The sequence below is a fragment of the Arvicola amphibius genome, chromosome 1, assembly GCF_903992535.2.
Source record: "Arvicola amphibius chromosome 1, mArvAmp1.2, whole genome shotgun sequence".
Lineage (NCBI taxonomy): Eukaryota > Metazoa > Chordata > Mammalia > Rodentia > Cricetidae > Arvicola > Arvicola amphibius.
Window position 1 is genome coordinate 111,733,348 of NC_052047.1, and position 121,896 is coordinate 111,855,243.

General features: G+C 45.8%; 2 protein-coding genes across 2 annotated transcripts; both read left to right on the plus strand.

Annotated features, from left to right (window-relative positions):
* Positions 1-30,887: 30,887 nt before the first annotated feature.
* On the plus strand, positions 30,888-43,683 carry LOC119824344 (acidic leucine-rich nuclear phosphoprotein 32 family member B-like). The gene is given in 6 exon segments (XM_042056022.1): positions 30,888-30,965; positions 31,712-31,824; positions 32,936-33,438; positions 33,441-33,695; positions 34,545-34,703; positions 43,550-43,683. Coding segments are annotated over 6 exon segments (1,242 nt in total).
* A 12,651-nt stretch (positions 43,684-56,334) lies between these two features.
* Swap70 (switching B cell complex subunit SWAP70) lies at positions 56,335-118,518 on the plus strand. The gene is made up of 12 exons (XM_042054155.1): positions 56,335-56,468; positions 76,226-76,363; positions 91,709-91,882; positions 99,470-99,697; positions 100,977-101,123; positions 102,975-103,083; positions 105,089-105,270; positions 108,172-108,279; positions 109,375-109,541; positions 114,824-115,022; positions 115,760-115,856; positions 116,340-118,518. Exons 3-12 carry the CDS (start codon positions 91,745-91,747, stop codon positions 116,444-116,446), a joined length of 1,482 nt encoding a protein of 493 aa, XP_041910089.1. The 5' UTR covers positions 56,335-56,468; positions 76,226-76,363; positions 91,709-91,744; the 3' UTR covers positions 116,447-118,518.
* Positions 118,519-121,896: the final 3,378 nt, after the last annotated feature.

A 121,896-nucleotide genomic window follows, 5' to 3' on the forward strand; every position in this document is an offset into this window, starting at 1 on the left:
GCCTGATGAAGTTTGTGTACATTTGCTCCGTCTCGTGCTTTTTGGTTGATCTCAGCTTCTATTTTTGGCTAGAGTCTCAGATCCTGCTGAGCAGGTTCAAAAGGAACGTCTCGCCCCCTGCTGGCAGGCGCCTGTGGTCCTAGGAAGAAGTGACAAAAGCCTCCACGTGGCTCACATCCTGGTCGGTGGCTCACATCCTGGTCGATCTAGGTGCTCCTGGGAACCTCAGGCTTGCTAGGCAAGGGCCCCACCCCTAATTAATCTTTTAACAGGCTTTTTTTTCTGCTCAGGTCTAGTGCGCCTCCGGTGCCAAGTCTCCAGTACCAGGTAAAACCGGCTTTGCTCTGCTGTAGGGTGCGCTGTCCCTGCTAGATCAAGGGTACGAGGTTCTGAACGCTGATGCATGGTCGCTGTGAGGAGTTAGGCTCTGAGCGTTGCCCCTCTTCCCACTTCCCAGGCCCCTATTTTCTCTTTGCACGAACTTGACTGCATCCTTTGCGGTCGAGGAATTATAATTGAAACACTCGTCCGTCAGAGAGGGGAGAAACATGTCTTTCATATATTCAATATATGAAACATGTCTTTCATATATTCTGAAATTCTGAGAGTCGTATAAGGAGCTAGCCTTGGGAGCCTATAGTAAGGTTTGGTGGCTAAAGTCACAGTAAGATGCAGAGGATAGAGGGAAGACACGATGGACAGAATTGAGGAGCTCGGTTCAGCAGATGCTGAGGCTGGGTTATACACCACTTTTCAGCAGCCCGCCCAGAGGTGCGTGTGCGCAGCCGCAGTCCCATAGCGGGACCGAGCGTTCCCAGCAGACGGCACTCACGGGCAGGACATTCCACAGGTGACCTAGGGGCTGCACCTTTGGCTTAGGTTTTGCTGGCTACTGTTTGATCATGTCCTGACAGCCCAGTTCTGGAAAACTAAGTCATAATCTATCCAAAAATACAATTTAGAGACAGGTTAGCTATCCAGTGGCTACAGCATTCGGTAAACAAAACAAGTAATCAAGGCCAGACTCTGCTACATAGTGAATTTGAGGCCAGCCAGAGTTAAGGAGGATTCTGTCTCAGAACAAACCCCTTAAAGTCCCATTGTCTATCGGGCCCTGAAGTGCTAGAGCCCTGGGCCCTAGGATCATGCTTGTTGGGCTAAAGGACTCACTAATCGCCTTTCCTAAACCTGTGGGAGTACCCTGCCTCTCTGGTGAACACATGTAACTAGTCTTTGAAGGTAGTATTTCTTTTAAATGAATTCCTATTTGTTTATTACCGCCCTGTAAACAGCTTGGAAAATAACATTCATTGTAAGATGTATTTAATTCAAGCATACCAGGGGTCCTTCACCTGGGGCTTGACTCAAGTAGAATAATTAGGATCCAGGGTGGCTCATGAAACATTGGGAACTGTTTCAACTTCTTAGGCAGATGTGCAATATTTTTGGAAAGAAGTCCAGTAGTTTTTCTGATTACCAAGGAGTTCATAAGTTTAGTTTGTAGGTCTAGGGTCAGAATAAGTGGATCAGACATTAAGAGCACTTATTGCTCTTCCAGAGGACCTGCTTCAGGCGGCTTGTAATTGTCTGTAAGGTCAGCTCTGGGGAACTCGACGCTCTTTTCTGGCCTCAGTGCAGACACACAAAGTTAAAAATAAAAATAAATCTCCGTTTTCGTTCGTTTGTTTTCAAGACAGGGTTTCTCTGTGTAACAGCCTTGGATGTCCTGGCACTTGCTCTGTAGACCAGGCTGGCCTTGCACTCAAACAGATCTGCCTGCCTCTGCCTCTGCCCCTGACTCCCGAGAGCTGGGATTAAAAGTGTGTGCCACCACTGCTTGGCAAAAATAAATCTTATTTATTTATTTATTTATTTATTTTTTGAGACAGGGTTTCCTTGTAGCTTTGGAGCTTGTCCTGGAACTAGCTCTTGTAGGCCAGGTTGGCCTTGAACTCACAGAGATCCGCCTGCCTCTGCCTCCCGAGTGCTGGGGTTAAAGGTGTGCGCCACCATCTCCCGACGTCAGAAATAAATCTTACAAGGAGGAAATGCAGGCTGAACATAGCTGTGCGCTATGGTGGTGAAGGCAGACAGACATTCCAGGCCAGCCAGGGCTACCTAGTAAGACTCTGAAAAAACAATGCAGGCCTCAGATCAGTGCTGGGCTAGGGATGTGTGACCGTAACACACAACCCAGTGGGGCACATGTCCATGGGAGAGACGGGTACCTGAGGATCCAGAATTCAAGGCTTTCTTTGGCTCCACAGCCACTTTGAGAACTTGCTTCTAAATAAATAGATTGCAAATGAAAGGCAGTAAGAATCAATGTTATAAATTCAGAACCCTTCAGGGAAGGAGCCCCTGATCCAGGCCTGGCCTCTCAAAGCAGAGTTCTACAAAGTTGCTCTAGCCTGGGCTTCACTCTCTTCCTTACAGAGGGGCTCAGCTCCACCCAGGAAAACTCCGAGGCCCAGTTTTTTTCCTTTTAAAGCCAGGTTAGGCTCAAGTAAATATACTTCTGCATTTTTGGCATTTAAATAGAAATCCTTCTCTGGTGGGTTTTTCCCCTGAGTTAGTCATGCGAATGCTCCATGCCTCACTTACCACTAAGTTTCAGGTGCCTGGGCTGTTCTTTTGCACGCATCCTGCTCACGACCCTTCTTCACCTCCTCGCATTGGAGTCCCTGGGGAAACTTGGGTGCTGACTTCAATGGGTTGGGATTTTCCTCAGAGTGTGTGTGTGTGTGTGTGTGGGGGGGGTTTAAACACGTGTGTGTGGGGGATTAAAACGTGTATTTTTATAGTATAAAAGAAAAAGAGAGAATACAGGTTGTTCTAATTGTGAAAAAAGGGCATGTAATCCTTTTAATAGACTTAATACAATAACTTTGTCTCTTATTTTAAGATTTTTTTTTGAGACAGGGTTTCTCTGCAGCTTTGGAGCCTGTCCTGGAACTAGCTCTTGTAGACCAGGCTGGCTTTGAACTCACAGAGATCTGCCTGCCTCTGCCTCCTGTGTGCTGGGATTAAAGCTGTGCACCACCACTGTCTGGTTTATTTCAAGATTTATTTAAAATTTTATTTTTTTATTTTATTTTATGCATGTGAGTGCTTTGCCTGCATGTATGTAAGTACACCATGTGTGTGCACAGTGCCTATGGAGGCAAGAAGAAAGTGTTGTTTCCTCTGGAACTGGAGTTAGAGAGGAATGTGAGCGGCCATGTGGCTGCTAGGAATGGAGCCTGGGTTCTCTGCAAGATCAGCAAATGCTCTTGATCGCTGACCCGTGTCTCTAGCCCCAACAACGTTGTTTCTAACATAGGTTTTCCTAAGAATTCATATTTTGCATTGCTAAAATTATATCGGATTTAACTCTATGTTAGAAACAGACCTGTTTTATAGTCTCTACCTTTCCATAACATGTTGCAAGCATTTGTCCATGTGTGTGTTTGTGTGTATTCATGCGTGTGTATGCAACGTTCATGCATGGGATTATAAGAGCCTGATATTAAGGTCCTGCTCCACTTTATTTACTTATTTATTTAAAACCAAAATCTCTTACTGAATCTGTAGCTTGCAGTTTTGGCAAATTGCCTGGCCAGGAGCCCCAGGCCCTACCCTTCTCTGCCCTCCCCTAGCCCTGGGGTTCTAAGCCTGTGGTGCCACACCCAGCCTTTTACACTGGTCCCTGGGGATCTGAACTCGATTCTAATGCTTGCACACAAGCATTACTTGCTGAGCCATCATCTCCATAGTCCCCACTAGCAATGTTCTGTCTTTTTTTTTTACTTGGGTTTTACTAGGCTAGCCTGGAACTCACAGAGATCCACCTGCCTCTGCCTCCCAAGTGCTGGGAGGATTAAAAGTGTGTGCCACCACTACCCAGCTTGTTTACTTGTTTTTGAAACAAGATCTCACTGACTGGACTAGGACTGCCTATGTAGACAGGCTGGCTTCAAGTTTACAGAGATCCATCTGCCCCTGCTTCTGTAGTACTGGGACTGAAGGCGTGTGCCACCATGCCTGGCTGCTTATTTATCTTAAGATTGGGTCTCATCCCCAGATGATCTCAAACTCTATATAGACAAATGACCCTGAGTTTCTTTGGATCCTTCTGCCTCCACACCCTCAGTGCCGGGATGCAGGAGTGTACCATTGCACTCAGTGTATATGGGGCTGGCACTGGGACCTCACCCATGGGACTCCACCCACTGCCTCATAATTAGTGCATGCAGCACACTTCATTTTCCCTTGGTTGTACATTTTTGCCTGGGTTTCAGGTGTGTGTGGTGTCATCTTCTCTTCCTGGCGATGAATTCTCTGCAGAAGTCTCAATCTGTTGCTTTCATCCATTTGGCAGCTATGGGTGAATAGCAACTGCCTGCCAGTTTTTTTGAGACAAGGTTTCTCTATGTAGCCTCGGATGTCCTGGAACTCTCTCTGTAAACCAGGCTGGCCGCGAACTCACAGAGATCCGCTTGCCTCTGCCTCCTGAGTGCTGGGATTAAAGGTGTGCGCTACCACTGCCCAGCGCTGGGAATTAGAACTCAGGTCTCTGCTTGCATGGTGAGAACTTACTTCCTGAGCTGTCCAGCAGCCCTCATCTGACTTTTTTGGCGAGACTGCCCCTGACCACCCTATTTAGTACAATGCTTTCTTAGTGTGAGCTTTTCTTTGTGATGTATATTTCTGCTTAATAACACACATATGATGTACAATCTGATTATGAGTTCTTCAGCAGCAGCCTCCGGCCAAATCTTGTTTTGTCTTTTTCCTTTACTTATATCCCTGACTACAGCAAACAGTGCGGGAACATGGCAGGTAACTGGTAAACGTTGAGTTCAGGTCATAATGCACCAGTCTGATGGCCGCTGAGGCCGACTGCGGGGTTCACTCATTCACTGTTCACTCAGCTGTCGCCAAGTGAGTTTTCTTCATCCACTGTATAAAGTCCTGGTCTAGCAATGCCGTGTCCAGGGTCCTCTTGTGTTAAGGAGGGAAGCGCATGAAAGAGGTGGTTTTAGTGTGTTTCGGGAGCAGCCTGGGGTTTCCGGAGCAGCCTGGTGTTTCAGGAGCAGCCTGGAGTTTCAGAGGTCGCCTGAGTAAAGGAAGTTACCATAAAGCAGACAGTTTTCATCCGCTGCCTAGGTGCTCTAGGCCTGTGCCCAGGGCATAGAGTACCATAGTAGGGCCAGGGCTCCAGTGCCACCACGTAAGATGTGGCGGCTGAGACCTACCTGGATCCACCATCCCTTCCTTTAGTAATCCCTTGTTAACTGGGGCCAACCAAGCTCTTGAGCAGGTTATGTCCATCACTGGAGGGGGACGGAGAAGACCTGCCAGTTAGACAGATAGAGATCAAGAGATACATGTGGTTAACTAGTGTTTTCCCATTGGTTTGTTTATGTAGAGGTGAGAGGACAGATTTCAGGAGTCAGTTCATGCCTTCCAGGTTGCTGAGGTAAGATGTTCCTTTTTCTTTTTCTTCTTCCTCTTCTTCTTCCTCTTCCTCTTCTCCTTCTCTTTCTTCTTTCTTTTTTGTTTTTTGAAACAGGGCTTCGCTATGTAACAGCTCTGGCTGTCCTGGAACTCACTCTGTAGAACCAGACTGGCCTCAGAAATCTACCTGCCTCTGCCTCCCAAGGGCCGGGATTAAAGTTGTGCGCCACCACCACCACTACCCGGCTGGTAAAATGTTTCTTGTTTCTACAGCCTTGCTGTATTCTAGGTTGATGGGCCTGCAGTCTTCTAGGCATTTCTTGTCTCCATTTCCCCTCTTGCTATAGGTATGTTGGAATTACAGGCATGAGCCCCTGTGCTCAGCTTGGCTTTTTTTTTTTAAAACAATTATTTATTTTCTTATTTCTCTGTGTTGTTGGTGCACATGCCCTAGTGCACATACAGAGATTAGAGGACAATCTACACAGGGAGCTGACTCTCCATCCACCCTATGGGTTCTGGACATTGAACTCAGGTCATCAGCTTGGTGCTAGCCCCTCCCCCAGCCCCCATCTTCCTCACTGCTTCCCTCCTAGGTTCTGGGAATCAAATCTGGATTGTCAGGCTGCACAGCTAGCACCGAGCCACCCAGGTTTCTCTCTTTCTCTGTCTCTATCTCTCTGGTACTGGAGATTGAACCCAGAACTCAGACACGCTAGGCAAAAGCTCTATCACTAAACTACATCTCCAGCCAACCAGTGGGCTTTTCAACATGAAAGTTTCCAAAGGACCAACATGCATGATACTGTGGTTTGATTCTATTTCCCAGAAGTCTATATGTTGAGCCAGATGGGTGGGACACATCTGTAATTCCAGACAGAGTTCCAGGACAGTCAGGGCTACGTAGTCGGATCCTGTCTTAAGAGAAAAAAAGAGGTTTTTACGTTGGAAACAGAGTCCCTCAACTGATATGATAATGGTATTTGGAGTTTTCTGTAGTTTTTGGAGCCTGTCCTGGAACTAGCTCTTGTAGACCAGGCTGGCCTCGAACTCACAGAGATTTACCTGCCTCTGCCTCCCGAGTGCTGGGATTAAAGGCGTGGGCCACCACTGCCTGGCTGGATCCTGTCTTAAAAGAAAAAAAAGTTTCCACTTTGGAAACAGACTCCCTCAATTGATATGATAGAGGTATTTGGAGTGGGCCTTTGAGAGGTAATTAGGATTAGATAATCTCGTGAGAGTGGGATCCTGAAGTGGCCTCCGTGGGCATGTCATACAATGCCTTCCATCATGTTGGTTCAGTAAGAAGGCCCTCACCAGAGGCCAATTAGATGTTGGCCCTGTGCTCAGGAACTTCCCAACCTCTAAAATTGTGTACCAAATAATTCTCTGATCTACAAATTACTACCAATGGACTAAAACAGCAAATAAACTAAGGCAAGAGAGCCAGGAGGGGAATTTGCCTGCTCTGCCTGCACAGAGAATTCACTGGCCCCAGGCCTTAGAGGCCACTGGAAACCTTAGGCTGGGTCTGTCTGAGTGTGGGCAGAACCCCTCAAGTAGTTTGGTTTGAGTCCGAGTCTAGACAGAGGCCTGTGTAACCCATGACCTTTCCTCCCCCCCCCCCCCCCCACCCCTCACTCCCACCCTCTGGCTACTCCAGACTGATTTTGGAGACCAGGTCTTAATACGTTTTACAGGCTAGGCATGGCCTTACTGTGTAGCTCAGGCCAGCATGAAACTCTTCATCTTCCTGCTTCAGTTTACTGAGTGGGATTACAGGTGTCTGCAGACTGAGATTTTCTGTGAAGCCCAAACTGGCCTCAGATTAGACGCGTAGCTCAGGCTGGCCTTGAATTTGTGGTTTTCTGTCTTGGTCAAGCGCTAGGGTGATAGGCACAACCACCATGCCTGGTCACGGCCCTGGATTTGATTCCCAGTACAGCAAACAAACAAACAACAACAAAGCACTATATATTTTTTATTTATTAATTTTTTTAAATAATTTATCAGCTTGCTGAGCATGGTGACATTCGCCTTTGATCTCAGCACTCAAGAGGAAGAGGCAGGCAGTTTGTTTGAGGTCAGCCTGGTCTACATATCAAGTTCCAGGCCAATTGACACTACCTAGTGAGACCTGGTCTCAAAACAACAAAAAAAATGTATCAGGTGACAATTCAATTTTGAGTTTTTGGGAAAACAAAATATATTTTACTCACTTATGCTCCTTCATTTGGCTAACACCAAAGTGGGCTTGCCAAGACTGATTTACAGTTTATATATTTTCTCTAGTCCAATATACTCGAGAAGAATTGGGAACTTAAAAGCAGTATTATTGTTTCTTTAGACAGGGTTTCCCAATGTAGCCCCGGCTGGCCTGAAACTCACAAAGATCTGCATTGATCTGTCTCTTGAGTTCTGGCATTGAGACATGAGCCACCAGGCCCAGCTCCGTTTTAATATTTCGAGGCAGGGTCTCTTACTGAATTCAGGATGTGCAGGTTTGGTTACTCTGGCCAGCTCGCACCAGAGTGACAAGATCGCACGCTCAGCCAGACTTTAACATGAGGGCTGGTTGGGGTTCTGAACTCTGGTCCTCATGTCTGTGCTGCGAATATGCTTTACCCACTCGGCCATATCTTCAGCTTCCTCCAGCATAATTTTTTGAAAATCAAACACTAAGATGGGTGCAATGGTACAGGCCTGTAATCCCAGGATGGGGAATTATATGAGACTTGTCTGGGGGTGGGGTGGCTAGAAAGAAAGAAAAGTAAGAAAAAGAAGTTAAAATCACTTCAGTTCAGCCGGGCGGTGGTGGCGCACGCCTTTAATCCCAGCACTCGGGAGGCAGAGGCAGGCGGATCTCTGTGAGTCCAGCCTGGTCTACAAGAGCTAGTTCCAGGACAGGAAAAAAAAGCTGCAGAGAAACCCTGTCTTGAAAAACCAAAAAAAAAAAAAAAAATCACTTCAGTTCTCAGGCACCTTCAACTGTGGCGCATATATATATATATATATATATACACACACACACACACACACACACATACATATATACATATATATACACATACATACATATATACATACATATATACACACACATATATATATACATACACACACACACACACATATATATACATACATATATATATTCCCTAAGGGAAGAAGGGGGCCTGGAATCCACTTGTCACTTCTGGGTGTATTTGTATTTAACTTTATTTTGTGTGCATGGTGTGAAGGTGTCAGATGCCCTGGGGCTGGAGTTCCAGGCACTTGTGAGTCACCCGATGTGTGCTGCAGGGAACTGAATTCAGGTCCTCTGGGTTAGCAGCTCAATCATCTCCTTAGCCCCCTCACCCCTTTCTCTTGTTTTCATGTTTTTATGCGTGTGAGTGTTTTGTTTGCATGTATCGAGTGTACTATTAGCAGTGCCTGGGGACGGTAGAAAAGGGCAGCGGGCATCAGATCCCCTGGAACTAGAGTTATAGCCGGTTGTGAGACACTGTTCCCTGCAAGAGCAGCCAGAGATCTTAACTTCGGAGCCATCTCTCTAGCCTCTGTTTTATTTTATTTTTTGAGACAGGATTTCTCTGTGTAATTCTGGCTTTCCTGGAACTTGCTCTGTAGACGAGGCTGGCCTTGAACTCAGATCCCCTGCCTCCCAAGTATGGGGATTAAAGACATTAAAGAGTGCTACCACCATCTAACTTTTTTTTTTTTTGAATGGGTAGGGTCTCATACATCCAGGTCTAGCCTTGAGCTCTCTATGCCTCTACTTCCCCAGTGCTGGGGCTACAAGGTACCCACACACTATGCCCCCCAAAAGAAAATCCCTCTTAAATATGACAAGAATACGTGTTGTACAGCAAATATGGTTTGGGGATCCATAAGGACATTGAAGAAAGACATATCCAACACCCACAATGTACTGGGAACAGTTGGACTTTGGGGAATGTAGGAGTCGGGTGTGGTGGCTCAGACATGGTATCAGTAGGATCAGGACTTCAAGGCCAGCCTTGACTACCTGAGACCTAAATCCAAAAGCAAACAAACTACCCCCCAGTAATAGAAATTATGATTGCCGTGTGGGGTAGAGATTCATGCTGCAAAGCCGAGCAGAGAGCTGGGAGTGTAGTGAGGACTGGTGTGGACCGAGCAGACGCCCCAGCGAAGATGGGAGGAGAAGCCAGGCCTGTGAATACCTGGGGAAACTTGAGGAGTGAAGCCAGCCTGGCTAGTTTTCATACCTGGAGACCTGGGGACGGAGCACGGTGAGGGCAGCTGGCCTGGAGCTACCGGAAGAGAAGAAAGGGCAAGGCAGGCTAGCCCAGGATCGAGAGGCCGGCTCTGGTTTCAGTCTGCGTGGAGAACTGGAAGATTTTGAGCCACGATTGTTTTGTTGTTGTTGTTGTTTTTTTTTTTTTTTTTTTTTCCGAGACAGGGTTTCTCTGCAGCTTTTTTAGAGCCTGTCCTGGAACTAGCTCTTGTAGACCGGGCTGGCCTCGAACTCACAGAGATCCGCCTGCCTCTGCCTCCCGAGTGCTGGGATTAAAGGCGTGCGCCACCACCGCCCGGCTGTTTTGTTGGTTTTTGAGAGGGTTTCATGTATTCCAGGCTGGCCTAGAACTCTGTGTAGCCAGACACTGACTTTCTAATCTTCCTGTCTCCACCCCAAGTGCAGTGACAGGCATGTGCCCATTATGTTTACGACCCTAAAACAGCTGGAGCGCTTGGGAATCCCACTAGCCTGGGGATGAAAGCTCCTTACTTATGGCCCTTTAAGGCGAGGAGGAAAATAACTTGGTTTTATTTATTTTTATTGCTCTCTTCACTGTTTCTTCTCACTCTCCCCCAATTGTTATTATTTCATAAATACCTGGATCTGGGCTGGGTGGTGGTGGCACATGCTGTTGATCCCAGCACACTCAGGAGGCAGAGATAGGCAGATCTCTGTGAGTTCAAGGCCAGCCTGGTCTACAAGAGCTATTCCAGAACAGCTAGGACTATCACATGGAGAAACCCTGCCTTGAAAACCATAAATCGTGAATAAATAAATAATAAATACCCAGCTCTTTGCAGTGGTCCTGCATCCTGTTACCAACTGTATTTGTTTCCCTACGCTGTACTCTGAATGTGTTCCACCGTTCTGTCTTTTTCTTCTCTACCTTACCCTGTTGCCTTAGTCCCTTTGGTAATCTTTCCAGGGCAAAGCATCCATTGTGTGACAATGGATGTCTAAGGCTCCTCCTAAGATGCTGGCACTGCTGTGGGCCTGATCTTCCTCTTTTCTGGAACTTGGGAGTCATATATATATATTTGCTGATTCTGTGGTTCTGGGGATCGAGCATCAGCCTTGAAAAGCTAAGTAAGGACTATGCCATTTATTCACGTTCTCAGCCCAGAATTAAAAATGTTAAATTGATTAAGAGCACATTTTGCTCTTGTAGAGGACCCAGGTTCTATTCTCAGTGCCAACATGATGGCTCCCAGTCACCTATGACTCCACTCTACCCTCTTCTGGCTGCTGCAGTCACCAGGCACATGCGATACACATATGTATGCAGAATTAAATAAATAAACCCTACAAAATGAAAATGTCACTGGGAGGTGGTGGCGCACACCTTTTTTATAGTCCTTGGGAGACAGAGGCATGTGGATCTCTGCAGATTGTGCCTGGTCTGCAAATAAGTTCTTGACTATCAAGAATATCATAGAGAGACCCTATCTTTTAAAAAAAGTAGTATTTTTGTTGTTTTTTATAATTTAATAGACACATAAAAATGCATTCTGATCACATTCATTCCCCCACTGCTGCTCCAACTCTTCCCAGACCCACCCTCCATCCCACCCAAATTAAAGTTTTATTTTGTGTTTGTGTGTGTGCATGTGGTTTTTGCATGTGTGCATGTTCATATGTACATGTATACTTGTGTGTGAAAATCAGAGGTCAATGTCAGGTGTCTTCCTCCACGGCTAGCCAACTGAAAATATGTTTTACATTATTTAATTAACAAATTAATTAATTTGCGTGTGTGCCATGGCACAGATGTGGATGCCAGGAGATTATATGAGTCATTTTCTCCTGCTGCTTTGTGGGTTCTGAGGACAGAACTCTAGTGACCAGGCTTGGAAGCAAGCTCCTGGATCTGCTGAGCCTTCTCACCTACCCACCACCTTAATTTTTCTAAAAGCCAGTCTGTGGTGGCACAAGTCTTTGATCTTGATCCCAGCACTCAGGAAGAAGAGGCAGGTTGATATCTGTGAGTCTGAGGCCAGCCTGGTCTACAGAGTGAGTTCTAGGATAGCCAGGGCTACACAGAAAACTAATTTTTAGAGAGGTGGTCAGGGGACAACTTTTGGGAGTGGTTCTAATCTTCTACTATGTTGAAGCAGGATCTGTTTATTTATTTTTTTCGAGACAGGGTTTTGCTGTAGCTTTGGAGCCTGTCCTGGAACTAGCTCTTGTAGACCAGGCTGGCCTCGAACTCAGAGATCTGCCTGTCTCTGCCTCTGGAGTGTGCTGGGATTAACAGTGTGTGCCACCACTGCTGGGCGTGCAGGATCTCTCTGTAGGGTCTGTTTCCTTTTCACTGCGCGCTCCAGGTGAGGTGGCCCCACATCTTCTGCCTGGTTTTCCTGTCTGTGCCTCCCATCTCTCTCTAGGAGTCCTGGGATCACAGATAGATGCCACCACACCCAGACTTTTACATGTGGGTTCGAACTCAGGTTGTTAGGCTTTTTTGGCAAGTACTTTTGCCTGCTGCGCCATCTCCCCAGCCCTCCACCGTGCTTTTTGAGAGAGGGCTTCTTATCACCCTGTTCAGCAAGACTGGCTGGCCACCAAGCCCGAGGATGCTCTCGTCTCTATCTAACAGTGGGTTTATAAACAGGAGTTGTGCCCAGCTTTCTACATGAGTGCTAGGGCTCCAAACTCAGATGCTCACACGAGAAGCCCTTGACTCATTGGAACTCGGATGCTCACGCGACAAGCCCTTGATCCATTGGTCTGTCTCCCCAAAGCAGTTTTCCACTTTTTATTGTTGGAATCCAGCCCCCACGGGTTTCACCCGAGAGCCTGGTTTACTGTGTTCACTCTAGAGTGTGTCCGCGTATGGCCTTGTGAGTTTCAGCTGGGCTGTTTTTCTACTTCAAGGATTTCTAACTGGTTCTTCCTCATCTTGTTTCATTTCTGCCTATTTTTTGCTTAATAATTTCACTTCGAAATGGAAAGTATGTTTTCATTTCTGAGTATTTGCTATATTACTAGTTTTAAAGTTTTTAATACTTTTTTACAAACTTCCCAAGGAAATTTGAGAAAATTTCTGATCTGATGTGAAGGTCAAAGGCTATCTTTCTCACGGGGAAGAACCTTTCTGTGTTGTCAGGTGCTCTTCACTGTTGTTCTGTTTTATTTTCCTTTTGATGTTTTCAGGATTTCATGAAGCCCAAGCTTGTTTCAAGTAAACTATGTAGCACCTTGAACTCCTGATGCTCCTGCCTCTACCTCCCAAGGGCTAGGATTCTGGGTATGAGTTACACAACCTGACTCAAGGCTCTATTTGTGTGAAAAAGTATTTCCTTAGGGCTTCTTGCTTTTTCCTCATTTCTTCCCAAGGCCCTTCTGTTGGGTCATTTGGGCCTCAACCTGGAGTCAGGGCTCCTCATCAGGGGTGTGTGAGATGGTGAAGTGAGTTGTGGGAACAAATAGCAGACAGTTCAACTATGCTGGTTTCATCTCACCTTAGTGCTGAGAGTCTACAGCCTGACAGCCATTACTTGCCTCCCCCCATCCCCCACACTCACCTAAAAATATTTATTTTGCCAGCTGGTGGTGCAAGCTTCTAATCCAGCACTCAGGAGGCAGAGGCAGAGGCAGGCAAAGCTCTATGTCTTCTGGTCAATAGAGTGAGTTCTAGGACAGCCAGGTCTACACAGAGAAGCCCTATCTCAAAAAGCCAACCTCTACCAAACTGTCTGTCTACCTATCTATAATTTTTATGTTTATTTTATCACTCATTTTTAGGTATATGTGTGGGTGTGTGCACATGTGAGTGTAAGTGTCTGCTAAGTCTAGAAAAGGACATCGATCCCTGAAGCTGGAGTTACAGGCAAGTAGCTGTGAGCGAGCTAATATGGATGCTGGGATTGGGTCCTCTGAAAGAGCTATACCTACTCTAAACCATTGAGCCAGCTTCCCAGCTCCCCCTCCCCACTTCTACACCCCCCACACTCAGACAGACTTCCTCTGTATAACCCTGACTGTCCTGGAACTCAGCTGGCCTCAGACTCAGAGATCTGCTTGCCTCTGCCTCCAGAGAGCTCGGTGGGATTAAAGGCGTGCGCTACCACTAACCAGCACCCCTGTTTTATTCATGAGTATGTTTGTGTGTGGGTACCTGAGGAGACCAGAAGAGTGTTGGATGCCCTGGAGCTGGAGTTACAGGTAGCTATGAGCTCCTGATGTGAGCATTAGGGTCTGGGTCTTCTCCTGGAAGAACAGAAAGCTCTGTTAACCATGAAACCATTTCATTTCATTTCTCCAGCCTGCCTGCCTGCCTGCCTGCCTGCCTGTCTGTCTGTCTGTCTCTGTCTCTGTCTGCTTGTCTATCTCTGCCTGCCTGCCATCCTTTCTGCCTTCTTTCTTTCTCAAGATGGTTTCTTGTAGCATAGGCTGGACTCAGACTATGTCTGTGTGTAAGCTGTGTAGTCAGGAGTGAGTTTGAACTCCTGACCCCCCGGTCTCCACCTTCCGCTTGTTCCCACCCACCTGCAAGTGTCCACATTCCACCCTTAGAGACGTCAAGTTTGAGACTTTAGTTCTACCATCTCCCCAGGCATCTGTCTATTTCTGATTCCTGGTGATTTGTCAGAACCTGTATGGCTTTTAAAGTCACCTTTATATTTTAAATGTCATAGCTAGGTGTACAAGTAGGGGTTTTTGGAGGCTTAAGCTCACATCCTTGTACAGAGTTCAACCCCCTCACACCTGGTTTCTTTCTCCACTCGCCCTCGAAACCACCAAAGACAAGGTAAGGTCATCGATGATCTGATTATTGCCAACCTGAGGGAGAGTTTTCTGTCCTAATCTTACTTGATTCTTCCTTGACTTTTGACATACCTGATCTCCCTGCTGTTATTTTTCAATTTATTAATCTTTTGCTTTTTGAAGAGGGTGTCCTGTTGCCTAGACTAGCCTTGACCTCATGTCAAGCTGAGGGTGACTTCCAACTTCTGATAACCACCTTCGTTTCTCAGATTCCAGGATCACAGGCGTGCTCGACGGTGTCTCTCTACTGATTTCACATTTTATGTGTACGTATATGCAGTATACAAAAGCTCTACTGCTGAGCCACACCCCATCCCCCACTCTGTTCTTGAAACAACAGACTACTTGGTCACTTAGAACCCTTATGAATCTTACCCCCTTGTCCTGCTGAAGCCCCCATATGCAGCTGGGAGCTAGGAAAGACTCTGGACCCAGGGCTTTGCTCTTCAGTGTGCTCAGCCCCTGTACATGCCCCTGTCAAAGGAGGAAACACATGTCTGGACTCTATGTTCTTTTCTCAACACCCTCACTGGAAAGACAATCTCAGGCTTAGGGAGTTTTGTGTTGTTAATGTTTGTTTATTTTGACAGGGTCTCATTACGTAGCCCTCTTCTGGTCTGGAATTCACTGTGTAGACCATACAGGTCTTGAACTCACAGAGATCCACCTGCCTCTGCCTCCTGAGTGCTAATTACCAGTGGCTATAAGATCACAGATGATGTCTTTCTGTCCCCCAGCATAAATAAGCTTTTACTTCTTAAAAAGATGTTTTACATTTATTTATCTTTATTTATTATACTTCTGCCATGTGTATCATCAGGTTTGACAGCAGGTACCTTTATCTGCTAAGCCATCTTTCTTTTTCTTTTTTAAACTTAATTTAATTTATTTATTTTTATTTTTCGAGATAGGGTTTCTCTGTGTAGCCAGAGTTTCATGCTGGAACTCACTCTGCAGAGCAGGTTGGCCTCTGCCTCAAGTGCTGGGGTGGCACAGGCCTTTAATCCCAGCTCTTGGGAGGCAGAGGCAGGCTAATCTTTGAGTTTGAGACCAGCCTGGTCTAAAGTGTGAGTTCCAGAATAGTTAAAGATACAGAGATTTCCCTGCCTTTGAAAAAAAAAAAAGAGATTTTCATATGTGGTTTTTTTTCCTAGACTCTATTTTTTGGCCGTTTGTTTATGAATGAATTGTGTGGGAGTGTAAGTGTGCCCATGCCAAGAACAGAGTGTAGAGGTCACAGGACAACTCTGTGGAGTCAGTTATTTCCTCCACCTTTACAGGGTTCCAGGATTGAACTCAGGTCACCAGGCTTGTGGGCCAAGCCCTTTACCAGCTGAGCTATCTGGCTGGCCCGATTTGTTTGAGGCGGGGTTTCATATGCCATGGGCTGGCCTTAAAGCTGCCTTGTAGCTGAGGCTGGATCACAGGTGTGCCCTGCCACACCTGGCTGCACTCTTAGTTTTATTTCTCTGTTTATTTTTTTATCCACTTTCCATGATCTAATTAGTACAGACTCTGCTATTCAGTAGGTAAAACATGTTCATCACTGTCTTGCTTTGCCAGAAATTTCCTAATTTTTAACGTAAACTTTAGAATCAGCTTCTCTCTATCAAAAAATGACTAGTGTTTTTTATAAAAGTAATATTTAGGGCTGGAGGGGAGCCTGGCATGGCCCTGGGTTTGGTCCCCAGTAGCTGATCAAAACAAAAACAAAACAACAAACAAACAACAAAATCCCCAAAAAACAAAAGATGGAAACTAAATAAAACAAACAAAAACCAAGTTCATTCTCAAACAAATATGGTTCTTCCTGGGAATTTGTATTGCAAGAATGGGTATGTGTGCTTCCGATTTCTTTAGTTATTCCGTTATGTTCCCTAGGAGGGACGGAACATTTCTTTCCACATTTCCTGCTAGGTTTGTTCTCAGGCATGTCATTGTATTGTCATGTAAGCCTCCTTCCATTTTTTATGTATGTGTGTGTATGTATGTATGTATGTATGTATGTATGTATGTATGTATGTATAGGTAGGGTCTTACTAGGTAGTGCTGGCTGTCCTGGAAGTCTTTCTGTAGATCAGGCTGGCCTCGAACTCACAGAGATCTCCCTGCCTCTTCCTCTCTTGTTCTGGGATTAAAGACATGTGCTACTGAGCCTGCCACAAAATAATAGTTTGTGTTGTTTTTTGTTTTTGTTTTTTTTTTTTTTTTTTGAGACAGGGCTTTCTGTCCTGGAACTCACTCGGTAGACCAGGCTGGCCTCAAACTCACAGAGATCCACCTGCCTCTGCCTCTCAAGAGGCATTGGCATTAAAGGTATTGGGATTAAAGGTATGTGCTCAACCTAACAATTTTTAAATAGAATTTAAGGTATAGATTCTAAGCGCAAAGGAAAGAGGTGCTCGGGAAAGATGAGAATACCCAGGTGTGGGGGTACAGACATCTTCCCAGCGGCTGCATGAGTGACCAGGCTCTGTCACTCAGAGAGTATAATTTACAACGTGGTGTAAAGGTTAGGTTTTCCGTTTGTAAACAAAGTTGTAAAGTGGGCCCTGTTTAGATTTAGGAATGAGAGACGAGTCATTAAAAACAACCCAATTTCTAGATCATTTGGAGCCTAAGTGAGCAGTCTCTTTGACTTCTCCATTTGTGGTTTCTTTAGCAAAAAGCACATGGTCTTTCTAGACCTTTGTCCCTGGTGTCAAGGTTTCCTGACTTCCAGAAGGAAAGGTGGCTTCTCTGCTTCCTGGACTTTCCTTGACTCTCTTTATTTCCTGCCGCGGGTGGAGGTCTTCAGTGAGAGTTGGAACCGTGAAATAATCTGTGAACAAGGCAGCCTAGATGCCCCCTGCCAACGAGCTGAGGCTCACATGGCAAAGTCAGGAAGTCCCCTTCAGGGACCGGTGAGATGGCTTTGCTGGTAACATTCAGCGTGAGGATCTGACGGGGGCTCCCTAGTACCACTGGTGGTGGTAGAGAGAGGAGGATCTCAAGAACTCCCTGATCAGCCAGTTAGCTGAGCTGGGGAAGTTCAAGCTCAGTGGAGACCCTAACTCATGAAATAAGGGGGAGTGGGTTGAGAAAGAACACCAACCTCCCTACATACATGTGTACCTGTGTGTGCTTCTCCCAAAGGAATGCGCATGCACACACACACACACACACACACACACACACACACACACACACACACACACGTCCCATTCAAATATAAATAATACTATCTCTTTATAGGTCTTGGTGGCACTTAGAAATTTCTTCTTTTTTTCCCAATGAGCTAACTCATTGATTATTTTGAAACAGGTTCTTATGTGCTCCAGACTGTCCTAGAACTGGCCGTGACCATGAACCCTTCTGCATTCACCTCCTGATTGCTGGGATTAGTTATGAGGCACCATGCCCAGTTTTATAGGGCGCTTGTAATGATTTCAGCCACAATATGGCTGACATTTCCGGGTTCTAGGGCCACGCATGTTGTGGGCAAGCCCTCAGGCGTGACCCACATGCAGCATGGTTGCATCATCTACTTATGACACAACTGTGTGAGCCCTTGTGTGCATGAGTGAGCTCCGTTATCTGTGTATGACATAACCACGTCTTCCCCCTGTGCGCATGTGCTAGGCAGCCCTTAAAAGCTGCACACGCCATCTTCAGCTCTCTCTCTCTCTCTCTCTCTCTCTCTCTCTCTCTCTCTCTCTCCACTGACCTCACCAGGCCTGTACCTACCCCCCCAATAAACTTGTTGCATGTTCCGTGCGACCTTCTCAATCGTGCAAGGTAATTTCATTGGTGCCATGAGACTTGGGAGGCTCTCCTGCCCCTCTCCCAGAGTCAGAATCCAAAACCGGGTATTTTTTCCACAACAACCACGTGTTCCATCTGCCTGAGCGTGGCCTGTATGCACACCACTGGCTTCAATTGGTGAGTTTTCCCATTCTGGTCAGCTTAACTGTTTCTCCAAACCCAAGGAATTGACCGTTGAGCTCCCGGCAATCTTCTGGTGTTCCCAGAAATGGCGGGACAGCCCCCAACAACGACCTTCATGGCTATGGTTGAGCCCTTCGCTGACTTTCATCTCTGGATTGCTTCCCTTAGCTAAAAACGTGATTGGATGACCCAGGGTTGCCTGCCTCCCTCAGATTTTTCTTTTTCTTTTCTTTTCTTTTCTTTTCTTTTCTTTTCTTTTCTTTTCGACCACCCATCAGTGGTCCCCGCTGTGAGAGATGGCTTGGTTTCTAGCCTCTCTGGCTTCCCAGTCACCCAGACTGGAGCCAGTCAGGCTTTAACCCCCTGCCTGTAGATAGAGGACGCTCTTCTACAAGCCCTGTGGTGTTTGCTGCTGTTTCACACCCCGCCTATAGAGGGGAGACGTCCCCCTATAAGCCTGTGGTGTTGCCGTTTTTGTGGGTTTTCATGGTTTCAGCTATGGGTAGCAAGTCATCCAAGACCATCAATCCAGCCTCCCCCCTGGGATGCCTTTCAGAGGCCCTGAAACCCAGGCCTTAAAGCCCTACTTCAGATTCCCACACTTGTCCATTTTTGTTTTAAAAAAAATGGTGGGCTGGAGAGATGGCTCAGAGGTTAAGATCACTGACTGTATTCCAAAGGTCCTGAGTTCAATTCCCGGTAACCACATGGTGGCTCACAAACTATCTATAATAAGATCTAATGCCTTCTTCTGGCCTGCAGGCATACATGCAGGCAGAACACTGTACACACAAATAATAAATAAAACTTAAAAAAACAAAAAACTTTAAAAAATGGCCTCATTACAATTTAGATAACAATTTAAAGTGGCTGCCTGATGGCACCTTTGATCTCGATATTCTACGGGAGCTTTCTAACTAATGTCAGCACACAGGCAAATGGAAAGAATTTCCTTATATCCAAGCCTTTTACTATCTAAGCTCTAAGCCTAAGCCCTCTGTCCTTGCAAGTTGTTCGCCTGCTCACATGTTCCTGGCTGTGTCATCTGTTTTGGAAGAACCCACTTCCACTCTGGACCCGACTAATGAACCCTCGCCTTTTCGACCTCAGCGGGCAGCTACTGTTGCTCCTTCTTATAATCTCACCTTTCATGATATCTATATGATCCTATCTAATAACCTACTTCCTGAAGAGCGCAGGCGAGTTTGGGAGCAGGCCAGACTGCATGCAGATGAGGTTCACCAAACACATGCAATCCCCACCCCCTGCCCCATGCACAGGCATAGGTGGTCCCTGAGCAAGAACCACACTGGGATTATAACATCCCAGGTGGAATTTTAACTAGAGACCAGTTTTTGACTTGCCAAAACTAGTAAACTATAATAAATTCTCAAAGGTCATTCAAGATATGAAGGACTAGCTGGGCAGTGGTAATGCATGCCTTTAATCCCAGTGCTCCAAAGCTACAGAAAAAAAAAGATGGGAAGGAAAATCCTTCTGCATTTTTGGAATGCCTCACTAAAGCTCTGTTACAATATACTAACTTGGATCCAGAAACCACAGAAGGCAGACAGTTACTCATGTCTCATTTTTTTTCTCAGTGCTACCCTGGCACTAAGGCTAAACTAAGACGTTTGGAGAAAGGCTCCTTGACCCCACAGGCGGAAGTCTTAGAGTTGGCTTTTAAGGTGTACCATGCAGGGAATGATAAAGCCCGCAATCATGACTGTCACATGCTAGCCATGGCCCCCTGACTGGCCAAGGTGACAGACCACCCGATCCATGCTGTCCATGCTGCTCCCTCACCCCCTGGGACTCGAGACCAACAGACCCATGTTTCAAATGTGGCAGAACTGGTCACTGGGCCCGAGCATGCCCTAATCCTCATATTGGTCCTGTGAGACATTGTCCAAGATACCATAGGGAAGGACATTGGACAGTTGATTGTCCTTGTGCACATCATGACATGGACACATCAAACCCAGAAAATTCCCAAGTTGACCTTCTAGGTCTGGCTATGGACGAGTGGGGCCGCCTGGGCTCCTTTTACCCAATCACAACCATCATCTGTAACAGGGAGCCACGGGTAAACATCACAGTATCAGGACGGCCCATCTCCTTTCTCTTGGACACTGGAGCCACATACTCGGTACTGAGGGAATTCTGGGGGCCTACCTCTCCTTCTAGTTTCCCTATTGTCAGGGTAGGGGGACAGCCTTATCTACGTCAGCAGACCCCACCACTTAACTGTGTTTTAGGGGTATTTATCTCATTCATTTTTAGTCATGCCAACCTGCCTGGTACCTCTCATGGGAAGGGCTTTTTTTTTTTTTTTTTTTTTTAAGCAAAAGTTAGGAGCTTCCATTTCATTTGCTCCTCCCATTCACCTTACTCCACACTCACCAGCAGCTCCCCTCCTCCTCCCCCTTCTAGCCTCCCAACCTCCCAGCTCCAATGTGTCTCTTCCTCTACCAGCCTTTCAGGTGAACCCCCAAGTCAGGGACACCCAAAACCTCTCTGTTGCTAAACACCATTTCCCCATCATTATCTAACTACAAGATCCTACTAAGTATATTACTCAAGCTCAGTACCCCCCTCTCTCCAGAGCTTTAGGGGACTTAAGTCTATTATCTCTGACCTTCTAAGAAAAAAGCTCCTTCGCCCCACCTCTTCTCCCTTTAACATCCCTATACTTGCTGTTTAAAAAAACCTAAGGGTTTTCCGGAGGTCCTGAGTTCAATTCCCAGCAACCACATGGTGGCTCACAACCATCTGTAATGGGGTATGGTGCCCTCTTCTTGCCTGCAGACATACACACATATTCAGAATATTGTATACATAATAAATAAATAAATATTAAAAAAAAAAGCCGGGCGGTGGTGGCGCACGCCTTTAATCCCAGCACTCGGGAGGCAGAGGCAGGCGGATCTCTGTGAGTTCGAGGCCAGCCTGGTCTACAAGAGCTAGTTCCAGGACAGGCTCTAAAAAAGCTGCAGAGAAACCCTGTCTCGAAAAAAAAAAAAAAAAAAAAAAAAACAAAAAAAACAAAAAAAACCTAAGGGAACCTATTGCCTGGTTCAAGACCTCCAGCTCATTAACTCCACAGTGGTCCCTCTTCATCCTGTAGTGCCTAATCCTTACACACTTCTTTCCACTGTACCCCCAGGAACCTCCCACTTCTCAGTTCTAGATTTTAAGGATGCTTTTTTCTCTATTCCTCTCAGCTCTCAATCTCAAAATATCTTTGCCTTCACCTGGACTGACCCTGACACTCACCTCTCCACAGAGCTCACCTGGACCATCCTTCCCCAGGGATTCCGGGACAGCCCACACCTGTCTGGCCAGGCTTTAGCTTCTGATCTACTCTCACTGTCTCTCCCTAAGTCTAAACTCATACAGTATATGGATGATATTTTACTCTGCAGTCCATCCTTAGAGATCTGCAAAACTGATACCTCCCCCCCCGCTCTTTTAAATTTCCTGTCCAAAAAGGGATATAGAATCTCACCTTCCAAGGTCCAACTGTTTACCTCTCAGGTAATTTACTTGGGATTAACTATTACCCCAACCCAAAAAGCTATTATCCTAGACAGAAAAAAAAGCGAAATCAGTCCCTTGCAGTTCCTTCTACAAAAGAAGGGGTTTTATTCCTAGGAAAAGCTGACTTTCTGTGTTCCTGGATCCCCTCTTTTTTTCTCCTCACCTGCCCCTTATAGAGGCAGCTCTCAGCTCTCTGCATGAGCCCCTTCTCCACACCATTACTAAACCCTTTGAGAGACTCCAGCAGGCCCTTATCCAGGCTCCAGCTCTTCATCTCTCAGATTTAACTCATCCCTTCTCCCTCTATGTAATAGAGGAGGGATATGCCCTTGGGGTCCTAGGACATCAGCTGGGACCTTCCTTTGCACCTGTAGTGTACCTGTCAAAGAAGCTGGACCTCATCACTCAGGGTTGGGCACCCTGCATATGTGCTTTAGCAGACACTAAGCTTCTTATTCGTGAGTCAAAGAAACTAACCTTTGGGTCACTCACCACTGTCTTCTCCCACCACAATTTGTCCCATCTCTTAACTTACTAAGGCTTACAAACCTGACCCCTTTTCTGAGTTCTTTCCCTCCAGATGGCACTAGTAGAAGATGCCACACTCACTTTCCAATCCTGCCCACCCCTTAATATCTCAAATCTCCGACCTCAACCTAACATTAATTATTCCCCATCTCATTCTTGCATAGAAACCTTACTGCCCTACCCCTCACGTATACAGGAGGGAAAACTGTCCCAGGCCACTTATACTTGGTACACAGATGGCAGCTCCTTTTTATGTGAAGACCCATAGAGTAGGCTATGCCATAGTGTCAGATACTGGGGTGGTGGAGGCACAGGCACTCCTTGCCCATACCACTAATTAGCAGGCTGAGTTAATAGCCCTTACCCATGTCTTCCAGTTAGCAAAGGGACAATCTTTAAATGTTTACCCAGACTCCAAATATGCCTTTCATATCCTCCTGTCATATCCTTCGCAGCTATCTGGAAGGAGTGTGGGCATCTTATGATGAAAGGAGGATCCATAAATAACTCAGGTTATATTATGGACTTGTTAAAAGCCTCCCATCTCCCCAAAGCTATAGGAATTATTCACTGTTGGTTTCACCAGACCAACAGTTCTATTATTTTAAAGGGAAATAACCGGGCTGACCAAGCAGCTAGAACAGCAGCATTCCAGAGCCCAGACCTACCTCAGTCACCTCAGGGGGTTCATACAGTACAGCCCACATTCTCACAGACACCCCCTGACACCCAGCAAATTCTGTCCTCTTTCATCCTAATAGCAAATCTCTGTTTCATTTTGTCAAAGCTCACCTCCAATCTACCCCTGAGGACTTAGAATTCTTTTTTTTTTTAAATCAGGCTTTTTTAAAAAAATGATTTATTTATTATGTATATAGTATTCTGCCTACATATATCCTATAAGCCAGTAGAGGGCATCAGATCTCATTACAGATGGTTGTGAGCCACCATGTAGTTGCTGGGGATTGAACTCAGGACCGCTGGTAGAGCAGTCAGTGCTCTTAACCTCTGAGCCACCTCTCCAGCCCCAGGACTTAGAATTCTTAAAAGCTATCACTACCTCTTGTAAAATCTGTCAAAAGTCAGATCCCAAGACCAAATATCGTAGCTTCCCTTTTCCCACCCACCAGGCCAGGGGCTCCCTCCAGGAACTGACTGGCAGCTGGATTTTACTCATATGCCCTCAGTCAGAAGAGTTAAATATCTCCTGGTCTTGGTTGACACAATGTCTGGGTGGATTGAAGCATTCTCCACCACTAACAAGAGGGCCCAGACAGTTTCTGATGTTCTTCTCAGAGAAATCATCCCCTGTTTGGAATTCCAACCTTTCTTCAGTTGGATAATGGCCCAGAGTTTACCTCCCAGATCTCTCAAATTTTATCTAAAGCTCTTAACATCCGCTGGCATTTTCATATCCCATACCATCCTCAGTCTTCAGGGAAAGCAGAACGAACTAACCAATCCTTTAAAAATGTTCTTGTTAAGATGTTACAGGAGCTTCACCTTGTCTCGGTAAAACTTTTGCCTCTGGCCCTTCTTAGGCTTAGGGCTCTCCCCAAAAGCCCCCTTTCCATCTTGCCCTTTGGACTCATGTATGGGCGGCAGGTTTTAACCCCCGGCCTCTCACCCAAACCTCTCCCCTTCCTGATTACCTGCTTACTCCACTGCTATTCCATCTATGCTCCTTATTATGGGATTTTACCGACCACTCATTATCTCAATCATGTGACAATTCATACCCTCTGCCCATTAAAATAGGAGACCAGGTACTATTCTCTCTCCCAGACCAATACCCCTCACCCCTAAATGGCAGGGCCCCTTTAAAGTAATTCTTGTAACTCCCACAGCTTCCAAGCTCGAGGTACTCTCTCATCGGATCCACCTGTCTCACCTTAAACCTTTTACTCTTCCAGCTCAAGATAATCCCTCCTATACAGTAACTCAAACAGGGCCCTGCTCCCTTTAGTTCCAGAGGACACCAAGATCAGTCACTTTTTCTCCCGTTCCAGAAAAATAAAAGTCTCATCTTTACTCAACTCTCCTATGCCAAAAACTCCATATACTCTCCCTCTTCCTCTTTCTCCTATCTGCTTTACCAACTTCTCTATATCTCCAACGTCATGCTTAAATTTCTAGTTAACCACTCAGCTGTTATTACAGGGACCATCATTAAACATAGAGCCAGAAGTACAAGGATTTTGCCAAAAGCCCAGGTGGTAAGAAACAATAACGAGTTTGAGGACATTCACAGACTCCAAAAACTCACAAAACAGACTTTAACATAACAGGTTTTGCCAGGTGGTGGTGGCGCATGCCTTTAATCCCAGTACTCGGGAGGCAGAAGGAGGTGCATATCTGTGAGTTTGAGGCCAGCCTGGTCTACAAGAGCTAGTTCCAGGACAGGCTCTAAAACTACAGCAAAACCCTGTCTCGAAAAACCAAAAAACAAACAAAAAAACACAACAGGTTTATCACTGACTGCAGCAGTGTCTCCTGGATGTTAAGGTAAGACCATGATGCTAAAGAGAACAGGTGCCTTAAGATTTGCTTCAGGTAAATCATTGAGGGGTCTAGTAATTCCCCTTTCTAATAATTACCCCTTAATTTCCCTCCCCATTGTCTTCTATTCCAACACTATACCATCACAATCATAAGCTTTTAATATGTCTAAAATTTAATTTTTCCAAACATTTTTTTTGATAAGCTCCAGAGAGCCAATTGGACCTATCTAAACAGATCAGACTCACCCAGAGTAAGTATCATTTAATTCTTCTCTTATCATTCCTGGTCTTGGGAACCCCTGGAAAATTCCCTCCTCTACCTCCCAAAACCCCCCTGCTATCTTCTGTCTTGGGACTCTCCTCTCTTAATCAGCAGGATCTAAAATTTTTTCCAGACATAATTTTCTGCCTTTCCAGCCTCTTGCGAGGTCCAAGCTGCCAGCCAGCTAGTTCCACAGAGCCTGGAAAAAACACAAAAGTAATCAGCCACCCCAGGACGTGGTCAAGCATCTCAATTCTCTGACGCCCACAAAATCAGCAAAAATCAGTCTCGAGAGACCTGACGATGCCCACAAAATCAGCAGGAAGCAGTCACGAGAGACCTGACAATGCCCCATTCCCACCCATTAAAGACCCCAAACTCCCCAAATTTTTATAATAAACCAAAGGGTGTAATATTATAATTTCAGCTACAATATGGCTAACTCTTCTGGGTTCCAGGGCCACGCATGTACGGACAAGCCCTCAGGCATGACCCACTTGTGGCATGGTTTATCACCTCTGTATGATGCAGCTGTGTGAGCCCTTGCACGCATGTGTGAGCTCTGTCATCTTGTATGATGTAACCACATCATCCCCCTGTGCATATGTGCTAGGTAGCCCTTAAAAGCTGGACGAGCCATCTTCAGCTCTCTCTCTCTCTCTCTTTGCACACTGACCTCACCAAGCCTGTACACCACACCACAATAAACTCCTAAGCAGGTTTGTTGCGTGTTCCACGTTTCCTTCTCATTTGCACCAGGTAATTTTGGCGCTGAAGATCCACTACAGGGCTTGGCGCTTGTGCTCTAGCAACTGAGCCATGTCCCTCAACACAGCTCTTTTTGGGTTGTTTTTATTTTTATTTTTTCCACATTCATTTATTTTATGTATATGAGTGTCCATGGGAATGTGTATCTGTACCACGTGTGTGTCTGGTGCTTGTGGAGGTCAGAAGAGGGTGCTGGAGCCCATGGCATTGGAGTTCTAGACAGTTGCGAGTTGCTTTGTGGGAGCTGGGAGTCAAACCTGGGTCTTCTACAAGAACAAGTGCTCTTAGCTACTGAGCCAGCCCTGCAGTCCCTCAGCCCTTCACTTTCCCGCCTATGTAGAGTCACGTAGTTCGTGTGCCGTCTTCCTCTGATTCAAGGAAGACTGGGTCATTCCTTAGAGTTCTTAATCTCATTAATAAAACACTCAGGGACAGACCCTAACAGAAGCTCAAGGACGTTTTTATCAGAGGCTAAAGAAAGATTACAGGTTTGGCAGATGACTGGAGGAGGAAGATGGAGCAGAGAGAAAAAGCTATGCTATTTGAGTCAAGCTGCTATGGAGGACAGACAGACAGTCGGTGTACAAATTGAGTGTCTGGACAGCCACTCTGTCCAGAGAGAAACTCTGTCTCAAAAAACAAACAACACAAATAAAAATAAAAGAATATGAAGATTCGAGGCCAGCCTGGTCTACAAGAGCTAGTTCCAGGACAGGCTCTAGAAACTACAGGGAAACCCTGTCTCGAAAAAACAAAACAAAACAAAAAACAAAACAAAACAAAAAAGAATATGAAGAAAAGGGACAGAAAGACAAAAAGTAAAAGCTGTGTTTTGTCTTAAGAAGCATAACTGAGCTCTTAAAGTTACTGGAAAAGGTAAGGATGGGGGATTCCGGGGAAGAAAAGGACATTATCTCCATAGAGGGCTAATTATTCAGTTCCTTTCTTTTAAATGTTTTATTCATTTTACATACCAACCACAGTTCCCTCTCCCCCCCCCCCACCCCTTCCACCTCTCTAACACGGTTTAAGGTGAGCTTGCCTTTCTGAGGGGTGTTTTTTTTTTTTTTTTTTTTTTTTTTTTTGGCCAGGTGATTGACCGGCCCAACTGGATTACAGCTGGATTACAGTTCAGGTGCGTCTCCACCCAGCTGTAGATAACATTCTCTTGGTTAGGAAGCAACAACTTTCCCAGAACGGTTTTACAATTTGCTACTGATACAGCCCCAGCTCTCTCTCTCTATGGTGTAGAGCCTTGTGTCCCTACATCACCTCACGCCACTAGAGAGCCGACTGTATACCAAGTTGTCTTTGGTAAGGCAAAGCCTCAGAAAACAGAGGGTGTTTAATAAATGGTTACAAAGTAACTCACCACATTTAAAACTGAAAGCGTTTCTCCAGAGTTCTGTTAATCCTGAAGCCAATGTCTCAGAAAGCCTAGTTGAACTTTAAGCTTTCCTGAGAGTACTAGATAAAAGTCAGCTCTGGTTCCTCCTGCCCCCAAGGGTGGAGCAAATTAACAATTTCAGACTTGTATGCGTGTATTGATTTCTTGACTGGAGTAGGCTATGGCCATTTACAAATTGAAAAGCCCTCTGGTTGCTTGTTTATTTGCTCTCTGGTTTATTCTGCTCTTCTGTCCCACTTTAAGCTCAGCCTAAATGACATAACTTCCCTTAGTTACTCCCCCACAGCGCAGGCCTGTGGCTTCCCTCCAAGGTCAACTTTACCGAAAGTTTTGAGTTTAATTAAGGCAATCAGATCTGTCTCAATCAAACTCTTCAAACCCAGCCTCGTGTTTCTGTTGCTTTTAAAAAGAAAGATTCTTGTCTGGTAGCTCAGGTTGGTGTGAAACTTACCATCCTCCTGCCTCAGCCTCCCAGTGCTGGGGATAACAGGCATGCCTGGCTCCAGCCTCAGGTTCCTGTTGGCCCTCATCTCTAACTGAACATGGAGGATGTGATATTGAGTAACTGTAGTGTAGAGTAAGTTTTTTGAGGGAATAAAAGAATTCTGTTTTGAAACAGTACTCCTGTAGCCCTGATGCCAGAGGGCCGGACCACCTTTGGCTGATTTGGCAATATGGAAGCTTATCTTTTCAATCATAGCTGTTAAGAAGAAAGGCCATGGGCTGGGGGTGTGGCTTTGTGGCAGGGCTCCTTCCTGAAAAGGAAAGAGAGAGGCACAGGGAGGAAGGGAGCTAGACAGAGCGGGAGGGAGAGGGAAGGAGGAAGGCAGGTCTCGTGATTTGGTTTATAATATACCAACCCACCAGTTTTCACTTACTCTTTCTTTTGCATGCATGGGCACGCAAGTTTTTGAGTTCACGTGGAAGTCAGAGGGCTATGTGGGTCTTTCTCAATGTTCTCTAACTTGTGTGTGTGTGTGTGTGTGTGATATGTATGTCTGTGTGCTTGTGTGTGTTTATACGTGTGGGACAGAGAGGGGATACAGCTGAGTGTAGAGATCAGAGGACAATTTCAAGTGTTGGTTCTGTTTTGTTTGAGACAGTGTTTCTTGTTCATTATTGCAGCCACCAAGCCAGCTGGTCCGCCAGCTCTTTGGAATTCAGTCTCCACCACCTATCTCCTGGTAGGGCATGCTGGCTTATGCAACTGCTTCACCTGTATCTATCTATCTATCTATCTATCTATCTATCTATCTATCTATCTATCTATCTATCCATCCATGTATTTATTTTTTATTTACTTACTTATTTTATGTGTATCGGTGTGCCTGCATGTGTATCTGTGTGAAGGTGTCAGAACTCCTAGAACTGGAGTTATAGACAGTTGTTAGCTGCCATGTGGGTGCTGGGATTTGAACCTGGCTCTGCTGGAAGAACAGCTAATAATCTCTGAGCCATCTCTACAGCCCCAGCTTTTCTCTTTCTTTCTTCCTTCCTTCATTTTCCTCCCCCCTCTTTCCTTCTTTCTTTCTTTCTTCCTTCCTTTCTTTCTTTCTTTCTTTCTTTCTTTCTTTCTTTCTTTCTTTCTTTCTTTCTTTCTTTCTTTCTTTCTTTCTGTTTTTCAAGACAGGGTTTCTCTGAGCAGCTTTGGAGCCTGTCCTGAAACATGCCTTTAATCCTAGCACTCGGGAGGCAGAGACAGGCAAATCTCTGTGAGTTCGAGGCCAGCCTGGTCTATAAGAGCTAGTTCCAGGACAGGCTCCAAAGCCACAGAGAAACCCTGTCTCAAAAAACCAAAAAAATAAAAAAAAAATAAAAAAAAATAAAAATGACATCTGTCTGTCTCTCATCTTTCGATCTTATTTACTTACTTATGTATGTGAGCACAGGATGTCACAGTGCATGCACACTGTTGTTCTTTTTTAAAAAAATGCTATAAACTCCCAAGTGGCAGCTGTAGGCAGGCAGCGGACTCTGGGAGCAGCCAGTCCCAAGGCAGAGACGATTGTGAGTCCCTGCAAGATACCTGGGGGCCATGTGAGCAGGTGGCGAGCTCACAGAGCAGCGGGAGCCCAAGGCAGAGACTCGAGATGCAGCTAGCAGCGGAAGTGCTGGCAAGTCCCCGGGCAGGCAGAAGACAGAGACATGGACAGACACAACAGGTTGAATATTTATTCAGGGCATTTTGGAGGGGAAAGGGAGAAGGGGAGCAGAGAGAGAGAGAGAGAGAGAGAGAGAGAGACAGAGAGAGAGAGAGAGAGAGAGAGACAGAGAGAGAGAGACAGAGAGAGAGAGACAGAGAGAGAGAGACAGAGAGACACTAATGCACACGCGTGCACACACCAAGGGACAGGAAGAGAGAGATTCAAGATGGCAGCGAGAGGGGTGGGGGGGTGGGGGGGTCGCTGGGAGTCTGCATGGCTTGCCCCTTAAAGAGCCAAAAGAATAACACACACAGTCAGAGGACAATTTGTGGGGAGCTAGTTCTCTCTTTGTACCAAGTGGATCCCGGAAATTGAAGTCGGGTTGTCAGGTTTGGTGGCAAGTGCCTTTACCTGCTGAGCCTTCTTTCTTTCTTCTTCTTCTTCTTTTTTTTTAAAAGATTTATTTATTTATTATGTATACAACATTTGCCTCCATGTATGCCCGAATGCCAGAAGAGGGCACCAGATCTCATTACAGACGGTTGTGAGCCACCATGTGGTTGCTGGGAATTGAACTCAGGACCTCTGGATGAGCAGCTGGTGCTCTTAACCTCTGAGCCATCTCTCCAGCCCTGAGCCTTCTTTCTTGCCCCATTTTTTTTCTTTAAGTAGAGGAAAGTTTCAAGTTTTTTGGTATCCCGAGGAAGGACATAAGCATCTAATTAAACTGCAGAGTGTTGTGGAATGTTACTTTAACTATGGAAGTAAAGATATGCTCTATTTGTTTATGCTGTGGAACATTACTTTACTATGTAAAGGTGTGTTACAATTGTGCTGCATTTGTTTAAATATATTAAAGATGTGTTGCTGTTTAACCTTGCCTCCCTAAGGTACCTGATTGGTCTAATATTAAGTTGAATGGCCAATAGCCAGGTAGTAGAGGGGTAGGCAGGACTGGTGGGCAGAGAGAATAAATAGGAGGAATCTAGGCTAGAGAGAGGAGGACAGAACAAGGGAGAAAGAGAGGGGATGCCTGGGCTAGGCAGGCAGCTGCCAGCCAGGCAGCTTGCCATGGAGTAGGACATAGAGAATGAGAAAAGGTACCCCCTGCCCCGGCAAAACGTAGATGAAGAGAAACAGGTTTAATTAAGTTATAAGAGCTAGTGGGACACACATACAGTAGGGCCGAGCATTCATAACTAATACTAAGTCTCCGTGTCATGATTTGGGGTGGGGGGGGGCTGAGGTCCAGCAGCAGAGTATGTTAGGAGCAATGCTGTGGCTCCTTTACAACAGACTGTTGCTGGGGTGGGGGAGAGAAATGAGAGTAGCCCAGGGCATTGTGGGTGGGCCCTGGGCCATCGGAGGAAAATCTGAGCTGGGCAGTGCAGCAGCGCAGGTTTGACTCTTGGCAGCTCCGAGTCTTTCTTTAGAGGACTTCCTGTTCCTCACCCTCTCAGCCTGGACAGGGCAAATCATTTCACACTCATTTCTGGAAGGCTCTGCCCAGCTTGCGTTTCCCCGGTGGGCATTGCATTCATTTACGGGCTTCTCAGAGTCTTCAGTATCCTCTCAAGCTCTCAGTCATGCTTCTCAGGACTACGGGGCCCTTGGGTCTCTTCCCATAGGTAGACACAGGCTCTCTGCTTTGAAGCCTTCTCAGGAGCCCAGGCCGTGGAGGGATTAGACAGGGGTTCTAATCCTAGCTCTGCTGTGAACAATGTATACTTCAAGCTGAGCTTGAATTGAGTGGAATTTAATCCCTTTAAATGGCACATGTTTAATGTCAACACTTGGGAGGCAGAGGCAGGGATCTCAGTGAATTTGAGGCCAGCCTGGTCTACAGAGCTACTTCCAGGACAACCAGAGCTGTGTGTTACACATAGAAACCCTGCCAGGAAAAACAAAAAACAAAACCAAAAATGAAAACAAAACAAAAAAGCAAGAAATTTGATCTTAAAATGTAAAGATTTGTTTGTCTTTGTTTTCGTCTCTGTTTTGAGACAGGGTTTCACTATGTAGCCCTGGCTCTGGAACTCACTACGCAGACCAGGTTGGTTTTGAACTCACAGAGATCCTCTTGAGTCTCCTGAGTCTCCTGAGCCCTGGGATTAAAGGTGTGCCACCACTGTGTCTGGAATGTAGCGGTCTGTCGTTTGGGGTTTCAACAGTTCAGCTGATGGTGTTCAGGGCGTCCCTGTTGAGTTTATAAGTGTTATGACACGGGGGATGGACGTCGGGGAGCAGCTTGGTGGTTTGTAAGTGGAGGTGGTGGACAGACCGAAGCACACACATCACATGTGTGTTCCCCTTTCCTGCCTCGCAGTGATAGCATCTGACCAGCACATCAGACGCCTTTCCCTCATGCCCAAGTCCTGCCTGAACGTGGCCTTCACTTCCTCACTGTAGCCGACTCGAGAGTTTCGCAATCTGCAAGCTGAGGTAAGACTTCTGAATATTGAGTAGAAGTCCTTGCTGCCTCACCACACAGCCCATTTATTTTTAACATGACATTTAGACCTATGAAAATGAGCCACGTTCTCTGAGTCAGAGGCCTTCACTGGCCTTGGCTTCATTCCTGTCTTTGTTGGGCAACCATTGAGGCCAGCACTGTGCTGGGGTGGGCTGGGAAGCTGCGGAGAGCTGTAACAAGACCCCCCACTTCTCTTGATGCTCATGGTCCTTTGGGACCAGTCTTCTTGGTTCTCACTCTGCTATCTCCTTTCTGAGCTGCAGGTGAATGACTCTGCCAATTTGTGATGGCAAGGATGGTAGTACCGTAGTACAGAAGGACCAGTCACATTGGTGGCTCATGGGTGACCATATATACCACTAGGCTGCGGCAAAGACTGAAGTGAAAATTCAGCAGATGACACCAAATAGTCCCATGTAGACTGGAGAGAGATCTCAGTGGTTAAGAGCATTTGCTGAGCCAGGCGGTGGTGGCGCCCGTCTTTAATCCCAGTTCTCAGGAGGAAGAGAAAGGAGGATCTCTATGAATTCGAAGCCAGCCTGGTCTACAGAGCGAGTTCCAGGATAGCTAGGGTTCTTACACAGAGAAACCCTGTCTTGAAAAACAAAGAAACAAGACAAAGCAAGCAAGCAAGCAAGCAAGCAAGCAAACAAACAAACAAACAGAAAACAGAGTGTGGGGCCTTGGCCAGAGGCCCCCTTTTCCCTCCATGGTTTCCCTCGCTCCCGTGAGTAACTTGGCTCCTGGGGCTCCGCTCGCCCACCGCACCGCTGTGGACCAAGTTGCCTCCATCCAAAGGCCCTCGTGGCGCAGGCCAGGTCGCCTCTCCCCACTCTGCCCCCGCCGCAGAAAGTTAAGTTTGAAGAGGAGGGGACGAGGGAAGCATGCACATGAAGAGGACCAATCCACCTGGAGCTGAGGAGCCGGACCCCGGCAGCAGTTTGAGAACTTATCCTGGATAATTGCGAAGCAAATGATGGGAAAATTGGGGGGTTAACGGATGAATTCGTGAGCCTAGAGTTCTTCGGTTTAATAAGTGTAGGCTTGTTTTCAGTTTCAAGTCTCCCTGCACTACCTATATTGAAAAAGCTTGAGCTCAGCAATAATAGAATCTCTGGAGGTCAGGACAGACTAGCAGAAGAACTTCCAAGTCGCACACATCTGAACCTAAGTGGAAATAAGCTGAAAGATATCAGTACCTTGGAACCTTTGAAAAAATTGGATTGTCTGAAAAGCCTGGATCTCTTTGGCTGTGAGGTCATTAACCTGAACGATTACCAAGAGAGTGTCTTTAGGCGCCTGCCCCAGCCATCCTATCTGAATGGCTGTGACCCAGAGGACCAGGAAGCCCCTGACTCAGATGCGGAGATGGATGGTGTGGACAAAGAAGAAGCGGGTGAGAAGAGGAAGAGGAGGATGGTGAAGAGGAGGAGGAGGATGAAGAAGAGAATGAAAATGAAGATGTAGAAGGAGAAGACGATGAAGTCAGTGGGGAGGAAGAAGAATTTGGACATGATGGAGAAGTTGATGAAGATGAAGAAGAGGAGGATGAAGAGGAAGAAAGTGGGAAAGGTGAAAAGAGAAAGAGGGAAACAGACGATGAAGGAGAAGATGATCGAGGCCCAAAACAATCTGCAAGAACCAGAACTGTTGAGTGTTGGTTGGGCTGTCATGGATTTGGTAGCTGTTTTACAAAGGTATAGCTGTGCTACAAGCCCCAGGACACCCAACCCAAAGAGCCAAAGAGTAGTTCTGAAGACATTCCACCTTCTTCCCTTTCCCCTTGGTAATCTGCCACCAAGCCTGGGGACTTCTGCCCCAACAAAAGTGTAAACGTCGTTAGGTTTTCGTGTAAGACTCTTGCTGTATCATGACAGCTGTGATGGGTGACGTGACCGTCCTGGCTGCCGGTTACACTGCGACTGTAACATTTTTACTTTCTGCACAACAAGGAAAAGCTTTGTGAGAAAAATCTTAACATTTTGAAAAGAAAAAGAAAAACCAAAAAACCCCCCAAACAAAACAGAAACAAACAAACAAACAAAAAAACATTTGCTGATCTTCCAGAAGATGTGGGTTCAATTCTCAGCACCCACATGGTGACTTACAACCAGTGTGACTCCAGCTGCAGGGGACCCAACACCTTCTTTTTGTTCTTCAGTCACCAGGCACGTATGTGGTACATGCAGACAAAATACACATACACAGCCGGGCGGTGGTGGCGCACGCCTTTAATCCCAGCACTCGGGAGGCAGAGGCAGGCGGATCTCTGTGAGTTCGAGACCAGCCTGGTCTACAAGAGCTAGTTCCAGGACAGGCTCCAAAGCCACAGAGAAACCCTGTCTCGAAAAAAAAAAAAAAAAAAAAAAAAAAAAAAAAAAATACACATACACAGAAAAATAAATCAGTAGCTTCAGGTAACAGGTCATTTATTTCCTTTCCTTGTGTGTACATTTGTATTTCGTGTTTCTTGTAGCCATGTTTATATAAATACATCTTTTGCAGCTGTAGAAATGGTTCAGAAATCAAGAGTACTTTCTGCTCTTATAGAGGACCTGCGCTCAGATCCTAACACCCATGTGAGATTACCAAAAGCACCTGGAAATCCACTTTCGGGGGCTCTGAGGCCCTCTTTTGACCTCCACAGGCATTTGCACACTTGTGGTATGTGCACACACAGATATATCCACACATAATACGAACAAAAATAAATCTTTAAAAAACAAAAACCAGCCAGGCAGTGGTGGTACACGCCTTTAATCCCAGCATTCAGAAGGCAGAGGCAGGTGGATCTCTGTGAGTTCGAGACCAGCCTGGTCTACAAGAGCTAGTTCCAGGACAAGCTCTAAAGCTACAGAGAAACCCTGTCTTGAAAAACTGAAAACAAAACAAAACAAAAAACCCACACCATGTCAGGTGTGACGGCATATGCCTTTAATTCTAGCACTCGGGAAGCAGAGGCAAGCAGGATCTCTGTGAGTTCTAGGCTATTCTGGTCTGCAAACCAAGTTCCAGGACAGCCAGAGTTGTTACAGAGAGAAACCCTGTCTTGGAAAACCAAACCAAACCAAAACAACAATGACAAAAATTTAGAAGAAAAAAAACCTCACCAAAACAAAACGAAACCTATATAAACAAAACCAATAAACAAAATCAACAATAAGAAAACCACACAGTCATTTGGCTTGGTTTCCAGTGTCCACAAAGCTTCTGCAGGAAGGGACTGCTCTGCCAGGCTGCGCAGGACAGACCTTTGGCGTTCGCACGTCTGCTTTGAAGTTTTCCTGCTGTAAACCTGAGGCTAAATGGAGGCCACAGATAGCCTTGCTGCATTTTGCTTGATTCTACAGCATTATGCTTTTATTTTTAAAGCTTAATTGATGGGCTGAGGGTGTGGCTCAGTTGGTCGAGTGTTTGCCTAGTGTGTACAGAGCCTCTAACTCCCAGCGCTGTGTAAACCAGGCCTGGTGGCCCACATCTGCAATCCCAACCCTCAGGATTACATATCCAATTTTGTTTCCAGGTTCTTTAAACTCCACGGTGCTTCTGTGTGGGCAGAGACATGCTCATGTTCCAGTTGGATTAATGCTCAACTCATCAAATTCACACGGTTCGTAAACAGAGTTTAGAAAATAAAATGCTTAAATCATGATTCTGGGCTGGGAATATAGTTCAACTGATAAGTGCTTGGTTAGTCTGCACAAGGCTCAGGGTGAGGCTCCTGGCACCACACACACCATGAAGACACAGCCCTGGGATTCTGGCTCTTGGGAGGTTGTGGATCAGAAATTCAAGGGCATGCTCTATGCTTATTGAATTAGAGGTTAGTGGAGGCTACATGAGCCCGTCTTTGAAAACAAACCACCCCCTCACTTCTTCATTTAAGTTCCTATTATAAGCTATAAACTTGGATAAAGTAAAAGATCCTCATCAGGAACGACACAAAACAATTCGGGGAGCATATCATCTCGCACACCCAAAGTCCAAGGGTGGAGGAACTCCCGCAGAGGGCTCAGCTCAGGCAGCTATCTCCTGCCTCTGCCCTTCTAAGAGTGTCACGTTCAGGCCACGAGATATGGCTGCTTCAGTGCCACCACCATATCAGATACAACAATTCAGAGGACAAAGTGTGAGTCTTGTTCCCTTCCCAGGGGAGCCTATAGAAAAGTCGTTGGAAAGCTCCAGACCTTTGCTCCCCCCTCATTAGCTAGGACTGTCCTACCCATCCTACACCAGCCGCTGGTAAGGAGCACAAGCGAGCATTGAGAGAATCATAAATGTCCTGTACAAACTCAACTGAACTTGATTCTCTTTTTCTCTTCGTGCTGGGGTTATCGGTGTGCCCCACCACACCTGACCTTCTGCCTTTTTTTTCCCTCATCATTTTTTTTTAATGGAGGTGAAATTCGTGTATTATAAAACACATCCTTTTACAAACAAAGGCACCTTTCCAGACGTGGCAGCACAGGCCTGGGATCCCAGCACCTCAAAGAGGGTCTGAGGTTTAAGGTCAGGGCTCTTGAAGTGATTCACGGGATAAAAGTAGAGGCTTGCTGAACAGGCTGGCCACCTGAGTACAATCCCCAGAGCCCATGCAAAGGGCGAGGGAGAGAGAAAGGACTCCATCAAGTTGTTCTCTAAGCTTCACACATTGCCCTGGTACCTACACTCACACACTCACTCATGCACACATACAACAACAACAACAACCACCACCACCATCATCATCATCATCATCATCATCTAGCCAGGTGGCACACTCCTTTAATTCCAGCACTTAGGAGGCAGAGGCAGGCAGATCTCTGAGTTTGAGGCCAGCCTGGTCTACAGAATGAGTTCCAGGACAGCCAAGACTACACAGAGAAACCCAATTTCAAAAAACCAAAAAACAAACAAGCAAGCAAACAAAAACAAACAAAATAATAAACAAAAAATTTTGAGGTAGGAAAGTTCAAAGTCACCCTCAGCCACTTAGTAAGTTTGAGATCAGCCAGGGCTACATAGTGAGAGTCCATCTAAAACAAAACAAAGGTTAGAGTGTACCTTAAGCCTCGTGTACACTGATCATAATGTAACTGTCACCACGGTTAGTTTTTTTTTAAAGTTTCATATATATATATATATATATATATAGTTTCATATATATATATATAGTTTCATATATATATATATAAGGTTTTAAAGATATTTTAAAAATTTATTCAATTTTATTTTATAAGCGTTAGTGTGAGGGTGTCAGATCCCCTGGAACTGGAGTTACAGACAACTGTGAGGTGCCATGTGGGTGCTGGGAATTGAACCTGGGTCCTCTGGAAGAGCAGCCATTTCTCCATTTCTCCAGCCCCCTATTTTTTTTTTTATTTTTAAGTGGCAATTTGTCTTTTAAATCTTTTTCTACATTTTGAAAAATTATTTTTGAGATTATAGTTTAATTACAACACTTCTCTTTTCCTTCCTCCAGACCCTCCCATATGTCTCTTCTCGCTCTTTTTCAAATTCATAGTCTCTTTTCTCATTGTTACTGAATGCGTGGATGTATGTATACATACACATATTTCTAACTATAACCCGTTCAGTCTGTGTAGTGTTATTTGTACGTCTGTTTTCAAGGTCGACCATGTGACACCAGACAACCATTTGAGTGCTTTCTCTGGGAGAGGACGGCTCCTCCGGCCCCCAGCTTTATTCCTCTGCATGTAGTTCTTCATGGACGGCTGAGGTCTCATGGGACTTTTCCCTATCTATGTTGGCATGTCCGTTGATGTCCCTGTTCAGCTCACGTTTGGCAGTCCTGTTGGTGAGACTTTACTGGTGTGGCTTCTAATTTTACTAGAAGACACAAACTCACAGCAAACTCTTGGATCCTCTGACTTTTTACAATCTTTCTTCTCCCTCATCCAAGATGATGCCTGAGCCCTAGGTGTGGGAATGTTTTGTAGAAGTATCCATTGGGATCGGCTCCACAGTTCTGCATTTTGATTGGTTGTGATTTTCTGTAGTGATCTCTGCTTTAAAGAAGAGTTTCCTTGATGCCGGTGTAAGGACAAATGTTTATAGATTGTTATTAGGGATTATGCCAGTTTAGTAAATTAGAGGTTGTAGATTCCCCTCCACTAAGCTTGACTTCACTAGCACAGAGTAGTTAGCAAGGCTTCCAGCACCCTCTTGTTGAGTTGGTTCTCAATTTCACTCTGCACACCAGGCTGGCCTCGAACACAGGGAGATCCACCTGCCTCTGCCTCCTGAGCGCTGGGATTAAACGTGTGTGCCACCACCTCCTGACTATGATTACTGTCTTTAAATTAAAATGCTAACATTATGTGTGTTTGTGTGAGCCACAACATGCATGTAGAGGTCACAGGACAAGTTGCAGGAGCTCTCTCTCCTTCTACCGTGTGCATCTTGGGGGTTGAACTTAGGTTGTCAGGTTTAGCAGCAAGTACCTTTACCTGCTGAGCCATCTTGCCAACCTATGACAGACTTCAAAAATATTTTCAAAAGGCCTATTTATTTTATTCATATAAATGTTTTGCCTACACGTATGTAGGTGTACTGTGTATTGCCTGGTGTCTGAGGAGGTCAGAAGAGGGCATTGTAACTCCTGGAACTGAAGTATTGAGTGGTCACGAGCTACCATATGGGGGCTGGGAGTCTAACACAGGTCCGTCTGCAAGAGCAGCAACAGTTATTTGCCACTGAGTTATTTCCCCAGCTCCCTATGATTAAATTTTCTATTCTTTTGCCTCAGTCTCCCAAATCCTGGGACTGCCAGTGTGAACCACCATGCTTGGGTTTTATGTAACACTGAGGTTCAAATTCAGTTCAAATCAAAGCCGCTGATTTATATTAAAACTTCATTTTTTATTCAACTCTGGTATTTCAATTTCAATATAAAATTGTTAAGTAATTTTACTGAAAGTTTTAACCTTTCCTCAAATCTATTACTGTGACCTCATCTTGGTTGGTAAAAGCAACTTTACTGAGATGCACCCAGCCACCAAGCAGACTCATATATCCACGCTTAGGGCTGGAGAGATGGCTCAGCCGTTAAAGGCTGGGCTCACAGCCAAAAATATACGTCCATGCTTAAATGTCTCGACATAGTAGCAGCTCATGATATCAGTGTGTACTTTATCAGTTTCCTAATCAAGTTTGATTTTATTATAATATTAAACTATTCACTAATTTCATACTTAGAGACTTCCAGAAAAGGCTTAGCATTGATGCAGAACACAGATCACAAATAGCCAGGTAGACACATGTGCAGCTAACTGGAAAATCTGTCTTACAGTTGAAGACTAAATTGGACCAGAAATGAAAGCAAACAAATTTGCATCGATGAGGTGAGCTCTAAATGATGCTAGATGACTCAAATAAGAACCCAGAAGAAGAGGTTATAGTAATAGACTTGAGGAAGGCTTAGCACTAAGCATTCAACAGAAATTACTTACAATTTTATATTATAACTGAAATAACAGACCTGGATAAAAATGAAGTTTTCATGCAAATCAGTGGCTTAAAAGAAAAAGTAAGGGCAGGAGAGATGGCTCAGCGGCTAAGAGCACACACAGCAATTTCAGAGATCCAACCCGTTCCCAGCACCCACACTGGGCACCCACACTGGGAGGATCACAACCTCTTGTGCCACGAGCCCCAGGGAAATCCAACACCTCTGGCTGCTGCAAACGCCTGTACTTGTGTGCACATACCCACACAGACACATACCTGCAAGTGAAAACAGCAACAAAAGAAATCTTTAAAAGAAGAAACAGTCATCAACAGTGTGTATTTGCTCTTGCTCTTGAATTGACTTGCTCATCCACCAGCTAGATTTTGTGTTTCCCTACACCTCAGAACAAGCAAGCAAACAGCAGTAGGATGCCAAGGCTTTTGAAGCCAGCTGTGGTGGGACATCCCAACATCTGGAGGGCAGAGGCAGGAGGAGCGCAAGCCTGAGACTGGGAAGGCTTTTACCTCAACAGAAGCAAAACCTACGAACAACCCACAACAGCACCAAACATCATGGAGTGAGAGGGAAAGAAAAACGAGGCTGGCTGAAGCACAGCCCGGAGGAAGAGAAAGTCAGGAGGGCTTGTAAGCTGTCAAGAAAAGGGGGCTGAGGAATGTCTGAGTGGGTGCGGCGGGTCACACCCGACTGTAGCTTTACACGTGGTAGAGCAAGAGGGTTGCTGTAAGTCTGAGGCTATCCTGGTCCATCACGAGTCTAGACCAGCCAGAGCTACATACCAAGACCCTGTCTAAAAATAAAATAAATCAAAATGAGGTACCGTGGCACGTTGTAATCTGTACTTGGAAGGCGGACACAGGAGGATGGCTGTGAGTTTGAGATAAGCGCCTGGGCTGAATTCAGCCTGGGCTAAGTTCAAGGCTGGTGCCTGGGTTACACAGTACTTAGGGAGACCCTGTCTCAACAACAACAACACAAAACGAATTGGAGCTGACAATTGCCTTTACTCAGTTGCTGAACTTCCCCAGCAATAGCCAGTATCTTCCAACCCCCCACACTCCTGGCAGGGACTGGACAGAGAGCAAAGATCTGCTGCTTTGGCAAAGAGACCGGTCCAGTTTCCATGACCTTTACCAGGGGTCCTCTTGGTCCCCTTTCTTTGATACACTGAATACTACAGATCAAATGATACATAAAGACGGGAGATTTATTTGCCTTGAGGTTCTGAAGGTTGGGAAGTTCAAGAGTTGGAGGCCACCTCTTTGAGAGGTCCTTCCTGCTGGTAGGGACTCTGTAAACTTTCTAGGGTTGCAGGGATGATATGAGGAGACAGAACCTGCCAGTTCGTGTCTCTTCTTTAAAACATCCCAATGGCTGAGGGTCCCACCCTTAGGCCTCATCTAACTTTCCTCAGCCTGTGAAGGGCCATCTCCAGGTGACATAACAGAGCTAGGATTCCCTCTCGCCACCTCACCTCACGATATTTCAATGTGGGGTGGTTTTGTTTTGTTTTGGGGACAGGTTCTCATGCAGCTCAAACTGGCCTCAAACTTGTTGCTGATTATTTTTTGCTCTTTGTTCTTTTGGGACCCTCCACTCAGCTCGCAAATAAGTCACACACGGAGTCTTTTTCTTACTTAAGAATGCCAGGCCTTAGCTTGGCTTGCTTCTAGCCAGCTTTTCTTTTTCTTTCCTTTCCTTTCCTTTCTTTTCTTTTTTTTTTGATTTTGTGTTATTTTGGAATAGTTGAATAACTGAGGCCATTTTTATTTATACTTCAAAAGTAAACATTTCTTTCCCACCTTTCAGCATTAACTTCTGGTAAAAACAAATATGTCAAATACTTTGTTCCCAACTTTTACATCAAAACAATTTTTTTTTTTGAGACAGGGTTTCTCTGTAGTTTTGGGGCCTGTCCTGGAACTCACTATTGTAGACCAGGTTGGCCTCGAACTCACAGAGATGGACCTGTCTCTGCCTCCCGAGTGTTGGCATTAAAGGCGTGCGCCACCGCCACCCAGCCTAGGCAGCTTTTCTTAATTTAAATTATCCCATCTATCTTTTGCCTCCGGGCTTTTATCTTTCTCTATTTCTGTATACCTTTCTTCTTTCTCTGTGGCTTGCTGTATAGCTGGGTGGCTAGCCCCTGGAATCTCCCTTTTCCTCCCTTTCTTTCTCTCTCTCTCTCTCTCTCTCTCTCTCTCTCTCTCTCTCTCTCTCTCTCTCTCTCTCTTTTTTAAGCAGGCCTTAAGTCCAACCCCCCTCTTTCTCCTCAATCTCTTTTTTTACCTCTTTTTAATTAATTCTCTCTGCCTGCCAGCCTTGCCTATCCTTTGTCCTGTTTTGCAATTGGCCATTCAGTTCTTTATTAGACCAATCAGGTGTTTTAGACAGGCAAAGAAACACAGCTTCTCAGAGTTAAACAAATGCAGCATAAAAGAATACAACACATCTTTGCATCATTAAACAAATGTTACACAGCACAAACAAATGTAACACATCTTAAAATAATATTCCACAACACAAACTTACTGTGCCGAGTGGTCTTCCTACCTTCACCTCCCGAGTACTGGATGACAGGCATGTGCCACCATGCCTGGTGTACATGGCATTGGGGACCAAACCCAGGCTTTTTTGAACCCCAGGTGTAACAGCCAAGTGACTCCCTCGGCTCTTCAAAATGAGTTCTGAAGGGAGTATTCAGCTCCATGAGAAGAGAATGTAACAGAAGCCTTCCATGAAGTCAAAGTGCTATTTCAGACAGCAGGAGCTGAACCAAGGACAGGAAACTGAGTAATCCTGATGACCCCACAAAGACCAGGGGAAGAGAGGGTGTGGTAGCCAGTGGTCTGTCGGTCTGATGCCACACGGAAAGGCTGATGGCATAGACCCCAGTCTGTGTTTCCTGCTGTGGCTCTCCAACAGATTAGGGACCAGATGATAAAAGGGTTTCAGAGCAAGATGAAACAAAACAAGAAAACAAGCCAACAACAAAAGCAAGCAAACAACCCAACAGTGTGACAGGAGTGTGGGCCTTCAGGGTGCTAGGAAGACATCGGACCTTTCTGGCTACACTTTCTTAGCCTCTTACATGGCTTCTTATTCCTTCTTTCAAAAACTGTTGAGACTAAATTTTTAAATTTGGGGAGAGGGGGTCACTATGTAGACCAGGCTGGGCTCCAACTCCCAGAGATCTGCCAGGGTTCTTTCTTTAAGCCATGCCTTACGTTCTGATGTTCCCTGGGATTTTCCCCTGTGACTTTTGTCGAATCTGTCTGATTTCTCTGGTGATCTCATCCACACATTGTCCTACGTGTCACACCTGAGCGGGGCCTTACCCATAAACCCTCATGCCACACCCTTGCCTCTGACCACAGGCCCTTCCTCAGGCTCTGCCTCCGCCCTCTGTGGTATGTGGTCTGGTCTCCTGATTTCTGTACCTCTGGTTTATACCAGTTCCCTTCCACTATGTCTTGTACTCCATTTGAGGGCCTTCATGGCTTTCCTTTGCTCCCAGTACTGTTTGCTGTTGTAAAATGCATACAACATTTGCCGTCTTCACGTGACAGCTGACTAAATAGTAGTACTCTATAGTGTATAGATCAGATGTCACTTCTCCATTCACAAACCAATGGACACTCAGGTTGCTTCTATTTTTTGTTTTGTTTTGTTTCAGGGCCAAGTTTCTCTGTGTAGCTTTGGCAGTCCTGGAACTCTGTAGCCCAGGCTGGCCTTGAACTCACAGAGATCCACCTTCCTCTGCCTTTTCTGAGAGCTGTGGTTAAAGGCTTGAGCCATCACTATCCAATGCTTCCATCTTTTGGTTACTATGGATAACAAGGATGGGCATGATGGCGTATGCCTGTCATCCCAGGAATCCAAAGGTTGAGGCAGAAGGATTGCTATGAGTTCAAGGCCAACCTGGGTCACATAGTGAGTTCAAGGACGGTCTTGGATGCGTAATGAAAGATTCTGTTTCTAGTATGCAAAGAAAGGACTAGAAAGATGTCTCAGTAGTTGGAAATATATACTACTCTTGCAGAGGGTCCAAGGTCAATTTCCAGCGTTTGTATTGAGCAGCTTGCAGCCACTAGAGTTCTAGGGGATCTGGATACCTCTCACCACCGCAGGCACCTGCACTCACGTGAATGTGCCAACATGATTGAAAGAGAATAAAAAATGAGTTTACAAAAATATATCTTGAGCCGGGCGGTGGTGGCGCACGCCTTTAATCCCAGCACTCGGGAGGCAGAGGCAGGCGGATCTCTGTGAGTTCGAGACTAGCCTGGTCTACAAGAGCTAGTTCCAGGACAGGCTCCAAAGCCACAGAGAAACCCTGTCTCGAAAAACCAAAATATATATATATATATATATATCTTGTTTTCAATTCATTTAATTCTTTTCTAGTGTGTGTGTGTGTGTGTGTGTGTGTGTGTGTGTGTAGAGGTCATACAACAGCTTTTGGGAGTTGGTTTTCTCCTTCCATTGTGGTTGATGGACTTGGGATCAAACTCAGGATCAATAGCGGTGGGCACCTTTCCCCACAGAGCCATCCCCCTGGCTCTGTTTTCACTTCTCTTGGGCATGCATACAGAAGTGGAGTTGCTGGACTATGGAAACCTATTTTTAACTTTTTGGGGAACCACCACACGGTTCTCCAAAGTGTCTGCACCATTCTCCCTCCCAACAACACCGCGTCTTTATCTCCTGGTTTTCTCTCTCCTGATTGTCGACAACCTAAAGGTATGAGGGGTTGCACCCAGTTTCCAAATGGATTTCCTAAGGATTCGTGCTAATTTCCCTGTGGTTGGAGAAATGCCTGCTTGAGCCTTTGGATCTTTGAATTGAGCGGCTCAGTTTTTCTGTTGTTGAGATTTAGGAATTTAAAAACATATTCTGAATATTAAATCTTTATCAGAGACATGAAACTTACAAACTTACTTTGTTGCTGCTGACTTTCTGTTTGTTTTTGAGACAAGCTCTCATTATGTGGCCCGAGCAGCCCCGAACTTGCTGTGTAGATCACACCCAACTGATGCTAATTTAAAGTTGAATACATTTTATTTCTATGTGTGTGTTTGTGTGTGCATGTGGTGTGTATCTGGGCGAGAGAACCTGTGGAGGCATTGGATCCTCTGGGTCTGGAGTCACAGTGCTGTGAGCCACCTGACGTGGGTGCTGGCTACCCAAGAAGAGCAGGAAGCACTCTTAGACCCTGAGACAATGTCCCAGGCCTTATGCTGACTTTAAAAAAATATTTATTTATTTGCCAAGTGGTGGCGCACGTCTTTAATCCCAGCACTCGGGAGGCAGAAGCAGGGGGATCTCTGTAAATTCGAGGCCAGCCTGGTCTATAAGAGCTAGCTCCAGGACAGCCAGAGCTACACAGAGAAGCCCTGTGTCGGAAACTAAAAAGAAAAAAAAATGTTTCTGTGTGTGTAGGGCATGCATGCCACAGTGTGAGTGTGGGTGTCCAAGCACAATTTGTAAGAGCCAGTTCTCTCCCTCACTATGTCCATGTTAGCCATGGAACTTGGGTCTCCAGGCTTTGTGGGAAGTGCCCTTATATCTTACTGGCCATGATGCTATGTTTTGATACACAGTTTTAAAAAATGAAATTAAATTTCTATAATTTGTTATTATCATGTGTATTGTGTGTATGCAGGTTTGAGCTTCCTGCCTCTATCTCCTGATACCACTGGGATTACAGGCATGTGCCACCAAACAGATTTCTAAATTAGTTTCCTTCTTCCTTCCTTCCTTTCTTCTTTTTTCTTTCTTCTTTCTTTCTTTCTTTCTTTCTTTCTTTCTTTCCTTTCTTTCTTTCTTTCCTCCTTCCTTCCTTCCTTCCTTCCTTCCTTCCTTCCTTCCTTCCTTCCTTTTTATTTTTTTTAGACAGGGTTTTCTGTATCCCAGATAACTCACTGGGTAGCTCAAACTTTGGATCTTCCTGCTTCCCCTGTATGAAGATGCTGGGGTTATAGGCATGCAGATAGCCATGCCAGGTTCAGACAGTGCTGGGGATGGGACCCAGGGCTTCCTCTATGCTAGGCGATCACGCTACCAACTGAGGTACACTCCCAGCCTCTCTAAGGTAGTCTTTTTTAATTTTTAGATTTTTATGTGTATAAATGCTTTGTGTGATTATGTGTTATGAATACCACATCCATTCCTAGTGCCATGGATGTCAGAAGAGAGTATCAAATCCCTTGAAACTGAAGTTACTTATCATTGTGAGCCACTATGTGGGTGCTGGAACTGAACCTGGGTCCCCTGCAAGAACAAGTGTTCCTAACCCCTGAGTCATTTCTTTAGTCCTTCCAAGTTCGTTTAGACTGCATTGTCTTTGTCTAGCACCATGCTGAATAAAAGTGGCAATGGCAAGCGACCTTGCTTTGGTTCTGACCTTAAAGGAAAAGTTTTCATTTTTACACTATGAGGAAAGATGTTTGTTGTAGGTTTGCCTGGTTGTAGATTGAGCTTCTGCTGAAAATAAGTAATTTCATCTGCAAAAGCCAATAACCAAACCAAACCATAGTGCATTATTCTGTATCCTCCTTTCCTCCCTCACATTTCCATTGTCTCTCTTTTCTCCTTCTATACATCTGTGCACACATCCCTTCTCCCCTGTGCACACATCCCTTCTCCCCTGTGCACACATCCCTTCTCCCTTGTGGTCATCTGTGCACACCACACCGCTGGCTTCCTCGTACAGAATGCCTTTCTTCTCTCCTGCGGCCATTTGTGACCTCTTACAAACCCTCAAAGCTCAGCCTTCACCTTTGATAAGTTTCTGCTGACTGCCCTTGTTTCTGTCTTCAGTGGGCTGAGCTGGCGTTCAGCGTGGCAGTACACCTGGCCTTGGTTGGTCTCAGGGGAGATCATTATGTTGAAACTTTGCATAGAATGCCAGGCAATGTTAAAGACGTAAACAAGTATTTGATGGTCAACCCTGCTGCATGCTCTCAGTATTTCAAAACACGATCTAGACACTTCTACAACTTGACTGAAGGAGCTGGTCCCAAGGCCTTAGAGAGGCCTCTCTCTCTCTCTCTCTCTCTCTCTCTCTCTCTCTCTCTCTCTCTCTCTCTCTCTGTGTGTGTGTGTGTGTGTGTAGTATATAAGTTACAAAAGCTTGTGTATTTGTTATGTTTGTTATGTTATCAGAACTGTTGTGCCAGACTTGGGAGGCTGAGGCAGGTGAATCTCTGAGTTCGAGGCCAGCCTGGTCTCCAGAACCAGTTCCAGGACAGCCAGGCTACACAGAGAAACCCTGCTGTGAAAAACAAAAAACAAAAAAAAAGAAAAAAAACCCTGTTTCAAAATATCAAACAAGCAAAAATAACAGCAGCAACAACAAAAATCTACAACCTATAAACCAAAGAAAACAACCCCTCTATTATTTTAGCCCCTCATTTTTCTCCTCTGCCATTCTTGCCCCTTCCTCTTAGACGGTGTCTTGCCTTCACAGCTGCCTGTTTTCAGGAAAGAACCATCTCTATCTAGATAGCTCAGTATCTAGACTTTTAAACCTCTTGCCTTGGCTTCCTGACTGCTGGGATTACAGATATGCCTCACTAGTTTCATAATAACTTTAAAATTATATTTTAAATGTGTGTGGGCTCACTTGTACTATGGCTGTATTTGAAGGTCTGAGAACAACTTTGAGAGTTGGTTGTCTTTGTTTCTACCATGTGGGATCCAGGGATTGAACTCAGGTCATCAGGCTTGATGGCAGGCTCTGTTGCCCACTGAGTCATCTCGATGGCCCAACTGTCTATTTATTCCTCACCAGGAATAATCCTGTGGGGCAGAGGGGGCATTATTTTCACCAGTTGGGTGGCCTAGTGCTTCACTTGGCTCAGCCCTGCCCCGTTCCCTGAGGCTTATCTTAAATCCTAAGTCTGGCTTGTAAACCTTCCTCTAGAGCCAGAAGTTTCCTTGCTTCCCCAGGAAAGTTGTGGGTTAATGGCAGGATGAAGATGTTATCAACTGAGGATGAGGATCCCAGTGTCAGGGGCAGGATGTCACTCCACATCTGCCAACTTCTGTCATAGACATTCAGCATTTCTATTTCCGGCTGCCAGATTGTGCCCACTGATTACATGGTATTTCAGGCCTTTGGGGGGAAGAAAAGCATTCCACAGAGCTAACCAACAGACCTGGGGCTCTGGCTTTGGTGTCAATCCTCCGCTTTCCCTTCTCATCTGTGCTCTGTTCTTTATCTGCCCTGCTCTGATGGTGCTGGCTCTCACTAAATCATCCTCTTTTCAATGGCAGGTGTTTGTGGACTCCATTACTACAGACTGAGGGAGAAGGGTCACTTGAGCCTACAAGTTTGGGGTCAGCCTGGATGGCAGAATGATACTTTATCTCAAAAATAAAGATGGGGCTTGGTGCTGGAAGGGTAGCTCAGTGGTTAAGAGCACTGGCTGCTCTTCAGAGGATCCAAGTTCTCTTCCTAGCTAGCACCCATGTAAGGTGGCTCACAACTGCCTGAGGGGATTCAAGACACTCATGTCTCCATGAGTACCCGCACACATGTGTCAGACTCGCACATAGACACATACATACACATTAATGTGGAGGATCTGGAAAAGACAAGGATGAAACCCTGATCAGCTGATTTTTTTGACCCCAGTGCTGGGCCAAGACTTTAAGAGTCTGACATCAGCTTGTATGTTTTTGTCATATTTAAGCACAATTTTGAAAAAAAAGCTTTCAGATAACAATTGACTCTGTCCTGTGGATACAACAAAGCTCAAGATACATTTACATTGAAGCTCTTTACAAAGTCCATATGGCTTCATCCCTCAGATGGGTTCTTGTTGACTTAGAAACAATGGTGAAGATAAGGGTCTTGGGAAAGACTGAGGTAAACAAATTGCCCATTGGAATCAGGATTGGCCTGGCCCTTTGATAACAAGGAATCACTGAGGCTGTGGTAAAGTACAAATGACATATCTCACAAGGACGAGTTTTTTTTTTTTTTGTTTGTTTGTTTTGTTTTTCTTTTTTGGTTTTTTGAGACAGGGTTTTCCTGTGTAGCTTTGGAGCCTGTTCTGGAACTCTCTCTGTAGACCAGCCTGGTCTCAAACTCATAGAGACCAGACCCGCCTGCCTCTCTCTGCCTCCTGAGTGCTGGGATTAAAGGCGTGTACCCCCAGCCTGTATTGCAGTCTTTTATGTTACATTAGTTAACTCTGTGAAACTGTGTTCATTTGTCTTTCTAAAACACCTAAGTGAGCTAATAAAGAGCTGAAGGGCCAATAGCTAGGCAGGAGAGGGATAGGCGGGGCTGCCATGCAGTGAGGATAAATAGGAGAGAGGGAGGAATGAGGAGAGGAGACTGCCAGGGACCAGCCATCCAGCCAGCAGTGGAGTAAGAAGTAAAGAAAGACATACAGAATAGAGAAAGGTAAAAACCCAGAGGCAAAAGGTAGACAGGATTTTTTTCCCCCGAGGTAGGGTTTCTCTATAGCTTTGGAGCCTGTCCTGGAACTAGTTCTTGTAGACTAGGCTGATCTCGAACTCACAGAGATTTGCCTGCCTCTGCCTCCCGAGTGCTGGGAATAAAGACGTGCGCCACCACTGCCCAGCTAGACAGAATAATTTAAGAAAGTTGGTTAGAAACAAGCCACATTAAGTCTGGGTATTTGTAAGAATAAGTCTCTGTGGATTTATTTGGGAGCTGGGTGGCAGGCCCCCAAAGAGTAAAAGTTAACCAACTACAGTAAAGCTCAAGGTTTTAAGGGGGAAAAGTCTGGGATAAACAAACAATTTTCTGGGTGATATGGGCGGACCCTGGCTCATCAGGTAGCAAAGGATTACCAGGTTGTAAGCTACATTTCCCCCCAGTATTCCAGCTAAGGTATCAGCTGTGTGTTTAACTTACCTGGCTTCTCCGGTGCTTATCTGTCCTCAACTAATAAAAACCTTAAAAACAAAAACATAAACACTCCCCCAAAGTTTCCCCCTCCCAGTTCAAAATTCTCTGAAGCTCTGGTCACTATGGAGACACACAGTCCTTTGAAAGCCCTTGAATGAAATTTTCAACCCTTCGCATGTCACTGCTGTCAAGGGACAGCTGCTCTTTTTTTTTTTTCTCGAAAACATCCCCCTGCACTGTCCCCTCAAATACACAAAACCCAACTCTGCCAGGTGATCGCTCCCTGCTCTTGTAATTCTCTATTACAAAAAGCAGGTTAAGCACTGATCGGAGCAGGGAAGGGAGGGGGAGGATCTGAGTGAGCCAGGACATCGTCTTCTCTTGGGGGCAGGAGAAGGAAGCATCATTTTGGAAACATCTTGTCACCACTGCTGAGTTATCTAATGTAATTTAATCACCCAACCCCAAACTGTGCGGCAAAACCCAGTCATGATCCTGCGGCTCAGAAGACCGGCCAGGGTGGAGGGCAGAGGCTGCTCCTTGCACAGCGTCGGAGGATTCGGCTGGGGTGGCTCAGAGGGTTGGAGATGACAGCTTGCCTGTAGTTGCGTCCAGAGCTTCCTCAGCTTCTCTCCTCACACGTGTAATGTCTGGGCTGGTGTGGCTGGAATACCTGGGTCCTGGACTGTATCTCCCCATCCCCATGTAGCCTTTCCATGTGACTTAGCTTCTTACAGCAACGGCAACATGGTTCTGAGTGGAACAGCCCAGAGTGAATGCTGGGACTTATGGATGTGTTGGTTGCCGTAACCAAATAACCGACAAGAGCCACTTAATGCAGGAAGGACTTATTTTGTGGTTTATTGTCCACGATGGCAGGAAGGAGAAGGTGCATCAGCTGGAGGGAGCATGGATGGGCCTACTCATTTTCTTGTCTTGGTGGGCGAGAAAGCAAAGAGAGGCCAGGAGTGGAAGAAGCAAGGAGGAAGGTAACTGATACAGTCTACAAAGTTCCCAGTTGCTAGCCAAAGGCCAGCATAGTAAATAGATCTCGCATCACAGTTACTTAGTGTGGGCATGCGCGCATGTGACTGTGGGCACCGGCAGGCCACAGCACTGTGTGGAGGTCAGAGGACAACCTACAGGGGTTGGTTCTCTTTGTCATCCAGAGGGTCCTGGATTCAAGCTCCAGTTGTCAGGCTTGGCAGCAAGTGCCTTTACCTGTTTTGACATCTTACTAGCCCCATTATTAAATAGATCTTCCTAGAGGCTGGAGAGGTGGTTTAATTGTTGTGGCTGGAGAGGTGGTTTAACTGTAAAGAGCCTGTGCTGCTCTTACAGAGGATTAGAGTCTGGTTCCCAGCACTCACGCTGGGAGGATCACAACTGCCTGTAACTCCAGCTCCAGGGAACCCACACTTCTGGCTTCCGTGGCTTTACTTGTACATACATGCATATATACATTGTACATACATACTGCCTTCCCACATAACATAAATAAAAATATTTAAAAATACATCATTCTAAGGATAAGCAGTAAAGTCTATATGTTGATTCTTTTTTGAACACTGGCTGACATGTAATGATACGAGAATAAAACAACATTAAACGATTCCATTCAAAACAGGAAGGAGAGAAGGACACAAGACATACAGTAGTCATTCATCTGTAGACATTCTGAAACCACCCGGACTCATTTCTAGTTCTCCGATTAATGTCCAGTCTTGCTGCTGGGGATTCTCAGCTCTGTTCTTTGTCTTGCCGACATTCAGATATTTTTCCTTTTCCAAGGAGATAGTCTGTGTTGGAAAATCTGTTGTTTTCTCAGCCTCCCTCACCCCCCATATATATTGGGTGCCCTGGGGCGCCTTTATACTTTGAACCATCTCTGTCATTTTCAGCCTAAATTGATAGGGCGTCTATCAATAAAACTACCTTAAAAGCACAATGAAAGGGGACTGGAGAGGTAGCTCAGTAGTTAAAGGATTTGCTGCTTTGGGAGTTAGAGAACCCAGGTTCAGTTCCTAGCACCCACATGGTGGTTCACAGCTACCTATAACTCCAGTTCCAGGGCATTCAACACCTGTTCTGACATCCACATGCATATAAAACATCTGTACACACAAAATGAGATAAACTTTAGAGCAAACACAAACCAAAAATACCATGATGAGTTCTTTTCTTCTTCTTCTTCCTCCCTCTCTCTTTCTCTCTCTCTCTCTCTCTCTCTCTCTCTCTCTCTCTCTCTCTCTCTCTCTTTGATTTTTTTGAGACAGGGTTTCTCTGTCTCAAAACTTGAACTCACCGTTTCTCCTTGAACTCACAGAGATCTGCCTGCCTCTGCCTCCCAAGTGCTGCTTAAGATTAAAGACATGCACTACCACCTTCTGGCCCATGATGAGTTTTCAAGCAATGGTGTTGAGGGCCAGTCTATGAGACAAAAAGACACACCCGAAAGAGAGGAAACTATCCCTTCTCTTTCTGGATTGGAGCTCAGCTCTGAGACAAGGCTCTCAGGATCGCTAACTAGAGGAGTACTCTCTAAGTCTTAGCACTATTGCCTGTGCCGAGAAAAGCCAGGACTATTTTTACCCGGAGGCTGTACTTTTCTTGAAATGTGCTGGATCCAGCTTCACTGACTGTTTCCTGCTTGGAGAGTCTTTTGTCTTTTGTTGGCAAAGACAGAGGATTAGAGACAGCTTCATTTCCGAACCTGGCAATTCTTGGCTTCTTCTTCTTCTTCTTCTTCTTCATGTGTATGTGGTGAGTATGAGTGCCTGCATGTCTGTGTGTGTATGTGTACATGTATGTATGTCTGTGTATGGATGTCTGTGTGTCTGTGTGTGTAGGCTAGAGGTTGATAACAGGTGTCTTTCTTGATTACTCCCCACCTTATTTACTCCTCTCGATTTTGTCCACTGGGCCATCTCTCCAGCTTGTTATTAGCGTCTCTACATAGTTTCTCAGTTCTGCTTGAAAACTTCCTTCACTTTTATTTTTGAAGATAGGGAATCACTGTTTATAGAGGGATGACGAGTACATGCCAATATGCTTGGCTGAACAATTCTTTGTGTAATTTAACTTTTATTTTATATTTTTATATTTATTTATTTATTTTTGGTTTTTTGAGACAGGGTTTCTCTGTGTAGCTTTGGAGCCTGTCCTGGAAACTCGCTCTGTAGACCAGGCTGTCCTCAAACTCACAAAGATCCACCTGCCTTTGTCTCCCAAGTGCTGGGATTTAAAGGTATGTGCCACCACCACCCGGCTAAAGGCGATTTTTAAAAGTTTAAGAAATAGGAAGGATAAGTTAATTCAAAAATATTTAAGGGGAAAAATATTTAAGGGGTTTTGAGTACAAACAAGTACCCTGCATAAATGGACAAAGCCAAACATAGAATATCTCCCTATGAGTGCTGGGATTAAAGGAGTGGACCACCCTCCATCTGGCCTTTTTTTCTCTGTTTGGTAGATGATCTCAGGTAGCCCAGAATGATTTTGCGCTCGCTATGTTGTTGAGGATGGCTTTAAACTTCTGATTCTCCTTCCTTCTCTACATCCTGAGTTGCTGGTGTTACAGGATGGACCATATACCTGCCTTAAGATTTTTTGTAGCTGGACAGAGAAACCCTGTCTCAAAAAACAAGCAAACAAACACATAAAAAAACCAAAAACACCAAACCCAAGCCCCACTATTTATTTGTATGCATGTGTGTGCACATGTATGTATGTGTGTGGGCATGCATATGCCATGCTGAGTATGCGGATCAACAGAGGACGGTTTCTGGAGTTGATCCTTTCCTTCCAGCATGTGGGTCCCAGGATTCAGACTCTGGTTGTTCATCTTGGTGGCTAATGCTTTTACCCACCGAGCTGCCTGACCAGCCTCTCTTTCTAATTTTTGTAGCTTCAGGTCAAACAGTGTTGCCAAGCTTTCTGTCATTATGTAACAGGTGTCACCTTTAATAGAGCTGTATTAGTTTGCTAGAGGTGTTGTAACAAAATAGCCCAGACAGAGCACCTTAAACTACAGAACTGGATGCCTTAAACAGAGATATTCATTGTGGGGTGGTGGTGGATTGAGCTGGGGCTGGGTGGTTGGGGGAGTTAGAGAGGTGGGGACTGTCTAAGACCAAGTTGTTGGCAGGCTTGGTTCTAAGGACTATGAGGAAGAATATATTCCATGTCTCTCAGCTGCTGGCTGTTTGCTCATAATCCTTAGTGTCCCTTAGCTTGTAGATCTACATTATTGTAATCTCTGCTTTTCTATTGCATGGAGTTCTTCTCTGTACATGTTTAGGGTCAAGTTTCTCCTTTTTCTGAGAACACCAACCATACTGGACCAGAATGGGTTCTAAAAGACCGGTCTCCAAATATGATGCTCGTCCAAAGTACTGGGGTTAGACTTCAACATACGAACTTTGGGGAGGACACTAATACCAACTTCACCCTTTCTTTTCCTTACCCCCCCCCACGATGTTTTGAGACAGGGTCTCTCTCTATATAGCTCAGACAGGCCTTGAACTCACTATGTAGCTCAAGTTACCCCTGAATTTGGTGATTTTCTTGCCTCAGTCTCCTGACTGCTAGAATTCACAATGTGTTCCATATGGGGCCTGGCCGGATGGCTCAGTGGTTAAGAGTGTGGTGGCAGACGATCTGAGTTTGGTTTCCAATACCACATTGGGCAGCTTACAGCTTCAGAAGATATGATACCCTCTTTGGCCTCCTCAGACCTGCACACATAAAGCAGACTCACATGTAAATATAAAGAAAAAATTATTTTTTTCAGGAGGAGGCCAGGTGCGGTGCTGTATGCTTTTAATCTTACCACGTTAGAGGCAGAGGTAGGCAAAAGGGCTACGAGTTAGAGGCCAGTCAGGTCCTCGTGTGCATAGGTTCCCTCCTAGCTAAAGCTACAGAGTGAAATGCTGTCTCAAAAGAGGGGGAGGCGGAGGGGGAGGAAATTTAGGGAACTAAATTCCCCTATATTGAACCTTCAGAATTAGGATTTCTTTTTCTTCTCTTCCTCCTTCTTCTTCCTCCTCCTCCTCCCTTTTCTCCCCCCGCCAGTCACCTCCCCTCCCTGAGTACAGGTGCACACTGCCACGCCTGGTTTAGGATTTCTTTTTAGCCACTACTTAGGGCAAGCTGAGTCGGCAGTAGATAAATTAGAGGTTGTACCTTGTGTTATTTACTGACTGATGATTTGGGCTGGAATTGGAGAAGATAAACAATAGAAATCAGATTATGGGAGGTCAAGAAAAGTCCTGACCGTGGGAATGAAATGGGCTGGCACTGCTAAGGCTGACAAAGTGAGGAAGAGGTGACATCATGGTCCCTTTGTTTTTGTCCCTACCTTCAGCCCTGTGAAATTCCCTTTGACTTTAAACTCATTGATTCAGCTTATTCTTTTTTCTGCTCTTTCCAGATCTGCTCGTCTCCTGGCCCCCTTTAAAATAAGACATATGTGGACATTAGGAAGTTTATTAACTTGTTTATAGGCAGAGTTTCATTTAGTCCTGGTTGGCTCCCAGCTCCAGATGTAGCAAGAATGATCTTGAACTTCTGAATTCCAAGTGTTGGGGTTATAGGCATGAACCACCATGCTTGGCTTGTCACCATGAGGTGTTAGGGATCAAAGCCAAGATTCCGTGAGTGCTGCAAGTTCTCAACACCTCAGGAACACCCACATATGCCTAAAGGAACTTTAAAGAGGAAAAATAAACTACACTTTTAACCTGAGAAACCCTGCTTTTGACTTTTGATAGTTATCCTTTCCAGAGCGTCTTAACTGGGTTCAGAATTAACAGAAGTGGACTGTGAGTGTGATGATTCCAGTCATCTAGTCACAGTCACTACCCCAGGCAGTGGAAGAGCCTTCTGGAACATCTGCTATGCCATGCTCATTTTATTCGTGGAGAATTGAAAACCAGGCAGAGTTCAAATGACCAGTGGTAAGAGATGTAAGTTGTGCAATTACAGTCGTGGGGACACTTCTCTAGGTCTGAATAGATTTTTATTTTAGTGGGTTCACCATTCTCATTAGTAAAATAGGTGGAGTGATTTGCTGGGGTTGACCGAGATTTCCATCCATGCAAGCACAGCCCACCAGCGACAGCAGCATCACCTTGACAAAGCCCCTCCTAAGATGTGAACTGATGATCTCCAGCTGCCGGGGTTAGAAAGAAAAGTTTGGGTGTATCAACTTCGTTTTACACATTTGTTTAGTATTATGCGAGTGGGCATACGGTGGAAGTCAGGAAATAACTTGCGGTACTTAGTTCTCATGCCACCAGGTGGGTTCATGAGATGGAACTCAAAGTCATCAGGTTTGGCAGGAAAAGCCTTTACTCACCGAGCTATCTTATCAGCCCATCATGAACTTTCTAACTCTCTTTGTAACTTGTTGCCTTCCCAGAGGCCACTACAGAGGCACCAATGCACGAAGCAATTTTCCCCAGAGGCTCCTTTTTTGTTTCTATCCCCTTCCTCATTCTTCCTGGTCCAGGCTCGTTCTGGGCATTCCCCACCCCCCCGCACCCCCGCCGTCTTGTCTGACCTCTCAGGACTCTATCTCGGGACTGAACCAAAGCTCCTGTAGTAACTATGGGACTCCCACAGAGGCCGCAGAGACTGATCACTCCAGTCTCGCGCGTTCCCAGGGATGGGGAAAATTTCTTTGCAGGCATAGGCGAGCTCTGAAAATGGCCTGAGTTGGTGTGGAAAAACCCACCAGAGGGACTTCGCGTGGTGTTTACAAACCCACACTGGACAGAGGCCGGCGTCTGGGAGGACTGCTGGCGGGACGGAGGGGCGGGACCGACAGGGGGCGGAGACAGAGGGGGCGGGGCCTGCCGCGGTCAGGTGACCGCACGGCGGGCAGCGTCGTCTGTGGAGCTCCTGCTGGTGGCAGAGGCGCCGAGGGGCCGACTGGGCGGGTCAGGTCCGTCGGGGCAGCGCGGCCGCAGCCATGGGGGGCCTGAAGGACGAGCTGCTCAAAGCCATCTGGCACGCCTTCACCGCGCTCGACCTGGACCGCAGCGGCAAGGTCTCCAAGTCGCAGCTCAAGGTGGGGTCCCGGTTGCCTGCGCTTCCCGGGGGGAACGGGACCCGCGGCGGGGTCCGCAGGGAGGGGTGGCTGGGAAGCTGCGGGGCGGCCGTCCACGCGCCTCCTTCTGGCCTCGGGGCGGTGCGCGGGGGCGGACGCGCTCCTCCGGCTCCCGCGACGGCTGCAGTGTGCTCAAAGGGGCGCCGCCGGACCTGCAGGGCGTCCCCCTCTGAGGGGTGGCGGGGAGCCCGGGAGCCTCCGCCTCGCCTCGGGGACGCGGAGCAGAGCCTGCCAGCCCGGCGGCCGTAGAGCTTGGGGCTAGTGAGAGCGCGTGCGGAGCAGCTCGGATCTTGCTGGCTCTCTACAAAGGCCATTGCTTTTACAGAGTCCTCGTCAGGGCTGCCCAAGGACCCCAGAGGTACGCATAAAGGGACACTTGTAAGTTGAGTAAACCCCAAAGTGGCCCTCAGCCAGGAGAAATTGGCAGCCTCTTGAAGAGTCTGAGATATAGAAACAGACAAGAAGAGCCATTCACAGGCATTTTTCAAATATACACATTTTGGATCTGAATGACTGTTGTTTTTTAAGCTTCTTCTGGGAAGAAGTTTCCGAAGATTGGGTTTGCTTTGTATTTTTTGTGCAGTAAATGAGGAAGTTCTTTTCAGTAGTGGCTTTTATGCCAGTAGGATTTGGCGTTCTCACTTGTTTTCCTTTTGATCTTATTCATTAAATCATAGTCTGGAAGGGCCGGTGGAAATTAGCCACATACTTTTACTTTACAAATTAATAGATGGGGGCTCGGAGAGATGGATGACTCAGTGGTTAAGAGCCACTGCTTTTCCAGAGGACCGGGATTCCGTTCCCAGCACCCACGTGGGGTGGCTCACAACTGCCCGTAACTTCAGCTCCAGGGGCCTCTGATGCCTCTTGCCTCTGTGGGCAGCAGTACACACGTTTTCACACGCATACACATAATTTAAAGATAATATTTTAAAAAGTCAATACGCGTTTCTGGTGTACAGTTCAGTGAGTTTTAGCACATGTAGGAAGTCACTGTCACTAACCAGGATTTCCTCAGTTCCGTCCCACAAAGTTTTGTCATACTACCTTATCTCCAACAGGTGGTAACCATTGATCTGCTAGTTTTTCTTTGTCTACAGTCTGATATGAATGGGATCTTCTGAAACTGGCTTCCTTTACTCAGATAAATGCCTTAGGAATTAGCCTATCTTGTGTATATTGTTACCTTTAGGTTATTACATCGTATATTAGGTGTGCCATAGCTACCCACTCTCCCTTGAAGATTTATGTTATCTCTAGTTTACTTGTGATTCTGAATAGAGCTGTATGACTTTGTTTTTACTTGCTATTATAACTTTTGTGTAGTGTGCAGCTGGGTCTTCTTTAAACCATTCTGATACCTGTCTTTTTTGGGGGTGGGGGGAGACAGGGTTTCTCTGTGGAGCCTTGACTGTCCTATGACATCTGTCTCAATCAGAATATTTAGACCATTTACATTTAATGTAATGATTGATATGTTAGATTTAGTGCTGCCATTTTATGATTTGGCTTTCTCTCTCTCTCTCTCTCTCTCTCTCTCTCTCTCTCTTTCTCTTTTGTTTTATGTACTCAGAATTACTATTTTGTCACTTCAAGGGGAATGTAGAAAGCTTATGCCATGTAAAATCCATTACCCTTTCTGCTTTGTGTGTAACTCATATTTATTGCTCTGTATACATTGGAAAACATCAATATTACTATTTTTAAACTTTCAGTTATAACTTTTAAAGAACCTAAGAAAATAGTTCATCTTTTTTCCATATAGTCCCAGGTTACCCCTCAGTTTGTCAGTATGGTAGTTGAAGATTCTGAGGTGCGATTTGTCCTAAGTTACAGTGTAAACAGTAGCTAGGTTAGATCCAGAATTTTCACTTTTTTTCCCACCAGCCTCTGCCTCCTAGTGCTGGGATTAAAGATGTGCACTAACGTGCCCAGCAAGATTTTCACATTGTAAAGCCAGTGCTCCTTAATCCCCCCCTTTTCCCAACTGAAGATATAGATGAAATGAAATTCTGTTACTTTCTTTGTACTCCATTAAAAATTTGAGGAAAAGAACCTAGGGGATTTTTTTTTTTAAATTCAATGAAAGTTCTGCTTGCCCTAGAGAACTTCCATTTGTTTAATGTCCTTGTGTGTGTATGTGTGTGGGTGCTTACCTCTGCGGATCTGGAGATCACAGGACAGCTTCCAGGAGTCAGTTCTGTCCTTCCATCGGGTGGATTCCCAGGGCTAGGCTCAAGTCATCAGGCTTGGCAACAAGCACCTTTTATCCACTGAGGCTTTGCTGTCCCCTTATGGGGTTATTGACAGCCACCTAGGCAGGAAGTGTAAAATCTCAGTTCATAGTTTCAGTCCCATGTTACTAGCACATCTGTGAAGCTGTATTTGGGCTCTCCTGTGTCTGCATAAGAGACTTTGGATTAATTCAGTGTGCACATCTTGCCAGTGTTTTGGAACTGAAATATTTAAATTTAAACTTTTTCTTGGTGTTTGAGTCTCTTTCATTGGTGAACAGTAGTGTTTTGGAGTTAATGTATTGATTTACTTATGTAAATTTTTTTTTTGTCTTCTTTAGTGTTTGTAAAGTACCATGCTAATTTAATGAAAGGTTAGTAGTTTTAGGGCTTTTGGATTTTTTTTTTTAAAATTGGGGATCGAACCCCCCTTGCTAGGCTAACACTCTACCCTGAGTTTTCCCTCTAGCCCCATTTTTACTTAAAAACGGTATGTGTATCTGTGTATGCATGTGTTCTTGTATGTGTGGGTGCACATGGGTACATGGTGCTTGTAGAGGGCAGAGGGTAACCTCTGGTGCCACCCTCAGGAATGCCATGCACCTCCTGCAGAAGGTGTCGCATTGGCCTGAGCTCACCAGTCAGACTAGGCTGGTTGGCTCCTCCTGTCTCCACCTCCTCAGTGCCGGGATTACAAGTGCCCACCTCCGTGCTGCATATTTTCACAGAGGTGCTATGGATGGCATCCAGGTCCCCACACAGCCTCTGCTTACATACTTATTTTTCCATTGTGTAGTGCTGGAGATTGAACCCACGGCCTGCTGCTCTGTATCACTGAGCTATACTGCCATCTCTATTCTTATATCTATTTATTTATTTATTTTAATTTAACTTTTTTTTTTTTTGGTAATCATTCTATGTAGTCCTGAATGGGCTGGAACTTGCCGTGCAGACCAGGCAGACTTCAGACTTAGAGCAGTCTTCCCGCTTTTCCCTCTCAGGTGCTGAGATGGCGTGGAAACCATGCCTGGTTTGTCTTATTTGTTTATTAATTAATTTATTTTAGGTTTATTTATAGTGTATATCTGTGTGTGCACGTGCACACGAGTGTGCATGTGTGTGTGTGTGTGTGTGTGTGTGGAGATGAGCGGACAGTGCAGAAGAGTGGTTCTCTCCTTCCACCATGTGGGCTCTGGAGATAACTCGGGTCAGACCTGGTGGCCACGCACCTTTACCCACTGAGCCATTTTGCTGGTCTACTTTTGTTTTTTTTCTTTTTTTATAATTAAAAATTTCGTGTTAAAAGATTTATTTTTATTACTTTTAAATTATGTGTCTATGTCCTTGTGTGGTATGAGTGCATGGACCTAAGGAGGCAGAGACATCAAGTCCCTGGGGCTGGAGTTCCCGGTAGTTGTGAGTGGGTGCTAGGATCTGGACTCTGGTCCTCCACAAGATCAATACATGGTCATAACTGAGCCATCTGGCTAGCCCTACTTTTTAGTTTTTGAGACAGGTTTATTTTTATGTTTTATGTGTATGGGTGTTTTGCCTGCATGTATAGTTGTGTACCACATGTATGTAGTGCCCTCAGTGACCAGAAGAGGGCATAGGACCCCCCCTGGGACTTGAATTATAAAGGATGGTGAGCCATTATGTGGATACTGGGAATCAAACCTGGGTCCTCTGGAAGAACAGCCAGTGCTTTTAGCTGCTGCGCTGTCTCTCCAGCCCCACTTTTTTTTTTTTAAAAAAAAAATTATTTATTTATTTTATTTATTATGTATACAATATTCTGTCTGCGTGTATGCCTGCAGGCCAGAAGAGGGCACCAGACCTCATTACAGATGGTTGTGAGCCACCATGTGGTTGCTAGGAATTGAACTCAGGACCTTTGGAAGAGCAGGCAATGCTCTTAACCTCTGAGCCATCTCTCCAGCCCGCAAGCCCCACTTTTATAACTTAAAAAAAAGTTTGCTTATTATTATTATTTTGTGTGTGTGTGTGTGTGTGTGTGTGTGTGTGTGTGAAATCAGAAGCACGAGTGCAGTGGTGTGTCTTTGGTGTTCAGAGAACCATTGTGAGTCTTATATCTCCCTCTGCAGTGGGTTCTGGGGATTGAACTCATGTCTTCAGGCTTACATTTCCGAGCCCTCTTGCTGGCTTACCTTCGTCACTTTTGGCACAGATGGATGCACTCATGAATATAGAATGGCTGCTTCTTGTGTTGGGCATTGTGCAGCATGCAGGTGATATGGTTGCGAGACAGGGAGAAGAAGAAATAGATAGGAGTCTTTGCTTTCAGAGAGTTTAAATATTGGCATGCAAATTAAGAGGGTGTGAAACCATTAGAAAATGACTATTAGAGCTAGCTGTGGTGGCACATGCCTTCATTCCCAGCACTCTGGAGGCAGAGATAGGAGGGTCTCTGAACTTTAGGCTAGCCTGGTCTACAAAGGAGTTTCAGGACAGCCAGGGCTGTTACATAGAGAAACCCCATCTCGAAAAACAAAACAAAACAATGGAAAAAAGAAAAAAGAGGGGGCTGAGATGGCTCAGCAGTTAGGAGCATTGATGGCTCTTCCAGAGTTCAATTCCCAGCAGCCACATGGTGGCTCACAACCATCTCTAGTGGGATTTGATGTCCTCTCCTGGGATAAAGGTGTTCATGCAAATAGAACACTCATATACAGAAAGTAAATAAATAATAAATCTTTAAAAAATGTCTATTTACTCAATTCTCTCTACCCCCTGACCACATAAACTATATTGCTTAGATAATTGCCTTATCCTTAAAAGACAAGAAGTCTTTCTAAGAATGGTGGCTCACGCTTGTAATCCCACACTTAAGAATCTGAGGAAGGAGGATCACTGCAGGTTCGAGATAGTCTTGGCTGTACAGTGAGCTCCATGATAGCCAGAGGTATATAACAAGACTGTTTAAAGCAGAAGGGCTGTGGAGATTGCTCAGCTGGTAAAGATGCTTGCTCCCAAGCCTGCCTACCTGCGTTTTCTCGCTGGGACCCCACGGTGGAAGGAGAGGAGTGGCTCCTGCCCGTTGTCCACTGACCTTCACATGCTTGCAGTGGATTGGCGTATGTGATATGCAGTGTAGCGTAAAGATGGGGAACACAGACAGTAGGAATATCATTGGATGGAAGCTGCTCAGTGTGAAACATAAATCCAAAGAAAAATTTAATAATATAATGACATTATTTTGGTGTTGCAAATACAGACTTTCATTAAACTTGTCAGTAAAATAAAAATATATGGGGGCTGGAGAGATGTCTGAATGGTTAAAGAACCCTTTTGGCTCTTGTAGAGAAGCCGGGTTCAGTTCCTAACATTTACAAACATGGTGGCTCAACCATTTTCAGTTCCAGCTCCGGGGATCCAGTGTTCTCTTCTGACCTCTGTGGGCTTCTGCATGCACACAGTGCACATGTATGCATCCAAACACACACATCAACACATAAAAACAAGTAAATAAATATTACAGCATAGAACATGTGATTAGGAACCTTGTGTGTTAATAGCAGCCGCTCAGCTTTTCACAGGGATGCTTCCTTGTTAAAACAAGTGTGTGTGAGGTCACTGCGGGCCAGTGGTCTTCCCGCAAGTTTCCAGAAGTCCCCTCCTCCCCACAGGGAAGGGAACTACTTCTGCCCACTTTAGAAACCATCAGCTCCATTAGCCCAGTTCATAATTATATTGTTAAAAGGCAGTTCATTTTATTCTAATATTTAGTTGGTGTTGCTCTGTTTCACAAGTTAGAATATAGAGAGATATTTAAGGGGTTAAGTTCAGTTTCTTTTCTTTTCTTTTTTTTTTTTTTTTTTTGGTTTTTTGAGACAGGGTTTCTCTGCAGCTTTAGAGCCTGTCCTGGAGCTAGCTCTTGTAGACCAGGCTGGTCTCGAACTCACAGAGATCCGCCTGCCTCTGCCTCCTGAGTGCTGGGATTAAAGGCGTGCGCCACCACCACCCGGCCAGTTTCTTTTTTTAAAACTTTAATCATGGTGCTGGAGAGTGCTCGTTGCTGTAATTCCCCTGCAACCCTCCAGCCCCACCTCCCCATCAGGGTCTTACTATAGATAGCCCTGGCTGTCCTGGGACTCACTCTGTAGACCAGGCTGGCCTCGACCTCACAGAGATTTGCCTGCCTCTGCCTTCCCCGTGCCTTATTTTTAAATGTGAGACAATTTCCATACTTTAGGAGATCTTAGTAATCTGTCCTTTGAAATAGACATTGCTTTTAGGTCAGGGTATAAGTTCTCAGAAGTCTTAATTGAAATAGGTTTGGGTGTTGGAGGCGGCTTGCTGGTTACCCGGCCACCCGGGCTCCCCAAATAATCACACAGAAACTATATTATTTAAATCACTGCTTGGCCAGTGATTTAAATCTCTTTTTTTTTTTTTTTTTTGGTTTTTCGAGACAGGGTGATTTAAATCTCTTAAGCATATTTCTAACTTGCTCTTACATCCTAAACTAACCCATCTCCATTAATCTGTGCATCACCACAAGGTCGTGGGTTCCAGCGGAGGTGTCTGTCCCCAGAGGCAGCTACTGGCTTCTCATTGACTCCGCCTACTCTCTCCTCTCTCTGCTTGGAACTCCTGCCTTGCCCTATTCTGCTAAGCCACTGGCTGAAACAGATTTATACATGAACCAATAAAAGCAAAACATAGACAGAAGGACTTCCCACACCAGGGCGTATTGTTTGAAATAGAGGGAATACTTATTCTTCTATTACATTTTATTTGTATATTTCTTTAGGTGAATGTGTGAGCAGGTCACAGTGTATACATAGAGGTCAGGGGACAACTTGGGAGAGTTGGCTCTCCCCTTCTAGATGTGAGTCCCAGGAATCAAGCTCAGCTTGTCAGGCAGGCCTCGTGGCAAATGCCTTTCCCCACTGAACCATCTCGCTGGCCTCTGATTAGTCGTTATTCTGTGGTTATTTAAAAACTGTCATCACATTATTTAGCGTTTCATTGGTCGTTCCTTGCTAAGAATTATATGTAATGCCAGCACACAATAATAAAGGTTATCACTTAACTACTTAAGAGGAGGTGTCATAGTTCATATGTACAAATGGTCTAAAATTCTTAAGACAAAAAAATGGCATTTACGAAACGAAAAGTCTCTCTTGGCTCACACTAGTTCTCTGCCCTTCTCCTTCCAGAGTTCACAATGTACCTTAAATTAATACTGTTACTGTTATGTAGTGATTATATAATTACATATGTAGTGTTATAGAGTGTTTTTCCCTTAAATATAGCAAACTCAAGTGATATTTTTGCATCCTCTATTATAAAGTTTAGTTTGCAATTATGGCTTCAGTGTGAATTACATGTTAGTGCTGGGAATGTCTTAAAATAAGGGTACTGGCTCCACTTCCTGTCTGTTGTTTTTAGAAACAACCCCAGTGAGGATCTAAATAAAATCACTGTCAGAGGGGAGTGTGGGTAGTTTGCATCTTATTTTCTCATTCATATTCTCCCCCAGTAGGGTCTCTTCTGTAGCCCAGGTTGGCCTCAAACTCACAAATACATCTGTGTTAGCCTCCCAAGAGGTGGGATTACAGGACAACCATTAGGCTTGAAAGATCTTGAATCAGTTGGTTTTTATTCTTTAACTTGGTGTTGGTTGGCATAGCTTTTGAATAATATCTCGTATTTTTTCCTATGCAGGCATCTAGTTTCAAAAGTTTTAACCTGGATTGTTAAAGTAATTGACCATGCAAGAGTAGTAAGCTGAAAACACAGGGAAGCAAACTGCAGGGAAGGCCTTGCTCTGTGTGTAGCTCAGACACAAAGCCCAGGTTAATTCTCATGTTCTTGGCACGAGTAGCATTGCGTTCCTAATCCTGCCGACTGCATTTCCTGCTAACCACTGTGCTAGAAGCTCTTTATGTTGGGAAACCAAAACGCAAGGTTAGGGGATTCAAATCCTAAGCGAGCCTACTTGGAGGTGTTGGAAGGCAGCCCGGTGGGGGTCTGTGTCTGTTGTGTCTGTCGTCCTGCGCTTAGCTGAGACCGGAGGACTGAGAGTGAGAAGGCGGGTTTGGAAACCTAGCGAGACCCTACCTCAAAGAAGACAGCGTGTATAAATAGTTTTGACATTGCCCAAACAGAAGAGTAAAGCTAGCTTTCTAAATAAAAAGAACACCAGATATGTCCAGATCTTAAAGTGGCTAAGAGTGAGGTGTGGCTTATTTCTGGTGCCTGTTTTTTGCTACAAAATGTTCAGTGTGATGACCTGGGAATTTTGTGATTAAAAAAAATACATGTGGGGGGGCTCAAGAAGGGGGACCTGATACTGCTTTTGACCTCTGTGGATCCCAGGCACACACATGGTGTACACACACACACACACACACACACACAGACACAGACACATACACACAGACACAGACACATGCACACACGCACGTGTGTGACCTTAAAACTCAGAGCCTACAACCTTCCTGAGCCCCACTTCCTTTGGGTCTCGCTACCACAGGCACACAGTAACGAAGCTACAGGTACCTGCTTTCTAAGCCTGCCAGCAGGTATTTCTCATCCTGACCAGCTGAGGGGTGTCCAGAACCTTCCTCCTGTCGGTGAACAGGAGATCAGAGCTTCTGGGTTCTCTTTCGCTCTCCTATCTCACAACAGAAACCGAAGTGTAACCTGTGTCTCAGTGCCCGTTATTTCTTCTCATCCCACTCTTTCTTTTTGTTTGAGACAAAATCTCACACACTAGTCCACTGTGGCCTAGAACTTTCTGTATAGTCCACCCTGGCCTAAAACTCAGGATGATCCTCTTCCTCAGCATCCTAGGGCTGGCAGGTTATGGTACTGAGCTGAAATGGGGTTCTCACTGTTTTGCTCAGGCTGGCCTAGAACCCATGGTTCACAGGATCTTCCCCTCTGTCCCCTGGGTAGCTGGGGCTAGACTATTCTGTCACTATGCACAGTCCTTATTTCACTCAAGACTGCCTGACTCTGCCGTTCTCAGCAGTTGAGAGGAAAAACATTTACGAGGAAAAATGCATATATTAACTTTGTGTGGGAAGAAGAATGGTGGCTTAGGAGGAGACTTCAAAAATTGAGAGTATGTGACTTCATGGCAGAGTTCTTGTCTATGGAAGGCTTTTACTTCCAGACCTCCATGTCAAGAACAAAAGTAGTAGTTCTGAGTGTAGAGACAGCACTGGGAAGTGTTGCCTGTTCACTGAGCTGTGGGGAGAGGGGCACAGTCTGCCCTCAAGGAGCAGAGCCCAGCAGTTCTTTCCAGTCTTGGGATGATGCACGTGAGTCCAGGTGGCTGTTGCCCTGGAGTTGAGAGAGCTGTGGGCAGCTGACCCGGTCTCAGTGGCAGAGTGACAGGTGTTTGATACAGACTTTGATAGGTTGGACTGGATTAAAATCTTGAGGTCCTTTACTTAGGTGACTTTTCTGTTAATCTTTTTTATTTAATTACTTTGCGGGTGGAGGGGTATGTGCATGTTTTAGCATGTGTGTGGAGATTGGAGGGTAACCTTCAGGAGGTCCTTCTCTCTTTCCACCATGTGGGTTCTGGGGATGGAGCTCGGGTTGTGAAGCTTGGCATCAAGTGCCTTACTTAGCTAGGAGCCATTGCTCCAGCCCTCTACTGCTGTATTTTATCTCTTAAATGGGAGGATTAAGACGTAGGGTACTTCTCCCTCTCTCCTGCCCCTTATCCTTGGATTTTTACTTTCTGTGGCTTCTGTTACTCGTGATCAGTTATAGCCTAAAATATCAAATGGAAAATTCCAGAAATAAATAGTTCACAAGTTTTAAATAACTTAGAGTATATTGATTTAATTGTTCATTTATTATTATTATTGTTATTATTATTCAGGCTATTGTCAATCTTTTGCTGGGCTGAATTTGTAAATTAAATTTTATTATTGGTACATGAGGAAAATACGGTATATATGGGGTTTGGTACTATCTGGGGTTTCCTGCATTTTGAGGAGCCCTTGGATGTGTCTCCCCTAATATTAGCGAGAGGGCTGGTTAGGATAGAAGCCGTATTGTAGGCACCACATGTAGCCAGGATGTCCGTAGAGAAGGCAGCAGAGGTAAACCTCAGGTTTGAGGGCTTGCTCATTATTATACGCTGGCATCAGATTTTTCTCTTGGAGAAGAGGGCACTACATTGAGCTCCCTAATTTCTCTCTCCTACTCTAGAGCCCTCCACCATATGCTTTATCCTTATTTTGTTCTTTCCTTAGACATCTGTACCTGCGGTCTCTCCCACCCCATGTGGCAGGTCCTGTACTTGAGTCAAGGAACGAGACTGCCTCGCTAGCTCTCAAGCCTGATGAATTGTGCTTGAGTAGTTCCAACAACGCTAATAACTAATACTTCTGAAAGTTATCTGAAGCAGAAGTTGCAGTTAAAAGTTCTCTCTGGAGGCATACCAGAATAAATGAAAAGTGCCCATATGCGTAAGGAGACTCAGAGAAAAGGATCTAGAAAGATTTCAAGTGTCCTCGTCTTAGCAGTGTTTGTTGGCTAGTTTCTGTGAAGTACTTTATTAGTTTTTCTGGGTTTGCACAGATGGATGAAGGACCCTGTCATTAAGGAATGTGGACAGTGGTGCAAGTCACAGATGAGAAACGTAGAATTTTCTTCTACGGATGGCTTTTTTTTTGGGGGGGGGCAGGGTGTCACTGCAACCTGGAGCTCATTATGGGGTCCAGATTGACGTCAAACTCTTGTCCTCCTGCCTCAGCTCTCCCTCAGTGTACACTGCCACATCTGGTGATAGTCTTTTTAAATAGTCCTTTCCCAGTATCTGTGCATGCACACATGTGTGCAGATACCCAGGCATATGTATGTATGCATGTACGTATGTGTGCATGTATATATATATATATTATATAAAATGAGACAGACATACATGCTGTTATGTAAGTAAGTATGCTTCTCTTCTGTGCTTTTGTGAATCCCTTCTTTAGCATTGTGCTGGGAGCACCTTTCAGTATCATACCACACAGATATAAACCCCATCCCTCTGAACACTTGGGAGCTGTTCCATAGTGCCAGTGTATTTTGTTTTATTTTACTGGTTTTTATTCATAGGTTTTTGAGATGTTTTTGTTTTCCTCCAGCCATGCTGCTAAACATGCCCCAAGGCATAAATCACGTCTCTGTCATCTCTGTCCCCGCCTGTCCGTTGTGTGGTAGGCAGAACAGTGGCTCTGCGTTTTCCAGCACCAGACATTGGCAGGGCAAAGATGGAGTCTGTGAGCAATCGATGCCGTGTAGTTGCTTCATTATCTGATGTTACTCAGCAAAAGGGAAGCTTATTTTAATCCACATTAGTAAGACTAAGTATCCTATCATTTATGTGTTCACTGATTCATTTATCTTTGAAGAAAGGGTAGAAATTGATCTTTTTGTAGTACACCCCAAGGTATAAGATCACGGAGATGGGCACGGTGGCTGGCACACTCTTGTAGTTAAGTCACAGTACTTGAAGGTAGAGGGTCAGGAGTTTACAGTCAGCCTTGGTCAGCCTGGGCTTCAAAGACTGAGTCTCAGAAACAGAACAACCAATATCCGGCCATCCAAAGAAATCCAACACGAAGAAGAAGAGCAACAACAACCATTCCAAAACCAACAAGCAAAAGAACAAGAAGCAATTCAGAGGACAATCTCCATGTAGTATACATAGTTTAGGGCTTCTTTTTGAGACAGGGTCTTACTGGGTAGCCCTGGCTGGCCATGAACTCAGAGATCTGCCTGCCTCTGCCTCCTGAGTGCTGGGATTAAAGGCGAGTGCCACACACATAGCTGTAATTCCTTAAGTGTAGTTTCCTTGTAAAAACTACACTACCTTAGAAAACGTTTAAAAGTTCCTTTATAGACAGATGAGATGGCTCAGTGGGTGAAGGTGCCTGCTGCCAACCCTGACGACCTCAGTTTCGTCTCTAGAATCCGCATGATGGAAAGAAGAGAACTTAGCCCCCTCTGACATCCATACTTCCACTGTGCATGCATGTGCCTTCCTTCCTCCCAGGAAATAATCAAATGTTGGGAGCCAGTGAGGTGGGACAGTGAAGGGGTTTGCTCTCAAGCCCAACAGTCTGTTTGGTCTCCGGGAGCGACATGCTAAAAGAAGAGAGACAACTCCTACAGGTCATCGTCCTTGGACTGCTGTGTGTGCCGTGACATGCACACCCTTTGCCCCATCCCCACTCCCAACACGTGCACAATTAATAAAAAATTAAAGATGTAAAGACATAAGCAAGACCAAAAATCACACACAGCAGCCAGCTTTGGGCTTCAGTTGTCCAGTCTTCACCTGAACTTGGAAAATAGCTTACAGTGTTTAGTTTTCAGTTTGCTTTGTGAGTTTTCTATCTATGTCCATTACTCATTTTGCTATTATATGTTCCTTTTATTTTTTTTTAAATCTCTAAGAGTGGCCAGGCGGTGGCGCACGCCTTTAATCCCAGCACTCTGGAGGCAGAGGCAGGCGGATCTCTGTGAGTTCGAGACCAGCTTGGTCTACAAGAGCTAGTTCCAGGACAGGCTCCAAAGCCACAGAGAAACCCTGTCTCGAAAAACAAAAAAAAAAAAAAAAAAAATCTGTAAGAGTGGCAGTAAGTAATTGTGGCATTAGCCTTTTTGTTTGCTTGGGTATCTTTTTTCTGAAAGAGAACGTTTAAAGCGCATGAGATGAAATTTACCAGTGTTTTCTAGTAAGTTGCTGATGAAGTTGATGAATTCACCCCAAATAATTTATCAAAGACTTTTCATTTAGAATGTGACCCAGTGGCACATCACATGCATAGCGCAGTGATGTATTTTCCCTGCAAGGCACTGAGATGCGGTTGGGGTTAGAGACGCTCCCTGTCTTACTCTCTCTCTTAGGGCTGTGCTTCCCTGTCTTACTCCCTCTTTTAGGGCTGCGCTTCCGTTGCAGCCACACTTGGCCCCACGCTAGTCCTTTTGAACTGGCTTGTGGGAAGACAGGCGTGGAGCTCGGATGCTTCTCTGGCTTCTAATTCTGTAGGCCTTTGGTACAAGTAGCACTTGGAGGTTTATTTGGTCAAAGTGTCTAGGATGGTAATTGGTTGTACTTGGACTGAGGGTTTTCTTTTTCCTTTTTTCCTTTTTGAGGCTGAATAGAATGGAAACAATTTAAAAGGAGCAGACGAGACGCAGCAGGGATAAGCAGGAGGCGAAGCTGTTGACAGAAGGGGAACGTGACTCGGTGGGGAAAGGGGCAGGACTTCTGTTAGACAATGCTTCCAGGCAGGGCATCAGCGACGTAGGAAGTTGATCATTCTGCCTTATTGTTAGGGAGAATTTTCTGGTAACTTGCCATTAGCTTGAAATTTTAAAAGTCAGACAGGAATTTTCGTGTTTTGAAAAAGATCACCCGTTATGAATTATGGTTCTGTAATTGTGCGAGTGTTTGGAATAGCGGTCCCCACCCCCCTTTCTCTGTGCTGATCTTGCCCATTGCGCACATCCTGTAGAGGGAAGCGTGTGTGATTGGGGGGTGCGTTTCAAAGAAGCCTTCAGAATCTCTACATTTTTGGGAGGGAAGAGGGTGGACATTGAGCAGTAGTGTGTTTGGTAAAACCCTGTTTAGTCGCCGACCATCCTTGATTTCATTTTTATGATAGCTGGGGCAAAAATGTTTAAAAGCGTGCACAGAGGCCACACGCAGGTCATCTCAGAGCAGAGGCCCTGCGGGGCCGGCAGCAGGCTGCCATCAAGGGCCCAGAGAGATGAGTTTCTGGCATGGATGTGGATATTTTATTGTGTAACAATGATTTATTCTTTAGACCAAGGGACAGAGAGGAAAGTTGCTTAGCAATCATGTGGGTGCTGAAGAATGGCCTTTGAAGGAGAGCGGGCGTCTGAAGTGGGATAGATTCAGTGTTTTCAGGCAGCTCATGGCAATCCTTTTACAAATAGGGGCTTGCAGTCTTTTTTTTTTTTTTTTTTGCTTCTGATTGCTTTTGTTTGATCTGTTTTTCTGCTTTCTCGTGTGGAGAAAGGGCTGATGCTTATGGGAGTGGTTTCCTCAGAGCCTGTGTTGGGAGAAGAGCGTTTCCACACAGAGGTTGGTTGGGTTTGTAGTGGTTTCTTCACCACATGGGGTTGACTCAGCTCTGCTGAGTGCCTGTCACCTTGCTGGGCCCTGGGGACCTGACTGGTGGGGGCCGAGGGGGCACTAGCCCATCCCTGAAGCCTAGACACAGCGTGTGTCTTTGGAGTTCTCTCTTCATGGGCAAGGCAGTCTACTAGGAGAGAAGGTGGCACAAGGAAAGACCAGAATGATCAGTTTCTGTTCTAATTCCAGTACCGGGACATGCAAGATGGATTTGGGGCACATCTTCTACTCCTCAGACTTAATATCTTCATTTGTAAAAATAGCTCTAGTCCTTACTTTCCCTCGCAGTCTCTGAGGTAAACGAGTAGATGATAAGGTCTACTCTAAAAGGCCCAGGCTGCTGTGGAGGTTTATGAAACTTTCTCATCTTTTTACTAGTTTGTGGAGGCCAGAGGAGAACCTCGGATGTCATCTTCGGGAATATGGTTAACTTCTTTGAGACAGGGTCTCTTGTTGTCCTGGTACTCACCAATTAGGCTTGACTGGCTGGCCAGCAAGCCCCGGGGATTTCTCCCTGTCTGCACCCACCTCCCCAGGCTGGGTTTACAAGTGTCATCGTGGAGTAACATTTCTGCGTGGGGCTGGCAAATGGGGCTCAGGTCCTCATGTTGAGAGACAAGGCTGTTTACTGACTGGGTGATTTCCTAAGCCCTAAATTTTGATTTCTTTATATTTTTTTAAGTTAAGAAACCAAGAAACCAAAAACAAGGTATTGTCTAGACTTTAAAAGAACTGTTGATGAAAGACAATGTCCCCTTAGAAAGCTGGTCATCTGTTTTGTGCTAACTTCTGTGGTTAACCTCTTTGAAGACTTCTTTGTCTAAGCCTTACTATATATAAAAAAAGAAACTGTAACAAAGCTGAACCATCACTCCAAATGGTGACTCTTTTTGTGAATTAATTCATGAGATGAATTTGGGATTACAACTAAGCATTGGGGTTTTTCCTTCCAAAGTTTAGACTTAAACCCAGCTCCTCATTTATACTGAGGCTACTGAGACCAAACCAGTCTCACATCATCCTAAGGCCCAGGTCTCGTTCACATGCTTGTTACTATAGCGTGATTAAGTGGTGGGAAGAAAACTGCCTCAGAGGGCTGGGGAAATGGTCAGAGGTTAAGAGTGCTGAGTGCTCTTCCAGAGGACACAGGTTCAATTCCCAGCGCCCACATGGCGGCTCACAACTGTCCGTAACTCCAGCTCCAGGGATCCAACACATTCACATAGACGTGAATGCAGACAAAAACACCAATGCACATAAAATAAAAAAGAAAAGAAAAAGAAAGAAAGAAAACCCCTACCTCAGTTGCTCAGTTGTGGGAGGTAATGCAGCTGCCCTTGTGTTTACAGAGTGTGGTTCAGTCTGTTCAATGCTGAAGTCTAGCATAGTCATCCAAATCTTCAGGACCATGGAGGCAAACAGGGCACCTCCACATACAAACAGCAAGCAACATTTTGTTTTAAAGTAGAACGAGCTGATCTGATTCATTAGGGAAAATGAGAATTCCTGAAGGAGGGAGAGGCGCTGTGGGAAGAACTCCCAGGAACAGCATTCTTTGGAGAACTGAAGAGTCGGGTTTGCTTACTAGACAGTTTCAGGGCAGGGTGGTGAAAACCTGAATTCTGCTCTCAGTTCTGTTAGCTTGACCTTCGTCAAGAAAGTTCTGCTTAATTTCTTTGTGCTAGTACTTCCTGTTTCCATGACGAGAAGGGTGCTAAAGATGGTGCCTAGGGCCCTGGCAGACTTCAGTGGGGCTCTTGAGACCCAAGTGCAGCAACAGGGTAGGCGTAGGAGAGAATGGGCTTTGCTTGGGCTTTGCTTTATGTTTTTAAATTTAATCTTATTTTTAAAAATATTTAAGAAAAATTTATTAGGCTTTTCACTTTATTTTGTGTGTTGCGTTTTGCCTGCATTCATGTCTGTGCACCGTGTGTGCTTGGTGCCAAAGGTGGCCAGAGGAGGGCATCGGATCCCTTGGAATGGAGTTAGGGATGGTTGTGAACGACCATGTGGGTGCTGCAAATCTACCCTGGGTCTGCAAGAGCAACGAGTGCTCTTAATTCCTGAGCCTTTCTCTCCAGCTGGAGAGCTTGGCTTCATTTAGTCAGCTATTTTTCACACCCTATTCCTCCATACGGAATGTTTTCTGTTTGTTTCTTACTACTCAAAAGCCACCCTTATTTACTTATTTAACCCTGCCCCCCTGTTTTTATGAGAGGGGTGAATCTCAAGTCTCAAATGTCCCAGGCTAGGCTTGAACTCATTATTTGGTTGTGGATGACTTTGAACTGATTAACCTGCCTCCATATCCAAATGCTAGGATTATAAGCACACCACTGTGCATGGTGCATGCCGTGCTGGGCATCAAACCAAGGGCCTTGTGCATGTTGGCAAAAGAATTCTGCCAACCAAAACGTATCCCCAGACCCCCCCCCATTTATTCTTTCAAAGTGTGTGTGTGTGTGCACGGTGTGTGTGCGTGTGTGCATGTGTGGTGTGTATGCGCGCGTGGGTGTGCGCGTGGGGTGTGTGCATATGGGTGTGTATGGTGGTTTAGGTACACATGGTACATGCACACAAGTTGAGTGTTTATGTATCTTTCCTTAATTGCTCTGCGCTCGGAACCCCGACCCAATTCCAGCTACTCTATGCAGTCAGCTTGCCCCCTGGATCCTCTTGTCCCTGCCTCCTGAATGCTGGGATTACAGGCAGCCTGCCATCCCTTCTCTAGGTTACAAGCTCATGGGCTCATTCCTTGCTTTTTTTATGTGGGTACTAGGGATCTGAACTCAGGTTAATCCATTATGTCTGTGCAGCAAGCTCTCTGAGCCATCTCCCAGGCCATGATTAGGTAAATTCTTTCTTTTTTTTTGTTTTTCTTTCTTTTCTTTTTTGAACTTAAGCGAAAGGAGAGGTACGGCGTGTGGGGTAGCTCAGTAATGGAGTGCTTGCCTGGCAAGTGTAAAGCCCTTGGTTCTGTTCTAAGAACAGGAAATAAACTAGACAACAAAAACAAAACTTAAAAAAATTTTTTTTAAAGAAGCTGCTGTGAATCCTGTCTTCTGTCCCTGCCTCCCATTTATTAGTTACCTATGTATTCCTTCAGAATTCCATAGTTTTTTCTCCCTTTTCATTTGTCTTGTGACACTTGAATACTATACCCTTAAAAATGTGGCTGGGCTGGAGAGATGGCTCAGTGGTTAAGAGCCCTTGCTGCTCTCGCAGAGAACCTGGGTTCAGTTCCGACATGCACATGGCGATACAGCCGCCTGTAGCTCCGGTTAAGGGTCTGGACTGCAGACGCTGCATAGGAAAAGATGTAGTTCATCTTGGAATTGTTTTCCTATCAGTATACAGTGAGCTTCATTGTGATCATAACATTTTATAGACATACCCTAATTCAATCAGTGGTTGGGGATTTTTACTTGGTAAAGTCCCAAGTGATCTTTATGTCTGGATGGTGTTTGTGCCTGACATGAGAACTTTTCTCTGTGATTTCTAAACACTTTACAGTCTTGAAATCGAATCTTACAAAACCTTGTTAGGGTAATTAGGGTATATTTGATAGATAGAGGAAGAAATTTATTTAGGGTTTGCCGACTAGTGTGTAAGGCTCCACTGTGCTCCTTTTGGAGGCTCTGCTGGGATGTACAGGATCCATGTGAGGAACTCAGCCTGTGTTGTAGGCTTGGTAAAAGTCTGCTTTGTGGGGCTTAGGCCCATTAGTAAATTGACTTCCTTAAAACCGGTAGAGCATGCATGAAAGGATCTCCACACAGACGACGCTTTGAGAAGCAAAACCAGTATAGAGAGAGGATATGCAAATGAATGTCCTTTTATAGATTAGACTTTGTCGAACAGATCCTAGCTGAAAAATAGGTGTATGCAGAAGATGACTTCCTTAGGGTGAAAATTGAAGATGCCTTATACAGATGAATGTGGCTACCACCCCCCTTCTGAGATAGGGTTCTCCGTGTAGTAGTCCTGGGTTGTCTGGCCCTCACTCTGTAGAACCAGGCTGGCCATGAACAGAGCTCCTCCTGCCTCTGCCTCCCGATTGGTGGGGATTAAAGGCGTGTGGTGTCAGCCACCACCGCCCAGTGAACATGGCAAAGAAGAGTAGTTACATGTTAATATTGAAAAAGATAGGAACTATCTTAACCTGGGATGTGACACCTAGGGGAGGTTTACAGTGGTTGAGGAGAGAGTCCAGCCTTGCCTTTGTAAAGTGACCTGTTCAAGTGTGTAAATGAAATGGAAGGTACGGGAGTTTTAATTTAATGTAAAACTTAAGACAACTGAGCTTGCTGATTTCTCTCATGGGTGCTGAGTGTGCACTTAGGTTACCGTACCACAACAATAGCCTGTGCTCTGGGATGGCAGCTCCTCCCCTCCCTTCCCCTCCCCTCCCTTCCTCTCCCCTCTCCCTCCCCTCCCCTCCCGCCCCTCCCCTCCCTTCCCCTCCCCTCCCCTCCTCTCTGTCTCTGCACACCAGGCAAGCACTCTACCATGGAGCAGCATCTCCAGCTCCCAGACTTTTTTTTGTTTTTGGTCTATCTGTGATTATTTTTCCATTTTGGGTTTTGAGATGCAGTAGCCCAGTCTGGCCTGAACTTTGCTGCCCAGGCTGAACTAACTCACAGTCTCCTGTTGAAAACCTGTCAGTGCTAAGCACTGGGATTACAGATGTGTTTTGGCTGACTTACTGTCTTGTGTCTTTTTATACGGGATGCTAAACTTAGCCTAAATCATAAAAACGTAGAGATATTAGTACACTTAGAGATTAATAACTAATACTTGATATATTCATATATTAATATGGTCCTTTCTATATAGTCAAATGAGAAATGAGTCCAGAGCAGTTGTGTCTTGTCCTGGTCAAACATCTTCTCCAGGGGCTGGAGAGATGGCTCAGTGGTTAAGAGCATTGCCTGCTCTTCCAAAGGTCCTGAGTTCAATTCCCAGCAACCACATGGTGGCTCACAACCATCTGTAATGGGGTCTGGTGCCCTCTTCTGGCCTGCAGGCATACACACAGATAGAATACTGTATACATAGTAAATTAAAAAAAAAAACACATCTTCTCCAAAATGCTTTATAGTGTTTTTACCAGGTTCTTTCTGTAAACAGGTTCCGACATCCAAGGGGAACTTGACACAGGGAAAAGTTTAATTTTGAACACTTTCTATTGCCACTGCTCCCTTTCCTCCTTAATGTAGACCAGTTAATATGAAACGACCTTGCTAGGAGCCAAGGACCACTGTGTTGTGTTCACACAGTTAGGGCTTGTGTGGTTGTAAGTGGGTGTCTTTACACTGTTTTTTCCCCCCTCTTAGGTCCTTTCGCATAACCTGTGCACGGTGCTGAAGGTCCCACATGATCCCGTTGCCCTTGAAGAGCATTCAGGACGACGATGAAGGGCCTGTCTCCAACCAGGGCTACATGCCATATTTAAACAAGTTCATTTGGAAAAGGTATGATGCTAACTTTTTTTCATGTACAGCTCTGCTTGTTTTGTCTGCATCAAGTGGACCAAGGCAGTCCTTGTTGGTGGGTGCATTAAGAAGCTGGGTACAAAGCTAGGTATGAAGCTGGCTGTGGTGGCACATGCCTTTAGTCCTAGCACTTGGGAGGCAAAGGCAAGTGCATCTCTGAGTTCCAGGACAGCCAGGGCTCCACAAAGAAACCCATCTTGAAACAAACAACAAACAAACAAACAAAGCTGGGTGTGGAGGCCTCAGAAGATAGGAAGGAGTGAGGCTGAACTTCTGATCCTCGCTTCCTCTTCTCTCCTCCGACTGACACTTCCAGGTTGGTTCCCTCTTTGAAATAAAAAATGTGTTTGTGTTCTACTCCGTGTCTGTTTCTTTTGGGATGCTTTACTTTTCCCTGGAAATAGGGTTTTCCAGGTGCTGGCAGTGGTTTTAGAGAATGAGTGTGATGGAGTTAAATACGAAACCAACGGGGAGGATAATTCAACAATTGCTGTGTAGGTATTACTGTGGTTCACGGTTTGATATGATATAGTCTGTCGTGTGTGGAAGGCTTAGCAGTAGGAGGGGCTAGGGGCTCTGGCAGCAGGAGGATGAGGCTGCTTGCTCACATCTGGGCAGACAAGCAGATTAGAGGGAGGAATGATTGCTAGAGCTCAGCTCATTTTCTCCTCTTTTTCACATTTTTTTTTTTTACTAAGTCTAGGACTAAAGCCCATAGGATGGTGCCATCCACATTGGGATGGGCCATCTCCCTTCAGTTATGGGATGGTGCCATCCACATTGGGATGGGCCATCTCCCTTCAGTTATGGGATGGTGCCATCCACATTGGGATGGGTCATCTCCCTTCAGTTATGGGATGGTGCCATCCACATTGGGATGGGTCATCTCCCTTCAGTTAGTCCTCTCTGGGAATGACATCACAGATACACCCTAAGGCAGCAATTCTCAACCCATGGCATGCATGACCCCTTTAGGGGTAGTATATCAGATACTTGCATCATGATTCATAACAGTAGCAAATTTATAGCTATGAAGTAGCAACAAAATAATTTTGTGGTTGGGGGGTCACCATGGCATGAGGAACTGTATTAAAGGGTTTGCAGCATTAGGAAGGTTGAGAATCATTGCTCTAAGGTATGTTGAACACTCTATACCTTAATTTTTTTTTTTCCTTTGGTTTTTGAGACAAGACCTCTCTATGTAGCCCTTGCTGTGTAGATCAGGCTGGACTCAGACTCATGAGAGATTCCCTCGCCCCTGCCTTTAAAGTGTTGGCATTAAAGGTATACACCACCATGCCCAGCCATAATCTTAAAAGTTTGACAATAGTTTGGTGTGGTGATAAATGCCTATGATTCTAGCATTTGGGAGGTAGATGTAGAAGGATCAAGAGTTCAGGGTCAGGGCTGGAGAGGTCTTGAGTTCAGTTCTCACGTAGTGGCTCACAACCATCTATAATGAGATCTGATGCCCTCTTCTGTTGTGCAAGCATACATGCAGGCAGAACACGCTATACATAATGATAAATCTAAAATAATTTTAAAAAGTTTAAGTTCACACCGCAGCAGTAGAATAAGTTCAAGGCCAGCCTGGACTACAGGAACCCTGTTTCTAAAAAAAAAAAAAAAAACAAAGAAAATATTTTAAAGCATACTGAGGAATTCCAGCATCAGAATTTGTGTGGGCTGAGTCAGTGATGAGGACGTGGTCCACTGGCTTCATATATTCTGAAACCCTGTGCCCTGCTACTGCAATTTGTTCCCCTTGGTGTAGTGTGTTTTCTAGATTTGAATTTTAAGTTTGAAACACTATTATAGTCTGGTAGTTTTAAAAGTCTTGTAACTGGGGAGAAAGATAGAAGCATTGAAAAAGTCCAAATTGAATCACTAATTTAGAGCAAAACTCTGTTTGTGGAGCCAGTGGAGGGTGTGGTTGATTAGTGAGCCCTGTTCCTGGCTTGCTGGCCATCCTATCGTCCAAGGGCTTGGGGTTAGATTCTGAAATTTGGTTTGGGGAGAGAAAAAGCCAAAAGTGTGAACGCTGCTAGCAGAAGATGTAAGGATTGCTGCTCCTTCTGTGGTAAAATATGAACTGTTAATCACACCTTTGCTAGACCTACGTCCGAGTTCATGTGGTTCTGCTGGATCCCAGTGTAGCCCTGTGAGCAGAAAGCATTTAGGCCAATATATGGCAATAGATTAAAATGATTTTTAAAATTATGATTTATGTATTTATTGCCTGTATGGGGGCGGGAGAGGGTGCACTTGTGGAAGTTAGAGGTCAGCTTCGAGAAGTCAGCTCCTCCTACTCTGGGTTTCTGGGGATTGAACTCGGTCTTCAGGCCTGGTGGCAGGCGCCTTTATCCACTGAGCCATTTTGCTGCCTGTAAGCAAAAATTTGAACTTAACCCATTTAGCTTCTCTCAGCAGTGTTCCTTAGCTGCATTCTTAAAGACTAAGTCCTCTTTCTGCGAGTTACTATTATTATTATTTTCTACACAGGGAAGTAATGGTTAAAGGCAGGGGTGGAGTTACTTTGAAAACTTTCTGAGAATCTCAGACTGTCTCTGCTTCATCTGGCTGTCTCAAGTGCTTAAGATTGCCTCTCTTCTTTAGTGTTTCTGTTCATTGCTTGCTTTCTCCAAGTCTTCTGGTTTTTGTCTGAATTATTACTCTGAATAGTCTAAGGCCCTGAAATACATTCATTGTATTGAAACCTGCTTTCCAAAAAGTAGCCTTCATATTTGGCTTCCGCATTTACTTCCTGATAGCCATTCCTGATGTTTGTCACACTGGTAGAATTTACTTCCGGTTTTCCTGAGACCTCAGCAGTCTGTTGTTCTTTATGAAATATTTTGCCTGAGTGTTATTTTGTTAAATTCCTTCTTTAGTGAAAGGATTTGAAATCCCAGTTTTGTGGGCTTTCTTCTTCCTCTCTCCCTCTTTCCTCCTCCCTCTCCCCCTCTTCCTGTTTCTCCTCCCCCTCCCTCCCTCTCCTCTTCCCTCTTTTGAAACAAGATTTTATACTTGGATTACTTGATGGTGAATAATTGAAGACATCGGTCAGTTATTACTTTAAAACAGCTTATTTCTAACTAGCTACACAAAGTAGTTGTTCTGGCTCTCTGCAGGCTTTTGAGACAGTCATTCTTCCGTGAGATCTGTGGCTGATGAGGCTCGCTGGTCCTTGCTGTGGTCAGCTCTTGCCCTTGTGTATTAAAAGTTCGTCTGGGCTATGATTAAAGCTGCTAATCCATTGGCCACGTGCCACGTTCGTGTTGGTGATGTCTGGTGCTTTCGAGCAGCATCCCCTTGTTTTGGTTTCTCATTTGTGTTTTGGAAGCACACGTAGAGGAGCACACGGCACACCAGCTCAGTGTTCCCTCTGAGGCCTCCAGCCCTCTGTGTTCTGCCCTTCCAGCCTCCCATTTCTGCAGTTTTCCTTCTCTATACTTTCTTACCGTGTTTGCTACTCATATACTAGTTGCATTCTTGCTTAAAAAACCTGTTGTTTTTTAAAGTTTTTTTTCTTTTGGTAGAGTTTCTGAAATTAAAAAGATGTATGTGCACGAGCGTTTTGCCTGCATGCATGTCTATGTGCCCCATTCACGCAGTGCCAAAGGATGCCAAAAGAGGTCGTCAGATCCCTAAACCTGGAGTTACAGATGGGGACGGAACTGGGGTCTTGTGGAGGAGCAGCAAGTGCTCTTAACCACTGAGTCATCTTTTGAGCCCCATAAAATCTGTTCCTTGGTTTCTTCCATTAAGTGAATTCTATACACTTGACTCTTAAAATTCCTCAGCTATCACTGAGCATGAATGGTTTGTTAGTTAGGTTTAGCCGAGGCCTTTCATGTTCTTTCTCACATAGATCCACCTTTGTTGTTTTAAAGTTAAGTAGGTTTATAAAATCTTTTATTTTATATGCATGGTGTTTGCCTATATGTCTCTGCACTATGTGTGTCCCTGGTGCCTGCAGAGGCCAAGAAGAGGGTCAAATCTCCTGGAACTGGAATTACAGATGTTGTGAACCACCACATGGGTGCTGGGAATCAAACCCATGTCTTCTGGGAGAACAGCCAGTTCTCTTAACAGCTAAGCCTGAAAGTTCAGTAGGTTTAATTTGCTGCAATGACCAAATTGCCTTCCAGAGAGATTTTCATCATATTTATGCATCATAGAGAACTGTATATGCATTCCTGTCATTTTGGAGGGAAAGGAGGCGGTTTGAGACAGGTTTATGTAGCCCATTTTGAGCTCAGATTTGCTCAGTTGCCAAGGATGACCTTGAACTCCTGATTGTCCTGTCTGTACCTTTGTAGGGCTAGGATCACAGGCATGCATCACTATGCCTTGATGAATGTAGACAGAAGTTTCTGTCCCACCCGGTCCCACAGCCATTCAGTCCCAAAGAAAAACAGAGGCTTATAGTAATTACAAACTGTTTGGCCTATTAGCTCAGGCTTATTATTAACTAGCTCTTACAACTTAAATTAACCCAAAACTCTTGTCCTTGTTTAGCCACATGGCTTGGTACCTTTTCTCAGTGAGGCATTCTCAACTTGCTTCTCTGCATCTGGATGGTGACTCACTCTCTGCCTTTCCTCTTCTCAGAATTCTCTTAGTCTGGTCACCCCACCTATATTTCCTGCCTGGCTACTAGCCAATCAGTGTTTTATTAAACTAATATGAGTGACAAATCTTTACAGTGTACAAGAGCCTTGTCCCACAGCAGCTGGAGGCTGTGGGCTTTTGAGTAAATAAGGGGTTTCATGCTGAGAGCCACCAGGGACCTCATGCTCCTGAAGATCATGACTGGCATAGTAAATACAACAGCAATGTGGTTTAAAGAAATAGCGTGTGTAAAAATAGCAATGTTGGCAGGAAATTCACATTCTGTGCAATTTACCTATTTAACCTTATAGTTTGGTGGGTTTTGGTATGGCTAGTTTTGTATAACCATCCCCACAACCAAGTTTAGGATGTTTTTGTTATTCCCTTCCAAAAAATTTCATTCTATAGCATTCATAATCTTCTCTGCCATAGCTCTAGGCAAGTACTTGCCTACACATTGCCTTCTTTGGCATTCATTAATGATGGAATCCTCCCATGTCCAGCTTTTGTGTCTGGTGTCTGTCACCTCACCTGTTTCCAGGCTTATCCTTGGAACAATCTTCTTTTCTTTTTTCTTTCTTTCTTTTTTATTTTGTTGGATTTTCGAGAAAGTGTTTCCCTGTAGCTTTGGAGCCTGTCCTGGAACTAGCTCTTGTAGACCAGGCTGGCCTCGAACTCACGGAGATCCTCCTGCCTCTGCCTCCTGAGTGCTGGGATTAAAGGCATGCACCATCACTGACCAGCTAGACTCATAGTCTTAAAGATTTTTTTAAGAATTTAGTTTTAATTTTATTTGTGTGTACATTCAAGCATGTGTTGTATGTGTGTATGCATACATGTGCATGCAGTGCCCTCAGAGTCCAGCAGAGAGCATCAGGATGATGAGCCACTTGACACGGGTCCTGGGAACTGAATTTGGGTTTCTCTGCAAAGATGCAAGAGCAGCAAGTGTTCTTAACCAAAGAGGCATCCCTTCAGTATTCCCCTCCCCAAACACTCCCTCACAGACATATCATGTTTTGTTCATGCCTTTATCAATTGAACATTTGGACTGTGCACTTCGGTGTGACGGCTTTGACCTTTTCTCTGTTCCTCTAATTACTGAGGCTCTTCCTGCTTCCTCTGCTGTCCCGCCTTCACTTTAGAACACAGCCAGTTCTTGTTCATCCTCTTGTCATTTCCTCAGGTAGTGCCCCACCCTCTCGGAGTGCTGGAATTCTCCAGCCTTCTGTGCTTCTCCCTTATTATCAGTAGTGTTGGGGGATCTGATTCAGCGTCTGGAGTGTGAGCCCTGTGCCAGCAAGGTCAGCTCACTGCTCTCCAGTCTTAGTACAGTGACTAGTACCCAGTGAATACATACATTGTATTACTCTGTATGTATACTCTGTAGCCCAGGCAGGCCTTCAACTCATGGCAGTCCTCCTGCCTCATTCTTCCAAGGGCTAATATTATAGGCATGAGCCACCATACAGCTCCTTTCCAACTCTGTAAGCAAACGAAACCTGTATAGCAGACAGGGGATGCAGATGTGAATAAAATATGGCCTCATATTGGAAAGGATGATTCGTGGTGTGTGTGTGTATGTGTGTACTAGAGCAATGGTTCTCAGCCCTCCTAATACTGTGACCCTTTAATACAGTTCCCCATGTTGTGGTCACCCCAACCATAAAATTATTTTCATTGTTATTTCATAACTGTAATTTTGCTATTGTTATGAATTGTAATGTTTCCTGATGGGCTTAGGCGACCCCTGTGAAAAGGGGTCATGATGCATGGTTGAGAACCATTGAACTCGAGTAAATATAGAACTTTACCAGAGAATTATGTGTGTGACCACATTAAGAGCCCCCCTTTTTTTCCTTCTGCCTTTTCCTAGCTCCACACTTTTGCTCTGGTTTTATGGTTCATAAAATGATTATGTTTTTCTAGTCATATAGAACTTGTCTTGTTTTCTGTCATACCGGACATCAGCCCAGGGTCTAGTGTAAGGCAGCAAAGTACTCTGCAACTGAGTCACAGCTGCCGCCCAAACTGGTTGTCTTTTATTTTTGCCGTGTGTGTGTATGCGTGTGTGTGTGTGCGCGCGCGCGTGCACGCAGGTGTGCAGGGACTACCTTGGCTGTTGGTTCTTGCCTTCCACTTTTCTTGAGTCAGGACCTCTTTGTTCTTTACCCACTGCTTATGCTAGGCTAACTAGCCTGTGAGGTCTCTGGCCCCATCTCTCTGTATATGGGAGTGCAGTGCTTACAGACACGTGGTACTCGCCCAGCTTTATGTGAAGTCTGGGGATTTGAACTCTGGTCCTCATGCTTTTGCGGCAAACACTCTATCTACTGAACCATCCGCTCCCCAGTGCCTACTCCCTACCTTTTGTTGTTTTTTAAGGCAGTATTTTGCTGGCTATCCTGGACCTTCTGTGTAGACCAGGCTGTCCTTGAACTCACAGAAATCTGCCTGCCACTCCTTCCTGAGTGCCTGATAAAAACACTAACGTGCTACCAACGCCTGGTTTGGTTTGTGTCTTTTTGAGATAATTATGCTCGTGTATCTTTGCCGGGTAGTCCCCGTTGGCCTCTGACTTGAGCAATCCTCTTGCTTTAGCCACGCCGCCCTGCTAGCTCATCCTTACCATTTTAAAGTGTATGATGTAGTAGTTGTCAGGACATTTTCTGCTCCATCGTCCCTCAGGGAAATCCTGTACTCTTCCTGCTCACTCTCAGTTCTCTGTTTCCCCAGTCCCCAGGAAACTGGTAACTCACTTTCTGTTTCATGGGTCAGTGGAACTTATGATCTGAGGTCTTTTGTGTCTTTCATGTTTCACACATGTTATAGGATATATAAATAATTTATATTTTTGTGGCTGAATAATATCCTACTGTATCAATATACCTCATTTTATTTACAAATTCATTGGCAGAAAAATTCCCTTTTCTTCTTCTTTTCTTCCTTATTTTTTAGAACCATATCCAGCCGAGTAGGTGGGAAAGACTTTTTTTTAAGCCTTCAACAATCAACACGGAGCAAGCTGTAAATTGATATTATAAACAATCTCTTACACTTTGTCATCTCCCCGAAGTCCTTTATGAGTCCTTTGACACTCCACCCTACACCTGGGTGTGGAGGCCAGAGCGAGGGTAGCATTTGATGTGTCAGTCTGTCTCACTGTTCCCAGATTCACAGAGACAAGGAAATAAGAGGGTAGCAACTGTGTCTTATTTGAAATGGAACTTCCCACAAGTAATAAACATTTCCATTGTCGGCTCAGTTGAAGCCAGGTGTGATGGCTTAGGCCAAAGCCCTAGAACCTAAGGGCACTTAGGCAGGAGGAGCATAAGTTTGAGGTCAGCCGAGGCTACACAGTGGGACCTTTGTCACAGACAGACACACGGAGGACGTGTGGCGTTTGTGAAGCATGATTGGATGTCTCCAGCCTGCTGCTTGTCTATTGCCTCGTCTATTTCTGAGCTCTTTCCTCATCCTCTTTCTTTCCTCAGGGAAGCCCCCACCTGCATTCTATGTGTATTTCCCTCATATAAGAAAAGGCTCTATGATATGTGCATGTGGATGAGTAATTTTAGGTGAAATTACTTTCAGATGGATTTATTCTTTGACAGTGTCACACAAATATTCTGGTCTCTCTCATCCCTCTACTCCCTCTTAGCTCTACTTCCCCTCTCCTAAGTCCTGATCCCATTTCCATGTCTTTTCTGTTACATATGGGGCTTACTCTACAATCCACTGATCTAACCAGGGTCACATTTATGGGGACAAGTGTGGAGCTTCTGCTGGAGTGTGCCAACACCATTGGCCACCTTACTGAGGACTGAGACTTCCTCTCCCCAAGCAGCCTTCATAGTCATTAGCTCCCTTGATGGCCAGGCCTCACGAGCCCCTCCCAAGTAATTTTTTCTTGGAGATTTGCAGAAGCAGATGAGATTTTCCAGTGTGCTTTTCCCACTGTGAGGTTCCTCTGTACAATTGGAACTGTTGCTTGGTGACCCTTTCACAGAAGGACAGACACTGAGGGTCCCTCTTCTTACCCTGTACATGACCAGAGCCTCCTATAGCCAAATAGTGGGTAGGTTTATTATTCTTTTATTTTATTTTAAAGACAGGCTATCACTATGTAGTCCTGTAACTCACTCTGTAGACTGGGCTGCAGAGATCCACCTGCCTCTGCCTCTCAAGTACTGGGATTAAAGGTGTGCGCCACCACACTTGGCTGTATTTAGCAAGAGCACATGTATTTATTTATTCTTATTTTTAGAACTTCAAAAGTCATATTTTGGCATATCTATAGGAAATTCCTGGGATCCAAGTTGAATTTAGCATATGCCTCATGTAAAAGCTTTTGTCTCTTGTTTTGAATTCTACTTGATTGAGAGGTGATGGATTTTGTACTTTTTTTTTTTTTTTTTTTTTTTTTTTTTGGTTTTTCAAGACAGGGTTTCTCTGTGGCTTTGGAGCCTGTCCTGGAACTAGCTCTTGTAGATTTTGTAGTTTTTACAGATGTGGTAAATGCACAGGCTTCTTTCTCTTGCTGTTGTCTAACAGTGCTGCAGCGGATGTGGGGGTCCAGTATCTCTTCTAGGCCCTGTTTTCTGTTCTTTTGGATATTTACCTAGTAATGAGATTGCTGGGTCGTGTGATGGTTTCATTTTTAATTTCTGAAGAACGTCTATATTGTTTTTCTCAGTAACTGCACCATTTTTCAGTCTGAGCAGCAGCGCACAAAGGGCTCCATTTCCCCAGCACTGAGAAGGCAGAGGCAAGTGGATCTCAGAGTTCAAGGCCAGCCCTGTCTACAGAGTGAGTTTCAGAACAGCCAGAGATACACAGAGAAACCTTGTCTCAAAAAATTTAAAAAAAAATGCGGGGCGGGGGGCTCAGTTTGTTCTCATCTCACGTTTCTTTGGTTGTGGCCGTCTTACTGACAGGTAGGAGCTGATAGCTCATTGTATTTGATTTGCATTTCCCTGTGAGAAGTGATTTTGAACATCTTATAGACATTCTCTGTATGTAGGTATGTATGTGTGTGTGTGTGTGTGTGTGTGTGTGTGTGTGTGTGTGTATATATATATATAGAGAGAGAGAGAGAGAGAGAGAGAGAGAGAGTTGCTCATTTAAATTCTCTCTTTGGGCCCTGGTTAAGTTGGGTGATGTCACTGAGTTATAGGAGTGTGTTCAGATTTCTGTGATTGTCTTCTTTTTTTTTTTTTTTCTTTTTTCTTTTTTTGGTTTTTCGAGACAGGGTTGTGATTGTCTTCTTTTAAATGCATGCTCACTAAGGACAAGATTCCACTGCTGTTAGGATGTCTTGGGATGGGCTGGGGCTGGCTCGGCTGTTAGAGGCCAGGCTCACAACCAAAAATATAGGATGTCTTGAAGTGTTACTTCTGTTTCCCCTGAGAAGTTGCATAGTTTTAGGTCTTTAATTGATTTTGACCTTCTTCTTTTTATTTTTCTTCTTTTGAGATCTCATATAGACCAGGCTGGCCTTGAACCTGCTATGTAGCTACAGTCACACCCAAGTGCTGAAGTGACAGTTATGAGCCACCTTGTCCAGTTATGTGGTGTTGAGGATTGAACTCAGGAACTCAGGGTTTTTTAATTAACTAATTTATTTATTTTTAAAACAATTTTTTCTCATTTTACATACCATTCCCAGTTCCCACTCCCTCCCCTCCACCCTAACCCCTATCCACTCCTTAGAGAGGGTAAGGCTTCCCATTGGGAGTCAACAAAATCTGGTGCATTGCTTTGAGGCAGGACCAAGGTCCTCCCTATTATAGCTAGGCTGAGCAAGGTATCCCTCCAAAGAGAATGGGTTCCAAAAAGCCAGTTCAAGCAGTAGAGATAAATCCTGATCTCACTATCATTGGCCCTACAGTCTGCCCCAGCCATACAACTGTCACCCACATTCAGAGTGCCTAGTTGGGTCCTGTGCTGGTTCCCGTGCTGTCAGTCCGGAGTCAGTGAGCTCCCATTAGCTCAGGTCAGCTGTTTCAGTTTCCCCATCGAGGTCTTGACCCCTTTGTCCATATATTGCTCCTCCCTCTCATCTGTTGGATTTTGGAGGCCAGTGCTTCTCTGTGGATCTCTGGAACTCAGGAACTTGTGGACACTCTGTTCGCTGAGCCATAGCTCCAAACATTTTGAGTTAAATTCTGTATATAGGGTTAGGTAAAGAGCATTCCACTATGTGTTGATATTCAGTCTTTGAAACACTACTTGTTGAAGAGACGGCCCTTTCCTTGTGTATTCTTGGCCCTTTGTTGAAGATCATGTGATTTTATACTTAAGGACTTAATTCTGTTCTGTCTGTCTCCACGTCTGTCTTCATGTTAGTAGTATAATGCTTTGTGATTATTTTTAGGTTAGGAAATGTGAGGCCTCCAGCTTTGGTTTCTCTTTCTTTTGTAAGATTGTTTTGACTATTTAGAGTCCTTTGAGATCCATATGAATGTTAGGATTTTTTTTTTTCTGGGTCTAGCTCTGCAAGAAAACACATTGGCATTTTGGCAGGAATTTCTTAGAATCTGTAGATTACTCTAGGTGTTTTGAACATCTGAGGTTTCTAATCCATGAACATAGGTGAGATGCTGTCCTTCTTGTTCATAGCTTTTATATTTTTTCAGCAGTGAAATAGTTTTCATTGCAAGTCTTCACCTTCTTGAAAGTGAATTCCTAAAAGCCTTACTGTTTGCTGACTATAAGATTTGGTCATCTACATTAGGTCCCGAGTTTTCCTTATTTCCCTTGCCTCACTGCTCTGGCTAGTACTTAAAAGTATTACATCAGGAAGTAACAATGGCGAATGTCTTAGAGGAAAAGCTTTCGGTTTCTCATCGTTGAATGTGATGTGTTATTATTTTTCCAGACAGAATTTCACTGTGCAGTCCATATTGGCCTCAAACTCATTTCCTCTACTTGAGCCTCCCAGCTGCTAGGATTGCAGGTGTAGAAAGAACACCACACTTGGCCAACTTCCAGTTTTTTGGGTTTTAACCCAGGATGGCCTTGATATAGAGGAGAATGACCTTGAATTCCTGTTCCTCCTGCCCCCATCTTCCAAGCGCTGGGATTCCACTTGGATGTGCGTGCTTTCTGTGCCCAGTTTGAAGTCCTTTTTCTAGTACCGTTCATTCTTGCTTTGTTTCTCGCCTGTGGTCATCATCGTGCCATTATTATTAACTGCTGCCTCACAAATCCGCCTCTTGTAGGTTGTGTTTCCCCTTCGTTGTTTTTGGATATCTCTAAATATTCCTAGAACATCAACTTGAAGATGCCCGCAGCTGAACACCTCCCTTCCTTCACAAAGCTAGGGAGTTTTGTGCATGTGTTTGGTACTCATGCATTCTTACCAATATCCCCTTGTTGCTGCCACTGTCTTCTGATCCCCCTACCTTCTGTCTGCTGAATATCCTCTTATGTGGTGATAGTTTGTGCTGTAGCAGATAAAGCTGCCTGAAGATCAGAGTGTGGAGCTAACCACATAGTTTAGTCATAGAGGCCAGGCAGTGGTGGCACACACCTTTAGTCCAGCACTTGGAAGACAGAGGCAGAGGATCTTTGTGAGTTCAAGGCTACTCTGGGCTACATGAGGTTGAATCAGTCTAAAAGAGAAACAGAGTCAAGCGGTGGTGGCTCACACCTTTAATCCCAACATTTTGGAGGTGGAGATGGGAAGGGATATGGCTGGGCAGAGAGAGGAATGTAAGGTGGGAGGAGACAGGAGCTCAGGATTCAGTCTGAGGTTTTGCAGGGACAGGGTCGACCCTTTGATCTGAGGATTCAGTAGAGGTAAGAGCTAGTGGCTGGCTTGTTGCTCTGCTTTTCTGAGCTTTCAACATTAACCCCTATATCTGACTCTGGATTTTTATTATTGAGACCAATTTGCTTTTCACAAACACAGAGCCAGGTTCTACCTTTAAAACCTTTGCTTGTTTTCCCTTGTGTTTAGGCGTAGCATAAATAAATTTTACTTCAGTTTGCCTCTGGCATTTGATCTGCCATCTTCCTGTTGGTCAGCCCAAGTTGGCTACACACTGTCCCGTGCATATGAGTGCATACTGCTGCCACCATGCCTTTGCTCCAGCCATTTCCTCTCCTGCCTTTCCTTGTCTTTGTCAATGCACCTGATTTAAAACAAACAAACAAAAGTGTGTGCACCCATGTAGATGCTGTAACATGCATGTGTTTGTGACAGTCAGAGAACCACTTAACATGGGAGTCAGTTCTCTCTTTCCACGATGTGGGATCTAGGTATCAAACTCAAGTCATCAGACTTAGCAGTAAGTGCCTTTACCTGAGCCATCTAGGTGACCTTCAGCATCCTTGAAGGTCAGCTTTGAATGCCAACTTTTCTGCTAAGTACCAAGCTGGCATCTGCACTTTTTTTAAATTGTAAGTCTTTTATGATTTGACTTCTGTTCATTTAGAAAAGTGGATCCCCAGAATTATGGTGCATGATATGAAACTCCCAAAGAACCAATAAAGAAGTTAAATTAGAAAGAAAGGAAAGAAAGAAATGAAGGAAGGAAGGAAGGAAGGAAGGAAGGAAGGAAGGAAGGAAGGAGAATGCCATATATCAAGGCACAACCAGGAATCTATACTTTTGTGCACATGTTATTTCCCTTATGGTCTATCTTTCACTTAATGTTTTTGTTGTTGTTGTTTTTGTTTTTCATGATGTGGGTAGGCTGGTGGCAGTGTCTGAAACTAGTTCTGCAGAGATAACCTCTGTCACACAGGGACCTCCATTTACTGAGTTTTGCAAGTGGTTTGACATCGTGGAAAGAGTTGGCCTTTTAAGCTTTAGCTTTGATGTGTGCCAGTCATGTGACCTTGAGCTGTTTCCTGGTCTATAAAACAGGGATGATATTTAACTTAGAAAACTAATATGAAGTCTAAGTCAGGGCTAGGAGTGATGTGCAAGTTCAAATGCTTGTCTAGCATTTATGAGACTCTGGGTTCCGTTCCTAGCACCTAAGTGTGTGTGTGTGTGGGGGGGCGGGGGCGTTGAGATAGCTCATCTGGTAAATCTGCTTGCCACCAAGTCTGACAGCTTGAGTTCGGTCCCCAGGATCCACACGTTGGAAGGAAAGAACTGACTCCTGACAGACACCCGCTGACCCTCACATACAAATTAGTCTTCAGTAAATGGGGTTGGGGCTAAATAAATAAGCAAGTAAAGAGGCCCTTGCTGCCTCTTTCCATCCACAGGTCTGCTGCATGTGGTAGAAGTGACACCGGAACGAGATGGGACTAACAACAGAGCACAGAGAGCATTCTCTGCTCCTCGGAGTCTGGTTTGCCAAACACAGGCATCTCCCGAGGCCAGCAGGGGCTTCTTCACATGGCACACAACACAGCTCACTTCTCCAGAGTAAATAAGACATGCTTTGCTCCTTGACTTGCTCACCAGCTCCTCCTCGGTGTCTTCCATATTGTCCCAGAAGTGGCTTTAAAGATGAAGATCACCGAGCTTCCCGTTGTCCCCACTCCTTACCATGAGTGACCAGCCTCTTCCTGATCCAGTCGTCACCTCTGTAGCCTCAGTTTCCCTTGTGTCCTCTGCAGTGGACATTTTCCAATATTGATCTGTTTGGCCTTTGAACCTTTCTGGGAGAAATTTCCCAGGGTCTTGGTGGGGGAACAAAACCTGTCTCACATGTGTTGTATGATGTTTTTACTCTTTTGGCTTTTTATGGGTGGCCCACCACCCCACTCCCAAATAAATCACACACAGAGGCTTAGTCTTAGTTGTGAATAACCAGCCTTAGCTTGGCTTGTTTCTTGCCAGCTTTTCTTAACCTAAATTATGCCATCTACCTTTGGCCTCAGGGCTTTTATCTTTCTCATCCCTGTATACCTTTTCTTTCCTCTTAAACCACATCTGACTGGGTGGCTGGGTGGCTGGCCTCTGAAGTCCTCCTTCTTCCTCTCTCATTTCCAGATCCTTTTTTTCCTCCCAGATTTCTCTTCATATTTATCCTCTCTGCCTGCCAACCCCGCCTGTTTCTCTCTCCTGCTTCGCTATTGGCTGTTCAGCCCTGTATTAGACCATCAGGTGATTTAGACAGGCACAGTAACACAGCTTCACAGAGTTAAGCAAATGCAACATTGTAGTGTGGAGCTGCGGGCTGCGTTCCCGCTGCCCGGCTCCTGGCCACCGGCTAGCTTATGCCCCGAAATAACAACACACAAATTGTATTCTTTTAAATACTGCCTGGCCCATTATTTTCAATCTCTTACTCACATCTTGACTAATCCATATCGAATAATCTGTGTAACACCACAAAGTGTTGTCTTACCAGGAAAGATTCAGCATGTCTGACCTGGCAGCTGGCTTCATCGCATCTGTTTGCAGAGGCAGGGCAATTGTCTGAGCCATCTACCTCACTTCCTTCTTCCTGTTCTGTCTACTCCACCCACCTATGTTCTAACCTATGAGGCCAAGCAGTTTCTTTATTAATTAACCAATAAAATCATCAGATACATAGAAGACACACCTACATCACAACATAAAGTAATACCCCTTAAAATCATATTCCCCAGCATACATGGAGACACAGGAAAGGACAGGCCCCCATTTTCCCTGCTCTCTGACACCTGAACATGAGGCTATGACCCAGGCTCAGTAGAGACCCACTGTAGTGTGTGACCTTATTTCAGACTGGCTCACAAATTTACTTCTTTCCTTCTTAGGTCCAGGACAACTTTGACAAGATTGAATTCAATAGGATGTGTTGGACCCTCTGTGTCAAGAAAAACCTCACAAAGAATCCACTACTCATTACAGAAGAAGATGCATTTAAAGTGTGGGTCATTTTCAACTTTCTGTCTGAGGACAAGTATCCATTACTTATTGTGCCAGAAGAGGTAAGGCGTGGCTTTGGGGAGTCTTTAGATGTCTAGGTACTGGGTAGACCTGGCCAGCAAACATTTGTGTTGATTTAGTGTTGGTATTTGAGATAGTAACTTTTGGATCAGAGACAAAAACAGGTTGAGTTTTTAGGACATATTAAGGATTTGGGGATAGGTCCCACCCTTGGAGATTGCAGGGGCAGTGAGGCTCTCTCTTGTGATTGCCGTGATTGCGGATGAGTCCGTCCTCATGGTCTGAAGACTGCTCAGTGCAAGGGACAACATGATTTTCAGTCCTGGTGGAAGAACCGACTGATGCTCTGTGGGAAATACATAGGATCCAGAATGTTCTCTGTCTGTGTTAGGAGTAGGTACTAGTCCTGTTTCAAAGTCTAGGGTGCTAGCTGTTTCCTGGACCTCCCACGGCAAATGAAGTCACCTCTTGCTGCTCTTCTGTATTATTCCCTCAGGAATTCCAAAGTGCGGGCAGCGGGGAACAGGAATAAGGTCTCTGTGCTGTTTTCTGGGAACCAGGGATGCAGGAGAGGTTTGGCCAGGCAAGGATCTTTATGAATCACGATGACAATTTCCTGTATGAGGCGGCTACATTCATGAAATCGTGATTATGAAGTTGTTGAGTCCCGTGGCTGAACTTTTGGGTCTCAGAGTCCTCTGCAGAGCACAGCTAACTGATCTGTATTAGATAATGTCATAACCAGCAGATCACATTTGTATTCTCTTCTTCCTGTCCTCTCATGTCGCTAGGGCCTGGTTGTACAGGCAGTACAACTGGAAGTACAGGCAGGTTCCACTCCTGGCTCACTAGAGGTAGCATAGTGTTTTAGTTTAAAGCATGCTCTTTGAAACTGATTTTTGAAACCTGACTTTACCACTTATCCACAGAGCAACAAATTAATCTCTTAGTCTGGGTCTCCCTATCCTGTGAGGCTGAACAAGTTGACATATGAAGCATTTGACATAGTGCCGTGATCCGTGCTCACTAAAGAGATGTATTCGTGCGTTTTGGTAGCGAATGAATGTATGACAAGTTGACGAGCAAGTGGGTGCCTGGAGAGGGTGTGGCATGTCTGTTGATTTAGGAAAATACATTGCTGGAGCTTGAGAGGCCAGGGCTGGGGAGAGACTGGAGAAAGCACAGGGGCGGGTTAGGGCAGGGGCAGGGACCATGTTGGAGTTGTGAGAGCCAAGGAACCTTGGGGCTCTTTCTACGGTAGCAGGAGGAAGTAGAATTGGTAAAGGAAATAGAACTGGGCAGACTGTGAGATAAGAGGAGATGCATGAGAATCTTAAATTGCAGAAAAACCAGATAGTGGTAAGAAGTGGCCCCTGGATTTAATAATAGGTAGTCTTGCTAACAAAGGAAAGGCAGTTTCTATGGTAGTGTGAACAATTCTTAGTGTTAACTATGATAATGCTGTAGTATCAAGTATGAATGACTGTTGAAGGGGAAGTAGAAAGCACATCTTAGAACAGTGCCCAGCACAACCCAGAGAGCAAGTGGAATAATGGTGGCCTAAAAAGGCACTCAACAGCCGGGCGGCGGTGGTGGCGCACGCCTTTAATCCCAGCATTCGGGAGGCAGAGGCAGGCGGATCTCTGTGAGTTCGAGACCAGCCTCATCTACAAGAGCTAGTTCCAGGACAGGCTCCAAAGCCACAGAGAAACCCTGTCTCGAAAAACAAAAAAAAAAAAAAAAAAAAAAGGCACTCAACAGACATGGCCGCTGCTCAGATCTATGCGCATGCTAGTTCCTTTTTTTTAAAAAAAGAATTTTATTATTATTGTTACTACTGCTATTACTACTTTATGTGTATGAGTATTTTGCTTGTATGTTTGGCTGTGTACCACATGTGTGCCCTTGGAGGTCAGAAAAGTGTATTGGATTTCCCAGACCTGGAGTTATGGAAGGTTGTTTACCATATAGACAACGGTCTTAGCTGCTGAACCATTTTCCTGCCCCACATAAGATTTCCAACATGTTTTTGTTTTTGTTTTTTTTGAGACAGAGTCTTTCTACAGAGCCATGGCTATCATGGAACTCAATTTGTAGACCAGGCTGGTCTCAGAGATCTGTCCACCTTTTCCTCCTGAGTACGGGGATTAAAGGCATGTGCCTCTAGGCCCTGTTTTCCAATATGGTCTTTGAAGGTAGTTTTGCGGCCACACTCAAAATTCCAAGTTTATTCATGTGTTGGATTTAGAGGTAGATGACTCTTTAATCTTGACCTTTTGGATTTTTCTGTCACTAAAATATCTGTGGTGGACCTGAAAGCCACATTGTCTTGTTTTCAGAAATAGCAATTACGTAGCAAGGGCGTGCGTGCACTTGCTTTGTTTATGGACAGTGCTCTCCTGATTTGGGTGCCTTGTCATCACTGGGCCTCTACTGTGGTGAGCCTCTCGTTGACCCTGAGCCTCTCCATGGGCCTGTTTCTGCTGCGGCCCAGAGCCCAGCCAGATGCTCCCGCGTGCTTATCTCCACTGTGGTAGGCTGACGGGAACATTTGTCTTCTTTCAAACATGTTACTCCTTTTTGTGAAGAGAATGGTCTCTCTTTGGTGCAGTGGATTTGTCATGGATTGTGTGGGCTTCCTCTGTGCCTTAGCATCTCCTCTCACGGTCAGAACTAGGAACACAGTGCTGCCTTTCCAGCCCTGGGGAAGGTCCAGGCCTGCCTGGTTTACATGACAATATCTGTCACAAACAGCTGACACAGGGGGCAGAGAAGGGGTCGTCGGAGCAGAGTAACGTGAACTTGGCTCAGCTGTTGAGTCACCGTTCTGAGGTTTAACCCAGGAACTTGGGCCTGGTGAGATGGCCCGTCATGTACTTGGGCCCACTGAGACGGGCCATCATCGTTAGTCACTTGCCCTTTGACAAGCACTGCCACCCCAAGATCACGCTGGATTGTGGAAAATACAGCCTATTCAATTTTAACAGCATAATGACTGTATTTGAGCTGTTTTAGGCATTGTGTATTGTTAGAAAATAGAATGTAAAGCATATTTAAAAATAAATTTTGAAATGCAAATTCTTTGTGAGTTTAAATTAAATTCCCCAGGGGCTGGAGAGATGGCTTGGTGGTTAAGGGCAATGGCTGCTCTTCCAGAGGACCAGGGTTCAATTTCTAGCACACATGTGGCAGCTCACGGCTGTGTGTAATTCCAGTTCCAGAGGATCCGACACCCTGTACAGACGTACACTCAGGCAAGATACCAATGTGCATAAATAAATAAACAAATTCCCATCGGGAATTTTAGAGTTTTATAAGTTCAGAGTGTCTGATATACATGAGAAGCCTGCTGCTCATTGCGTGGAACTCCAAATAGACTCTGTCTATCAATATAGCTATCTAATCTAATGTAATCTATCTGAGCCAAGGTCCCTGTTGCCCTGGCCGACCTTGCACTCACAGAGATCTTTCTGAAGTCTCTGCCTCCCTATTGCTGGGTTAAATGTGTGGTCATATTCTACCACTTTTGCCTAATTTTTATATGTCTAGTAATTAACGTATCATAATGATCACTTGCATTTAGTTATAAGGCTTTTGTTGTTACTCGTTTTGCTTTTTTGAGATACAGTTTCTGGTCTTGAACTCCTGTCTATTCTCCTGCCTTCACCCCAAGTGCTGGGTTATAGATTGCTCTCCCAGACCCAGTGAAGTCCGAGTTTGTTTTTCATTTTGCTCTCTGCTTCAGCTAACACTGTACGACAGTGGCAGTTGTGTGAAGAATACATTCATTTGGTTCAGCTTCCATCACCCAGAACGACCTCCAGAATGTGGAATAAATACTTACGTTGCACATAAAGGTGCTTCTATCGGGACATTTGCCAAGAAATGGTGATCCCTTGGAGTTTGTTCCTTACTCCTTCTGGTGATAATCCTGGAAATGCGTGCCTGTAAAGTATGGTTTTTGCTAGTGCAGTTTCCCAGAGAACCAAGAACAAAACAGGATGTGTCCGTCATATGCTTACTTGGAAGAATTGCCTTGCTGTATGAAAACTTGAAATAGTTCTAAAGAGATTTTAGGTGAGGTAAAAAAACCTCACTGCCCCTTTAATGAGAGAGAGCTTTTGACAGAACAAACATTCAAGCCAAAGGCCCAGAGAAATCCCATTCAGCTTGCAATTTCTTCTTTGTTATTTTTGGTGAAATCTGCTTGGAAGGAGGAAGCAAGCTGCTTCCTGAGCTGAATGCGCCTGAGAATTGGTGCAGGCCACTGTAAACCAACCCCAGCACGTGACTCATCATGTAGCTCACTTGAATAGTGGGGCAGGAGAATACGTTTCTTTGGCTAGTGTGATCAAAACGTCCTCTGCTGTTTGGTTATGGTAAGAAAATGACTGTGTCGGGAGTCAACAGGAAAAGACACAGTGTTGGGAGTAATGGCTTGTTGGTGCTGGGCTGAACATCAGCCTCTCAGGGCTAGAGGGGACCTTTAGGAAGGTTCCAGACGGACCTGGGAGGCTGCTTTGAGAAGTGAGTTGTTAGTAACATTTTCTGAGTGAAGCCAGGAGCCCAGAGTTGGAAAGTGCAGGTGCCTCACCCAGAGCAGTAGGGAAGGTGGAGCTGAGGCTGTCCTGACTCCTGCAGACGGGCATGGACTACAGGATCTCATCAGGCCCACTGTGGTCCCTCATCCTGTGCGCACACATGTCCTTCCCTCACTGTGTTGGGAAGGTGTCTGGCTGTATTCCCATGATGAGCTGAGACACAGCCCTTCTTCTAGGCACCCTTAGGGATTAGGGCTTCTCTGTGTGTCAATGTCACTGCTTATTTCCCTTGAACCTTTATTTATATAACTATCCTTTGTTATGTGATTGGAGGGTAAAGCCAGCCCAGGCTGGCTTTGAACTCTCGAACTTCCTGCTGCCAACCTGGCTCTTCTTTCTTTCTTTCTTTCTTTCTTTCTTTCTTTCTTTCTTTCTTTCTTTCTTTCTTTCTTTCTTTCTGCTATCTTGTTGTTTTGTCTTTAGTCTCTTCTTGACTTCAGTCATTTTTCCTGTTATCTTTTTTTTCCCCCTCTTCCATCATCTGTTCCTAAGCAGCCAATGGCACATCTTCAGCAAGAGAAGGGAAAGGCCTCAGAGTGCTTCTTTTCTGCAGTAACATTCGTTAGCATCTCACACTCTTCAAGGCCCCCGATAATCTTTATCCCAAGGGAGCGTCGTCATTAAGCTAAGTCTTTAGAACTTGCAGTTTTTGAACTTAGGGTATTTAGGGAATGTGAATTTCTTCGCCTTCGTTTCTTGTTACACCTTATCATTCCACAAATCACTTTACAGTCACATTAATGGGGACGCAAAGACGAAACAGAAAAGTGAACACCAAGTCTTATTGTAACTAAAGATTTTCAAACATTTCTGACTAATGTTTGCCAGACGATCTGTATGGTGTTTGTGCAGGGGAAGCCACAGGTCTGCTTAACTTTGCATTCTTTGCTTTCTCAAATATAATTTTAAGGGACTGTATAATATATCACCCAGAGCAGAGGGGAAGCAGCCTCGAGGGTGCCTGCTGGGCAGCTCTGTGCAAACCGTTCTCTGTGGGTCTTCTTTTATCTCTTTCTATGCTGAGTGTTGTTAGCCCCATTTCACAGGTGAGGATATCAGAGCTTAGTTTAGTTCATTTTAGATGTTAGTTGAGTCCGGCTTACTTAGGGCCCCTGCTGAGCCCTGGGAATTCAAAATTAGATGGGGCACAGCCCCTTCCATGAGGAATTCAGAAAATGGTGGAAAAGCAGATGAGGACCAGAAATGGAACACAGTACACCAAGTACAGCAGGGTGGGACACAGAAGAGGGTGCAGGGGATGCAGGTCTGCCTTAGCACTCGCTAGAGCATCTGCTCCATCAGTGTGAGGGCATCTGGAGCCTTGTTATAGCCCAAGGGCGAGGACACTTGAAGCAAGCAGATGGAGGAGGAGGAACTTATTTGTGAACCAGCTGGAAAAAAGGGACTTTCTTTTCCCTCCCTCCCTCCCTCCCTCCATGGTGGGAAACACTGATCTTGGGGATAATGTCAGTAGCATTTGTTACTGGTTTGATCTAAGTGGTGAGGACCTAAGATACTGGTGTGGGTTTTTGTGGATGACATCACACCAACTGAAATCAGTAACAAGGGGAGGGAACAAGGAGGACAAGAGCTGGAATGAATCTGAGCACAGTACATGTGGGGAATTTCCATAGTCAGACCCATCAGTTTGTACGGTGAATATGCTCTAGAAATATATCAGAGAGAACATGGGGAGGCAGGAGGAATGGCAGTGTGGGGAACACTGTCTCACAGTGCCGACTCCTTGTGTCATCACTGCCTTGTTTCTTCCCTTCTTCTTCCTACCCCAGCTATTTTCCTACATAATGTCTGATGTTTCAAGATTTAGTGAGCCCTTCTGGCTCACACTAGGAACCCAGTCACGTTTATAACATCGTCAGTGTTCTAATGGATGGAGACATCAGGAAATAAGTAATTGGTTTACATAGGAAAACTGTAAATTAGGGAATAACTTGTGCATCTGAGATGTTTATTTAATTTAACACATGTTCAGTGAGATCCGTGTGTGTAGCTGCTGCTGGTGGTGCCTGTCTCAGTAATTCAGTACAGCGGAGGTAGGGGCAGGAGAATGGGGTCTGGATTGTTCTTTGCTGCATAGTGAGTTTGGGGCCTGTCTGAACTACATGAGACCCTGTTTTAGAATAAAACAACAGGAAAAAAAAAGAAAAGCATAATGTTCTTGATATATTGAAATATTCACCCCAATAGAGTAATGAGGTAACAGTAGTTTGTGTGTGCTGTATTTATAGGTTTCCCTAGCTCTGTGTGCACACAGACATGATGTGCAAGCCGTGGGTTGTCAGTTCTTGATTTCCTTCTAGGCCAGCAGAGAACAGCCGCTGGTGTTTTATGTATACAGCTTTCCCTAGCAAAGGGAGGGTATTACTCTTTTGGAAGTATAAAGAATATTTCCTTCTGGGCAGTGGTGGTGCACGCCTTTAATCCCAACACTTAGGAGGCAGAGGCAGGCAGATCCCCAAGTTTGAGGCCAGCTTAGTCTTCAGAGCAAGTTCCAGGACAACCAGAGCTGTTATACAGAGAAACCCTGAAAGAGTATTTCCTGAATTGACTCCAATAGTGTGAATGACACAAATATCTATGTTAAAAATATGAAATAATTATCCAGGTGGTGGTGGTGTATATCTTCAGTTATAGCACTCAGGAGGCATGGGGATTTCTGAGTTTGAGACCAGCCTGGTTTGCAGAACAAGTTCCAGAATAGGCAGGGCTACACAGAGAGGTCATGTCACACACACACACACACACACACACCAAAACAAACAAACAAATAAATAAAGAGCCAAGTAGTGGTGGCTCTTTAATCCCAGCACTCAGGAGGAGTGAGGAGGCAGAGGCAGGTGGATGTCTGTGAGTGTGAGGCCAGCCTGGTCTACAGTGCAAGTTCTAGGACAGCCAAAGTTACAGAGAAACCCTGTCTCGGAAAGCCAAAAATATAAAAAATAAAAAAATAAAAAAATAAATAAAAAACCTAAAAAAAGAAAATATTTATTTTTTTTTCCCCTACAGATTGAGTACTTGCTTAAGAAACTTACAGAAGCTATGGGAGGAGGTTGGCAGCAAGAACAGTTTGAACATTACAAAATAAACTTCGATGACAGTAAAGATGGCCTTTCTGCATGGGAACTTATTGAGCTGATTGGAAATGGACAGTTTAGCAAGGGTATGGATCGTCAGACAGTGTCCATGGCCATTAACGAAGTCTTCAATGAGCTTATTTTAGATGTGTTGAAACAGGTAAGACGGGTGTGACCCCACTCTCTCTCCTGTTTAGAGTTTGATACAAAATAACTTCTTCCTCTTCTTCCCCTTTCCTTCCGCTCCCTCACTCCCTAGCTTCTTTTCTGTATAGATGGTCTAAGTCACTTATACTCCTTAAATGATTTCGAACAAAAAGCAAGTTTCTATTTTCTCTGTTATTAGAGTTTTAGCATTCACCCCGCCCTGCTGTGTTCTTGAGGACTGGACCAAGGCATCATGCATTCTAGACAAGGGCTCTGCGACTGAGCTGTATCCCTGGCCCTAGGCTCCTGTTTTAAAGAGTTACTGGCACAGTTTTGAAGTACAGTTAAGAATGGAGAAGTTATTATTTTTGAAGGGACTGTTAATAAAACTTCCAAACTATTTTTTAAAGTACCCTCATGTTTTTTGCAGAATTAGACAAATACCTTTATCTTTAGAAAGAGATACTTTCATATAGCAAAGTTATATTTATTTTATCAGAATATTTTTGTTTTCTTATTACCCATTGTAGTACCTGATATATATGTAGGAACTAATTAAATAGAACATCTGTCTGTCTGTCTTGAGACAGGCTGTCACTCAGTAGCTCTGGGTAGCCTGGAGGTCACTTTGTAGACCAGGTGCCTGCTGGGATTGAAGGTGTGCACCGCTATGCCTGGATTTAGATATAGGTCGTTCACACATCTTATGTTTTTGTATCAAATAATAACTCTGCTTTCGGGTTTCCTTACTTAGCTCCTTTCTTTGTTCAGTAGGTAATTATTATTGTCTTCGTTCTTTTTTTTTTCTGATGGCGTCCATCAATAAGTATTAATCAAGTCTTAACTTGTGTAGGTTTTTGTATTGCGAGGAAGTATGTGACACACTCTGTTCACATACCTGCAGGTCTCCTTCTGGTGCCAGGAAATCCCAGACATTTCCGTTTACCTATAAGTATGTCAATAAATATCTTGAAAGGTAAGACAGTTTAGGAAAATTCGCTGTTTATTAATGTCAAAGGTTCTGTTATCTGTATGTTACTTGCAGAGACTTTCTGAAATGTCTAAAATTACATGTAAACCTTTGTGGTCATGTGGATTTGACTGGGGATCAAGCCTCTGGCCTTCATAGATTCTCAGAGACTCCAGTCCATGATCGGCACGGGTGAAAACCATGGACGTGTGTGTATTTAGGACCAGGTGTCAGGGTGGAGTAAAGAAGACAATCCAAGAAGGACCGCCAAGCTCTTCCACATAAAAGCACGCGTGTCTATATTAGGTTTACTCTTTCATAGGGCTACATGATGAAGAAAGGCCACAAAAGGAAAAACTGGACCGAGCGGTGGTTTGTGTTAAAACCCAACATCATCTCCTACTACGTGAGTGAGGACCTGAAAGATAAGAAGGGAGACATCCTCCTGGACGGGAATTGCTGTGTGGAGGTGAGTGGGTGTGGCTGCTCTGCCTGCTGGCCTCTGCTGCCCCCTGCTGTCCACAGATGCTCTCCTCGCATCTCCAGCTAATCCCCAGCCTTCCCAGAATGAAAAATAGTCGCTGTGCCTTCTAAACAGAAACTAAAGGTGGCTGACAAAATGCATACCTAATATGAATTTATTTTCTGCCTTATTCTTGGGAGTAAAGTATAGGGATTAAATCTGAGAGATTTGTGTTTGAGGAATCAATTATTAAAGAAAAGCAAGTCATTAAAAAGGCAAAAAATGCAGTAAAATATCATTGGAAATTATCAATAAACTAAAAGACCTGGGGCATTTTGAGTAAAGCAAATAGAAGAAGATTCATCATTAAAATTAGTATTTTGGGTGTTTTTTTTAAGGGGAAGATAGGGTCTCATTAGCTCAGGTTGTACTTGAAGTCACCGTGTAACCAAGGATGGCCCTGAATTCCTTATCCTCCTGCCTCTGCTGCTCCAGGTGCAGGAATGGCCTGTGCTACTGCACTTCACCTCTTTTTTGAGCCATATTTATGTATTTATGAGACCTCATGTAGTTTCGGTGGTTTTAAACTTACTATGGCCTCGAACTCTTGATCCTCCTGCCTCTTTCCACACAGCGCTAGGATTATGGATGTGGGGCTCCATGCCTGTCTTGAGTGATTTATTTTATAGCTATTAATTCCATGAAGATGTGAAGTCCTCAAGAACATAATTTCTGTTGGATGATGTGGCACGTATCTGTAATCTCAGCACTCAGGAGGCTGGGGATTTGCCTGATCTACTTAGCCAGGGCTATGTAGTAAGACCGTGTCTCAAAACATACTGTTTTTTTCTTTGTTTGATTTTAGACTTGGTTTGTATATGAACCATCTAGTGTCTGTATTTGTTGAAGAATATTTAAAATACGGGAGTTCACACTCATAGACCTATAGAAATGGTACAGAGATTAATTAATGCTCTAGGGTAAGTGGTGTCAACCAGTGGCTTTGCTTATATTCAGCTACCCTGAGACCTGCACGATTACCATAAGCTCAGCCATTTTACTCATAAAGACAGAGGCCAAGAACTACAGGGCACTGGTGGTAACACCCCGGGTATAAGAAAAAGCCATAGCGGGCAGAGTTATGTCAGTGTCCCTTCCAGGTTCCTGCAGGGGACACGCTCAAATGAAAAGGCGGTTCTCTCAAAAGTAGAGAGCGTGCGGCCTCTTTTCCTCACCAGCTGCTGTAGTTCTTCCTTTATAGATGCGGCGTCCCACTAGGGTCATTGTCATTGTACGTGGGCTGCCTGGATACAGCAGTAAATCAGACATTTGCATTTGTAGGTGTTTTTCAGTGGCACTGAGTTTCAGCTATTTGTATAAATAGTTAAGACATGAATTGAAATACATAAGAAGAAAACTTAGCTGAGTGTGGTGTCACATTCCTGTAATCCTAGCACTTGGGAAGCTGGGCCTGAAGGGTCATGAGTTCAAGGTTAGCCTAGTCTACATTGTGAAGTCCTGTTTGTGAAGTCCTGTCTCTGTAAACAAACTGATAGTTTCCTGCTGAAGGACTACACTTCCCAGTTTGCCTTGAGGACTGTGGAAGTTATCTCCATCCCTAGAAAAGGCCACATCCCATCTCCTTCTGTGGGCGTTTTGGCATCGGCACATGTGGGTAACAAAGATGCCCCTTACCATGAATAAGCATGGCTTCACCTAAAGTCAGATCAAGCCTCTTTCTGCTTGCGTACGCTCTCTCTCTCCCTCCCTCTCCCCCCTCTCTCTCCAGCTGCTTTTAAATAATTCAACACAAGAAAGAATAGAACTTTAAAGAACTAATCATGCTTTCTGTTTTAGTCTCTGCCTGACAAAGATGGAAAGAAATGTCTTTTCCTAATAAAATGCTTTGATAAGACCTTTGAAATCAGCGCTTCGGATAAGAAGAAGAAACAAGAGTGGATTCAGGGTAGGATTTTTTTTTTTTTAATGTTTTACATGAAAACTTGAGAGCACAATTGGGCACAGGCACACGGTTTTAATCCTGGCACTTGGGAGGTAGACACAGGAGGTCTGGAGCTCTCTACATGGAGTTCCAAGCCAGCCTGGGCTACTTTAGACCCTGCCTAAAAATGAACAAAACAAGCAAAATGGTGAGTGTCCCATGTTTTCAAAGCTCACAGAAGACGCTGGCATAGGGTTGCTTCCTTATGCCATGGCTATTGCTACATTCGAAAGAAAATCAAGGAAACACGAGTTCCCCCTTTTTTGGCCAGTTTATTTGCATACTGACTTCATGGGGATAAAACTATATTTTAGGTCTTATTACTCCAGCCCTTGAGAGGGTTTTTCCCCCTTTAGGCTTATGAAAAACGTTAGAGATCATCTTGTTACTATACAAGGCAGAAAAGGAATTCATAGAGTGGCTTTGAACACCTCAGGAGCTTTTTAAGTAGCTCAAGAAACCAATAACTTGAGGAGAGAGCATTGTGCTAGCCTAAAAGGAAGTGAATGATGTGTAGACTTGTCCATTTGCTTACCCTTTCTCAGAAGAAGCAGAAGTGGTTAGCACTGGTTGCTGATGGCCCGGAACCAGACCCTGGAGGATAGGAGGAGGCAGACGCTTTCCTTAACGTCTGTTTACACTTCTTGGATTTGAGCAGTATGTATTAATAATCCAAGAAATTAAATTTAAGTGGTTGAAAACACCAAGAGCCAGGGGTGGTGGTTTAGGCCTATGATCCCACCACTCAGAAGGCAGAGGTGGTGGGTTGTTGTCAGTTTGAGGCCCGTCTGGGCTACTTAATAGGTTTAGGCCAACTTCAGTTACAGAGTCAAATTCTGTTTCAACAAACCAGAAAAGCTGTTGCAGAGATGGCCTAGTGATTAAGAGAACTGGCCGGCCCTCTAGAGGACCTGGCTCTGACGTCTAGTACCTATGTGGTGGTTTACAACCATCAATAACTCCAGTCCAGGGCACCTGACACCCTCCTCTGACCTCTGTGGGCATCAGACACACACACTGCACACACATACATGCAGGCAAAATACTCCCATACATAAAGGAATCTGAGAAAGACAGAAAAGAAATGAGATTTTTTAATATGAAATGTTTGTATGTAAATGGTGTGCATCTAGAATACACACGTGTCTTATGAAGTCCCTTGTGTGTTGTGCTGTATGTAGATTTTCAGTAAATGGCAATGTATGTGGTATGTATATAGGTCGCATACAGATGGGGGTGGTCTCATAAGACATAGACGAAGACAGAATCAGGGTAGCAGGCTGCCATCAGATGCTAGGAACTTGATTGTCTGCCCTTTGTGAGTCTTAATTTTACTTGGCTTTTATAAACTGTTTGCTGTCATTGTGTGTATGGGTGTTCATGGTGCATCTGTGGGTCCCAAGGGTCAGATGGTCTCCAAGCTTACCTGCTGAGTCCTTATTTAGGAGTAGAAAAGTTGCTTGGTGTCAGCACTTGGTAACCTAAGAAAGCAGGGTTGCTGTGAATTTGAGGACAGATCTAGCTAGGCTATATAGTGAAGCCCCGTCTCCAAAAAAAAAAAAAAGAAAAAGAAAAGAAAGTATTTAGAAGGGAGTTGAAAGTAAGTTCTTTTTTGTTGTTGCTTGTTCGTTTTGGGTTTTCGAAACAGAGTTTCTCTGTGTAGCCCTGGCTATCCTGGAACTTACTCTGAGAACCAGGCTGACCTCAAACGTAGAAATCCACCTGCTGGGACTATTAAAGGTGTGGGCCACCACTGCCTGGCTGGTCCTGTAGTGTTCCCAGTGAAGAGTCTGTGAGTACCGACTTGGAGGAGACTTCAGCACACATAGCCTCATGTGGGGGCTGGAGAGCCGCCGCCGCCCACGCTGCGCCTCTGCTCGCTGGCAGGGTCGGAATGAGCTCCCATCTCCCCATCACTCGAGTGTTACACGTAAGAGTGCAGTGCCTTCTCTTTCTCCTGTCCTTCTAGCCATCCATTCTACCGTCCACCTGCTGAAGCTGGGCAACCCCCCGCCACACAAGGAAGCCCGCCAGCGTCGGAGAGAGCTCCGGAGGAAGCTGCTAGCGGAGCAGGAGGAGCTGGAGCGGCAGATGAAGGAGCTCCAAGCTGCTAATGAAAATAAGCAACAGGAGCTGGAGAGCGTGAGGAAGGTAAGTGTAGGGCGGAGAGGCCGGGGACACGGCAAGGGCAGTGTTCTCTTTACTAGCGTAGCCACAGCCTTAGGAGCTGCCCAAGCCACCAGCCTTAGGAGCGAGTTTTGCTTCACCCACTCCCTATGTTAGGACAAGAGTTCAGGGAGAGGTTTGGTGACCTGAGTTCTTAGGAAGTGTGTCCAGCTTCTGGGCCTACTAAAGCTCTTCCCTGTCCCTCCTGTCCCCTTTGTCCTTAAGGACAAAGTGGTGCTAGAGGGTGTAGACTTGAACCATGTTTGTATGTGTTCACATGTGCTCTGATCACGCTGTAGGGCACACACACAAAAGAGCAGAATAGAAGCTGAGCCAGGTCTGTAGTCACTAGGGTTGGGCTGAGGGGAAAACCACCATCTCAGCGGTGCTGTTCACTCTGCTATAGGACTGCTGTGTTCTCGGACTTGGCAGTAACCCGTATGGCAAGTTTAGCCTTACAGACTGTACTTACTTTGTCTAGAACTAGTCACGTGTTTCTGATGGAGGTCAGCTGTGGCGTCAACTCCAGGCCTAGGTGTTTTGCTGCTCTCAAGGACTTTTGTCTTTCAGTGGTTTTACTGTGATATTCGTGGGTCTTGCTGTTGTTTTTAAGACTGGCTCTCAATATGTAGCTCTGGTTGGCCCAAAGCTGGTTGTGTAGACCAGGCTGGCCTCTAACTCAGCAATCTGCTTGCCCCTGCCTGGAGTTCACAGACTGTGGACCAAGGTCCCATTATGTTGGCTAAAGTTTCAACCTATTTCTTCAAATATTTCTCCTTCCCGCTCACTCTTCCCTTATATTCTGTTGGACAGAATATTGCACATAAAGCACCTGCATTCTCTGAAGCTGTTTATTTTTGTTTTTTCTGTTCTTCTGACTGCATAATTTCTGTGTATCTCGTTAGTGGAGTCTTCTTGAAGCCCAGATAGATGGTTTAGCCTCTCTAGTTGAGTTAAAAGCAAACAAACAAACAAAAAAGGTCTTGTAGCCCAGGCTAGCTTTCAACTCTCTACTTAGGGAGGCTGGCCTTGAACTTCTGATCTTCCTGCTTACACCTTCCAAGTTCAGAAATCACAGCTGTCCTTTGTGGCTCTGGAGAGTCCTGGCTTCCTGGCTTCCCGACGCTGCGCAGGTTCTCCAGCCAAGTGCTAGCCCCGGTTCTCGAACACCACAGTCCAGCCATCTCCGTTTGGCCTCTTGATTAACATTCCCTGCTCGATGAGGTGTTATTCCTTCCACAGTGTCTTTAACCGGGACTTCCCTTCATTCTCCTCAGCATATTTACAGGAATGGCTTTGTGGATATGCCCTGGACTTCTTCAAAGGCATTAACTGTTGACTGTTTTTTCCTACTTATGGGTTACACTTTCCTGTTTCTCATACTTTTTTTAGTTGAAAACTGGATGTTTTAGAAGATAACGTGTTATAGGAACTAAGGATGCTGATCCTGACACCCCTGCCCTCAGCTTGTCATTGTTTGGCTATTTATTCAGTGGCTTGGCTGGACTGTTTCCTGGACCCCTGTGGCCTTTTCCCCCCTCCTCAGAGACTTAGCCGTGGGTATGCATTGCCACAGTCACCTGGAGTGACCCCAAAGTGCTCTCCTTTTCTCCTGTTAAGCTGTCTCGCCCCTAAGTGCCAGAGGTCACCGATCTCTGGATGTTAGATTTGTTTTCTGCAGTGCCCTGAACTAACTAGACTCAGTCTGGGGTTAAGTTCAGGCCCGTGTCCTCTCAAGGCGGATCTTTGAGACTTGTTCTTACTCCGTGAGGACTCTGCTTAACCAGGCCTTTCTGGTTCTGCCTGGCTTAATTAGTCTGGTTGGTTTGCCCGCCTCCTATGACCCAATCTTTATTGTATTCAACTGTGACCTTAGGTTTGGACATCTTATATAACAAAGTACCTTCTTTTGGCGAGAACCACAGAGCCTACTTTCTTCCAAGAGCAAAAAGTTCCACCAAAGGCTGGGCGTGTGTGACGGCACATACCTGCAACCCAGCACTGGGGAGGCTGAAGCAGGAGGCTTGCCAGTTGTGTGAGCTTGGGTGGAGACAGCAGCACCGGTCTCTTGGATCTATACTTCTGCTTTAAGAGCCTCTGCTACTAGGAAGAGGACACAGCCTGCTTGTTACCTCTGTTTTCTTCTCCTCTGGAGCTTTTGCCCACAAGTGAGAGAGACCCTGCCGACCCTGCCTGCTTTCTGTAGCCTGGGCTGCGAGCAGCATCTAGAGGGCGCCCTTGTCTCTGGTTTAGCAGCCAGGAGTGGCACTTCCTTCTTGCCCAGGAGAGTGAGGGGCTCTAAGATCCGGATGATTGTCTTTTGCTGCTGTTTTGTTTTCAGTGTTTTTGTTTGTTTGTTTGTAGTTTGGTTTTGAGGGTGGGATCAACTATGGTGCCTTTTGCCCGTTGGGCAAGTACTGACCAGCAAGCCACAACCGCAGCTCCTCATGGGTTTTCTTAGGCGGACATTCTCCTCTGCAAAGCTTTACCATGCTCTGCTTTGTTTTTTAAAATAACTTTAACCAGTTGTTTCTGTTGGGGGAGGGGAGTAGGGGTGGAGGTTGAGGAAGCTCCCTGTGGCAGCCATCTGGAAGCTGAACCTGAGGAATAGTGTGCTAGGTGACAGTACCACACAGAGGGCCCCGAGCTAGTGTAGCTGCAGATGATTGTGGGCCAGGGGCCGTCCTCACAGTCTCTGTGCACAGTGTTCAGAATCAAGTTGTTGAACTTGTTTTATCTGCTGACTGGGAACACTGGACGGCATCCCGGTGTATCTCCTAGATTGTGTTTAATTTTTATTGACTGATCCTTTTCCTATGCTTCAGTAAGGCGCTCTCTTCCACTGTAATGACCCTCCTTTTCTGGGGACGGGTTTTGGTTGCTTAGAAACTGGAGGAAGCGGCATCTCGTGCCGCAGATGAAGAAAAGAAACGCCTGCAGACGCAAGCCGAACTACAGACCAGGTTCAGCACGGAGCTGGAGCGGGAGAAGCTGGTAAGGCTGGGAGCTGCTGCGTGTGCTGAGGGAAGCCTGGCGGCCACTGGGAGCTGCTTTACTACCCCTGGCGGTGGCGGAAGGGGAGCCGTGTGTTTGTGCAGGTGTTCAGTCCTTTATTGAACACCTTCTGTGCATCCGAGAGGTAGAGGGAAAGGATGGGCACCTTGTTTTCCAAACCCCTGAGCAGAATCGTATGCATGCAGTCGTAAATGCTTGGTTAATTTGGTTACGTGTCTTCTTTGTTTTGAGGTGTCCCTGTCATCCCGCAATGACTTTTAACCAGGGTCCTTTTCATTCTCAAAAGACTTTTGGTTTGGATGGTTACTAGCTGTAAGAACACAAACTAAATCCATGGAGACCTCAGGGCTCTGATTGCCGTCCTGGCCTTGCCAAGGTCAAGGTTGTTTGTGGACTTAGCTGGTTCCTGGAGCACACATCTCCCATGGCGCGGTGCTGTGCTGAGCCCATGCCTGGATGTGGTCCGATGGTACTGTTGGTCACTGGTTGCTCAGAGATGAGATTCCTGTTTGTGTTGAGGAAGGCAGTGTGGGGTATGGAGGATTCCCAGCTGCCCTTCCTCAGTGCTCTCCCTGAGCACACATGTGCTTCCTGCATTGGGGTCATTCTGTGAGCTCTCGGGGTTCTCCTGAGAACACAGTGATGTAGTTCATACACCGTAGAGACGTACACCAAAATGTGTGATAGTGTGCGTGTCAGGGTCCTGGGGCCTGACCCCTGTGTCTCACACATGCTAAGTTAACACTCTACCAGTAAACTGTACCCCAGCCCACAGGGACTAAAATTCTTCAATCCAGAAGGGGAAGCCATGCACTTGCTAAGATACTGGTGCCCAGGGATGGGGAAGGGGATAGAGGCAGCTGGACCTGCAGCTCATGAGCCGCTCTGCCTGGACAAAGGCTCACTCTTTAAGATTTGGTAAAGAGGTTTTGGCTTTAAAATAGAAAAGAATTTAAAGAGAAATTACACTTTAAATTTCCTCCGTCTTTAGTCAAGGGTAGAGGGGATGGGTGCCTTGCTCTGGGGAAGAAGCCGCCTGCATTTAAGGAAGGCCACAACCCTCTCGTCCTCTAGATCAGACAGCAGATGGAGGAGCAGGTTGCTCAGAAGTCCTCGGAGCTGGAGCAGTATCTGCAGAGGGTTCGGGAGCTGGAAGACATGTACCTGAAGCTGCAGGAGGCCCTGGAGGACGAGAGGCAGGCCCGGCAGGATGAGGAGACGGTGCGCAAGCTTCAGGCCAGGTGGAGATTGCTCTGCAGCCCCCGCCCTCGTTGGCTTTGCTTGCTCTGGGTTCTAACACTGGCAGAAGTCCAGAGACTCTGGATGTCAGGCTGGCTGGGTGTTTCTCCTGGGCCTGGGCTACAGAAGCCTTTGCTTGGGGGTCTAGAGAAGGGCCTATGCCCGAGAGCAGTGTGTTGGCTGCATTGGCTACTTACTTTATTCCAGAATGTCAATCAGCCAGATCAGCTTTGGAAGAAACTTGGTTTTGTCACCGAGTCCAGACCTGAGCAACCTTGGTGCAAAGGCAGAGGTTTTGTGGATCAGGAGGGAATGCACACTTTCTTTTTGGCAGTGTGGGATTAGCACCGTTTCTTCCATAGCTACTACTTGAAATCCAGGTTTTAAAAGCTTTGAAACTAGATTCACCCCTCCTTGCTCTTTTAAAGTCAGGTTTACAATTGTGATACTCATATTCTCAGAGAAAAATTTTGCTTTGGGTCTTTGTAACATTGGGGAGGGCAAAGCAAAATGAGTCCCCAGAGGGATGAGGAGCTGGCCTGGCTTAGCTCGTTCTCCCATTTGCTGCTTCATGCCTTGCGGAAGGCAGCATAGATGTACCTGGGCTGTGAGCTGTGGCACCCCTCCCTGTGTTAGGGGACACTCAGAAGGTGGGCACTTGGAATTTGTACAGCTGCCAGTCCTCGTGTGGAGAAACAGAAGATGTCGTTCAAACCTTGGGAAGGAAAAGAAAGGTCTAATGAGATGGCTCAGCAGGTAAAAGATGCTTGAGCAAGCCTGCTGCCCTGAGTTCCAGTCCTGCCACCCATGTAATGGTGGACGGAGAAAGCTGACTCACAGAGTTGTCCACTGACCTCCACACTCACACCATAGCGCACACTCACGCCATAGCGCACACTCACCCATAGTGCACATACTCATACCTTAGCGCACACACGCCATAGCGCACACTCAAGCCATAGCGCACACTCACCCATAGTGCACACACTCACACCTTAGCGCACACACTCATGCCATAGCTCACACTCACCCATAGTGCACACACTCACACCTTAGCACACACACTCACTCCATAGCGCACACTCACGCCTAGTGCACACACTCACACCTTAGCACACACACTCATGCCATAGTGCACACTCACCCATAACACACACACTCACACACATATACATGATAATAATTTTTAAAATACTAAAATTAGAAAGATAAACTGGAAAAGGGAGTTTGTCAAATGTGACGGGTCTGGTGAGTTGACCAGTGGGTGAAGGCATTTGCCATCAAGCGCTGTCAAGCTTTGTGACCTGAGTTTGATCCCTGAGGCCCACGTGGTGGGAGGAGAGAACCAACCCCCAAAGTTGCTGCCTGATTTGCACATGTGCCCCTTGGTGCGTAGCCACACATAAAGTATGATTAAGAGACATCAAATATATCATTTGAAAAAAATTAAAATTAACTTGGGGCCATTGAGATAAAGTGGATAAAGCCACTTGCTGCATAAGCCTGGTAACCCAAGTCCAGTCCATGAAGCCCACATAAAGATGGAAGGAGGGAGAGAGAGAGAGAGAGAGAGAGAGAGAGAGAGAGAGAGAGAGAGAGAGAGAGAGAGAGAGAGAGAGAGCCGTTGTACAGATGCCCCAGCCAGCGATGTGGAGCAGCCGCTGGTGCTGTTGACAGTGGCTTTAGCAGATCATTCGGGAGAAGGTGCGAATCCCGTCACTTCCAAAGAGTAGCACTCTCGAGTGACACTAGACATACTTTGGGCCACTGATTTGTTCTGTGCCGAAGTTTATAGATTACCTTTGTGCACGGAGTCTTGGGGAAGGCGCTCTGTCTCAGTAGTCTCAATGGGATTTAGGTGCGACAGCAGAGATTGAGTCGCAGAGGACTGGGTGACTCAGAAACTCTGTGGAGTCAGCTCTCCCGTGTGGACACCGACGCCTGCTGCACCGGGGACTTTTCTCTTGTTTTGATAATGATAAGAGAACTTGAAGGAAAGGGGTTTCCTTTGGCTTGTGGTTCAGAGGGAGAATGGACTCCATTCTTGCTGGGAAGGCATGGTGACAGGGCAGGAAGCAGCTCATCGTGTTCCCCCATGAGACAGAAAGTGAGGTGAGGTGGCAGGGGCTGCACCTGTGCACAGAGGAGTGGAAGTGGGCTAGAAGGGTCGGCAGGAAGATTACATGGATCTTTGATTTTTTTTTTTTAAGACATGATCTCACTACGTAGCCTCAGCTGGCCTGGAACTTGGTATATAGACCAGACTGGTCCAAACTCTCGGATCCGCCTGTCTCTGCCTCAGTGCTGGGATTAAAGGTGTGTGCACCACCATACCTTACTTGAAATTTGTTGTTTCATTTTTGTTTTTTTCCCCTTCCCCTGCCTGCCTGCCTTTTTTCCTTCCTTCCTTCCTTCCTTCCTTCCTTCCTTCCTTCCTTCCTTCCTTCCTTCCTTCCTTCCTTTCTTCTTTCCTTCCTTCCTTCCCTCCCTCCCTCCTTCCCTCCCTCCCTCCCCCCCCCCTCCCTCCTTCCCTCCCTCCCTCCCTCCCTCCTCCCCTTCAGGAGGACAGCCCTGGCTGTCCTGGAACTTACTCTATAGACCAGGCTGTCCTCGAAATCGGAGATCCCTTGCCTCTGCCTCCCGACTGCTGGGATTAAAGGCGTGAGCCACCACTGCCCAGCCAAAAGTTTGTTTTTTAAAGTATAAATTTGATGCTTATCTGATAGGAAATTCAGAAGCAAACTTTTAACATTTTACTGGGAAGTTCTGGAAGCTGAGTCATAATCTATTTCATTAACTTTACTTATTAAAGGTTTAGATTTGAGCCGGGTGGTGGTGGCGCACTCCTTTAATCCCAGCATTTAGGAGGCAGAGACAAGCAGATCTCTGTGAGTTCGAGGCCAGCCTGGTCTATAAGAGCTAGTTCCAGGACCACTAGGGCTACACAGAGAAACCCTGTCTCGATAAACAACAACAACAACAAAACAAAGGTTTAGATTTGAGGCAGGTATGGTAGTGCATGTCTGTAATTCCAGCACTCAGGAGACTGAGGCAGAGGATGACTGCAAGTTTGAATCCACTCTGCTCTGTGTACACGAGGCCCATGTGAGAGGTCCAGGCAGCCAAGTCTGACCTTCCTCACGTTCCCAGCAGCTGAGGCAACACCCAGCGCGTGCAAGGTGGCTAAGTGCCAGGGAATTATTACTGTTATTTTTGAGAAAGTGTCTTATGTATCCCTGGCTGTCTGTAGACTTGCTGTTGAGCTGCAGCAGATCTTCCTGTCTCTACCTCCTGAGTGCTGGATTACAGACACGCACAATGACTGTTACTGACTATTGAACCCAGGGCTTTTTATAAGCTGGGCCAGCACTCTGCCCCCTGAGCTACACCTCAGGCCCAGGGGGTCGTTTCGGAAGGACCGAAAGGATCCATGTTGTACCTGGTGAGATGGTGCGCACTGCTGCCTCCCTTCCAGCTGCTGCAGTGGTTTTCACGTGTTTGGAGGCAGCTAGGGCCTGGGTTCACAGGTGAGGTGTGGCTTCTTAGTTTCCATTCGTGGTACTTTCTGTCTCTGTGAAGTTAAAGTAGCATTGTACTGTGTTGAATGTTTAGCTTTTTAATCTGTAACATTGGGTGGTTGCCAGCTTCAGAGTAGGGAGGGTGAGTTTAGATATGGTAGACGTCATGTTTTAGCATGACATCAGCGTGCAGCTTTCTGATCTTTTATCTCGTCACAGATGGGGAAAATAGAGCATGTACAGAATTAAGAGAATGTTGAGAGAAAGGCTGGAATGATAGTGTTAGGCCAAGAAAACACCAGGAGAACAAGTAGAGGGGCTGGAGATGGCTCAGTGGTTAGGGCACTTGCTGCTCTTGTGGAGGGCTAGGATTCAGGTCCCAGCACCCGTGTGGCAGCTCACGAGTGATCCCCCTGCCTTAGCCTCCTGAGTGGCTGGGGTGATGGGTGTGCACACACGCTTGACTGATTCCTTTCTCTATAAATGAGGGAGCTGAGAAACAGGAAGAGTGGAAGTGCACACCACAGAAACCAGTTTGGAGGAGGGGAGGCAGGAAGATGACTTATAGGAGCCTTCCTGAATAGTCCCCAGTCCCATGAGGGAAGGTGGCCAGGCCTTGAAGAACGGCAGGGAACAAGGGGGATGGGCCTGGAGTTGCCACCAGGCTCGTCTGCATGCTGAGCTCAGTGCAGTGCATGGCAGGCTCATGTGCATGCTGGGTTCAGTACAGTACATGTCAGGCTTGTCTGCAGTGCAGTGCATGGCAGACTCATCTGCAGTGAAGTGCATTGCAGACTCATCTGCAGTGCAGTGCATGGCAGGCTCGTCTGCAGTGCAGGGCTCAGTGGAGTGTATGGCAGGCTTGTCTGCAGTGCTGGGCTCAGTGGAGTACATGGCAGGCTCACATGCAGTGCAGTGCATGGCAGTCTCATGTGCATTGCAGTGCATGGCAGGCTCATGTGCAGTATAGTGCATGGCGGGCTTGTCTGCAGTGTGGGCTCAGTGGTGGACGCTCTGTTCCAGGAGACTTCTGAGGAGCCCAAATGTGTCTCCAGGGGGTATTCTGAGTCTGGAAGGGATGGTATGGTCCTTGCTTCTTTCCTTGCTGCCCTTGTAGAGAGCAGATGTTGCAAGTGGCAGTGGCTGCCCTGCCATATGACTTGACTCTGTGGCTCCTTGTTAGACTTGTGTCCTGCCCAGTGCCGGCATCTAACCATACTATCTGCATCTTGAATTTGGGTTTGGGCTGTGTTTTGGTTTATTTATTTAAACACAAATGCAGTTGGCTGATCCAAGCCGGGCTGTGCTGAGCTAACACGTTGGCGTCACACATCCGTGTTCACGTCCACTGTGTCCTGTGCAGTGCCCTTGCAGACACAGAGCTTCATCTCTGACGAGGGGCTAGTACCTCCCGGGTTGCTGGTAATAGGCTTTTATTAGATGAAGGAATGTTTTAATGTAGCAACCAGGCAAGCTGCAGAGTTTGGCCCTACCACTTCATCTCAAGTGTGACTGCCAGTGGCACCTACGTGCGCTGGGTGAAATAATGGGGAAACACTTGGCTCGGCTCTTGGCATACACTCGGCCTTTCCCTTCATAGAGGGCAAGACTAAGGATACTTTGAGCAGGACATGCAGGCTGCTCCCTAACTGATAGAAACTCCTTTGGCTCCCAGGCTCCTTATAAAATGGGGGCAGGGACTAGATGACTGTCCTCTGAAGGGGGTCCCCAGCAGGATGTGACCCCAAGTGTCTTCTGCGCTTCAGGTTGTTGGAGGAAGAGTCTTCTAAGCGGGCAGAGCTGGAAAAGTGGCACCTGGCCCAGCAGCAGGCCATTCAGACAACAGAGGCGGAGAAGCAGGAGCTGGAGCAGCAGCGTGTCCTGAAGGAGCAGGCGCTGCAGGAGGCCATGGCGCAGCTGGAACAGCTGGAGCTCGAGCGCAAGCAGGCGCTGGAGCAGTACGAGGTGCCTGGCTCCTCAGAAACAGCTGGGGTGTGGGTGGGTGGGCTCTGCTCCCCACTCTGCAGGAACCTGCAAACAGACAGCAGAACCTCAGCGTTCATTTGGAAGCCTCTTGCTTAGCAGAGAAAAGAAAGAAGTTGGATTTATTGTTTGTTCGTTGTTTTGTTTTTTCCTCAGAGGATGGAGGTGTCTGTCCCGCTGAGGGACTGACTATAGGAGAGTATAAGCAGGGATGTTTACATAGTTACAGACTGACAGAGTCCCCACCAAGCTGTAGAGCACACGGGTTGGCAGCTGTAGGCCGCAGCCATTGCTCCACCCTCAGGTGGAGCACCCCAGGCAGGTCACACCTCACTGGAGGAGGTTTATAAAAGATAGCGTTCAGTTGACCATTCAAACCACCATAACCATGGCAGAGAGAGGACCTCGTTTCTCCTGCAGAACCTGTTACTGTTGAAGCCGGGACTGCCAGCTCTAGTGAGAGAATTAGTACAGCAACAAGATAGGCAGGCCTGGCAGAGAGGCAGTACTGACACATGGGTGAGCTGGGGAGAGCCTGGGAATCAGGTGGTTTGGGCGGATGGCTTTGTTCTCTGAGCTGGAGTCTGTGCTGATGTGCAGTGGAGGTAATGGTAGCTCCTCCTCCTAGGGTGACCCGACCATTTAACAAGGGCATCCACAGGTATACAGTAGGTGCCAGTCTATGCGACTTGGTTCTTAAACTGCCACTTTTATTCTAGGGAGTTAAAAAGAAGCTAGAGATGGCAACTAATACGACCAAGAGTTGGAAGGACAAAGTGGCCCATCACGAGGGATTAATACGACTGATAGAACCAGGTACTATTTTATACATATATAATCTAATTATTTTCTGTTGTATTCATGTGATTGAATACACAAGGCTCAAAGCCCTTGGTTCTATACGTAACATCACGTAAGACTGGGGTGGGGGCACGTGCCTGTCATCTAGGCTTGGGATCTGAAGTGTGAGGTCATTCTGGGTTCCCAGGGTGAGGTCTTGCTCTGCAGGCCTGGCCGCCTGAGTTCAGGTCCTCATCAAAACCTGGATAGGGCATGGACATTTGTAATCCCAGGGCTCCTCCAGGGCATGGGGGCAGAGAGTCACCCTGAAGGCCAGCTGCTTCCTGTGAGCCTCTCCTGAGCAGCCTGTCCTCCTTAGTCAGTGGCCCCAGGTGACCACTCTGCATACATCTTGCGGCTCTTTTGACTGGTGGACCTTTTTGGGTATTCCTTAGAGGTGAATTAAAGTAGAAAAGTCGTGCGGAGGGGTCCCAAATTAAAAGCATGCTTGTTGCTTAGGTTCAAAGAAGCCTCACCTCATCACCAACTGGGGGCCTGCAGCATTCACCCAGGCGGAGCTGGAGGAGAGAGAGAAGAGCTGGAAAGAGAAGAGGACCACGGAGTGACAGCTCTCCCTGTGGCCACTGCAGGCACAGTCATCAGTGAGGAGTCCCCCTCCAGGCCCAGACAAGGACACTGGCTTTGCTGCTTCTAACCGTTCTTCCCTCAGGACTGCAGGGAGTCCGTGTCCCGAGGATGCTGTATTTACCTTCTAGCACTGTCTCAGCCTTCCTGGGCGAGAACATAGGCACAGGTGTGCCTAGGGCCACCGCCACTGCCACCTTCGCAGCCCTTGCAGCCGTTGGTCTCCGTCAGCTCCCTCCTCAGGCAGTATATCTCTTCTGCTGATTGGCTGGTCTGTTTGCCTTTTCCAGTCAGGGGACATGGCAAGTCACAACAAGTTCCTTGTTGGTGCTCTGACCAGTTACTGCCCTTGTAGACTGGACATACGCAGTTGGTGAAGCTCCCCAGCTTCTGCTTCCCTGAGCATCGTGCACCTGGCAGGCTTCATTTGCGTTCCCTTCCCCGCACCTCAGAACAGACCGGACCCTGGCCCAGTGTCTCAACCCAGCTCCCTGGTCATTCTGTCCCCAGCCCTCGTCCAGGAGCGAAAATGCTGTTGACTGGCAGAGGGGCTAACTTGAAGTCAGTGGTGATTGTGTGGACAGGGGGAAGCTGTATGTGGGCTGGTCAGATGTAGAGTATCACAGGATAACGGAGCCCTTGTTTTATCCAGGCTGGGTTTGTGGCTTTCACTAGGACTGTGTCTGCTTCTCCCTCCTCTGTGGGTGACGCAGGGCATGGTTTCTGTGCTTCCTGTTTGAGGGTATTGAGGAAGGTTTTCACCCTAGTCTGGTCTGGGATTGAGAACAGTAAGTCAGCCTTCTCACGCTCTGTGAGCACAGTGGACGTGGACAGCCACGATGTTCTACACTGTAAATAGGAAGGTGATGTCCAAGTTACAGAGAAGGTGGCATTCAGTAACAGAGCAGAGAATCCGAGTGTCCTGGTCCAGCCTTGCTGTGGGGCAGAGAGGAGGCCATTCCGGTGTGTGCAAGTCTGGAGATAGACTTCAGTGCTCCTGGTATTTACATAAGGACCAGATAGAATTCCACAAACCTCTACCTTTCATGACTGGAAAACATTTGCCAATGGAAGTCTTACAATTTTTTCTTAAGATTTTGGGCTGCTTAATAAAAGTGTAATTCTGTTTAATGTTTATAGTTGCCTCCGTAAAGTTTAGATTTGTATGCAGAATGTCACTATCTGGAGCCTTCTTAGCTTAGCAGCTAATTCGGGTGTGGTTTTCTTCCTGGTCAATAGACCACCTCACTCACCCATCTTCCTTGTTGGCGCTGCTGGGCTATCAGACTGAGGGGACCAGGGCCTCCCCTGTGGCTTAATGGTGTCTCCCAGGGGATTTCAGTATCCCTGGACAGAACGAGGAGAAGAAACGGCAAGGTTTGGACGGGTGTGAAATCTCAGGATGGCAGCGCAGGCCTGGGAGTCTCAGGGAGATGGGTGAAGGGACTGTTATGTCTTGGCTGGCAAACTATTCCTCCTTAAACCTGACGAGGCAGGGCCTGCAGCTTCTGTGGCCATCTTTGTCTGGCTTGGGTGCAGCCCCGAATATTGCCTGCTTCCTGGTCGTGCCTTGCTGTGTGGGCTGTGCAGAAGGTGTCTGTAATCTGGTGTTGCTGGGTGGCGCGCCGGCTTCAGCAGTACTGTGGCTGGGACCTGAAAATCCTTTTAAACAGTGGATAAAGAAGACAGCACAGATGTGGCCTCTGTGACTCACTAGGCGGGCGCCTGATGCTCGCAGGTCTCTCCTGACACTTAAGGTGGCTTCAGCTAAGCCTATCAGCCCCTTGCCTCACCCTGTAGTAGCTACAGGAAACTTCAGGAGTGTCCTTGTGTGGTCCTTGCAATCAGCCCTTCCTACAGCTAGAGATAAGATTATCTGCAGGAACTGTGAATGAAAAACATTTTGAAAGTCTGTTTTGGGACCTGTTGTATTGAGAGGGAAGAAGTATTTAAAATGTTCAACTTTGTTATCTAAACCGAGTACAATGCCACATGCTCAACTTTTCTAAGTTTTTGCCAATTTTTCTAAGATATTAAAATGTTTTCTATGGGTTTTTGTTTTTATTTTTTTAGTACAGTGGACTCAGTAAGAAAATTAAACATACCAGAATATCATCTTAAACTGGTTTAATAAAATGGTGAAGTGTGTGTGTGTGTGTGTGTGTGTGTGTGTATGTGTGTGTGTGTGTGTGTGTGTGTTTGCTACGTTCATTTTCATGTGAATGTGGACGTGGTTTAGGGACACTCCTGAAAACACTGGATTTGGGGTCAGGACCTCAAGAAGTTAGCTGTGACCTCAGGCTCGGTGTGAGTCACCAGTGTGGGAGCCCAGATCTTCATGGTTACCGTTACCCTGCGCCTTTCTTGCCTCTGTCTTCTCAGGTTTTCCTTATGTCTGAGTTTTTCTTTCACGAGAATAAGCTGTGGTTTTCCGCTGTGGTTCACATGGTCACCGAGTCTAAACTCTTTCTGTAGATGAAGCAGGCTCTTGTCTTGGCTTGACTGCATACTGGTCTTCCCCTTATACAGGAGGGTGGGGAGGTCCGTGTTGGTCAACTGTTCTTTCTCCCCTGCAGCGGCCCTCAAGCAGGGGCACTGTCTGGAGACATCTGTGTTTTCATAACTGGAAGGAATGTTGCTGGCTCTTGTGGGTGCCTTGCATCACCCCAGCTTGGAGGGAGTGTTGTTCGTTCCTGTTAAGCCTTCATTGACCTTTCCGAGTCATTGGTTTTGGGTGGTGGGCACATTTGTGGTGGACATTGAATTCCAACCCTGGGCCAGAGGCGGCCTCTCTTCCAGTGTCCATGACACCAGTGCAGACCCTGACCTCCCAGGCCTGTGCACCCACAGGAGCCTCCTCCATGGCAGCTGAGAGGGCCAGAGGGGCTGTAGGAGTGGGAGGTGGAACGTTCTGTCAAGCTGCTGCCCTCATTCTGCCCCGCCTGCCTCCCCATCTGAAGTCCGTCTCCTCTCCCCAGTTCTCCCCTCACACCACACCTCAACTGGTTGAAGGTGGCGTCTGTGGGCTCACTTTCTGTTTCTCCTCTGCTCCCAGCCAGGAGTGTCCAGGGACGAGGTCCCTCAGGGACGAGGCTGGTTTCAGGCCAGCTACTGCCTCTGCTCACCTTCGGAATCTCTCCAGTGGAGTTCTGTCCTAGGCTGCCCCTTAGGCTGCCTGGTGTCTGTGTTCCCAGCGGAGGGCATCCAGGCCCCAGACAGTGTTTACAGAGAACGTGGGCTATGAAGAAGAGGCCCGTAGCACAGCCGCACTCCCCTTTGCGGGAAGCTGACTTCTCAGTGCCTGTCTCCCACCCCCGCCGGCATCCAGAGCTCTTAGCTGGGGAGGAGTCCGAAGTTAGTCACACTGGTGTGGGTTTAGTTGGGGCTCTGAGGCAGGACGGCCAGCTGGGAAGTAGAGAAGACATGACACCCACTTCAATAGACTCCTACTCTGAGCTCCACTCTGACCCAGTTTTCCACTGCCGTCGCCGCCTGCTGTAGAACAGTGCCCCCCCCCCCCCCGCCCCCCCCAACCACCAGTCTTCCCTCCACCCTCTGGGCGAGGAGACCCATGTTTTATCTCTTGGTACCATTTCCAGCTGCGTGCAGCGTCTGCCTACAGGAAGTCTCCTCAAGGGGCAAACTTCAGAAAAGGAGTTGAAGAAAGGGGTTCAGAAAAGCTGGGCCAGGGAAGGGGTTGCACCAACTCATGCCTCCCTCAATACCTGAACCTACATACGGAGCTCCCGGGTCTGTGGCTGGTGCCGTGGCCACACCCGGTGAAGGGGCTATGGCAAGCAAGCATGGCCCCGGCATCAGAGGATTAAAGTCCAGCGATCAAAATCCCCCTTGGCTCACCTAATTAACATGCCCAATTAAAATTAAGCATGTCGCCCTAATGCGGGCATTCCCCTTTTACCTTTATAACCCGCCTTTTGCCTACGTCCGCGTCTGTCTCCTCTCTATCCAGAGACGGTCCCTTGTTCTCGGGACAAATCCCCCTTCCCTCTCCCTTGCTCCCTTCCCCTTCTCTCTCCATCATTCCTGCCCTCTGTCCCTCTGGGGCAAATAAATCTCCTTTGTGCTGAGAACTTGGCCTTGGGGTGTCTTGAGCCAACTTTGAGGTTCCCTACACTCGGGTGTGTCCCTTCTCTCACTGGACCATGAACCTCCCCAATAGTGTATTGTCTCTGGCTTTCCAGTAAACTCATCAGCATTGCCTTCCACGAAGTTTGCCTTTTTAGATTTTGATTTATTCTTTGTTAATTTTTTTTTCTCTCATGGTTTATTTTTTTTTATATTTAAAAATTTCCATCTCCTTCCCTCCTCCTCCCCCCTCCCTCCCCTCCTCCTCCCCCTTCCCTCCCCTCCCCTCCACCCATACCTCCCCTCCCTCCCTCTCAAGGCCAAGGAGCCATCAGGGTTCCCCACTCTATGCTAAGACCAAGGTCCTCCCAACTCCCCCCAGGTCCAGGAAGGTGATTGACCAAGCTGAGAAGGCTCCCACAGAGCCCGTCCATGAAGAACAGTCAGAGCCCAGAGCCATTGTCCTTTGCTTCTCAGTCAGCCCCCGCTGTTGGCCACACTCAGAGAGACGGGTTTGGTCGCATGATCCATCAGTCACATTCCAACTGGAGTTGGTGATCTCCCATTAGTTCTGTCCCACCGTTTCCATGAGTGAACGCACCCCTCTCGTTCCTGACTTTCTCCCTCATGTTCTCGCTCCTTCTGCTCCTCATCGGGACCTTGGGAGCTCAGTCCAGTGCTCCAATGTGGTGCTCAGTCACCTTCCCCATCTGTCGCCAGCTGGAGGTTCCCTCACGGTCCTGACTTTCTTTCTCATGTTCTCTCTCCTTCTGCTCCTCATCAGGACCTTGGGAGCTCAGTCCGGTGCTCCAATGTGGGGCTCTGTCATTTTCTTCATCTATCGTCAGGTGGAGGTTCTATGGTGATATGCAAGAAATTAATCAGTATGGCTATAGGAACTGGCCTTTTCAGGCTCCCTCTCCTCAGCTGCCCAAGGAACTAACTGGGGGCGTCTCCCTGGAAACCTGGGAACCCCTCTAGGGTCAAGTCTCTTGACAACCCTCAGGTAGCTCCTTAAATTAAGATATATGCTTCCCTGCTCTCATATCCACCCTTCCTATATCCCAAGCACCCCATTCCTCCGAGCTCCCCCCGCTCTCCCCTTCACACTTTTCTCTCCCCATCTTCCCTTGGCCCAGTCTTGCCCAACCCTCAAGTTCCCAATTTTGCCTGGCGATCGTGTCTACTTCCAATATCCAGGAGGATTACTATATCTTTTTTTGGGAGTTCACCTTCTTATTATCTTCTCAAGGATCCCAAATTTATAGGCTCGATGTCCTTTAATTATGGCTAGAAACCGAATATGAGTGAGTACATCCCATGTTCATCTTTATGGGTCTGGGTT

What these genes read in the sequence shown, in the direction of transcription:
- Swap70 (XM_042054155.1), top strand. Translation starts at nt 91,745, where the DNA reads ATGTGTTGGACCCTCTGTGTCAAGAAAAACCTCACAAAGAATCCACTA. An exon ending in GAAACAAGAGTGGATTCAGG is followed by an intron (nt 103,084 to 105,088) that starts GTAGGATTTTTT and finishes CTGTCCTTCTAG; the next exon opens with CCATCCATTCTACCGTCCAC. An exon ending in AGCTGGAGCGGGAGAAGCTG is followed by an intron (nt 108,280 to 109,374) that starts GTAAGGCTGGGA and finishes CTCGTCCTCTAG; the next exon opens with ATCAGACAGCAGATGGAGGA.